The sequence below is a fragment of the Canis lupus genome, chromosome 24 (genome assembly GCF_011100685.1).
Source record: "Canis lupus familiaris isolate Mischka breed German Shepherd chromosome 24, alternate assembly UU_Cfam_GSD_1.0, whole genome shotgun sequence".
NCBI lineage: Eukaryota > Metazoa > Chordata > Mammalia > Carnivora > Canidae > Canis > Canis lupus.
The window spans coordinates 1,997,509-2,124,090 of record NC_049245.1 but is presented as its reverse complement, the minus strand read 5'-3'; the positions used below and the strand labels follow the sequence as shown (position 1 = coordinate 2,124,090).

At 40.0% G+C, this 126,582-nt stretch overlaps 2 long non-coding RNA genes across 11 annotated transcripts; one reads left to right on the top strand and one right to left on the bottom strand.

The window, feature by feature from the left end:
* Positions 1-24,543: 24,543 nt before the first annotated feature.
* LOC111092135 lies at positions 24,544-25,927 on the bottom strand. The gene is made up of 2 exons (XR_005377469.1): positions 25,586-25,927; positions 24,544-24,866 (listed from the first exon to the last, which is right to left on the bottom strand). It is a non-coding gene; the product is annotated as an uncharacterized LOC111092135 (long non-coding RNA).
* A 56-nt stretch (positions 25,928-25,983) lies between these two features.
* Positions 25,984-108,002, top strand: LOC102151318. 10 transcript variants are annotated; one of them, XR_005377460.1, is made up of 11 exons: positions 25,985-26,135; positions 51,679-54,130; positions 78,724-78,818; positions 81,924-82,049; positions 84,369-84,506; positions 86,190-86,337; positions 87,365-87,497; positions 89,286-89,449; positions 90,963-91,142; positions 91,759-91,906; positions 107,284-107,996. It is a non-coding gene; the product is annotated as an uncharacterized LOC102151318 (long non-coding RNA). The 10 variants fall into 10 exon arrangements; XR_005377465.1 differs by lacking the exons at positions 81,924-82,049; positions 84,369-84,506 and adding an exon at positions 106,436-106,869 and having other exon boundaries at positions 25,984-26,135; positions 107,284-108,002; XR_005377466.1 differs by lacking the exons at positions 81,924-82,049; positions 84,369-84,506 and adding an exon at positions 99,597-99,695 and having other exon boundaries at positions 25,986-26,135; positions 107,284-107,995.
* The last annotated feature ends 18,580 nt before the right edge of the window (positions 108,003-126,582 follow it).

Genomic DNA, 126,582 nt, shown 5'->3' with positions numbered 1-126,582 from the left:
ACCAAACCATGTAGGGATTTCTAACTACACAGAGGTCTCTGGCTAGTTGTTTTTTTTGTTTTGTTTTGTTTTGTTTTTCCTTTCCATGTTTGGCTTTCTCAAGACATTTTTGAATTGAAAGTTTTGCTTGTAGTGGAGCTGCCTGTTTGGACTAATGGAGGCAACCAGTGAGGAAATTATTTTTTATTATAACCCATTGCAATCATACCCACTGAAGGTATGAACTACAAAACGAGACCTGTTTTTTTTTTTTTTTTTTTTTTTTCATGTAGAAACTTTGGTTTCCAGATTTTCAAAGGCTCTTGCTTTAAAAAAAAAAAGTTCCATTTTATAGCTAAGAATATTGGGGACCAACTATTGGTTTCTTTTCTCTGGGCCGTACAGCTAACTACAAATTGCAGGGCTTAGGCACAAAGACTAGATGACAGTGTCTCATCAGAGAACCAGGATGGGGGCTTGAACTCTGAGCCTGGGGTACTCAGCCTTCTCTGCCAGCGTTTCCTGCAGAGAAGCTGGTCTAAATGGTAATAGGAATAAGATATGAAAAGGAAGCATGTCTTCCAGTCACTAGTCCTTTCTGCCGATCTTGTATTTACATGAGCTTTACATGCTTCTGATTTTCATGAGTCCGTGCTTGCTGCCTGGAGGAGGACAGGCTTGCCTGGGCCAGGAAGAAGGCATCCCCCCTGCCTCCTGAAGAAATGAGGAGACTCTACGTGTTTAGCCAAAGTCTCCAAGTTGCCGTCATCCCCATTTCCCTGACATTTCCCACTTGTGTGTTTGTGCTCCCCAGAGGTCAGGGTAAAAAAGCTGGGAAAAGCGACCTGGGAAGGATGGAAGACACCTAGTGTTGTAAATGCCACCTGGAAAGGGCGGCACTTGCCAAATCTGTCCCTAGTGGTTCCCCATATCCTATGGCTGGAGATGGGCCTTTCAGAGTTCCTTGGCCCTGGTGAGCCAGGGTGAGCTTTCATGGGGCATGGACAGCTCCAGGCACAGTGCCTGCCAGCAAGCTTTGACATTGCTGTGTGGGATATGCAGGGACATTCCTTCTTCTCTCTTGAGGCTTCGGGCCATGATAAGTCCCTGTTGAGTTTGAGTTAAATCTTTTCTCCACTGTACTGTGACTGAAGGAGGCCTGTGACCTCTGAGCCTCTGTGGTCTTGTCAATGAAATACACCATCCTGTGTAGTGACACCCATAGTGACCTGGTCTAGAGGAAGACTGACACTGGTGTTGCTTCATCCCCCTGGAGATGATTTTACTATTAAAAAAGGATAGGAGAGTCATTTTTAAGAGTTGATGGGGGACCATAATTTTAAACCTTCCCCCCCCCCCCCCCCAGAACATCCCATTAGTACATTGCCGTTTTGGTTTCTGTGCTTACGGATCTGTGGAGGTACTGGGGATGTAGGATAAAATTAGGTAGTACCATGCTAGGTAGAATAATTTAAGAAAAAAATTGCTCCTCAAAAGCAATTTGGCTTTCTAGCACTTGCCTCTTTTTTTTTTTTTTTTAATTTAAGAATAGTATTTCTTTTAACATAGAGAAACACTAAAACAGAAATAAACAAAAAAGATATAATCACTTAAATAACCCTTTGGGTTTTTTTTGAAAGAATGAAAGTAATACATGCACATTGTTAGAAAATTCTAGCAGTACAGAAACTTCGAAATGAAAAGTGAAAGTTTCTTCCTATCCTCATTTCTGTTTTTAAAGGTGAACACTGTTACAGCCTTTTATGAATCCGTCCTGGAAAAAAAAAATGCAGACAGTAGAATCTGTCTCTATCTGTATATGTGCTATTTAACAGCGCACACCAAGGATCTGTGCTCTATACACACAGATAGGGTCTGGAGATCTGATCTTTGCATACCAGCAGCTTCAGCTCCACTGTGTTCATTTTATTCTTTTGAATGGATGCATATCAACAGGGTTTATTGAAAACAGAGTATTTGTAAAGAGGGCCAGCTTCGTGCTTTAAGTGAGTAAAGGCAGGATTTTGTTGCATTCATTATTGGAGGAAGTGCTTCGAATGGATTGTAATAACTTCTCTGGGAAGGGTGGTTGCTCGTCAGCAAGGAGGAAGGGAAGGAGACGGAGGGACAAGAGACCTGGAGTCCTTCTTGAAGACACTCAGACTTGTTTTCCAGATCACCAAAGGGCATTCAAAGTGGCTAGGCACTGGCAAATGCAGTTATCCTTTCCTTTGAAGGGAGTCCATCTCTTTACGTCAGGAAAGAGACAGAGGCAAAGGGATGGGGGGAAAGAATATTGGATAGGAATAAAACATAAATATTCAGCACTGGCACAAACTTGCTTCTTACGTGTCCCAAATTCATTGGGATCTCTGTGGAATTAGCCTCCTGACAGATGAACCTCACTGGTAGACAACTGCGTTTTCCCATTTGCTTGTTTCTTGCCTCCTGTTCCAGAGGATGGGATCTATTTCATTGGGTGGTGGTTCGGGTTAATGCAGGCTGTGGGTTTCCTGCCATCAGCTTCCCTAGCTGGGGCTACGTTGGCCTGGGTCTCTTTTCAAAAGAAACTCTACCTGCTTCCTGTATTGCTGGATAATATGAATTTAGGATCTTGCCAAAATGTGCCTGAGGAGCTCAGTTGAAAGGACTGTGCACCCAGACAGGCTATGTAATGAGAAACACTTGATTCTCTTCTTTTAATGGGCAGGAATTATGCGCAAAATGTTATTTGGTCTTCACCTTGACCTCGCTGTCTGAACTATAGCATCATTCACTGAAGAAATGTCCCGTGGCTGAGATAGTTCTAGCCAAGCGATTGGATCTCCACTTAGGAGAAAAAACAAAAACAAAAAAACTTCTGTTTTTGGATTCTTCTTCTTCTTCCTTTTTTTTTTTTTTAAAGGCCAGAGCGAGGAGGAATCACAGTGCCTCTTTTTCAAGGCATTGCAACCAGAACCACACATTTAGTCAGAATCCAACTCGGGAATTCTAAACACTTGGAACAATTATACTCAATTAGGCAAGTCTCTTCTTTGGAGTTGAAACTGGTTGAAACCCCTGTTTCACTCTAAAGAGCTCTTCTCCAGGAGAAGCAGTCTGTGATCTTGGTCGGAACACACATCTGTTTCTGGGCTGGCCAAATCCAAAAGTGGAATCCCAATTACAGTTTTCATGGCTGATGGAATTTCAGCTGCACTACAGTTGAACCACCTGGGCTGCCTCCACTGTCTTTTTTCTTCTTAAGGATGAAATAAGCTGACCGAGTGTTCATTCAGCTCTTAAATTACATTTCCATCTTGTAACATTTTATTTCCTTTTTCTCTGGTGAGATATATTGACCAATGGATTATCTCCAGTTTCTTAGACCAGCCATACAATGTCCACTTTTGGGAGTTCTCCTGGGCACTGGTGGATGTGGTTTTAGCTTCCTAAGATTTTCTTTTACCCCAAACAACACACACCAAAACAAAAATTCTTTAACTAGTTGGTTTGGATTTAACAAGGAATCTCTTGGAGGAAAAAATGAGACAGATATTTGAATGAATTGAAAGAAGCTGTTTTTTTTTTTTTTAAAGAATTGAATTGAAACCTAGAACCTGCGAAACATTTAAAAAAAAGAAGGAAAAGAAAACGTTCCTTTGGCAAAAGGTGTAAAAAGATTAGCTTGATGATCTAAGAAGGCAAACATATCATTCTGGCCACCAGGGGGAGCACATATTGTTCTGTGAGGATGAAGAGGGAAAACCAAGCTAACAATCTACAAAAAAATCCATCATTCTGGTAAACCTGTTCAGGTTGTGACAACACATGTTTACAAGAAGAATGCTTTTGTTGTTGATGTCATTGTTGTAATTGATAACCAGACTCTTTGATTCTGGAACAAAGAGGACCAGCCGGGCTTGTGAAAAATGATTTTATTGGTTCATCCACATGGGAATTATCAAATAAATTAGCTGAGAAGTCAAGAATCCCTTATAAATAAGTTTCACTTCTGACTTTGACTCTGGTAGACACATACATCCAATTCTCTGAATACAGAATGAGTTAATATGGGTTTGAAAAAGCAACCTAGGGGCACATGGGTGGCTCAGTCAGTTAAGAGTCTGCCTTTGGCTCAGGTCATGATCCTGGGATCCTGGGATTGAGCCCCATGTCAGGCTCCCTGCTTAGTGGAGAGCCTACTAGTCCCTCTACCCCTGCCCCCCTGCTCGCTCTTTCTCTCTCACGAATAAATACATAAATAAAAAAAAGAGAAAGAAAAAGCAGCCTACTCAAAACTGACACTTCTAGGAAATACGATGGATTTTATCTGTATTTGTGCTATTTTGATGTTTTGATTAATTTGGGTTTGAATTTCAATTTTAAGCAGCATATCCATTTTTAATAATTTTTGAGGTTCTTGTAAAGTCACAATTCACATTTACAGCAAGGGTCAATATATTACAAAGAGGCAGCAAACAGCAAAGAAAAAAAAACTTTTATTTCCTTATTTTTCTATTTATTTTAGGATAAAATCCTAAAAAGGTGTGTGGGGGGTCTCTCTTACTATTTTTTCCTCTCTTATCATTTTTAACCTGTACTTTTATGTATATTGAATTCATCCTACTAGCTGTGGATTACCCCATCTGCAGAAAGTAGCCTGGGAGGAGATGGGGTATGTGGTGGCTAAAAGTTGCTAGAGCTAGCTAGGTTCAAATCTCAGTTTTACCACTTGGCCACTGTGGAGCTTTGGGTAAGTTCAGATAAAACTTACCAGCCTCAGTTTCCTTGTCTTTTTAATGGGACTAATATCTCCCTCTGAGGGCACTTGTGAGGATTATATGTAAATTATATGTAAAGAGCAGAGACTTGCTTTGGGTCAGTCGTTTGTGATTAGTTTTATTATTGTCGTTTTCTTCCTGTCCTTTGTGCATTCCCATCAATATTTTATAGTGAATTCATACGTGTCACAGCCCTGTAGACCATATTTTCTATATATCGGATTTGTGAAAAATACAGAGGCCATCAAGACTGCTAATGCTACTCTTGGAATTTCCTGAAACTTTCAACAGCATCAAAGGGAGTGCCACTGTCAGCTACTAATCAAAGCTGGTAGCCCTGGGACATTCACCAAACTTTAGGAGTACTTGATGATTTTATGGCTAAACTGGTGAGGATTAATGACTGGCCAGGTTGCCATCATTACTGCATTGAAGTAGATTTTACATGCCAAGTGCGCTTACTTAGATCAACGTCATGTGACCATGCTTCCTGTCAACTCAACAGACCAGAAAACAGAGACCTTGTCCTGCTCCGTTCACCTCAAGGAGGCCGAAAAGTCTGTTGCATTTCCTGCTGGGGGTAGCATGCGGATTATTGGCAGCCATCTTGCACTTTGGCTTTTGTCTTTCTACTCTACACTGAGTTTTCTTAAGATAAACCACCCTCATTCCTGCCTTCTCCCTCTGGCTGGCTGCCGTTGGGAATGCAACAAGCACAGAAGTCTTCAACTCTGGGGGAAAGTCCTCTTTGGAAGGTCCTAGGAGATATCAGGAGGGGAAATGACCTGTCCTCCTCAGGTCTCCATTTTGGAGCTTGAATCGTGGGTGAGATCTTTATATGTTGCTGAAGCTTAATTAGAGGAAATCCACACATGCTCAAATTTGTGAGACAAAATAGCATTTAATTTTATTTATTTATTTATTTATTTATGATAGTCAGAGAGAGAGAGAGAAAGAGACACAGGCAGAGGGAGAAGCAGGCTCCAAGCACCAGGAGCCCGACGTGGGATTCAATCCCGGGTCTCCAGGATCGTGCCCTGGGCCAAAGGCAGGCGCCAAACCGCTGAGCCACCCAGGGATCCCCAAAATAGCATTTAAAAGATAGCTCTAGACTTTACTATTTTAGTGACATTCATATGCATGCATTTAGATCTTTTTACTTAACAATGCTTCTTTGCTCCGGAGGGAGTCCATGTTTTTTTTTTTTTTTTTTTTTTTCCAAATGTTTGTAACCTTATCAGTTGTGTGTGAAAGGTGCATACTGATTGAATATGGCAGTTGGGTTCTGACTCCAAATTATTTGGAATTTAGTCTCACAGAACGGATGCTTTCAAAAGTAAACAAAGACATTAAAACATGTATAAAAGGACTGTGTCACACATTGTGAAGTGCAAAGTGTAAATGAATTTTTATAAGCATATGGACCTCATTTCTCTTAGGATATGCATGAATTTAAAAATTAAAAGAAAATGTGGTGGCTGCAATGTGTTTTTAGTTCACATTAGACTTGAAAAATAATCAGAGGTGCCTAATATATTCATAACGGAGCAGACTCCTTCATCATTTGAACCATGGGATAATGATTAATATTACCCCCAAGAGTCTTTCTTGAAAGAAGCTCCAGGGTGGTTCTGTTTTTAAGCACATTCTACAGTTTATGGCCAGACTTCTTTCTTCTTGCACAAACTTCCACATTGCCATGCTCAGCACACTATCACTATCATCTAAATTTGGCTAACACCATAGTTGAGTCAAACACTTTGGCTTCGTAATATTTACACTGAAGTGGAAGAGGCGTGAGAGAGAGGAGAAAAAGTGCAAGGGAAGCAATGTTCAGCCCCTGTGGTCACATGGAATGGATTCTGTCAAGAATGTAAAATAGCATTTGTATCTAAGTTGTGCTCAGAATCGGTAAAAGATCTAAGTCCAGTCAAGAATGTAGTCAGCGTTTTTAATTTTAATTGTCATGATAACATAGCCACAGAGAATTATTCAGGTTGTATTAAGCTCAGTATCAGAAGAAATTTTGGCTGCAAGAATTTCATTCTGTTTAATTAAACGAAAACCAATTAGCATGAAGTTTTTTCTTGCAAGCTTCACTTTCAGCTGTGATGTTGGCAATTGCTGTAAGAGTGATAACCACTGATCCAGTAATATTTCTTTTGAGAGTTTAATACATGTGAAAATAAGAAATGATCTAGTTGACTTCCATCTGTTTTGATCAATGTAGAGCCTTTTAACTCCGGATTCCTTGGGTAAAAATAAAATGTTCATATCCTCATACATGTAAAATATTATTGTTTCAATATAAGTATTATGGCTTTTAAAAAAGAAGTGATGCAGGAGAAAAAGTTCTAACCTTGAAAGAGCCATTCTCTCCCCCGTGCCCCCATGTAGATGGAAAAATGGAATCTCTTGTTTGTCCCAAGCTTTTCTAGCAGAGAGAGAAAGACATCATATCAGTGACACGTAATGTAGTGGCTATACTTTTTAAAGCCAGGGTGTAGGAAAACAGGGTGCATGAACATTGGCTGTCATCTTACATTATTAAATTCACTCTTACCAAGTGCCTAGGCTCCCTCCATCCTCAATAACAAAGGCTAATATTATGCTTTTACTAGGTGCCATGTATGTTTCAAGATTGCTTATGCATATTTTCTAATTCAGTCCTTACAGACCTCGGGGTGGGGGTATACTATTTCTATCCCTGTTGGGAGATAAAGAAATTAAGGAACAGAGAGGTAACATGACTTTTCTGAGGTTATTCAACTAATAATGTCAAGTCCAGTACTTGTGTCTATACACTTTGGCCTCAGAGTTTATGCTCAATCCCCATGAAACTAAGAGATTCTTATAAGCCCCTCAGTGATTTCATCCTTTCCTCTTCCTGACCACAAGTGGAGAGTCTCTGCCCTTCAGGTCTTACCTATTTCTGATGCTTATATGATGTTACATTTGGAAAGTCCCTACATTTGGGATTGGTTCCAAGGCAATGCAGAATTATCATCTGTATGTGACATTTGCAACATTATAGACTAGCCATTGCTGTGTAACAAACTGTTCCAAAACATAATAGCTTAAAACAATGATGATTTATTATATCTCAGTATTCTGTGGGTTGGCTGGGTGGTTCCTCAGCTGATTCCCCCTGGGCTCATTTACGCAGCTTTATTTGGCTGAAGTTTGGCTGGGCTGGAAGGCCCAAGGTGGCCTCACTCACATGGCTGGCAGCTGGTACTAATGGGTGCCTGGGGCTCCTTGGGTCTCTTCCATATGGCCTTTTCTCATCCAGTAAGCTAGTCCAGCTTCCTTACCTTACAATCCTAGGGTAGCAGTCTAAGAAGGCCAGAGTGGAAGCTGCAAGGTCTTTTAAGGAATAGTCTTTTTTTTTTTTTTTTTTAAGAATTTGTTTATTAGAGAGAGAGAGAGAGAGAGCGCAAAGGGTAGTGGTGGAGGGAGACAGAGAGGGAGAAGCAAACTCCTCACTGAGCAGGGAGCCCAGAACACTGGGATCATGACCTGAGCCGAAAGCAGACACTTAGCTGACTGAGCCACCCAGGTGCCCATTTTAAGATATAGTCTTGAAAGTTGGATAATGTCATTTCCACAGACTTCTGTTGGTCACAAGGCAAACTAAGACTCCAGAGATGATAAAAGACTCTGGTTTTTCTACTTCTTTATGTGAGAACAGCAAAGTCACATTGTAAGGGCCATGACTACCCAAATGGGGGAATTTATGGTCAAGTTTTGCTGAGTTATCAATTTTTAAATAATCATAACAAAATATAGTTTTCACAATGTTTACAATGTTTCTTTAATGGCTTGGAAGTCATTTCAGCATCTTACTTCCAGGTGCTCATTAAGACATTGACAATTATTGTGTTAAACAAATGTTAGCTATAGAATTGGGAGGCACTTCTAGATTGTTAGTAAATCCAATATGAATGAGAAGAGTGAACAAGTGTTTTTCTGTTGTTGTTTTTTTGTTGTTGTTGTTTTTTGTTTGTTTGTTTACCTTCTGTCCAGTTGTCTGCATCCTGGAGGAAACATGCAAAGTAGGAAAGGGTATAGATGTTTGGTGTTTTATTTTGATATCTATATGTAAATAGTAAACTGAAAAACTGAGAAAGTCAGACATCCTCTGATTTTGGCTTCAATCATGTAGACGATTCAGTTCCTGCTTTCAGACTTTGCTCTGGGTCTGGAGGCACCTGTGAAAGGACAGCAGACACACAGAGTGCTGTGAACATGTCATTTTGGCTTTGTTTCTAGCAGGATCAAAAGCAGAGGACTAATCAAATGCAAAAGCCTATATAACTGCCACTTTTTAAACACAGTTGGGTGAAGGCAATGCTTAAGTGAGGAACTGGAATGCCAGTGATATACATGGAACCTGAACACTTATGTTTTTGAGATTCATTTGCTGAATCCTTAATGTTCTACATAAGAATTTAATTTTTTTTATTTTTTATTGAGGCTTGGCATTCAGCTAAGAACTAGGAAAACAACCTGCTGTTTATACAGAGAAAGAGAAAAAAAAAATCCTTGTCTTTAGCAGAAAATATCAGAGCTTCACCTCCCTCAGCCCTGAAGCCTCAGTGTGTGAGTTCACATCTGTTCAGGAGATTCTGGTCTTTCATAAGCATGAGGCCCGTTTTAGGCATGTGAAGTGCAAGACCACCATGTGGACTTGCCCACAGTCTTCCCAAATCCAGAGTTTCACTTGTGTTTGTGGAAGGTAGGGCTTGTGATTGCAGTGCCAGAACAACATGGAAACCAAGAGGGAGGCTCTGGATTCAGATCTAAATTTGAGCCCCTGTTTGCTGTTGATGGGCTGTGTTTACTTGGGAATTTACTCCGTTTCTCCTAAGACTCACATTCTTCATCTGTGAAATGGATCTGTATAGTGCCTGCTCTGTGCGATTGCCACGAGGGCTGTAACAAACCTTCCTGTTAATGCGCTTAGCCCAGGGCCTTGGAGGATGATCATTATTGGAAGTTATTGTTGAATTTTGGAATTATGACTTTGGGATCTTCAAAGAGCTCACATTTCAGGTTTTCACTTTAGATACTACCCCCAAATTGCCTGGAGGACTTGCAGTCTGATAATCTCCTAGCTTTTTCCTCTGGTAGCATTGCAGTCAGCTAATTTGGTTAAAAAAGAATTCAGTCACATCCTTTTTAGAAACTCATCAAGTGAAAACCTCATGGAACATTTTGTGCCTGGCTTAACTGGTCTATTTGGTCAAAAGAATTGATCTGGGGGCACTTGTGTGGCTTAGTGGTTGAGTATCTGCCTTTGGCTCAGGCTGTGATCCCAGAGTTGTGAGATCAAGTCCCATATCGGGCTCCCCATGAGGAGCCTGCTTCTCCCTCTGCCTGTGTCCCTGCCTCTCTGTGTCTCTCATGAATAAATAAATAAGAAAAATTAAACTAAAAAAACACAAGTCACAAAGGAGAAAACTGAGAGATTTTATTGCATACAAATGAAAATATCAGCTATTTGAGAGTACTATAAATCTAATTTGAAGACTAAGAATACATTTGGGAAGCTACCAGTTAGTAGGGAAAAGATGTTCACTGTGGTAGAAAAATGGACAACTGGAAAAAAACATTTGTATATCAGTCACAAAGAGCAAAAGCAAATGCCCCAGAAGCAATGAAACAAAGCCACCCTTGTGTTCATAATAATCAAAGAAAGGCCAAATAAAACCAGTTACTACTTTTCCTTTGCTCACTGAATATACAAAGATTTTTTTCAAACGTCAGAGGGGCTCATAGGGTTAGTGGGCCTGGTGGTCTGCAGAGGAGGAGAATTTGGTGCTGTTGTTTCTGGAATCTAGCAGGCCAGTGTGGCAGAGCAGGGTCCTCAGCAAGCGGACTGCCCTGGAAACTAGTGTGAGTTTTTCCCACTCATTTTCTCTCCTTTCCCCTATAATCCCTTTCGCTATTTTTTATATTCCCTGTATGAGTGAAACATGAGAGACTCCTAACTCTGGGAAATGAACAAGGGGTAGTGGAAGGGGAAGTGGGTGGGGGGAGGGGGGGACAGAGTGACAGGCACTGAGGGGGGCACTTGATGGGATGAGCACTGGGTGTTATACTATATGTTGGCAAATTGAATTCCAATAAAAAAATATACAAAACGAACAAACAAACAAACAAACAAACAAACAAACTAGTTTGAGTTGTGCTGTGGGATCTGCGGGAATGGCTGGAGGGCAGCAGGGCTATGATGCCCGGGAGAGAGTTCTGGGGGTTAAATGGCCCTCCAGGGATGCACCAACCTGAGCGAGAGTGTGGGGACTTCACATCCCTGAAGTGGGCAGCTGCTGCGAAGGAGTGGCAGGCAACCCTCTGCAGCTAAGGCACTCCTTAAAGGTGGCATGGATTGTGCACTTGTGGCACTCCCAGAAGCTATGTGGAGGTTCCAGCCTTCCAGCACATTCTACACCATCAGATGCGGAGAACAGAGTGTCTACCAGGTGAGGGACATTTGAGCATAGATGTGACTCCCTGGTACCTTCTTGAGCTTCCCAAGGGCAAGTGCAGGGTTCAGCAGTTGGGATGGTCCAAGGAGTGCAGACCTGGGGCACCCCGCTTCTCCCGTCCGTGCACTGGGCAGCAGCTGCATCACCCTCTACTATGCACCGTAGGACCAAACAAAGGCCACCCTTGCTGCTCCCTGCTGTGGTTTCTCTGTTCCATTTCTTGTAGCATTACCAGGCCTCCCCACGAGGATCACTTTACAGTATGTTTACATTTTTATAAAGTAACTAATTTCTATATGCTAAGTGAAGGTCTGGAAGTAGATATGTCAAAGTGTTAAAAATGCTGCCCAAAGTGGCAGCTTTTAAAAAAATTAAATTCAATTTAATTAACACATACTGTATTATTAGTTTCAGAGATAGAGTTTCGTGATTCATCAGTTGCATATAACACCTGGTGCTCATCACTTCATGTGCCCTCCTTAATGCCCATCCCCCAGTTACCCCATCCCAAAACCCCCTCCCCTCTAGCAGCCCTCAGTTTGTTCTCTAGAGTTGAGTCTCTTATGGTTTTTGCCTCCCTCTCTTTTTCATCTTATTTTATTTTTCCTTCTCTTCCCCTACAATTTCACTCGTATGTGGAATTTAAGAAACAAAACAGATGAACATAGGGTTTTTAATTTTTCCTTAGATCTTTGTATTTTGAAATTTTTCTAGTAAAAATCATGTTCATTTAATAAGACAAAGTATTCTCTTCATTTTTTTTTTTTTTACAAAAAATGATGTGAGAAGATGAAGAAAAATGTCAAAACAGAACACTTAAGTATAAGACATTAAATAATGTAGGGCTTTGGCATTGGGGTTAAAGGAAGTTATGAATAAAAAAGAAATTAAAAACTCAAGCATAATAGAAGAAAACAAAAAGAATCAAGTAGGGAGGATATTTAAAAAGCAAGAAAAGACAAGAGGTTTGGAGAGAGGTATGGTAAGTGAAATGTAGAAAATAACTATTTGTGAACACAATTTTTCTTCTGTGAAACAGGATATTATCTTAGAAAGCCAGAATTTATTGAGAAAATATTCAGAATGAGAAAAAAATGAATCCAAAAAATTTTATACAGCATTTTAATCAATTTAGTCAATTAAATCAATTTAATTAAATCAATTCAATCAATTAAAATCATACAGATTTTAATCAATACTGGAATTTGAATTATTGAAAGGGAATTACTGATTTGCAAAAGAAATATATTTCAGAATTTTGTTAGAAAAATCGAGGCAAAATGTTCCAGTCTTCCACTATTCAAACATTTGTACCATCAGTAGAAACTTAGGACAATAGCATTTTATTAGTACAGGAGCAGGAAAGCGATGAAATGGAAAATATAATTTAAAGTAGAAAGTAAACTGGCCAGCTTAATTTTATTAAGAAGACAGAGGGAAAAACCACTCGCAGCAGGAATGATTTTTAGCTATGTTAAAAAATGTCCCAGCTGTCTAAGTCATTGGTTTTTCTTTTCTTTTCTTTTTTTTTTTTTAAGATTTTATTTATTTGAGAGAGAGAGAGAGTGCATTAAGTAGGGGGAGGGGCAGTGGGAGAGGGAGAAGCAGACTCCCCACTGAGCAGGGTGCCCAACACAAGGCTCCATCTCAGGACCCTGGGATCATGACCTCAGCTGAAGGCAGACCCCTAACCCACTGAGCCACCCAGGCACCCCTAAGCCATTGATTTTTCAATATTTTAAGTTGGAGAACTGTTTTATTTCGCCAAAGGGAATGTTTCACGAAGGGTCATGAGGTGATGATGGTGGCATGGCTGGTGGTGAGGACTGTGCAGCATCTCCTTCTGCTGTTACACAATCGCCTTTCTCTTCTTGTCTCCTTCCAACATTTCCCGTTTCCAGCCCAGAGCATAGATACCAGTACCTAGTCACAGATCTGAGTGCCCTTGACACCCGCTGTGCAGCCCCTGTATCAAACAGTCCCTTTCACTATTAAACTTAAACTTTCTCCACCAGCCCAGAAGATGCCCTTCAAATCAGGGAGAAGCCCATTATATCATGGATAATAAGCCTAAGACATACCAGCATTGCCCCCTACCTAAAGATTTAAATTCCCAAGGGAGATGAACAAATGACATCACTGAAACATGCATGTTATAGGTTGATCGTGTCACTCAAAAAGGTGAATTGAAATCTTAACCCCTGCTATCCAGGAGCGTGATCTTATTTGGACACAGGGTCTTTGCAGAAGTGAATGAGTTCAAAGGATGTTACTGGGGTGTACTCCAACCCAATGGACTGGAGAAGAAGAAGGGCTGTGTGAAGACCACACAGGGATCACAGAGGCAGAGATTGCAGTGTTGCAGCTACAAGCCATAGAATTGACTGTCACTCTCAGAACCTAGAAAGAGGCAAAGAAGGATTCTATCTAGGCTTTCAGAAGACACTTAGTCCTGCCGATATCTTGATTTTGGATTTCTAGACTCCAGAGCTTGAGCTATTTTATTTCTGGTGTTTTGAACTATTCAGTTTGTGATAATTTCTTACCACAGGCAATACTATTTTAATCCTGAAGAATTTTTAAAAATTTTAAAATTTTTATTATTTTTTAAAAACTTTTTATTTATTTATTTATTCATGAGAGGCACAGAGAGAGAGAGAGAGAGAGAGATAGGCAGAGACACAGGAAGAGGGAGAAGCAGGCTCCATGCAGGAAGCCTGATGCAAGACTTGATCCCAGGACTCCAGGATCATGCCCTGAGCCCATGGCAAGTGCTAAACCACTGAGCCATGCAGGGATCCCCCCTCTTTCTCTTTTTTAAAAGTAATCTCTAAGTCTAGCATGGGACTCGAACTCATGACCCCTAGATCAGTTGTCATATGCTCTACCAACTGAACCCGCTGGGTGCCCTAGAATTTATATTTTTAATAATAATTTGAAAAAAGTAGGAAAAACATTTATTCTCAACATCTGAAGGTGAGCTCCTCAGAGACAAGTATTATGCCTTATTTATCTTTCCATTCATGCAGCTTGTAGAACAGTGTCCGGCACTCAATAATTGCTGGATGAATAAATAACGAATGAAGCTAATGGAAGATTCTAGAGACAAGTCCTGATTGACCCAGGCTGTTAACTTTGATCTGCATAATGCTGAAACCATCATCTTGGAAGGAGAAATTTCTGTCAGTTGTCTGTAATTTGGGGCTTGTGTGACAGTAACTGTTTTCAGAGCTGAAACAAGGAAAAACTGTCATGGGGAGCTTGTCTTTATACTGAGACTTTGGTTAATAGAAGTTATGTCAATGTGGCACCAGCAACATTTTAGTAAGGGTTTATACAATTTAAGTTTTGCTTTTAACCATAATTTAAGCTCAAGCGATGGTATCAGTTGAGGAATCCCAGATTCCACCCCCTATTTTTAATCTGAGCTCTAGAAGGTACAAGTTCATGCATTTTTGCCTTTAGTTTCAACTTATTCCTTCACTCATTCCTATTCATTTAAAAATACATGAATGAAAAAACAAATAAACAAAAAAGATTAAAAAAATTAAAATGCATGAAAGAGCAAATAGAGTTCCTTCTGTTTCCTTAGGCACTTTGATGGGTACTAGCAGCTTTCACATACGTTTATTATGTATTTTTTTTCCAATTGCAGGCTTTTTTATTGTTTTCCTTTTCTTCTGTTAATTTTCAGTTTGTGATAAATGAACTGAAATTCATTCATTCATTTTGAAATTGAAATTTCAAAATAATTCTAGACTTGCAAAAATGTTGAAAGAATGATACAGGAATTTCTATAAACTCTTTAAGGACCTCAGATTTGTGTCCAAATATTTCAATGTGTATTTCCTAAAATTGAGGGCATTTTCCTCTGAAACCACACCATGATTAGTAAACTCAGGAAGTTAACACTATTCTATTATCTAACTGATGGACTTTGTCCAGATTTTGCAGATTATTCCCTTTATCTGGCCCAGGAGCCAAACTGGTATTGCACGTTGCATTTAGTTGTGTATTTGTTTAGCTTCTTTTAATCTGTAAGAGTTCCTTGGTCTTTGTCTTTTATAACCTTGAGACTTTTGAGTACAATTCAGTATTTTGTAGAAATGCTCCAATTTGGATTTTTCTGACTTGTTGTCGTGATGAGATTCAGTTTATGGGGGCACCTGGATGGCTCAGTGGTTGAGCGTCTGCCTTTGTGATCTGCCTCTCTCTGTGTCTCTCATGAATAAATAAAATCTTTTATTATTTATTTATTTATTTATTTATTTTTTAAGATTTTATTTATTTATTCATGAGAATACACAGAGAGGAGAGAGAGAGAGAGAGAGAGAGAAAGAGGCAGAGACACAGGCAGAGGGAGAAGCAGGCTCTACGCAGGGAGCCCGACGTGGGACTCGATCCCCGGTCTCCAGGATCACGGCCTAGGCTGAAGGCGAGGCCAAACCGCTGAGCCACCAGGCTGCCCATAAATAAAATCTTAAAAAAAAAGATTCAGTTTATGAATTCTTGGCAAGAATGTCACAAATGTGATGCCCATTTCAATTTATCATAGCATGAGGCAGATGCTGTCCGGTTGTCTCCTTATTGCTATGTGTTGTTATGGGCTGAATTGTGCCCCCCTTTCATATGCTAAAATCCTAACTCCCAATATCTCAGAATGTATCTGTATTTGGAGACAGGATCTTACAGAGGTAATTAAATTAAAATGAGATCATTAAAGTGACCCCTATTCATTTTGACTAATATCTTTATAAGAAGAGAAATTTTAAATGCAGACACATACAGAAGGAAGATAATGTGAACCCACAGGGAGATAACCACCATCTACAAGCTAAGGAGAAAGGCCTGGAAGAACAGATTCTTCCCTCAAGCCCCTCAGAAGGAATGAAACATATTGACATCTTGATCTCGGACTTCCAGCCTCCAGAACTGTGAGAAAATTAATTTCTGGTGTTTAAGGCATCCAGTCTGTGGTACTTTGTTATGGAAGCCTTAGGTAACTGACTCACATGTTGACTTGGATCACTTGGTACGGTGGCATCTATCAATTTTATCTACTGCAAAATTACTATTTCCCCTTCTTGATTAATAATATCTTGTGAGGAGTCACCCGGAGACTATAAATATCCTGCTTCTCATCATCATGTCGTGTCACTCACTTTAGCATCACTCATGACTCTTGCCTGAGATAGTGACTTTGTGGTGGTTGCCAATTGTATTAACTATTAAGTCAAAGTAAAACATAAATAGAAAGTATAGAAATCAGCAACTTAGGGTTCAATGAATTCTCACAGAGAACTCATGTGGCTTCTCACTGGCTCCAGGAATGGTACATTCTCAGCACCCAGAAGCGTCTTTGCTTCTCTTCTCAGACTACATCTCTCATTTCCGTAATGCTAACCATGGTCATGATTTCCAATACCAAACAACAGTTTCGCCCAATACAGATTTATATTATTTTTTAAAAGACTTTTTAAATTTATTTGAGAGAGAGAATGAGCTATGGGGGGAGAGAGAGAGAAGCAGACTCCTCACTGAATATGGGGCTCAATGCAGGACTCCATCCCAGGACCCTGAGATCATGACCTGAGCAGGAGAAAGACAATTAACTGACTGAGTCCCCCAGGATCCCCTAGAGATATATATATTAATGGAATAGTTTATTATGAATTGTTTTGCATCTGGCTTCTCTCAGTCAATATTTATTTTTATCACTGTATAATATTCCATTGTATGAATATATCACTGTCCATTCCACCATTGATAAGCATTTGAGAAGTTTCTAATTTGGGGCTGCTATGCATAAAGCTGTTGTAAATATTTTAAAAATATTTTCAATAATTTTTTTCATTTCTTCTTGATAAATATCTAGGAGGGGGATCTCTGAATCATACAATATGCACATTTTATAAGGAACTAAAGAACTAACAACTTTCCCTCCAAAATCGTTGCTCCAACATACTCTCTGCTGGCACAGTGACATTCCAGATACTCCATGTCCTCACCCAGAGTCATTCTCATCTTTTTCATTTTGCCTCTTCTAGTAAGTGTATGGTGGTATCTTATTGTGGTTTTATCTGTCTTTTCCCAATGACTAATGATGTCAAATACTTTTCATATATATATTTATATATTTTCTTTTGTAAAGTGCTGTGCAATTTTTTTTGCCCATATTTTATTTATTTATTTATTTATTTATTTATTTATTTATTTAATTTATTTTTTATTGGTGTTCAATTTACTAACATACAGAATAACCCCCAGTGCCAGTCACCCATTCACTCCCACCCCCCGCCCTCCTCCCCTTCTACCACCCCTAGTTAGTTTCCCAGAGTTAGCAGTCTTTACGTTCTGTCTCCCTTTCTGATATTTCCCACACATTTCTTCTCCCTTCCCTTACATTCCCTTTCACTATTATTTATATTCCCAAATGAATGAGAACATATAATGTTTGTCCTTCTCCGACTGACTTACTTCACTCAGCATAATACCCTCCAGTTCCATCCATGTTGAAGCAAATGGTGGGTATTTGTCATTTCTAATAGCTGAGTAATATTCCATTGTATACATAGACCACATCTTCTTTATCCATTCATCTTTCGATGGACACCGAGGCTCCTTCCACAGTTTGGCTATCGTGTTTGGCCCATATTTTAATGAGGTTGTCTTATTTTTGAAATTTAAGAATTAGGGGGATCCCTGGGTGGCTCAGTGGTTTAGCGCCTGCCTTCAGCACAGCGCATGATCCTGGAGTCCCGGGATTGGGTCCCACGTCAGGCTCCCTGCGTGGAGCCTGCTTCTCCCTCTGCCTGTGTCTCTGCCTCTCTCTTTCTGTGTGTGTCTCTCATGAATAAATAAAATATATATAAAAAAAGAAATTTAAGAATTGTTTGTATTTCCCATATGTGCTTCTTAGCTTTTATGTAATTTTATAGTGGTTGCTCTATGGCTAACAATACAAACCCTTCTATTATCACTGTATCAATTCACACTTTGTACTTCACCTCTGACCTGATACATCTTCCTTCCCATTTTACAAACCCAGTCACCTCGCAGCAGTCAAATCCCCTTAGCCTCTGCTCTGCCATTTGTGCCATTATCATAATAGTTTTATTTCTGCATACATCATAATTATCACCATTATGTTTTTCTTTGTTAGTTGTGTTTTAAGGAAATTATGACAAAAAACCCTGCTGATTTATTTCATATTCACCTAGCCATTTACCATGTCTCCTGCTCTTCATGCTTTCCTGTGGATCTAAGTTTCAGTTCCCTTTAGCCTGCAGAACATTCCTTATTATTTCTCATAGCACTGGTCTGTCTGCTGAGATCATTTCTTTTTCCAGTTTTTATTTTGTCTGAACATGTCTTTAGTCTGCCCTCATTTTTAAAAAGATTTTTATTTATCTATTTGTGAGAGACACAGAGAGAGGCAGAGACATAGGCAGAAGGAGAAGCAGGCTCCCTGTGGGCAGCCCGATGTGGGACTCGATCCCAGGACTGTGGGATCACGACCCGAGCCAAAGGCAGACATTCAACCACTGAGCCACATGGGTACCCCAGTTTGCCCTCAATTTGAAAGGTATTTTCATTGGATATTGAACTCTGGGTTGATGGTCTCCCCCTGCCCTGTCTCCCAAGCACTATCAATCTATTGCTCAGTTGTCTTTAATACCTGTTGTTTATGGGTGAAGTCAGCTGACATTTGTATGTTTTTTTTTTCCTATCAAGTGATGTGTCTTTTCCCTTCCTTTTTCTTGCTTTTGAGATTTAAAAAAAATATTTTGTTTATTTATTCATGAGATACACAGAGAGAGAGAGGCAGAGACACAGGCAGAGGGAGAAGCAGGATCCCTGTGGGGAGCCCAATGTGGACTCCATCCCAGGACCCCAGGATCATGACCTGAGCCAAAGGCAGATGCTCAACCACTGAGCTACCCAGGCATCCCACTTTTGAGATTTCTCATTCTTTTTATAGAAGTTTCACTATGATGTCTAGGTATGCTTTCTTTGCCTTTCCTTCTATTTGGAGTTTGAAACACAGAAAAGAATAATAAAACTAGTGAAATCCGTGAAACAGAAGACCAGCCTACAATACAAAACTTTAGAAAGCCAAAAATGGTTTCTTGAAAGGAGGAATGAAGGGGTGGAAGACACAAATGACCAATATCGGGGATTAAAAAAAAAGAAAAAAATTTCTTGCATCTGAGAATAAGAAAAATAATTTCTTGGTTCTCTGAGAATTGATAGTTTTCTTCATATTTAGGAAGATTTTTGCCATTCTTTCTTCAAATATTTTTTCTGCTTCATCCTCATAGTTTTCTCCTCCTGGGCTCCAGGTACACATATATTAGATGATTTGATAATGTCTCATGGGTATCTGAGACTCTATTCATTTTTCTTTAGTCTTCTTTCTTTCTGCTCTTTTGTTTGGGTAATTTCTCTTGAAGTGTCTCCAGAACAAGAAGGTCCAAGTGCTGTAGATCTTCCAACCGTTTCTGTAGGATTGGCTTGGATACTGTGACCCTTTGCATTTACATATAAACTCAAAATTTTCTATACCCAAGAAAGCCTGCTGGGATGCAGATTGGAACTGCACTGGATCTATAGAGTAAATTGATGTCATTACAATATTGAGCCTTCTGTTCCTTGAACATGATAGATCTCTCGATTTATTTTGGTTTTTAAACTCTCCCTAAATAATAATGTTCTTTAGCAAAGGTGTCTGGGTGACTCAGTGGGTTAGGCTCCTGACTTCAAGATCTCAGACCATGATCTCAGGGTCCTGGGATGGAGCCCTGCCTGCTCAAACTCCAGGCTCAGTGGGGAGTCTGCTTCTCCCTCTGGCCTCTCTTCTGCACTGTGCTCTCTCTCAAATAAATAAAAGCTTTTGAAAGATAATGTTCTCTCATTTTATTTGTAGAGATCTTGCACATTTTAGTTAGGCTTATTTCTAAAAATTTAATGCTGTTTAGTGTCTTTGATATCAGTAGTACCCGTTTAAATTTTGTTTTTTGATGTTTACTGCTTATGTTGACTTAGCTAAAATTCACTTATTAATTTTAATAGTTTATAAGTTTATAAGTAAATTTTTATATATTTCTAATGTATGGCTTCATGTATTCTATGAATAATAGTTTCTTATTCTTCCTTTTGTTTTTATTTATATTTCTTTGCTTTATTGCCTTTTAAAATAATATTTAACAGTGAGTATTTGATCTCAGGTGAAAGTACAATACTTCACCATTACATGTCATGTTTGTTCTGGATTTTCATATACACCTTTTTTATTATTGCTGTATTAAAGAAGTTTCATAATATTTCTAATTTGTTAATACTTTTTGTTTTCTGTCATAAAGGTATCAAATTTTTTCAAATGCTCTTTTTGCATTTATTATAGAGACATATGACTTTCTCTTTAACAATGTGGGGGATTACTTTTATTAATTTTTGAATGTTAACATTGCATGTTAGAAATAAACTCAAGCTGGTAATGACATAGTAACCTCTTTATGTCTGACTTGATTTGGTTTTTTAATATTTTGTTAAACATTTTACACCAACATTTACAACTGATATTGCCTGAAAATTTCCATTTTTTTTAAATGGCTTTTTCAGATTCTGCTATTGAGGTTATACTGGCCTCATAAAATGATTTAGGAAGAATTTCTCTTTTTTTACTATGCTGATATTTTGTATAAGATTGGGGTTCTCAAAAAAAAAAGAAAAAAAAAAAGATTGGGGTTCTCTCTTTATGCAGTATTTGGTAGATTTCACCAGTGAAGTCTGTGCTTTCCTTGAGGGAGTTTTGTTCTTATGTATTCAATTTATTTAATGTTTTCTTCATGAAATATTATAAAACTATTCTTTTCATCTTCTTCCTGTATTATATTGGTAGGTTGTTTTAAAATGTTCATAATATTCTCTTACTTTTTTAATGTTCTGAAATCTGTAGTGATGTACTTTTTTGCATTCCTAATATTGGGCATGTTGTTTTCCACACTTCCTTTCTATAATTTATTTTTTATTTTTTTATTTTTTTTATTTATGATAGTCACAGAGAGAGAGAGAGAGGCAGAGACACAGGCAGAGGGAGAAGCAGGCTCCATGCACCGGGAGCCCGATGTGGGATTCGATCCCGGGTCTCCAGGATCGCGCCCTGGGCCAAAGGCAGGCGCCAAACCGCTGCGCCACCCAGGGATCCCACACTTCCTTTCTAGAAACAACTTTTGGCTTTCTAGATTTTTGTGTTGTTTTCCATTTCACCAATTTCTACCACTTTTATTATTCCTGTCTGTGTCCTTTCTTTGGTTTCATTTGCTCTTTTTTTCCTAACTTCTGTAGTTGCTCATTAATTTTACTGTATTCTTTTTCCCAAATATCCATTTAAGACTATACAGTTTTGAGTATGGCTTTACTGTATCTCACTACTTTGTTGTTTTTTAAGATTTTATTTTTATTTTTTAAGATTTTATTTATTTGAGAGAAAGAGAAAGCATGTGCATGAGAGCATAAACAGGGGGAAGGGTAGAGAGGAAAGCAGGCTTCCAACTGAGCAGGGAGCCTGATGTGGGCCTTGATCCCAGGACCCGGGATCATACCGTGAGACGAAGGCGGAGCTCAACCACTGAGGCACCCAGGTGCTCCTGGCCATTATATCTATAAGTAAGGTTTCTGCCACAACCTCTCCTCCCTCTATGTCTGAGATTTATCAAAAACTATGTTGTACTTCTTCCATGTGCCATATTTCTTATGTTCTTTCTGTGTTTTCCATCTTTTTCCTCTCTGTGCCTTGGTTTAATTTCTACTGATCTTTCTTCCAATTCTCCAGTTCTCATCTGCTTCTCAACTCATCTCTTTTCAGTTTATTTTTCAGGATAGAATTTGCATTTAATTCTTTCTTCAGTCAATTTTAATTATGTGCTAGAATTCTCCCTCTTCTGTTTTCTAGAGCATATTCATCACTTTTTTTTGTTAAAGGTAACTCTGTTACCTGGACTTCCAGGGGATTGTTTTTTAAAAGTTGTGTATTGTAATGTAGTCTTGTTTCTTGGTATGCTAAGTAATTTTTATTAAATGCCTGACATTGTATTTGATAAATGTCAGAGAAAACTTGAATCTTTGGACCAGTCTTCTCTTCCTAGGCTTCACTTGTGCTTCATGCAGGCTGGTAAAGGGGAAGTCATCCTTTTCTGGTAGGGAGTGGAGTCTAGTCTTTGTCCTGGCTGGTCTGTCTCTGATTTGCCTTTACTCCTGGGGGGTGTCCTTGTGACAGTCCCTCCCAGAGCCAGTGGTATATTCCAAGGTTTCTCCTCTTTGGTCATCTGTGAGTTTTGTGAGAGCACTTAGTGCTACACCCAGCATATCTCAGACTTCTGGCTATCACTCTGTGCTGGTTTCATCTATTTTGCCACTCAGTGTTTAGGCCATTAGGTTGCTGCTTTGGAATCTAGAAATTTGTCACAGAGAAAGGCTCTGTTTTCTTCTGCCTTGGATCATGGCCCCTCAAATTCTTATTACCTTCTCAACTCTCTGCTGCCTCCAAACAGGTACTTTTAATATTTTATCCAAATTTTTACTTGTGCAGTGTGGGAGGTTTGGTTTATTATAAACTAGTCGGCCATAGTTGGAATCTTGTATACGTTTTTTAGAAAAAATTCTCATTTATCCTCATCTTGTGGGTCACAAGTCTCAGACTCAGAGGACTGAATGGTTTTCTGGAGTTGACATGTCTAGTTACGTGCATAACCAGAATCTGGGCCAGCTCTTCATCCAGGACTCCACAGCTCCTTGTGGCAGCCACATCTAAGGACTAACACCTCTGCCAAGGCAACAGGAGAGTGTTTGGATGTGTCAGCAGGGGAAGGAGGAGCCAGCTGAGTGGTGGCTGCAGTTCTGGCAGGGGTCAGCTAGCTTGTTTGATCACCTAAGCCTCTGTTCTCATCTTGCGTTTGGCTGAAGCCACACTTCTGATGAAGGCAGTCACATTCATAATTCATTCGTGGATACAACCTAAGACTTGCGGTCCCAAATGTGACCATGCTGCATCCCCTACCCCCTCATATGAAGAGGTACATGAGGCAAGAAAGCTTTTCAGGTAATATTGGTCTCTAGCAGTCAGTCGATTTAGAAAACTGGGTTAAGATATTTATTGCCTTTGGGACATGTACGCAGTGAGGCAAATTGTACCTTGGTGTGAAAGACAATTGGCTTGGCCTAAAAGGAACTTAGCATATAAGTGCTTTATTCATAACAACAGGAAGTACAAGCCACAAAACTCCTCAGTTACCATATTCCTTCTGTAGGAAATGAACCAACAGACACCACCAACGTGGCTAGAAGTTTGACCTTAGTTTGAGGCTGAATAGAGAAGGTGGTTTCTGGGCTGGGTGTGGAAGGAAAGGCAGTGAGTAGAATGAAGGCAGAAGCCAGTCTGTTATTTGCTGGAGAAGGTCAAACTGTAAGATTACATTTTAGTGGCCACAAACAGCTTATGACAACATGGTAATGGTTATTTTCCTCGTTTCTCCTCCAAATGTCATGGCGGCTGACTAATTGTGATTGTCAACATGGACGCTGAAGTAATGTTCTTGCTCACATTCCTCCCCTCTTACGTCCTTAAGAATGTCCATAATTAAAACAGTCTCTTCAATGGTCCCATCTTTTGTCAAAAGCACATAAAATGGGCACTTGTTTCCTTCCTCACGTGGTATCTTGCTTTTCGGGAGGAGGAATCATGGAATGGAAGTTGTCAGCCTCTCCCTTGCTTACTCTTCCCAAAGGAAAGATAGCTTGCTGGAGAGTTTTTTAGGTCTGCACTGCCCAAAGGTGGGGATACTGGCCCTCAACAGCAAAAACAAACAGAATAACAAAGACCAAAACCCAGGCACCCCTCCTCCTTTCTTGTGCTGCCCCTCTCTGCATCAGCAGGCTGTGCCAGGACCCCTCACTCCCGTGCTGTAAACATCACAGGATACACTCTCCTCCTCCTTCCTCTCTTCGGAAGCCCTGGACAGGAAGACCAAGCCACCCACCTGGAGCTGGATGTCGGAGCCATGAGGTGTGGGTTTTCTCATTTCAGGGCAGACCTAGGAGGCCTGACCTGCCTTCAAATCCAATAGACATCTTTCTGTCCAACTACTGCCAAATCACCTACTAAAGCTGTTATCTGGATCCCGATTGGGTCATGTGTCATTCTTTGAACTAGTTCCTCACAGGAAGAACACCTGCCCTTACTTTCCAAGCATTTTTTTGCTCCCAGTGGCTGGATGTACATTTACTGGCACTTTGACATAAGCAAGACATAGTTTTGAGAATGTTCATACATTTATTCAATATGTAATATATAAAAGGCTGAATCACTAGGTTGCAATCATATAAAAAACTTCTTTTTTTCAGCATGCTATCTTGGTATTCTAGATTCCTAAAACATAAGTCTTGAGTCACTTTGTAAATGGATATACCAGAACATTATAACTGCAAGTAGCAACAGGAGAAAAACAGGAAAAAAAAGAAACCACAGTGGAAGCAGAACTGAACAATTCAAACAAACACGTGAGAACAGAAGCACCATATATAATGCTGACTAGTGTTCATGCAGCTTTCTGAGCTCCTTGGAGAAAGGTGCTACCTGAAATATAAATAACACAGTTATTTCCCCCCACATTCCTCATATCTTTTTTCCAGTCCTGGTCACAAAATGTATAGAGCATCAGGTTACTGTTCAACTAAAATTATATTATGAGAGACTTCACAATAGTTCCTCTAGGGAACTTGGGGGCTAGTCCAATGGTATCTCCTAAGACCACCTTGTTTTTCCATCAGTTCTGATGCCTGTGACCTCAGGGAGTGAGATCTATGGATTTTTGGAAGAGGAACTTGAAAACCATGTGCCAGATTGCATCCTTGTCAAGTGGGCTCATTCCCGGCAGTGACCTGAAACACTACTTACCTTATCCCAGGACTCAGGTCTACAGTCATGGCAATGGAAATGACTTACTGTTGGAAAATTGGACTGCAATCCTCTAACTTAAAATGTAGATGTCCACAGGAATTTTACATTGCTGAAGTTAAAAGGTTTTGGAAATCTACCCATATATGTCATCTGCTACCTGTTTTCCTGAGCATCTGTATGTTTCAGACTTGAGTTTCTAGCACCTGGCAGGGAGATCAGGCAGGTAATGAACACTCAATTCTATTTGCTGAATGATGGCACCAACAATTAACCTACCCAATGCAACGTATGCTGAGTTGGAAAGGAATATATGGGAAAGGTGAGGAATTTACAGTCAGAAAGAGATAAAAAAGCCATGGGCCAAAGGAGCACTCCTCTGTAGGATCTGGCTTTACCTGAAGGTACCAAAAACTTGCCGTCTCATTCCCAGGCTTCACACACATATGTATATGTGCTTGTTGGCTCAGAAACCACCAGGCTCCCAACATCCTCAAACAAGAAAATAATTTGTTGTTTAGTCTTTGAAGAAATGACTCCCAGGACTGAGATTCAGCAACTAAAAAGCTGACAGACAATATTCAAAATATTGGCTTGTGCTATGGTTTTCCAGTGAAACTCCCTTGCCTTCCCGAAGACCCCTGTGAAGGCCAGCGTCCCAGACGCCTCCACTGATTCCTTCAGGTACTCCTGCACTTCTGTAACCCCTCCGCCACTGAAAAAGGCTGACCTGCCTTTACTAAGAGGATTCTATAGAATGTGACTTCTGAGGTTAGGTCATAATGATGTTATGACCCTGCTTTGTTTCTTTTGGGTCACAAGCTCTGGGGGGAAGCCAGCTACCATGTTATGAGGACACTCAAGCAACCCTGTGAAGAGGTCCATGTGGTTAAGAACTGAGACTTCCTGCCAACAAACATGTTGAGCCTGTTTCCTTATTTATAAAATGTGAGTGCTCCTTCAAATCACATCTCCACTCTTTCTACCTTCAGTGAAGTGCTGCATCTTTCCTTTCTGGTAGTACAGTTTGTTCTGTCCTTTCTCAGGTTGATTTCTTGGTATTTAGAATGATGTGATAGTTACCTAGCTGTGTTCGAGGGATGAGACAAGCCTGGGGTCCTCCTACAGTGTAGCCATCTTACTCCCTCCCTCATCTAACACAAAATGTCCAACATCTAACTGCTTCGTGCAGGTTTTTGAACACTGTCCTGAAAGTGACAAACAGAATGGCTGTATGGGGACAGTGTACCGATTGTTGGCCCTCATGGTTGCATTGCTGATTGGGAGCTGCAGCCCACTGCCACTGCCCAGCGCCATGGGAGATGATTGTACTGCATTTTGCTAGCCTAGGAAAAGATCAAAATTCAAAATTCCAAGTACAGTTTCTACTAAATGTGTATCTCTTTTCCATCATCATGAAGCTGAAAAATCCTAAGTCGAACCATAGTAAGTTGGGGATGGTCCTTGTTTCTGGGTTTTCTTTTTAGTGTGCCTGGGTTTTTTTGTAGCATTACCATATTGGCTAGGTTTTTTGATTTTCTAATATGTTTTGATTATGATCATAAGGCCACTTGCCTCTATCTTACTTCTTTTTGGGGATGGGGTGGGAGTCCAAAAGTTCTAGTTCTTTTTGCCAATTTATTCTTCTTGATTAGAAAATAGGAAATTAGGGGTGCCTGGGTGGCTCAGTTGGTTAAGCATGTGACTCTTTCTTTTGGCTCAGGTCACAATCTTAGGGTCATGAGATCAAGCCCCACGTTGGGCTCCGTGCTCAGCAGGGAGTCTACTTAAGCTTTTCTCCCTCTCTATCTGCCCCCCTCTCCTTGCTTTCCTCCTCTCCCTGTCTCCCTCTCTAAAATAAATAAATAAAATCGTAAGGAAAAGGAAAATAGACTAAAAGCTGGGCATGAAGACATTATAGATTGCATGGGGTTCTGTGAAGGTAAAGCACATAGATAATTCTTCCTATCTTCCACTCATAGTTAATGCTTTCCTTTCCTGCTTCCACTACTGTTTCTCTTTCCTATTTTCATCTGTCCTCCACCTATATTCCCAAGTTTGTACTCCCCATTTATTGATTTGCTGGTGTCCTGTTGGACCTTTTCTACAGTTATTGTTTTAGAATTGTTTACAGTCTCTCAACTTTTTATTTTCAGGATTTTAAAAATGGAGCATTAGCATAGATATAGTAAAGAACATATGGTACACCAGTCCTAATCATATAGCTTGTGAATTTTTATGAATGTATATAGATCCATGTAACTACCACTAAGATGGAGAATCCATAAGGTTCTCCCCTCCTGCTTCCCACTTTAATCCCATCTCCATCCAGAATTCACCACCATCACCACAAGGTAGTGTGCCTGTTCTTCAACTTCACATAAATGGAATCATACTGTTAGTACTCTTGTGTCTAGCTTCTTTTGCTCAAGATTATGTCTCTCAGATTCATGTATGTTTTACGGGTTCCAGTGGTTTGTCCTTTCTTATTGTGTGCCTTATTATAATGTGAAAATAAACCACAATTTATCCATTCCTTTGTTGATGGGACAGTCATATTCTCAAAATAACATGTTATTTTTTTAAAAAGATTTTATTTACTTATTCATGAGAGACACACACAGAGAGGCAGAGACACAGACAAAGGAGAAGTAGGCTCCTCGCAGGGAGCCTGATGTAGGACTCAATCCCAGGACCCCGGGATCACACCCTGAGCCAAATGCAGGTGCTCAACCGCTGAGCCACTCAGGCGTACCTCAAAATAACATTTTAAATAAACTTTATTATCCACAAATAATATCCTATAATTAGAATAGAAATCTTCACATAGTATTTTAAAAAAGCTAGATTTTCAGAGCTAACTGACTCAGGAAATTTGGTCTATCCTTTGTAGTCAGTGGTCACAGAATTTGACCCTAAGTATTTATTTTCACACTTGTGAGATAAGCATTTTTTTTTTTTTTTTTAAATTCTGGTGACCTTGAGATACCGAAACTTAAATATCTTTTCCTCAAAGTTCCACAGACCACCAGGGAGGAACTGTGGTTGCAAAGATAGAGGAGATTGTCAAAAGTTGGTTGAATGTCTTCAACATTTATTTATTAATTACATTTTAGGGAACACACTCTTCTCACATATAGAGTTTAAGGTGACATGAAATATTTGCAATGAAGGAGTCTGTGTAAATTTGAAGACAGTAAACCATTCACAATCATTTCCCATGATCACTTGAGACAAATAGAAAGGAGGCCAAAGGTTTAACAGCCTGCAAAACAGGTTTGCTGAAGGCAGGGATGGGCAGATGCTGCCTTATTTTCTTTGGAAGCCATTTGTCACTGTCAAACACACACAGTGACCTCTCTCTTAGCTCTGTTCAAACAAGAGTATAGTTTGTATCCTGACATTTCCCTGAAAATGGCAAGTTTCATTTAGCACCAGGGTAGTTTCAAGCTTTGTGTTCACTGTCATAAAGGGGAGTTGAGTTTTTTAAGAGCTATTTTGTTGAACAATATTATTTCCTCATGAAAACCCATAATCTGAAATTTCAAATATATATACCTTCGCATTCTCTTGCTGTCTCGGTAAAACTTGAAAACTTTCTTTTTGTATTATATGCTAATTGAGCTCAACTTCATTACTTAAATAATCACATTATATTTATGTGATTGTGGGTCACTGATTCTTAAACTATTATTATTGCATCTTTTTTCTTCTAAAGGAAGCTAATAATTTAAATATATGAGTCAAAGATGAAATTAAGATTGTTTTGTTAAACAATGGTCTAAAACTCAGCTTTGAATAGAAATTACTGTTTAACCATTACAGAATTGTAGAAAACAGAATTGTTGTCTGAGAATAAAACAAGTTGCTTTTCACATGAGCCAGGAAAATATAAAATAGAGACTTTTTATTAGAAGAACATTAAGGACTTGGTTAATAAATAATTATGTATGTATACCTCATCCAGGCTCTCTTCCCTTAGAATGAATTCTAAAGTTATCAAATATTTGTAAACTTTTCTTTTTCTTATTATGAAGGAAATGTAGCCAGATTGTAGGAACAGCAGAAAATATACACAGTTCCACAACAGAAAAACATTCCAAAGAAATGTATATAAAAACAGTTAATACCAATCACTGTATCTGAATTGTAAAATTCAAGAGCTTGATGATACCTAGGCAATATTTTAGTTCATGAATTGGCAAACTGTGGCCCCTGTGCCAAATCCATCCAGGTGCCTGTTTTGTAAATAAGGCTTGATTGAACCATAGCCACACCCATTTGTTTATAGACTATGGCTGCTGTGGCACTACACAGCAGAGTGCATAGTTTGTGACAGAGATCATGTAGCTTGCAAAGCCTAAAATATTTGCTATCTGGCCTTTTTTCTTGACCCATGGTCTAGTTCATCAAATAAAAATTAGATTATCTGGAAAGCATTCTTTTAAAAAAAGCATAACATATTAAGATATGCCCAGTCCTTACTTCAAGGAAGTTATAGTCTAATTGGGAAAGAAAGGACATGGACATTAATACAATTTGAAGTAAAAAAAAAAAAAAGGTGGCTGGTGTCATAGATGCTACAAAGTGCTTTAGGATTTCAGTGGGGGCATTAGGGAAGGCATCATGGAGAAGGTGAAATTTGAGCTAGTTTAATGGATAGGTAGGATGTGACTGCACCAAAATCTATAAAATATTCCTATTCAAAGAACAGTGGAAAGAATGGCTCAGAGATTGGGGAGAAGCATGCAAATATGATGACCAGCAGACAGATCAACTGCGTTAGTATGAGGAATTATGAAAGCGTGGTGGGGGATATGTTTGGAATGACAAGGCTGAGGCATTTGAATGCAGTCTGAGAATGAGTATTTTACGTATTTGGCTTCAAGAGGATTGGAGAAAAACGTGGTCATTAAGTTCGTTTATGTGCTTCCTGGGACTACATCCCAAATTTGTGACTTACATCCAAATCCTTGTGCTAGGTTCTGCTTTTGGGGGAATCCAAACTGGTTGAGTAATGAAGGTCTGAACTAGACTGGTGTCCTGGAGAATGTGAGAGATGTTATACAGAAAGAGAAGGAACATGACTTTGTAATACTTGCTATAAGGAATCTGTCTTAGTGACTTTCAAGCTAAAGCCATATTTTAACGCTTTAAACTTCTAGGCTTACAATCTGAGGTCCTGAGAGGTAACGTGACTAGTCTAGGCTCTGGCAGAGAATTGGTGGCAAGTATAAATCTGGCAACTGAGTTTCCAGGACTCTTTCTCCTGCTCAACATTGTGGAGTTTATATATACAGGGCTCTCCTGAGTTGCAGATGGGAAAGTAATACATGGAGGCTAAGAAGTCCAAGGACCTACAGCACATACATGGGTCAAGAGCCCAACTGGGCAGTTGAGTGCAGGCCAAAGTTGTTATTGACTCTTTTTGAGAATTTAAATATGCCTTTGATTACATGTTTAAGGGGAGGTAATTCAAAAGCTTTTAATATTTGTTCCTTCAAATATTTCAATTTTAGGATTCAAAAGTAGAAGTGATATGAGTGAAAACTGCATTTATATGGGAATGAATTCCAAAATTAGAAAGCACTTTTATTCAGTTGTTAATCTACTTATAAAATATTATTTTTTAAAAAAGATTTATTTATTTGAAAGAAAGAGAAAGAGAGTTCATGGGGGGAGGGACAGAGAGAGGAGGAGAAAGAGTGTTTAAGTAGATTCCATGCTTAGCACATGGAGCTTGACATGGAACTCAGTCTCGTGACTCCAAGATCAGGACCTGAGCTGAAACCAAGGGTTGTATGCTCAACTGACTGCTGACCAGGTGCCCCTACTTTATTTATTAAATATTATGATTAGGCATTGTGCTGGGGATTCAAGTAAGAAATGATTCTGGGGTCACCCAAACTCAGGAAGAGAGACTTACAATGTGAAAAATGCTAAAATAGAGGTGCCAACATATTAGTACCTCTAGTCAGGAAGTACTAAAACCATGAACACACACACACACACACACACACACACACACACACACCTTATTTTTGGAGGACTGAATGAAGAACATGGGCTGGCAGAGATAGTGAGGGAGGGTGAAAAGCTCAAGGGTACTGGAAAGGGATGCCAGGGGTCATCAGAACTCAAACTCACCTATTTTACCTGGATCTGGCTAGCTCTGATTGGCTACATCAAAGCGTCAAGGCTGATAGTTTGCTTTAATCAGGTGGTATAATCAACCTTTTGGCTGAATGGTTCTGTTGTAGAAACCCAATTCTCCTTGGAACAAACAATCCTAAACTTTGTATGGAACCATAGAAGACCCTGAATAGCCAAAGGAATGTTGAAAAAGAAAGCCAAATCTGGGGGCATCACAATTCTGGACTTTAAGCTGTATTACACAGCTGTGATCATCAAGGCAGTATGGTACTGACACAAAAACAGACACATAGATCAAAGGAACATAATAGAGAACCCAGAAATGGGCCCTCAACACTATGGCCAAATAATCTTCGTCAAAGCAGGAAAGAGCTTCCAATGGAAAAAAGACAGTTTCTTTAACAAATGCTCTTGGGAAAATTGAACAGCCATGTACAGAAGAGGGAAATTGGGCTATTCTCTTACACCATAAATAATAATAAATTCAGAATGGATGAAAGACCTAAATGTGAGGTAGGACTCCACCAAAATCCTAAAGGAGAACACAGACAGCAATCTCCTTGAACTGGGCCATAACAACTTCTTGCTAGACACATCCCCAGAGGCAAGGGGAACAAAAACAAAGATGAACTATTGGGATTTCATCAAGATAAAAAGCTTTTGCACAACAAAGGAAATAGCTGACAAAACCAAAAGACAACCTACAGAATGGGAGAAGATATTTGCAAATGACTTATCAGATAAGGGGCTAGTATCCAAGATCTGTAAAGAACTTATCAAACTCAGCACCTCAAAATAGCAAAAAACCCAGTCAAGAAATGGGCAGAAGACATGAACAGATATTTCTCCAAAGAAGACATACAAATGGCCAACAGATACATGAAAAAATGCTCCACATTACTTGTCATCAGGGAAATACAGATCAGAACCACAAAGAGATACCACTCATGCCAGTCAGAATGGTGAAAATTAACAAGTCAGGAAACAACAGATGTTGGCCAAGATGTAGGAAAAGGGGAACCCTCTTACACTGCTGGTGGGAATGCAAACTGGTGCAGCCACTCTGGAAAATAGTATGAAGGGCCCTCAAAAAGTTAAAAATAGAGCTACCTTACGACCCAGCAATTGTACTACTAGGTATTTATCCAAAGAATACAAACATAGTGATTCAAAGGGGCACATGTACACCAATGTTTATAGCAGCCATGTCCACAATAGTCAAACTATGGAAAGAGCCCACATGTCCACTGATAGATGAATGGATAAAGAAAATGTGATATATATATATATATCACATCGAATGATATATATCACATATATATATCACAATGAAATGTTATAACAATGTTATATATATATCAATGGAATATTACTCAGCCATCAAAAAGAATGAAACCTTGCCATTTGCAGCACATGGATGGAACTAGAGTGTATTATGCTAAGCAAAATAAGTCAGAGAAAGACAAATACATGATTTCACTCATATGTGGAATTTAAGTAACAAAACAGATAACATAGGGGAAGGGAGGAAAAATAAAAGAAGATGAAAACAGGCAAACCATATGAGATTCTTACTGTAGGAAACAAATAGGGTTGCTGGAGGGGAGGTGGGTGGGTGGATGGGGTAATTGGGTGATGGGCATTAGGAGGGTACTTGATGTAGTGAGCACTGGGTGTAATAGGCAACTGATAAATTATTGAATTCTACCTCTAAAACTAGTAGTACAGTATATGTTAACGAAATTGAATTTAAATAAAAAATTTAGGGGGATCCCTGGGTGGCTCAGAGGTTTAGCACCTGCCTTCGGCCCAGGGCATGGTCCTGGAGTCCTGGGATCAAGTCCCGCATCAGGGTCCCAGCATAGAGCCTGCTTCTCCCTTTGCCTCTCTCTCTCTCTCTCTGTGTGTCTCTCAAGAGTAAATAAATAAAATATTTAAAGAATAAATAAATAAAATATTTAAAAATGATATACAGTGCAGCCTAAGAAGTTATGGATTTTTTACTTATGTTCCTTATTTGGGAAATAAAATATATTTTTTACTTACTTAAAAAGACAAAAATAATAATAAAAAGAAACCCAGGTCTCCTATGACCCAATAGCAGTGTATTGTTTTAGGTGACATATACACTTATTGCCTGTTCAAATGGTCATCTCTGGGCAACCAAATAAAAAAAGTTCCTTGCCCAAGATTACTTCTTACAACATCTGGGGGGCTAGCTTCTTTCAATGAGGCATTATTTCTCTATCATTAATATCTGTACATCCTTATAGAATGATTTCAGTCGGGGCATGGGTCTATTTTATATGTATGTTATTTATTTACATTTATAGGCTTTTAAAAAAGCAGTTCTAGGTTCAAAGCAAAATTGAGCAGAAGGTGGAGACATTTCCCGTATGTCCTCTACCTTCACATGGCGCAGCCTCCCTCACCAGCAACCCCCATGAGAGTGGTACAGGTGTTACCACTGATGAACTAACATTAACACACCTTTATCACCCAGACGCCATAATTTACATTAGGGTTCACTCTTGGTGTTGAACATGCTATAGGTCTGGACAAATGTATAATGACACATATCTACCATTTTAGTACCATCCAGAATAATTTCTCTGCCCCGAGGCTCCTTTGTGCTTCATCTATTCACCCCTCCCTTTTCCACCATCCTCCAGCAAACCTGATCGTTTTACTGTGCCCATGGTTTTGCCTTTTCTGGAATGTCATATAGTTGAATCATGCAGAATGTAACCTTTTCAGACTTCTGTCACTTAATAATGTGCATTCAGGTTTCCTCTGTGCCTTTTCATGGCTTGATAGCTCATTTCTTTTTAGTGCTGAATAATACTCCATGATCTGGATGGACTGCAGATTATTTATCTCTTCACCTACTTAAGGATATTGTAGTTCTTTCCAAGTTTTGGCAATTATGAATAAAGCTGCTATAAACAAAAGCTGCTGTTTTTATACTGCTTTTCAGAATTGTGTCAACTGTCAAAGTTGACTTTCACCTATGGTGATACTGGTTTTCTACCTTTAAAATATATTTAACTAAAAAAAAAAGAAGTAGAATTTAAAGGCACATTTTAACTACCTAGAAACTAAATTGTAAAGATGGTAAACAAATGATTGAAATTTGATGGAATAGGGAAAAATTCATTTTGAAACCTGTTCTGCTAAAAAAAGAAAGAAAAATTAACTTTGAAATAGCATTTTGTCCAAGCTGAACTGAGTTCCATGAGATTTCTTTGAAAGATTTTATTTATTTATTTATTTATTTATTTATTTATTTATTTATTTATTTATGAGATAGAGAGAGAGAGAGAGAGAGCGCGAGCAGGGGGAGAGAGAGAAGCAGGCTCCCTGCTGAGCAGGGACCCGATGGAGGCTCAATCCCAAGACCCTGGGATCATGACCTGAGCCGAAGGCAGATGCTTACTGACTGACCCACCCAGGTGCTCCTACCATGAGATTTTTAACACCAAATGCCTTTAACTATATTTGGATTTTGCTTTGTGAGGAGGAAGTTATAGAAACTGGAATGCACCAAACCTTGGAATCAGCTTGGCATGTGGTTTAAAGGGATGCAAGTTTTGGGGCACCTGAGTGGCTCAGTTGGTTAAACATCTGCCTTTGGCTCAGGTCATGATCCCAGGGTCCTGGGGTGGAGCCCTGCATTGGACTCCCTGCTCAGTGGAGAGTCTGCTTCTCCCTCTGGCTGCCACTCTCCCTTCTTGTTCTCTCTCTCTCTCTCTCTCTCCCCCTCTGTCAAATCAATCAATCTATAAAAAAAAGGGGATATGGGTTTTGGAATCAAGCAAAGCTGGGTTTGAATTCTGGTTTCTTAACCTACTAATATGAGGTCTTGTTACTCAGACCTCAGGGTCATCATCTCTAATATGGCTTACCAGCACCCTCCTCAAATATTTATTGTGAGAAATAAATGAAGAAACATTTGCAAATACTTAGCCCATTTTGGGTACTCAGTAATTGGTGTCTGCAAGTACTATCTCTCATTTGATGTTTGTGATGGGCCTCAGCCTTGGGGACATCCTAAAACACATAGGCTTTTGCTCCTGGCTTTGTGCTCTCCACAGAGCAGCTCCTCCTTCTGGACCATCTCCAGAGCAGGTGCATGAATGAACAACCCTTGTGTCTGTCCTGTTCATTTGTTCTAGACATTTTAAAGAAGTGCAGAATTGAAGCCACACTGAAACAGAATTTTTTTCACCTGTCTGTTGTGGAAATTTTTCCATTTGGACACAAATGCTCTGAATTTCCTTTGTTGCATAAAGTGCTTACCATGGGGGCAGCTGGCGTCCAGGTTTGCTCTCAGAAGGGCTGGTGCTTTAGCAGCCACTCATTATATTATCTGTTGATCAAGGCTCTAACTCCTGGAATGTGACCTTGTGACCACTGGTTAAAGTGGGTCATTGCAAACGAGCATTAAATGCTTTTCTGATGATCCCAAATGGAAGGGATTGGACCAGTAGAGGTGTGCTGTGATCATCTCAGTCAACCTTTGATGTTTGAGGTAGACGACTTTGTTATGAAGTTCTTTGGAGAGGGCAGTGAAAGGTTGGCACAGGGGATGTGATCTGTAAATGATACTCAATAAGCATTGCATTTTGTTAGTACTGATAACGATCCATGAATCCAATGTCTACATCTTTCCTGAGGTCTTGACAACATGTGACTACTGTCTCCTCAAAGTGCCATCGCTCTCACTCCTCAGGTTTTTCCTCTGTGTCTCCAGCCTCTATTCCACCTCCTCTGCTGGTGCCTCTTCTGCAGTTAGTTTGCTACCTGCCAGTGTCGCAGACCTCTGTCCTTAGTCTTCATTTCCCTGGATGCTGTCAGCCAATCCATGGTTTTAAATACCATTTCTACTTTATGATTCCTCATTAATTTCTCCAGCTCTAATCTTGCCCCTGAGCACCAGCCTCAGGCATGAAACTACTTCCTTGATGGGTCCACTAGGAATCTCTAGATTGACCTAGACTGCACAGAGCTTTTTATCCATTCTACGGCCTCCCTTTTGTCACCTAAGATTCTTTCATGGCACTAACTGATGCTGCTGCCCCCCCCCCCCCCATCTGTCCAGGCTCATTTTTTAACTTCTGATCCTCAGTCTTTCAACTGTCTCATGGAGCTATGCTGATAGTACAGCCTCTGATTCTTAATCTAAATGATAATTGTAATACTTGCTTTGCCTATTTTATTGGGTTGTTATAGAATAAAAATGCTTTGCAAAGTGCGGAGCAATATAGGAAGTTACCATTCTATTGTTGGACGTACCTTATCTGAGGACCCACATAATAGATTTCTCTCAGAGTTTGTTTATTTTCCCCACTGGTAATCAGATTTTCTTTTTTTTTTAAGATTTTATTTTTTTATTTGACAGGGAGAGAGGGAGAGAGAAAGAGAGAGAGAGAATGAATGCATAAGAAGGGGGAGTGGCAGACAGAAGGAGAGGGAGAAGCAGGCTCCCCGCTGAGCAGTGAGCTGGACTTGGGACTCGATCCCAGGACCCTGGGACCATGACCTGAGCTGAAGGCAGATGTTTAACTGACTGAGCCACCCAGGTGCCCGAAAGATTGTCTTTTTTTGACAAACTGTGACACTGCCTTCTGTCAGCTACCAGAAGCACTGTGACTTGATACATCTGTTTCCTTGCTTTGATTTAGGGGAAACTCAGAGCAAAACCTCATGTGTAACCATCCTCACTATTCTTGAGTTAGTTTTCAATTATAATTATTCTTTCTCTTTTCAAAACATGTTTCATTAATGTTTAACTTCATTTTAATTTCACTGTTGTATGTTGATCTTTCATTGCCGTCTTTTTTTAAGAGTCTTAGTACAAGTTCATAATGGATCAATACATGAACTAACACATAAATCTCGTCACCACAATCTACTGGATTTGGAGGTCCATCATTGTATTTTATTATCATTAACCTGAAATCTAAATTTTACTAAGGTTAAAAGGAATATTTTCAAAGCATTTGGGGGAGGACACACAAATAATTGTTAATTAATATTTAAGATATATATATCTCATATATATATCTCATATCTCATATATACTCATATATATATACTCATATACTCATATATATATACTCATATATATCTCATACTCATATATCTATTTCCCATAATAATTAGGGACTTCCTTTAGTTGCATAGAATCATGGATTTAAATAACGTCAAGTCTTTATCATGTGGTAGGAAGGCCAGAGGTAGAGTGTTCAGGGCTCCCTCCCTCTTCATGTTCTGCAACCTACTTAAGGACTTTTGCCCTAAGTATCACAGGATGGGTCCTGCATCTTCAGGCATTGAGACTGCTTTCCAAGAAGGGAGAGAAGGAAGGAGAAATGGTGAAAATTCAGTGGAATCTGAACCTAATTGCCTGCAAAACAATACTTCCCTGGACGCTCCGATTGGCATACTTCTGCTGATGTTTAATCAGACAGAACTGGGTTGCATGGCCACCCCTAGCTGCAAAGGAGTCTGGAAGGCTGAATGTTCCTTAATGAGATACATGGTTGTACCAAGCCCAGTCAACTGTTTCTTGGTAAGGAAAGGGCGGGGATTGGTACTGGGGAGGCAGCTAGCAGGGTATGCTACATTCTCCAGCCTTTTTTGCTTAGAGGTCAGATTTCTGAACACAGAAAACATTTCTAGCAATCCAAGTAGTGTTTGAGTACTTGTTATACTTAATTTAATTTTTTTAAATGAAAATCTCACTTTTGACAGTGGTTTTGAGAATTGAATGAAGTATATAGGTAAAGGATCTTATATGAGCTGCTCTAACACAGTGATAGTACAGATGTCAACTGCTCATCACAACAAATCTTGAAAAAGAACACCACTTACCAGGTTTATTCCCTTCACTTTCACCTTAAAGAACAAATGATACTCCAAATGCACTAAATAAATATTCTACAAAAATAATTTTTTGACACTACAGTTTCAGGCAAAGACACATTCATCAATTTACTCAATAACATAGTCACTGGTCAAAGAGCATCAAATGAGTTGAATTTGAGCTATGTGCTCTATCTGGTGAGCCCACAAAGTTTTGTTTCATGCATTTAGGCTGAGTGAGAAGTGAAGTGGCAGCATTTTCAACAAGCGTCAGATCTCTTGGACATGTGTACAGTTTGTAGGCACTTTGAGGGACTTTGAAGTTCAGTCTATTTTGCCCCATGTTTTTCTGCACTATGCATTTATTTAAGTGTGATCTGTGTGCAAGATAACCATGAACTCCCCCAAAGTTGAAAAATTAGTGAAGAAAATGTTTGGAAAAAAGGAAAGGGGATGAGAGTAATGTATTTTTCTTACTTATATTTTGTGTATAAACTCAACTTGTTATTTTCCCATTGTTGTTTATTACTTATGTAAAGTTGTTTTTATTGTTCAAGTGATATATTTTTCTGTTTGGATTGGGATGGAATACATTATATTTTCCCCTGTTAATATGAAAGAAAAAATGTAAAAGTAAATGGCTTTTTACTTATGGATAGATTTTCAACAATAAGTTTAAGTGGTTAAGCAAGGAGTTGTATGCTGTCAACTTCTATGTGGAATTATATTGTAGAGAGGATGATTGAGGAACTTGTTTTTGTGTTGACTATATGGACTATATGGACTATATATATAGTTGACTATATGTCTTGTGTATCTATCTCATTTAATCTTCCCAACAGCCCACTCGGAGCAGGCACATCAATTCATTATGCAGGGAAGTTATGATGGCTAAATATAGTGGAACTATATATCCCAGAACTCCCTCCCCTGCATGGTCCTAGTTTTTGGTTTTGTGACACTGAAAGACCGAAGGGAAGTTGCAACCCTTGAGTGATGCATAGTGTGCAGGCTTATTTGGTGGGTATGGGCTCTCGTTCATCTCCTCTCCAGCTTTTCCAAGTCCTGGGCTATGTGGATTAGCTCAGTGGCGAAGGCACCAGTTTCTTCTGAAGGTCACCTCTATCATCAAGATTGGAGATGGTGACATGATCTTCAGTCTATCTTTGGGAATTTCTGCTTTACGTTCAGCTTTTCTTCCAGATACCCCACACTGCTGATCTCAGTCACTTCAGACGCACCACCAGATGCAGACACAATGTCCATTCTGGACTTTTCCACCAACTCTCACATTGCATAAGATCCAATCCCTATAATAAATCTCTTATTCCATGTCACTCATGGGGATCAAGTTCCAGAAGTCATCAGACTCAGAAGATTATTTCTTACACTTGGCTCTATAGCTCCTTAGGGAACCTGCGAGAAGTGAATAAAATTTATTTAATTCCTATCCTGTGCTAAGCCCTGGGATCAGTGCTGTTAATGCATTTAATCTCTACAACAGGTATTATTACCATTTTATAGGTGAGGCAGCTCAATTTTTCTTAGGGCTAGTTCTACAAATAACTTTTTTGCCTTAGGGCAAGATGATGTCCAAAATTTATTTTTTATGGAGAATCTGTCGTTGTAAAAATATTACTTTGGAGACAAATTTTCTGAGAGCAGTAAATACCAGAAGCCAAGCCAAAAACTTCAGCACCCTGTTGAGATTGGGGAAAAGGCAACATTGACTTATTTTCACTTAAATTTGTGACCTGGAAAAAAGTCAACAGGGGTGGTTTTCTTCTTGTTCTAAGGCTTGTGGCTGCAAATTCTTTGCATGCCCATTTATTTCACTAAAGCAAATGGTTGCTCAAAGTGCTTGAGAGACATGGGTTATAAGATGCTACAGCTGTAAATTCATTTCCCAGAATTCAGAAAAGTGTGGTGCTCAATTCGGTAAACATTGCTTCCATGAAAATTTAGTTTACTCAGGTTGTGTATTTGAATATTAATCATAGCCTGTCATGAACCAGGCTGGTTGGTTGACCAGCTGGCTCACCATTTCTTTGTGTTCAGTCTTCCTCATGTCTTTTACTACTCCAAGGCTGGCATTTAAATGCCAGGTCCCGAGCATGTTTTGAAAGAATACATTTGAATGCAATTACTAAGCCTCCTTTAGAAGTCCAGCAGCCCTGTCTATTATAATAATTGATAGTCCAGAAACTTGTTAGAGAGAAAGGAATTTAATCAAAGCTAAAAGTAATTTATAGGGTAAGTCCGACATACACATACTTTCTCTAAGCCTTGGTTTGATTGGTTTTCATTTTTGGGATGTGTATTTGACATTTGAAACAATTTTGGTCAATAATGCTTTCATTCAAGGCTGAGAGTTCTTTGACCTATGTATAGAAAATGAGGGAGAGAGCCAAGAGAAATTTGGTGCCAGTGGTGACTGCTGAACTCTTAGGATCATTAAAATATACTGCTAACTGCATGAAATAAAGCACATTTGACTCAGATTTCTTCTTTGGAATAGTATTGGCCAGTTTCCCAGGAAAGAAACTTCTTTCCTCTTCCCAACGATTCTATCTTCTGTTGCAGACTATTCTCCGGTTATTAGTGGCAACAGCAGAGTTAAGTGCCCCACCCTTACTTCTCCTGCGCTTATCTCTGATAACCTTAGGTACCCATGTCTTCTTAATGAGAGCTCTCTTCATGAGGTTTTCCTGGAGTTAGGAGCATGTAGGCCTGGACACAAGCAAGCTGTAGATTCTGAGGAGTTAGTGCATCAGGAAGAAGTTCTTGGACAATGATGGAGGGGACCCGGTGGGGAAATACACAGCTTCCCCTCAAAATGGACAGGGTTTGTTCTTCACAGTCTTCCAGAATTTCCAGTGGGATTGAGGCCCAGCAGATCATCGAAGAAATTTTTCATTTACACATTTCCTTCCCTTCCCTTCCCTGACTCACTTCTCTACTCCCGTACCTGTTTCCTGGGCTCACCTCCTGAATAATTGATGCATGTAAGTCATCTCAGATTCTGCTTTGGCAGAGTCCAAACTAAGACAGTGAACTTTATGTTTGGTTCTGTAGGGTTGTCTTTGAGGGCTCAACCTGAGGAGTGAGAACAGATAAGTAGCTGATAACTGGTGGGCCCATCTGCAAAAGAGCCAGCCAGGGCAGTTGAGGGAGCGAGTCCCAAGGCCAACTTCTAGAAAGGCAAGGTTGTTATAGGAGAGGTGGGCTGGGTGCTGGTTAGCAGGGGGTTGGATGGAGAGGAATGACCTCTAATGGCTGGGAGCAGAGGTGTAAAGGTGCACCCAGGAAGGAGTTTCTTCTTTCCCTGAATACTTGATGAGGCACTTCATCTGCATCTGTCTCTTATCCACCAAGCAGGAGCTGACAACTCAAGTGGTCAGCCCCACTTCTACAAAGCCCCAGATGGATTTTTACAGCACTCTTCAACAGTAATTAATAAGGTTATCTGCACCCAGATGCTCTATGGGTACCTCAAGTTAAGCCTTTCCTGAACAAAATTCATTCTTTTCTGTTATCCCTTTCATCTCACCTCCCAACCTCCAGTCCTTTTCTTTCTTCAGCATTCTTTCCTTCAATTAAAAGCAAGCTATCCACTCCGGAGCTGTATGACATTCCTTGTACTCTGTCTTCCTCGTCTGACTGCTCACCTAAATGACTTGGCTGCTCACCAGAGCAGTTTGGCTCCTCTGAATTTTCCTGGTCAGGCCATCCACTCTCCATTGTCGGCTTTATGCCCACATTATTATTCATGTCAACATGTTGATCCTCCCATGACTTCACTCCCCTCCTCTACCACCCCATTCATCCTTCCTTCATTCTGTAACCAGGACAGTGTTCCTAAATGACATGATCATGATCACATGAACTTTTAACAGCTCCTATTATCCATAATTAATAGTTTCAATAATTTTGCCTCAGGGCATCTGGATGGCTCAGTCAGTTAGCATCTGACTCTTGATTTCAGCTCAAGTCATGATTTCAGGGTTGTGGGATTGAGCCCTGAGTCAGGCTCTGCACTGAGTGTAGAGCTTGCTTAAGATGTTTTCTCTCCCTCTGCCTCTGCCCCTCCCCCTCTCTAAAAAAATAAAATAAGATAATTTTATCTGGCATTTGAGGTTCTTCATATCCTTGTTCCTCTTCCTGAGACCCTCTTCCTACCAAACACATGGATCTATGTTCCTTGTGCTCCAGACCTGCACAAGGAACCTGCACAAAATCTATCCCAAGAAACATGGATACTTGGAGATGTATCCTGAATAGAGATACAAGGGTTTCAGGATAAGAAACTAGACAACACTGCCCACTCTTTCTCACTCTTGGATGTTCAAAAGGTGCATCTGCACACTCTAGATTCTGAGAAGTCTGCAATAAAGAACTGTTTACTTTTGCGTAACCCGCTGTTCCCAAACTTATTTGGCCATGGTGTCTCTTTCTCGCCTTTACAGAATGCTAGCTATTATTAATATCGTGAAGAACCAGTGTTCTTGGGATACAAGCCATTTTTTCTAACCACACCAGACTTGACATCTGAAGCACACGTCAAACTCCAGGACTAGGGTTTTGTTTATTTATTTTTTGCTCTCAAGCTGTTCTATTACCCTGAAAGGATTTTACCCCAGTGTCTTTCTCAAAGTCCCAACTCATCCTTCAGGGTGGGGCTGTGATGCCACACTCAGAACACAGCTGCCTCCTTCCCATCAGCGCCCCTGCCCATCTTGTTCCTGCCTAGGACTTTTTGGTGCTTCTGAGATAGAAACGATTTCTTTCTGCCTTGTAGTATGAATAACTAAAATTCTTATTGAAATTCAAGATCTTTGAAAACAAGCATGTTTTATTTTCCTTTTTTAAAAAGTGTTACCTTCAGTGCTGTGCAAGTACATTGACCCCAAATAGCTCATGAGCAACCTTTTTTTCTGAGTTAATTTCACAACTTTTTCATTATTTCTTGTAAAGTCTGTCCAAACAACAGAGAAGCATGATTAGTCAGATCGGGTTTGAATCTCATCAGGGCTGCTTACTGGCTGGTGATCTTGACAATCTGTGGGCCTTCTCTGAGCCCTAGTGTTCTTACAGGGGGGGTGGTGAGATGATCTGAGCTAATGTGTGAGGGGCTGAGCACTGTACGTGGAGCCCAATCAGGCTCAAACCCACATTGATGGATGATGAGTACTGTGACGTCTCCAGACACCATGCCACAGCATAAGCACATTACAGCCTTATTTAATTTAATCCTCACAACCTTATGAGTTATATGTTATCTTTCTCATGTTATAGGTAAAAAAGCCAATATAGAGATCTGAGATTTTTAGTTTCACACCAGAACACAGGCTCTATAGAACCACCACATGATAATGAGGACTGGGTATTTAGTGGTTGTTATTTTTATTCACAGAGATTGCCAGAAATATGGAATTCAACCGAAAAAAGAAATACCAGAAAATACTGCATCAAAGGAGACTTAGGTGTTGAATCCAAATGTTTGACACTACCACTTACTATTGTGAGGTCTGGGACAAAGTAATCTTTAAAAAGAAATTCAGTTTCCTTACCTGTCAAGTGAGGATAATAGTGATATTTTTACCTTATGGGTAGAGAGAATGCAAAGAGACAATATACATAAAAGATTTAGCCTCGTGCATGGCTCATGGTGAGTTTTTTTTGAAGAGTAGAAGCTAATGTCACTGTTATTGTTATTACTGTCTCTTCATCACTGTGCAAGAGGATGAAGAGCAGCTACTTTGTGCTTATGCCAATGAGAAACAGTGTACATAAACTGTCAGTAATCTTTTGACTTGAGAGAGGAGCAGTTAATTCAACCACAAAATTTTATTCCAGTTTCCTGTGAAAAACAACAAGCAAGAAAATATCCCCTCTTATTAAGATACAAAGAAATGGAAAAATCCTCCATGCTTATGGATTGGAGGAACAAATATTGTTAAAATGTCTATGCTACTCAAAGCATATACATTCAATGCAATCACTATCAAAATACCATCAGCGTTTTTCAGAGAGCTGAAACAAACAATCACAAAATTTATATAGAACTATAAAAGACCCCTAATAGGCAAAGGAATGTTGAAAAAGAAAACCAAATCTGGGGGCATCACAATGCCGGATTTCAAGTTGTACTACAAAGCTGTGATCTTCAAGACGGTGTGGTACTGGCACAAAAACAGACACATAGATCAATGGAACAGAATAGAGAACCCAGAAATGGGCCCTCAACACTATGGCCAAATAATCTTAGACAAAGCAAGGAAGAATATCCAATGGAAAAAAGCATCTTCAACAAATGCTCTTGGGAAAATTGAACAGCCACGTACAGAAGAGGGAAATTGGGCTATTCTTCTACACCATAAATAATAATAAATTCAGAATGGATGAAAGACCTAAATGTGAGGTAGGACTCCACCAAAATCCTAAAGGAGAACACAGACAGCAACCTCCTTGACCTGGGCCACAACAACTTCTTGCTAGACACATCCCCAGAGGCAAGGAGAACAAAAACAAAGATGAACTATTGGGATTTCATCAAGATAAAAAGCTTTTGCACAACAAAGGAGACAGCTGACAAAACCAAAAGACAACCTACAGAATGGGAGAAGATATTTGCAAATGACTTATCAGATAAGGGGCTAGTATCCAAGATCTATAAAGAGCTTATCAAACTCAGCACCTCAAAATACCAAAAAACCCAGTCAAAAAATGGGCAGAAGATAGGAACAGACATTTACTTATAGAAGATGTACAAATGGCCCACAGAGAGATGAAAAAATGGTCCACATCACTTGTCATCAGGAAAATACAGGTCAAAACCACAAGGAGATACTACCTCATTCCAGTCAGAATGGCTAAAATTAGGGGCCCTTGGGTGGCTCAGTGGTTGAGCATCTGCATTTGGCTCAGGGCATGATCCTGGGGTCCTGGGATTGAGTCCCACATCAGGTTCCCCGCAGGGAGCCTGCTTCTCCCTCCACCTATGTCTCTGCCTCTCTTTCTTTGTCTCTCATGAATAAATAAATAAAATCTTAAAAAAAAAAGAATGGCTAAAATTAACAACTCAAGAAACAACAGATGTTGGTGAGGATACAGAGAAAGGGAACTCTCTTACACTGCTGGTGGGAATGCAAACTGGTGCAGCCACTCTGGAAAATAGTATGAAGGGCCCTCAAAAATTAAAAATAGAGCTACCCTACAACCCAGCAATTGCACTATTAGGTATTTATTCAAAGGATACAAGCATAGAGATTCAAAGGGGCACATGCACCCTAATGTTTATAGCAGTCATGTCCACATTAGCCAAACTATAGAAAGAGCCCAGATGTCCACTGATAGATGAATGGATAAAGAAGATGTGTGGTATATATCATATACATATATATATATATAATATATCATATATATATATATATACAATGGAATATTAATCAGCCATCAAAAAGAATGAAATCTTACCATTTGCAACAACATGGATGGAACTAGAATGTATTACGCTAAGCAAAATAAGGGAAAGACAAATACTGTATGATTTCACTTATATGTGGAATTCGAATAACAAAACAGATGAACATGGGGGAAGGGAAGGAAAAATAAAAGAAGATGAAAACAGAGTTAGGCAAACCATAAGAGACTCTTACTGTGGGAAACAAACTGAGGGTTGCTGGAGGGGAGGTGGGTGGGTGGATGGGGCAACTGGGTGATGGGCATTAGGAGGGTGCTTGATGGAATGAGTACTGGGTGTTATATGCAGATGATGAACCACTAAATTCTTCCTCTAGAACTAATAATACAGTATATGTTACTTAAATTGAATTTAAACTTAAAAGCAACTCTCCTTTTAATTTATTAAAAATTAATTAATTTTTGAATTTTTCAAGTTTTACTTTGCATTCCAGTATAGTTAGCATACAGTGTTATATTAGTTTCAGGTGACAATAAAGTGATTCAACAACTTTATACACTTGGTGCTCATCATAACAGATGCACCACTTAGTCCTCATCAACTATTTCCCCCATTCCCCCCTCACCTCCCCTCTGGTAATCAGCAGTTTGTTCTTTGTAGTTAAGAATGTTTCTTGGTTTCTCTCTCCTTTGCTCAGAAAACCTGCCTCTTCAAAATTCTGGAACATATAATAAAATGTGCTTGGTAAAAATTGAACCCATGGCACTGTAAGATTAGGTGTAACTGCAGATCTTCACCTGTGTGGTTGTGGAGCTAAACCCGGTGACATTGGGATTCCCTACTGACTCCTTGGATAGGAGCTGCCCACTCAGAGTGGGGCTTTATCTCTAAGTGGAAGATTTGAGGGTTAGGCTTCATTAGCTTCAAAGTAAATCTGTCTTTGCCAGACTCCAGCACATTTCTCTATTAATTCAGGTCTTCTCTTTATGGCCTTTAGTAAAATTCTGTGATTTTCTTCCCATAGGTTTTGAATCTTCTTATTAATTTCTGTTTCTAGACACAATGGTTGGTGTTTCCATTGTAGACTGGATTCTTTACCTTTTTTTTTTTTAAGACTTTATTTATTTATTCGTGAGACACACACACACACACACACACACACACACACACAGGCACAGGCAGTGGGAGAAGCAGGCTCAACGCAGGGAGCCTGATGCGGGACTTGATTGCAGGACTCCAGGATCAGGCCCTGGGCCAAAAGGTAGGCGCTAAACTGTTGAGCCACACAGGGATCCCCTCTTTATCTTATTTCATCTTCCCTCCTCCCTCACTCCTTTCCTTCCTTTCTAATTGCCTTCCTTCCTTCCTCTTCTGACAGTAGTAGTTTGAACTTAACTGATTTGTGTATGCTTATTTTTATCTTCAGCCATCTTGCTCATTTAATTCTCATTTAGATCCAAAAATTTGCCAGTTAATTTTGGATTTTCTAATCATATCACATTACAGAAAACAACAGTTTTCTTTTTCTTTGTCTTGTTTACTTTTCATATTTTTTTGTCTGTGTCGACAAATATTTCTAGTAGGATATTGAATGGTTAGGCTGAGAGTAGTTGGCCTTGTCCTATTAAACTTCATCATTACACATGATGCTTGTTGAGGAGTGCTAGAAAATAGATTGTCATGTTTTCTTCGATGAGTAATTTGGAAAACTTTTTTTTTTAGATTTTATTTATTTATTCATGAGAGACACACACACGCACACACACACACACACACAGAGAGAGAGAGAGAGAGAGAGGCAGAGACAGGCAGAGGGAGAAGCAGGCTCCATGCAGGGAGCCCGACGTGGGACTTGATCCCAGGACTCCAGGATCATGCCCTGGACCAAACGCAGGCACTAAACCGCTGAGCCACCCAGGGATCCCCATTTGGAAACATTTAAAAAATATTATATATTGGTTTTGAATTTTATCCAATCATTTTGATCTCTATTAAGATTATCTTATTGGTTTTCTAATGTAATATACTAAAGCAATTATATATATTAATATATATTTACATATATGTTAGGATAATATTAAGGGTACCCCATATTAAAGCAATTATTAGGGATCCCTGGGTGGCGCAGCGGTTTGGCGCCTGCCTTTGGCCCAGGGCGCGATCCTGGAGACCCGGGATCGAATCCCACATCAGGCTCCCGGTGCATGGAGCCTGCTTCTCCCTCTGCCTGTGTCTCTGCCTCTCTCTCTCTCTCTCTGTGACTATCATAAATAAATAAAAATTAAAAAAAAAAAAGAATAGAATTAAAAAAAATAAAGCAATTATTAATATAAATAGCTTTTTTGTAATTTTGCATTGATCTTGCATTCTTAATGTAATAATTATTTGGATATATTATAACTTAACACATATTGTTAAGTTTGATGAAGTAATAATAAATTAAGATTTTTGCCCGTATATTCACAAGAGAAGAGTCTATTATTCTATTTTCTGGAATTATTTTCTGTGATTTGTATATCATTATTTTTAGCCAGTAAAATGGATTGAGTAACTTTTCATTTCTTTCTGTTCTACTGAACAATTCCTGTTCTACATGGTCTCTTTCTTTAACATTCTTACCCATAATTCTTTTTGGGACTGGTGTTTCTTTTTAATTTTCTTGTCGTTTTTTTTCCTTTTAGGAATAAAGATTTGGTTGCCTTTGTAATTTCTTTCAAGGTTTAATATCTTCTCAGCTTTAGAAAAATATTTTATTAATTTATTCATGAGAGACACACAGAGAGAGAGAGAGACAGAGAGACAGAGACAGAGACACAGGCAGAGGGAGAAGCAAGCTCCATGCAGGGGGCCCGATGAGGGACTCCATCCTGGGGCTCCAGGATCACACCCTGGGCTGAAGGTGGCACTAAACTGCGAGCCACCAGGGCTGCCCTTTTTTTTTTTTTACTTTTTCTTAAGCCAATTTTAATAATTAAGAAAGTCTCTGTATTGTCCTTTTTATTCCTAAATTTCTTTATCTTTATTCATTCCTTTCATCTACTACCTGCAGGTATATTTTGATCTTTTTCTAGCTTCTTGTGTTATAAATTTAGATCATTTATTTTTTGTCTTTTTCATTTTTATTTTTAAAAAATTTTATTGTTTTATTTAAATTCAATTAATTAACATATACTGTATTATTAGTTTCAAAGGTACAGTTCAATGATTCATCAGTTGTATGTAACACCCAGTGCTTATTACATTGCATGTTCTCCTTAATGCCCATCACCCAGTTACCCCATCCTCTTTTTCATTTTTAGATAGATGCAAGAATGTTAAGTTTTTCTCTGAGTATAGCTTAGTCTCCATCTCATACACTTTTCTATAAAATATTTCATGGTTTGTTAATAGAGTTTATTTATTTATTTTTAAGATTTTATTTATTTATTCATGAGAGACACAGAATGAGAGAGAGGCAGAGGCACAGGCAGAGGGACAAGCAGGCTCCACACAGGGAGCCCGATGCAGGACTCTATCCCAGGACCCCAGAATCATGCCCTGAGCCAAAGGCAGATGCATAACCGTTGAGCCACCCAGGTGTCCCCTTTCAAGTAGTTCTTATTTTCATCTTTTTCCTCCTCCTTACTCTTATTTTGTGAGCCACCCCCCACAAAACATCATATTGACTAGATGACTTCTTCAAATTTGTTGATACTGCAAATTATTTTTGTTTTTGTTGTATTGAACACATCAATTACTGAGGGCAGCAATTTGAAATCTTGTATAATAATAAGATTGTTAGTATCTTGTTTGGTTTTGTAAATTTTTGCTTTATGAATTTTGAGGCTACTTTATTAGGTACATTCAAGTTTAGAATTGCTATATCTTTTTGAAGATGTGGATATTTTATCATAATGCTCTGGCTTTCTCTATCCCTAATGATTTTTGTCTTTAAATCTATTTTGTCTGCTTTTAACATGGTTTGTCCAGCTGCCTTCTGATTGATATTTACCTGGCATTTATTTTTCCATTCTTTCTTTCAGCTGTTACCTTTCTTTTTTCATATTTCTTTTAGGCTTTAGCTTAATTTGTATGTGTGGTTTGTCAATAGTGCAGAGATGGATTTTGTGCTTTGTTTTATTTTAATCTGACCAGCTCCACTTGTTTGGTAAGTTTCATCCATTCTTATATGTTGTGGTTATTGAAACATTTGAACTTGCTTATTCTCATCCTACATTTTTATTTGATTTGACCCACTTTTTTCAGAGCTTCTTTTTTTCTCCTTTATTGCCACTTTTTAGATTGACTAAAGTTTCATGATTTATTTTTCTTACTACATTTTTCCTTCCTCTGTGGTTTGGAGTTTATGCATTAATGTAATTTGCATTTTTCATTTTTGTTTTATATTATATATTTCATTGTTATTTTAATGAATATTTAATAAAATTTAACCATATATGAATAATATAACAATGTCTAAAGCCCAGCTCATATTTGGGGGAAATACAAATGGGTGGCGGGGAGAATGCAGAATGTCCATGGGTCATAGAAACCACTGACTAGAGTCCAAGTAGCAGGAACTTTCTGGGTTTCCACAAAATTTTAAGGAAAAGGAGAATGAGCAGAAAATAGATGAGACAGACAAAAAGAGCAAGTAGGGGAGCACGGAAGAGCACAGAGTCTCAGAGGCATAAACCAATTTTATTGAGATGCAGTTTACTTACTTGCCAGTGAGAGTATGTGAGTGTGCGTGAGTGTATGTTCACTTGTGAATGTGTATGTTTGTTAGTGTGTATATGTGTCTGAGAGTCTGTGTGTGTGTGAGAGAGAGAGTATGAGTGTGTATGTGAGTGTGTTATATGCTCAGTACTGAGGACAGAGAAAGGCAGAGAGTGGGTAGGAAGCCAGAAAATACATCTGACAGTAAAGAACGTAAAGACTGCTAACTCTGGGAAACGAACTAGGGGTGTTGGAAGGGGAGGAGGGCGGGGGGTGGGAGTGAATGGGTGACGGGCACTGGGGGTTATTCTGTATGTTAGTAAATTGAACACCAATAAAAAATAAATAAAAAAAAAAAGAAGGGCTCATTTTCATGAATTACCCAAAACAGCAAAGTTTGAAAGGAAAAAAGCTAGTGAGGAGGCTGGAAAGCGAGGCCATTACTGTCATAGTATGGGAAAATGTTGAAGGCAGGATCTGAATTGTGGGGTTCTTTCCAGACACAAATGGGTCAGGAGAAATTGAATTTCCTTGGATCAGGGGTTATAGGTTGACAGCAATCATGACCTAGACAGGCCAGACTGGCGTAGTTCAAAAATATCTCTTCTTTCACAAGAAAAGCTTGGATGACTTTATTTCTGAGATTTTTATCCTGTGCTATGGTTACTCTTTTTTTGAACACTAGCTATTGGTACAAGAATCAATTTGTTGACAATAGTTGCTGAAGAAGTTTTGAGTCTCATCTCAATGTAATCTATACCCTGATTAAATTATAAACAGATTTCTAGGATTCAATAATGATAGTCCACATGGTGTAGAAAAGTAGGATTCAAATAGAGTATTCTCTTGTTCAGTGACAGGAGTGCTAGTGACATGTCGGTTTATGAGAAACAGATATGGTAAAATAAAAAAAATGTCTAGTTTATTTTTCTCCACAAGGCAGAGTTATGAAATCTTTTCCGAATGAACTGACACACAAAATGGAGTTAATTAGTGTGATTAAAAAAATTATGTTTTTCATTTTAAACCGTATTTTTTCTTGATATTATTGCCATCTGTGCTGAGGTCTTCTTACTCATCTTATGACAGATGGATTTTAAGGCATGGACACTCTTTTCACACAAAGTATCAGTTAGCTGTTCTAGCCTTGAAGTTTGATTGACAGGGAGCTTAACATACAATTTCTAGCCCTGTAGTCAAGTTATTTAACTTCCTTAAGTTCAGTTTTCTTACTGGAAAAATTGTGTCTACCTCTTGGTTTTTATTGGTGTGTATGGACTAAATGAAATACAAGGCAGCATGGGGTACCTAATAAGTACTCAATAAATATTCTCTATTCTTGTCGTTCAGGTCCACAAAGTCTTAATTTCAACTTTTTTCACTTTAAACGCTGGAAGAAGATTGAAAATGGCAACTGGTATATCATAAAATGACACAGGACCCTTCAGAAAAGTGGGGAGGTATTTATATCTCAAGTCAGCACTATATAAACATCTATGGAAGCCAACAACATTGTATGTCCTCTAAGTATTTCATGGAAGCAATGGAGTTCCTGCTGGGACATGGTCTTGCCAAGCCCCCTAGAGCCCCAAACATTGCCTTTTCAAAGACTCTTCTCTCTACTGCCTCGGGCCACGTTCTGTCAGAAAGCTGCCTTCTTCAAACAGGTCACTAAGTGTGACCCCAAAGAAAAAGCACATCGAGATATCCATCCAACTCTCAAAAGCTTCACTTGTACTCTGTGACCAAAGAGCCTTCTTCCCGTGGTGTATATGAGAGAAGAGAAGAGCATTTCAGAAACCACACTTGAGGCCATTGCAGAGTGAAAGAGGCAAAAGGCGTCAGGCGGGTTTCCAGATTTCTCTCTGGCCCAGATTATCTAGATTTACATCCAGCCTCTGGGACAGTTTATCCAAAAGCTGTTAGAATGATTTGGGTTTCACACAGAGTTATAAAAACATAGCATGAGCCTAATGTCTTTATTTCCTATGAAGTCTTGTTGAGGGAAAGTGAAGCATATTTGTGTCCCAAAGCCTGGAGACATAGGGCCATAATGGGGAAATATGGAGGTCACTCACCAAGACCAGATAGTAACAAAAAATAATCCCCTCCCTTTTTTTTCACGTTCATTTATGTAAGTTGGTCAAACTGGCATCTACTCACCAGGAGATTTTTAGATCTGAGAGATATGGAATAATCTTTCTTCAAATGCTACCCCTGTTCCTATGAAATCCTTCTGTCCTTAGAAAACATCCAGTCAAAAAAATTAATAAGGCTATTGAAGGAACCAAGGGTGCAGCAAGGCTCATTGTATCAGAGACTAAGAAGGTTCACATAAGTCTTAGATCTGCAAGGTGTATTGGTCAGATTCCAACTGCAATACTTCTGTGTAGTAAATTATCAAAATCTCAGTAACATAAAACAATTATTAATGTTTTCTTAGTCATAAGACTGCAGATCAGTGAGAGAAGCTTGGCTCCAAGAGGCCAGTGGGCTCAGGTTTCCTGCATCTGTGTCGCATCCTGGGACTAATGATGGCCAAGGACATAATCTTTTCATAGTGGTTGCAGAAGCTCAAGAAGGACAGGAAGGAACATGCAATGATTCTTAAGGCCTGGGCTCTGAACTGGTGCACTGTCACTTCTGCCCCAGGTCATTGGCCAAAGTATCTCATACTGTCAGGCCCAAAGTCAGTTGGGTGAAGAAGTAAAGACCATTCACCTTGACTCATAGCAAGAGTGGGAAGGAAGTAGGAGTTATGAGAGGAGAATAAGTTCACCCCACAGGGTACCTCAGGCAATGTCCGCCTAAGAGGATCAATATAAGTCCTACTTTCTTGGTACCTTGGGTGGCATTACATAGTCTAGCCAGATGACCTACAACTGAGGTGAGGTTGTATATTAAAAATTCCAATCTCAGCAGCCTGACATGCAGCTCAGGCTTATGAGAAACTTCTTCGGGAAATGCTATTGCTCTGAGTTATCCTCCATACCAAGGTATAAGCAGTGACTAACCAGGCATTTTTATGGCATGCAAAGCTACTATATTGATTACAAGATAATAGAGATTATGGAAAATTTTCCCCAGTGACAATTTGGGAATTGTAATATACCTAACAAATAGAGCCTGCTCATGAGAGGAAATTATCTTGGACTCCTAAGAGTGATTGAAATGAGAAAGACTTGCATTTGAGGAGCACTGAAGAATTTGAAAGCAAGCCTACATCTCCAGACTTGATGCTCCCCACCAGGCCCGCTCCCTACTCGTGGATCAGCTGAGAGCAGGCACACAGACAGAGATGCCACATGGCATGATCAGCACTGGAAGCTGGCTTTTCCCCTCTCATCCTATCATTTTGGTGTAATAATAATGCAATGCATTTTGGATTTGATGCAAATGGCATTTGCATTTTGATACTCACTCCTTGGTTTTCCTCTCACAAACTTGTTTATAAGGATTTCCTTCCAGAGTGACAGTGATTGGCCAACCCCCTGCTACTCAGTGGCTTATCGACCATTGACTTGACTCTGCAACCATAGACTCACGTCTTAGCACAGATCAAGTGGACTGGGGGTCTAGTGTGTGGCTGCCATGTGTCATCCACATGGCTTTGGGCTTGTTGGCAAGCCACCACTTCAGCCTCTCCAAGGAGGAAGTATCTTCATTAGAATGTCCATGAGAGATCAGTGGACATGGACAGGGATGGAGCATTGAGGACACAGAGAAACAAGAAGTGTCTGTCCCTGTGAAGCTGCAGTCTAGTGGAACATACTGAGGCAAAATTTAAAAAGAATGTGACAAGGTGTGATGAGTAAACAGCTATTTTGATTTGCTGTCTAGGCATTTTACAGGATGATTACCTTGTTGACAGTGAGCCTAGGCATTTATTTATTTAAAGATTTTATTTATTTCAGAGAGAGAGGCAAGAGAGAGCACCAGCAGAGGGAGAAGCAGAGGGAGAGGCAGAGGGAGACAGAAGCAGACTCCCCTCTGAGCAGGATGCGGGGCTCCATTCCAGGACCCTGAGATCATGACCTGAGCTGAAGGCAGACGTTTAACCAACTGTGCCACCCAGGTGCCCCGAGTCTGAGCATTTAAATAAAGGCCTGGGTTTATGATTTTTGCCACAAGATCTCATTTTGCTATTCCTGGGGCACCTTTGAAAAGAACCACTTAGAATTGAGCCCACAGCAAGTTAATGACCTCTACCCCAACCACCTTATAAGTAGTAAGTAGGTGCTTGCTTGCCTGTTCTCTGTCTCCTGCTTGCTTATGACCTGGGATGGAAGACTGCCGTTCCCTGGCTCATTGTGTGCCCCTACCCACCCCATTTCTGGGATCTGTAAGTAACACATCTCTGACTTTACTTCCTTTATGGAAGTGTATTGAAACTGCACCTTCATTAAAGAAACCTTATGGTTTTCACTTTCCCAAAGTGGCAGCTTGGAGGCTGAAGAGCTACCTGCTGACCCCATGTGGGTGGCTTGTGCCTCCTCAGTCAGCATATCATAATCTGCATATTTTCTATTTAATATTGGCTCTTCCAAGCAATTCCTAAAAGTAGTGATCGCATTTTACAGAGAATTCTAGTAACTTGAGCAAAGGTCCATAGCAAGTTGATAGCTGAGTCAAGATTCCAATTCACACCAAAATTTGACTTCCGAGTTTTTGCTCTTCTTGCCACTCAGCTCACAGGAAGTGAAGCATCTCATTTCCAAAATCTCATCTCTAGCAGTCCCCTCACCTAACATATTTCTAATCTCCTATGTTCATTTTTTTGCTTTCTCTACTTGGGCAGGAACCATGTCTTAAAAGAATTTGAATCCCCTGAAGTACTGTTATGCTACTGGATAGTAATAGATACTAAAAAAATAACATTAAGATAAAAAAAAAACAGAACTACTAACACAGCCGCAAAAAGCGAACACTGTGTTGCCAAACCAAATAGAAGTGTGCTTGAGGTGCCTTGTTTTCAGGGAGCATCTGAATTGCCCCTATTATTTTCCTCTTCTTGATCAGTGAGCTCCGAGGGACGAAAGATCAGATGAAAACATTAGCGTAAAAAAATTAGTGTCAAAAGCACCTTAGAAAAAAGACAAGTATCCAGTCATTTCAACTGCTCACACAAAAAATATGTTCCTCCCTTTTCTTATTTCTATTTAAAGTCCTCATTAACCTTCCTAAAGTCCCAGTTTCCACTTAATCTCTGTGCTGGTCAAGATACAGTCTTCATTCCCTAACCTTCTCTTTCTACCCAGTGGTCACCCTTTGAAGTCACAGAGAATGCCACGCACACAAGGAAGCCATTAGTAGAGTCCCAACCTATATAGCCTACCATAAATTAGAATGCTAAGGGAGCCTTTTCATCCACTGCAAAGCCACTTGGGCTGACTGCTGGCAGTGCCTTCCCATCGATGACAGGTTACCAAAGAGTTCTCTCTACACAGCTCATTTCTGGTGGCAGCAATATTCCTGTCTGACTTCTGAAGTGATTTTTGCAATGCACACGGCTGCCAGAGACAGGGATTCTGGAATGAGAGTTTTAGCAGAAGCCCCTGGCCCCAGCCTGCTCCTTTCTCTCTGCTGTGGAGGGGCTGGGGGCCAACCTTGCTGTGTAAGTCTCCCTTGCTGCCTTACTTCCCTGAGTCAAGACCTCAAAACTAGTCATGTATTTGCACTTCTAAGACTCTTTCTACTGTGCTTATGTGCTTCAGTTCAAGTTTTGACTTCTAAGTCTCAAGATGTGTGTTGAGTCTATTGAAAAGCGTGAAGTTGGCATTCATTGTAAAGATGAAATTGGCCCCTTTAAGAATTTCATGTATGTCAAAGCATAAAATAATTTTAAATAAAATATTTCTATACATATAAAATATCTACTAATTGTGATAATACTGTATTTAGAGGGTAATAGATTCTAGGATATGAAGTATTAGGAAGATACTTGCTTCTTTCATTGCTGGAATGAATTGTGAGTTGTTGCATTCTTGGGGAAAATAGTTATACCTTGAGTCTCAGTTTCCTCATTTACAAAATCAGGTAAGAATGAGTGATCTCTTTATTTACTTCAAATTCTGATAATTCTACTACTGGTTTGGGTTCTCCCAGAAGCAGAGAAAAAAATTGATTCAGGAGGTGATCTCAGGAAACTGTTAAGGGTGTGGGGACGTGAGACAGAGAAGATAGCCCATAGTGGGTGTATCATCAGGGCCACTGGGCTTAATCCATCTGGAGACCCCCGGAAAACAGTATGAAACATGCCTCAACCTGAGGTCGCTGGGGTATTTGCATAGTAAATCCTGCCAGTCATCGTGAGGGCCATTCCCAAGAGGCCCGTCTGGCCTGCCACAGGATGGAAAATGCTGGAGGAATCCCTGAGGCCGAGAGAGGCAGACGCTGATGGTTGGAAGGTGGGCAACACTCCCGGAGCTGGTGGGTGTGCAGACATGGGTGGAGCACCCACTGGTCTTGTTAGAGCTGCTATATTTGCCCTCCAGATCTGCAAGTGAGTTGTGCCTTAGAGACAAATGGTAACTCTGTGTAGTCAAGGTGAAAGTCATGGCAGGATCATAACCTGTGTCTTTGTGATAATTGCATAGTCTCATCTGGTCTGGTGGTTTTACCCAGAGCATCACAGGACACAGACGTTAATATACAGCCTTGTTGGTAAAGACATAAAAACACGTGTTGAAATTACTAAAAAGTATTTTAGTAAATCCATGTCATTCTTTCAACGTCACCATGTTTCACCGTCATGATGTCATTCTCACTTGGATTCTGAAATGTCTTCCAAGCAAAAGAATAATGACTAGCAGCAAGATAGTATTCTGGGAATGCACAATCCCCAAGTGTCCATGCACGGGGCATCATGCACAGGACAAATGTGGCTTATGGGAATGACATCCCACTCACCCTGAGCATGGCTGTTGTGTGTACTGAGCACAACTGATTGGATAAGACACTAGCAAAGAGATTTCAGGTAGATTCCAGTGCTTCTGGACAACTTATGGAACTTCCTGAGCAAGTCAGATGTGTCCTTAGTAACTGAAAATCCCTGCCAATAGCAAGGGGGTGAAAGATAGGCCCAAGTTTCTAGTTCCTTTCAACTGTTTTTCAGTTTGTTAATGGAATTCATTCATTGGGTTAACAAATCTCCCTTGAGCACCTGTCCTGCTCTGGCACTGAGGACACAGCAGTTAAAACTGATAACATCTTACCCTCACAGAGCTTCCTTTTTACCAAAAGAAGAAATGGATAACAGACAGACAAACAAGTAGCTAAATAAACACTATGTCAGAGGTGAACAATGTTAGGGACAGAAATGAGACAGAGTAGATGGAGAGTAGTAGAGAGGTTTAGGAGAAGAGATTTATCCAGATGCTGGCTAGGGATCATCGGCATTTAAAATTCCTTTGAGGCTAGACCCATGGGAATGGAAGGAAGGGCTTGAAGAATCCAGGCCTACTGCTGACAATAGAGTCGAGGTCAGGAATTAGAAAAGCAAAGAACCTGAGGCCATGGTAAGATACAGGGGTGGGACGGAACAGGGGAGACGAGGAAAGAATGCCTGGAGGAGAACCTGTCAGTCATGTGGCACCTGTGAGAACTTTGGCTCTCACCTTGAGTGATGTGGGCAACAGAGGCCTGACATTCTCTGATTTTGGTTTGAAAGGCATCATGCAGAAGCTTGGGGGAAGCAAAGCTGAGGGAAGTAGCAACAAAGCTATAAAGACCATTTTATGTCGATTTTGTTCATGTTCTTCATGTGTAAAAAAAGTCCTTAGCTCTGTCTTTCCCAAGTGCCAAGAACTGAATTGTGTTCCCTCCAAATTCCTGTTTTGACGTCCTAACCCCCTAAATGATGGTATTTGGAAAATGGGGCATTTGGGAGATAATTAGGTTTCAATAAGGTCATGAGGGTAAAGACTATATGATGAGATTAGTGCCATTATAAGAAGAGGAAGAGACATATGGACTCTCTTCTAGGTGAGGACACAGGGAAGAGGTGGCTGTGTGTGAGTGAGGAAGAAGGTACTCGCCAGGGACTGGCCATGCTGGCACCTTGGTCTTGGACTTCCAGTCTCTGGAACTGAGAGAAAAGAAATCTCTGTTGTTGTTTAAAACCACATACCTTCCCTAATTCTCTACGGCTTTCGTGCTTCTTGACTTTCGTGCTGAGGCGGTGAGGCGTATTGTTTCGTGTATTTAGGTTGGGTTATTGAGGGCGTGTGATGGAGTAGGGATAGGAGGCGGAGGCGGATGTGCGTGTCTTCTTCTTTCTTTCTTTCTTTTTCTTCTTCTTCTTTCTTTCTTTCTCTCTCTCTTTCTTTCTTTCTTTCTTGCTTTCTTTCTTCTTTTCTCTTTCTCTCTTTCTTCTTTCCTTTTCTTTCTTTCTTCTCCATAACCAAAGAGTTCTTTATCACAGATAGTATTTTCAGAAATTCAGATTCAAAGTATAACAAAGTGTTTTGTAAGGCCCATATGGATCCATACAAGGACACCCAGAATGGCTGCCGCAGAGACTGGGTGGAGGCTGCAGGTGGCCTTGGCAACTTCAGGGGTCGGGGGCTGGGCACTAGGTCATCCCAGGAAAAATGGAATAAGGGCAAGTGGTGCCTGTGTCCTAGGCTTGTAACAAGCAGTCAATGCCTGGAGACTCTCTCTCATACTGACAGAGGGAGCCTGAGAATGGAGAGAAAAGAAATATCTTGTGTTTAAAGTCACTTAGTCTGTGGTGCTTTGTGATGGCAGCCCAAGCAGACTCATACATGAGCCACTTTTATTGTCTTTGCTTCGGGCTGCTGGCAGAAGTCAGTGGCAGCAGGGAGTCCTCTGGGGAGTGGGCTTAGGGCCTTCAGGAGATTGTCAGGTGGAGAGAAGAGCTATCAAAGAGAGGCCATGGGGAGGCCAGCAGACCCAGACCATGCAGGGCCAGGTAGGTCCTGGGGTGGTGATGATGGGGCTGGAATTTCACCCTCTACGGGAGGTGGGGCCTTGCAGGGGATGGGCAGAGGAGTCACATAGTGGTGTTTGTTGTAAAAAGATGGTTCTGGCTGCTGAGAAGGGGTAGCAGGTGGTAGGAAGGCAGGACTGCAAGTGAGGAGTCCAGGAGAGATGGGTAGTCCAAGTGCAGGCCCGGGACTTCAGTAGCCGCGGGGTGGCCGCAGTGGGAAAGGGGGACAATGGAATTGGGCAACTTGTGGATTGAGTGTGTGCCTGTATAGGGGGTTGTTGAGAGAGAAGACATCCAGGTAGGGCCCTGGATTCAGTCCCTAGTGAGTGGTGGGGTAGGATAGCAGGCAGGTGCAGGTGTGTCAGTGACCACCAGAAGCTGTACCGTGGCTGGGTCACGGTGGCATGGCCAAGATTAGATGCTGAGTGGATGCATGGAGAAATACCATGAGCCTGGGGCCCAGTGGGTAGCAGGAAAGAGAAACGAAGCAGAGGGAGTGGGGTGGAGGAGTTTGGGAAGGGAACAGCCCTGGCCCAGTCTGACTTGGGTTTCCTGGGATGCTTATAGACCAGCAGGTCACAAACATAAATAAATGCTATGTAGCATCGGACCCACAGGTCACTGCTATCATAACTATAGTCCCAGGCTTTTTTTCTGAATACAGTGCTTTAAGGGCTGAACATCAAATTATTTTTTCTAAATATGGAATTTTCAGAGACACACTGGTTCACCATAGGAAAGGGTTGTTCAAGTTGATTCCTAAAGCCCCCAGCCCCTCTATTTTAGTAAGCTTTCCCCCCTAAGTGGGACTTGAACTCATGACCCTGAGATAAAGAGTCGCATGTTTCAGTGCCATAGCCAGCCAAGTGGTGCCACACCTAATGCCCCTTTCAAACTTGAAATTCTAATGATCCAATACCAGAACTCTAGCAATGCTGGAAATACATATTTCTTAACCATAACAGTCCATTTTGTAGTTTAACCTAATGAATTTGTTTCAAAACCAAATAGTCTTGGTGGCTTTTTGTGATTTTATGACACAGGTTACTGAATTTCTGACAGGTGAAATCAAATTTTAAATCTTAGTTAAGGGAAAAGCTGTTGCTGCTCTGCTATGAGGAGACAATTGGTACCTACAAAAGAATCTGCCTTTCGATAGATATATTCAATCATATATTCAAATTAATTCATGAATCAATCATATTTATTTTTAAAAAAGATTTTATTTGTTTATTTAGAGAGACAGAGAGAGACAACACAAGTGTGGGAGGGAGGCAAGAGAGAGAGCAGCAGATTCCCTGCTGAGCAGGGTGCCAGATGTGGGGCTCCATTCCAGGACCCTGAGATCATGACCTGAGCCTAAGGCAGATGTTTAACCTACTGAGCCACCTAGGAGTCCCTCAATCATATTTCTTGAATTTAATTTTAAAAATTTCATATGTATATATGATTTTATAAATTTAATTTTTAAAGATTTATTTATTTATTTATTTATTTATTTATTTATTTATTTATTTATTTATAGCATGCAATGGGGAGTGGCAGAGGGAGAAGGAGAGTCTTGATCAGACTCTGAACTGAGCTCAGAGCCCAGATGTCAGATGCTTAACTGACTATGCCACCCAGGTGCCCTGTAAAAATTTGATTTTTAATGTACTGAGTACGTTGCAAAAAAAATTTGACTGATTTTTTTTCTGAATCACAAAGAGGAGAAAGTGATTTTGCTTTTGTAGTCTACTATCTGAAACAATTTAGACATGATGTTATTTTCCTGATATTCCTTTGAGGTAAGTAGGTATAATGCAATTTTAACTTCTATTGAATAAAAAACTAAATGGGAGAGAAGACACAATGTTCTTATAACCCAAATTACTCATAAATGTTGCAATTGACAGAAGAAGGGCTGTTTGCATCCGCTTTAAGATGCACTGAGTAGTACAATAAGTTTCCTCTTATCATGTTGATCAAACTGTACTTGGATACTATGAAATGCGTTTGATGTTTGTTAAGGTTTAATTTACTAAAATAATTTCTTAGTGTTCTAGGAAGCCAAAAGTAGTAAAATGTAATTAATTACATTTTAATGTAATTTTAATTTTAATTAATTACATTAATTAAAAAGTGATTGGATAACTCATTCAGTGATACACTGGCAAGAACTTTTAATCCTGGTCAGAGCTATTTCACTATGTCAATTTTACATTTTTTCTTGAGCAAGTTGTGTATAAATAGGTAAATATAGGAATAATGTAAAGCAAAATGGATGGCTGGAAAGCAGACAATGCAGAGATATGGTTATTTGGCATTATCACAATTTTTCAGAAATACTCAGTTTTTATACTGCAAAAATGAGCCCCAAACTCACTCCACGGAAATCGATTTGAAGGTGGAATTTAATGCTGTTAATAGCCCATACCAAATTTACTCAAATATTTGAAGTTCTAGATGCTTTCATTCTGTTCTAAACAAATGTAACTTATTTGCAAATGGTTAAAAGTACCAAAATAATGGCAAGAATGCTCTTTTTTAGTTCTGATGATATTGCTTCATTTTAAAGCATCAAGGATGATTTAGATTTTTGGAAGAACAGAGGAGGCATGAAGATTTCTGAATTCCCACAAATGCAAACCACCACTGAGAGGACCAGCCTCAGGACAGCTGTGGTCTGGAAGCCAAATAGTGCAGCAGCAAAAAAAGAGCTGTTCTTTTTTGAATAATAATGACAATAGAATCTCTCCAAACTGAAACCGAGGAAGAACTAGAAACATTGTTTTCTTACTAATGTGAGGTTGGAAACATTGGCTTTCAAGTGAATTGGCCATGACCACACCAACACTTGGATGGGACCAGGGCTGGGATTGCAGGCAGATGTGAGTTTGTCATCTGCATGCCAACATTCAAACATTTTCTCCTTTCTCCTGTTAGCACATTGAGGTGGGCCTTGCTTGAGTGACACAAACTGATTACAGACACATGTTACCTGGAAACATGCTGTTTGGCTTAACATGAGGTCCATGTACTTAGTCCCTTGTGTATAAAAACGCAACATTTATCCAGGATATTTGACAAATGCTCAGAAATGTCTATTATGCCAGAGAGCTGTCAAAGAAGCAGTCTTTTCCAATGGAGAGCTCCTTAACCCCATTTCCACCAACTGAATAAGGACTTTTGTCTTGTCTGGGAAAAATCATGACACCAAAATGTATGACTTCAAAGTAAGGAGTGAGGAGGGGGATGGAAGTATGAGAAAATCAAGGTTACTTGTGAGGACCCAAGGACTAGCACATGCTTTCCCAAATATGTGATTTAAGTGGTCATTCTCCACTTATTCCATTATCCCATTTCAAAAAAGCTTGCTATTTTTCAAATAACATGCTATTTTCTACACTTTTTTCTTTAATATACAAAGAGTTCTTATAAATCAAGAAGAAAAAATTCTTTCCAAAGATATGAACAGAAAGATAAATAGAAATGGTTTAGAAAGATTTTCACTTATCAGTTGGGCAGAAATGAAAACTTTGAAACAAGCAAACGTGATTATTGCATTATTGCAGCAAACTCTGGCTAATGCATCTCTGTAGATGGTGATAAAAAGTGAAAAGAAGTTCAGATGGAGACTTTTGAATTGCTGGAGATAGTGAAGATAGGCACAATCCCCTAAGATCATGACCCTACTTGGAGAGTCTAAGAAATTATTGATAATGAGTGGGGAACAATACCAGTTAATGTGGTGCTCCATAAGTGAACTGCAGAAACATTTTATCACAAGAAAACTGCCCCATGATCCTGAGGACAATACACTATGCCTTTGGGCATTTACTGAGAGGATGTGTAGAAACTGGGATGAATAGGTAACATTTGTGTGTGTGTGTCTTTGTGTGTGTGTGTGTGCAGATATACATGTGTTTGTGTGTTCTTTTTTTTTTTTTTTTTTTTTTTGTGTTTGTGTGTTCTGAGGGGCACCTGGGACTAAAGATTCTCTTCTCCATCATTCCAGGCTGGACTGTTAAGAATCTTAGTGTTAAAAGTATGTCAGGGTCAAGCATTAAAACACGACTGTAAGGTGCAATAATCCTGAGCCTTGCCTTTGGGGTTTCTCTCCATCTCCTTCAGTATAACTCAGTTCTTCAAGAATAATGTTTTAAGAACAGCCCAGGGCAAGAGCTCAAGGCAAGAGCTCAAGGCAGAGTCTAGATGTATGCATGGGAAGTTATGTCTTCACAAGGGGTAACAAGACTCCCCAGTAAACACTGCCATCATTCTATAAGATTGGCACTAAGTCTTGTGCAGAAGTTTAGTATATATTTTGTAATTGTTTTTTTTGAGTACATAAATAAAGAGAATGTTCTTCAGATAGTCCATGACTTCTGGCTTCATCCCAAGCACATAAATGGACTTAAAAACAAAGTTTATTGATTGCTGGACAGTCACCTTTAGGAAGGAAGGGGAGTCTGAAAGAAAAGCTGGAGAAGGCAAATTATCTTACTTTGAATATTCTTTCTTCGCCAATTCAATTAGAGAATCACTATTCTGTTTGTTCATCAATTGTTTTAGTTTGTCTCAATAAGAAAAATCTTTTCATGGAGGAAAAAATTGCTTTGTTATGTCCTTGGGTATGACCCCTCTCTATTTATGTTTCTGTGTCTGTCTCTCTCTCTTCTAGCTTGTTCTTACTGATGTCTTGGTTAGGTTGCCTCCCTGATTTTCATTCTTCTGTTTCAAGTCACTTAGTACCAAATTTGAAACTTCAAGGTCTTAATTATTCATAATATCTATATCTATCTATCTATCTATCTATCTATCTATCTATCAATCATCTATCTATCATCTATCTTATCTCTCTTTCATTCTGTCAACTACATTCAGTGCAAATACCAATCTTCTTCAGATATTCATAACATAAAAATTATATATAATATGTAGATATCTATACTTATCATATATATAAATAAAGAGAGATTCATTTTAAAGATTGGCTGACACTATTATAGAGGCCAGCATCTCAAGTTTGCAAGGAGGGTTGTCAGACATGGAGATAGAATTTTTCCCTTTTCCTGAGGGGACCTCAGTCTTCTCTCCAACTGAGTAAATGGAGGTCTATTCACATTCTAGTGGTTAATCTGTTCAAAGTCTACATATTTAAATCCTAATCTTTTATTTTTTTAATTAAAAAAATCCTAATCTCAACAACAACAAAAAATGCCTTCATGACCACATCTAGATTGACGTTTGACCAAGCAACTGGGTATCGTGGCCTAACCAAGCTGAGACATAAAATTAACCATCACAAGGTCAGTACTCACTATACCCCATCCCCAGCTTTAGATCAGAATTCCAGCCCTCTGCTGGTCCAGATGGGGAAATAGAACAATTAGGACTCCATCTAAATGCAGACCTAAAGGAATACCATCGACATTCTTGCTAGTTAACTGGGAGATATTTGCTACTTGATTTGTCAAGTAAATATAATGATGTATATCTTTAGCACACACTTCTGTTTGGCAGATGATATGTCCTTAACATGGCACACTGGTGTAGGAAATTATTTGACTTCCTAGTTCCATATGGTGACATATTCCTTTTGTGATACTAGAGTATGAGTGTGTTAAATTTTTTAGTGTGTGTGTGTGTGTGTGTGTGTGTGTAGGCATATGTACCACATCTGGAATTCAAAAATATCAAGGAACCAGATGTACATTCATATGATCATATATGTACATACACATATACTACCAACTCCTTTAAAATGGGAACGGCTTCATTTGTATCCTTTAGTTTTATTGAAGGATCCTGAGAGTGAATAAAACCATAAGAAAACATATGGAAAAGCAGTCAAATAGATTATGAATATAATCTACATTGTCTTAATAGCATCACAGAGGGAGGTGGGGCTGTGATGGTATTTACTGATTATTTAGAGTTGTTGTTAGATCCTGTATGAGGTACTTCTCTTGCATTATCTCCTCTGATATGTGAGGGAGCATTTTCTTTAAACTGGGGAATTGGGCTCAGCAAATAAAGTGCACAAGCAAGATTTGCTCTCGAGTTTGCCTTAATCTAAATACATGTGGTTTGTTCCCCTATTATACTGCAGCGACATCTCTGACCATGTATGAACACTTCCAGAATACTCAACTGCAAATTACTCATAAGTTTTAATGGTGATGATGGGCAATGTGCAGACACTGCTTTGAAAGTCTTCCAGGCAAAATTATGCTTGATGGCTTAGAACTTAGGGATACACTGATCCATCAGAATACTTCCTCCTCTCCCCCTTTTTTCTGCTTCAGGATACTTCTCTTCCCTCACAGAGGACTTTGGAAGAGACTCTGCTAGCCCTCCTCTTACCAGGTTCCTTGGTTTTAGAAAAATTGTCCCAAGTGCCCCAAAGGGGATAGATTGTAGGGGATCAGTCTGAGAAATGAAAGAGGTAATATAAGTAAGACATAATAGAGACAGAAATGGACTTAAGGCTCTTCAGGAAGTACAACAAGCAGGATGTGATATTGGTTGAGTGGACTGGGAAAGGGAAGGGGAATGAGGTCAATAAGTACTTCAATTTCTGGTTTTGGCAGTGGGGCAGATGGAGCCAAGTTTCAGTGGTATTTTGTGTCTGTCAGTTGAAGGTGCATTTGGGCCATCTGGGTGGAGCTATCCAGTAGGTGGTGCTGTGGCAGTCAGAAGAGAGGGCACAGGGAGACATATCAGAGGTGGAGCTCTGAGGAGTCCAGTGACTGGCACATTGCCTGCTTCCCACAGGTGCTCACCAGATATTTGTGAAATGCATTGGATGAGAGGGGTTGTTATGGACACACTTGGATTGGGATAGGAAGTTGTTAAATTTGCATTTGAAGGCTTTTTTTCTCTGATGGGGCTGTCATCTGCTGAAGGGGAAGAATGGGTGATGGTGTTTTAAGATTGAGCAGAGAGAAGTTCTGAACTTAGCCAACACTGAGAGGAAATGAGTCAAATAAAGAAAGAGAAAGGGGTCCTTGAGGAGTCTCAAGGGCTGAATTAAGGTGGGATGCTGTAAATAGTGGTTCCAGCCTGCTGGGTGGTATGGCTTTGTCAGCAGAGACAAAGACAACTCCCAAATGGTGGAAGTTGAGTTGATTAGCAGTTGGGGTTTCACTGAGTACTTACAATGGTAGTGAGACCAGGGAGTTGATATGATTGACAGGAATGGAGTCTGGGACTGTTCCTTCTTTGACTTTTTGGAAGAGTTTGAGAAGTGTTGTTAATTCTTCTTTAAATTTTTTGTTAGAACTCACCAGTGAAACCATCTGGTCCTGGGCTTTTCTTTGTTGGAAGGTTTTTGATTATTGATTCAATCTCCTTACTCATAATTAGTCTGTTTAGATTTTCTATTTCTTCATGATTTAGTGTCAGCAGGTTGTATATTTCTAGGAATTTATCCACTTCTTGTAAGCTATCCAATTTGTTGGCATTTACACTAGTCTCTTATGATCCTTTGTATTTCTGTGGTATCGGTTGTAATGTTTCCCCCTTAATTTGCATATATTTAAAATTTGAGGTCTTCTCTTTTTTTTGGTTAGTCTAGTTAAAGGATTTTAAATTTTGTTCACTCTTTCAAAGAACCGACTCTAGTATCGTTAATCTTCTGTATTGTTTTCTCTATTTCATTTATTTCGGCTCTAATTGTTATTTCCTTCCTTCTGCTAACTATGGTCTTAGCTTGTTCTTCTTTTTCTAGTTCTTTGAGGTATAAAGTTAGGGTGTTTATTTGAGATCTTTTTTTTTCTTGATGTATGCATTTACAGCTGTGAATTTCCCTCTTAAAATAGCTTTTGCTGCATCCATAAGTTTTAGCATTTGTGTTTACATTTTTGTTTGAACCAAGGTATTTTTTAAAGATTTTTAATTTTTGTAAGTGATCTCTACATCTAAGACATAGATGGGGTTTGAACTTACAACCCCAAGATCAAAAGTTACATTCTTTACTACTGACTGAGCCACCAAGTACCACAAGATATTTTTGATTTCTCTCTCTCTTTTTTAAAAGATTTATTTATTTATTCATGAGAGACACATAGAGAGAGGCAGAGACACAGGCAGAGGGAGAAGCAGGCTCCTTACAGGGAGCCCGATGTGGGACTCAATCCCAGGACCTGAGGATCATGCCCTGAGCCAAAGGCAGATGCTTAACCGCTGAGCCATCCAGGCATCCCTTGATTTCTTTTTTGATTTTTTTTTTTATCCGTTGGTTGTTCAGGAGTGACTGTGATGAATTGCACGGACTGACTGCTTTCCATGGCATTAGGGAAAGACCCGCTGGAATTGAAGAGGTGGAAATCTCAGTGAAGAGAAGTGAAATGGGTGTGACTAAGTGAGAGAAGAATGTTCTGGTGATAGCCTAAGTATGGATGCAAATTTTAGTAGTGCTAAAGATGACAAGATCCAGGGTAAAGGCAAAGGAAAGCATCACCAGTGTGGGATGGAGAGGGAGCTTACTGAGGTGGGAAGCCCAGGACTTGAGGGTGAGAGGTAGAACTCATGGGTCCAGAGACATGTGTCACCAAGGGCTGGCTGGCATTGGGCTGAAGGAGGAACAAAGGGCTCAGCACAGAGTTCTTCATGGGGGCATGAACGAGCCTTAAGAGTAAGGACAAACATTATATGGTCTCATTCATTTGGGGAATATAAAAAATAGTGAAAAGGAATAAAGGGGAAAGGAGAAAAAATGAGTGGGAAATATCAGGGAGGGAGACAGAACATGAGAGACTCCTAACTCTGAGAAATGAACTAGGGGTGGTAGAAGGGGAGGTGGGCGGGGGGTGGGGGTGACTGGGTGATGGGCACTGAGGGGGGCACTCGATGGGATGAGCACTGGGTGTTATTCTATATGTTGGCAAATTGAACACCAATAAAAAATAAATTTATATAAAAAAAAGAGTAATGCTGTAGGCTCGGTAAATATTGGGAAGCCATGCCTCATTTGGACACTTCCTAGAAGCTTACCTTAAGATAAGGAACTTGGTATAGGAGGTTTACTTGGGAGATGATCCTTGGGGTGCAGAGAGAGAAGGGAGAGAAGGCAGAAAGAGAAGGGAAAAAAGCCAATGAAATGTCCAGTAATAAATGGGCTTCTCTGAGGGCAATTAGGGACATGCCTCCTGGGACTGAGAATTAGTTCACTGAGTGATGAGGGGCCCCCAGCTCTCCTCAGCACTGGCTGTGGGTTGCCATGGGGAGTCAACTGGTTAGTACCTGTCCTACGTATAACCAAGGTTCTCCATTGGAAAGAGTTCATCTTCAGGAAAGAGGCAGGAAGTCTGTAGCTTGTATGGCAACTGCCACAGTAGGCTGAGTACATACAGGTGAGGCACTGCCAGCTTGTCAATTGGATGGAGTGACTCTGGAGGGAGTAGTTTTTGGGCAAAGAGGAAATGTCAGGACCTGAATGTGACACTATGGATAAAGAAGTGACTAGGGCACCTGAGTGACTCAACTGGTTAAGCATCTGCCTTCAGTTCAGGTCATGACCTCTGGGTCCTCAGATCGAGGCTGCATCAGGCTTCCTGCTCAGCAGGGAGTCTGCTTCTTTCTCTCACTCTCTGCCCTTCTTCCCTGCTCGTTCTCTCTCTCTCTTTCAAATAAATAAATAAATAAATAAATAAATAAATAAATAAATAAATAAAATCTTAAAAAAAAAGAAAAAGAAGTGGCTGATCTCACCTGATGTTGACATAGATGAGACATGCAAGGACACAGCAGCAGACCCTCAAGAGGGCACCAGGGGAAGCTCACCTACAAGTGAGAGCCAGGTTTCAAATAAGGGAGGAGGGCACGCTCACTAAAGGGCTGTGGATGTGGGAGGTGTTTGCTTGAGCAAGGAGTTTCTGGAAGGCTCAGGGATGTTAGGTGGAAGAAGAGAACTGACACAAAGGGATGAGGAGATGTTCAGAGCTCCAGGGAACACAGGTATCTGGAGAGGTTCCCATCTGAGCTGTGATCCAGCAGTATGGGCATGTGATACAGGGTAGTTCCTCATAAAGTTTGTCCTTGGAGTATTGGGGCTTTTTAGAAGGAATTATCTTCAGAGCATGTTTCTGAGACACTCTGTGGATTGACCCAGGAATCTTACTGCCTGTTAGAAATAGCAGTGCCCAAGTGTGTGGAGGGAGCTGTTCTCTTTGACAGGACCATGGGATAGGATCCTGGTTTCAGGCCACTGGCCAACATGCCCCAGGGAATGGCCAGAGCTGGTTTTCTGTTCTGAGGTGGTTTCTCCAGGTGCCTGCCAGAGAGAAGAGCCCCAGCCTGTGCTGTGTGACCTCACCCAAAGCTAGGCTGAGAAGGATGAGAAGGGCCTTCTACACATTTGTAATTTTCACATTTTTTAAATTGATGCAATCCTTTCTTCAAATGGAAGAGTTCTATCAAACCTAATATAAAGACAGATTTAGACAGAGCTGCTGGGCCAGGTCTCTGAGTGTCAGACACACTATGGCCTCTCCAATTGGCCAAAAGGAACCTGATTTGATTTAGTCGTGATCAACTAAAATCTACCCCTAGCTTGGGCCATAGTGGGACAATTACACATTGAGGCTCCCTTGCTTTGGCCTGTGTCTGCTGCATTGCATTTTGATTTGGGTTTGTTGAGGATGGCTGGCGGACAGAGCTGTGCTCCTGTGTGTTGGTGAAGACCCTGTGTACTGTTCACACAGACACTCTTTTATGGGGCTCGAGTGCAAGAGAAACTCCTTGTAGGAGTTCTGGCAACAAAAAATGTTTTTCTTCTGAGCAGCTACTTGTTATTTATTTATTTATTTAATTTTGTGGCTCCTGGGAATGCCATAACACCATTTGTCTGCCTATAAAGCTGAGGTCCAAGTTTGTGGTCCACCCAGCATCAGCGTTTGTGCAGAAACTTTTTGGGCATGGATGTTACCCTGGATTCCACTGAACTATCTTATACTCATTTTTCCTTTACTCTGTTTTTTTTTTTTTATATACTAATAGAATTATGTACCCTGTTGTGTTTAGAACAGGTAGAAGATTGCCTTCGGAATCATAATGAGTTTTGGTGACTTAAAGCTAAGTTTGAGTTGCCTGGAGGCAGACCCAGGGATAAGGGTTGAATGCAGTCATTGATTTGAAAATGACCCTGGGATCCTGGGTAGGACAGTGGGGAAGGGAGGCAGGAGGGGAGGAAGCCAACAGTGCAGGTGTGATCACAAGCTGGCGACACTGGGGGACACTGGGGCTCAGTCTTACTGTGGACTTTTGGGAGAGATGGTGGATGTTCCTGAGAATTGCTTCACTAAGGCGTAGGGAATTTGGAGTATTTGTCCACTCACTCCCTCATTTGTTGCTGGGGCTTGCTCCTGAGGGCATTCAATGCCTAGCACTTGGGCCTGCCCGATGTGGCCACAGCAACTGCTGCAGCCTGAAATGGCCTTCAGGCCACAAGTTGCATGTGTTTGCAACAGAGAGCAGTAGCCTGCATTGAAAGGTGAGGGTCAAGGAGAAAAAGGTGGAACGCAGGAGTTGACCACAGGAGCCTTCTGGAAGAGGGGGGGAGATATGTAAAAATGCCCTTATTTTCATAGTGCCTTCTGGTTATTATTTTCTGGAACACCTTGATAGGGTTTGTAATGCAGAGAAAAAGAACTTCAGTAGTTTAAGCAAGAGCTACCATCTTCACTACAACACATTCCCTGCAAATGTGACCTCACAGTCCCTATGTTACACAAATGCCATCACGGTGGCTCTCTCCTTAGGAGGTGAGCAGGAAGTCAGTCCTTTCCTTGAGCCTAGCTCCAGGATCTAGGGGGCAGAGGGTGGTGGCTCATACCGTTATGTAAATCCATCCTGGCCATTTTGGGAGGAGGAGCAGGAGTGCACATTCACCCCTTGGGGTCAGACTGGGACTGCAGCCCTCAGAGCAGGTTGGGCAGGACACTGAGTCAGGATGTGGCTCTTGGAGGCTTCCCCACCTGAGGTTGGTTGCCCTGTGGATCTGGGGCTGCTGCTCCCTCAGGTGTCCCTCCAGACCAGGCACTGTACACACCTCTCCTCACATTCTCAGGGCTTAGCTGAGGTCATGACTCTTAAACAGACTGTACGGAAAGTCCTGGGGCCACCAAATGGTAACAATATGAAAAGCTGCTAATTATGCACCTCCTTCTCCAGCCTGCTGCTGTTGGAGTTCTTCCTAACAGCTCTGTGTTCTCAAAAAAAAAAAAAAAAAAAAAAAAAAAAATCCAGATCCTTGATGTGCACTTTTCCCCACTCCTCAGAATGGTCTATACCCATCTTCCACCAACTAAGAAGGAAGCACAGATAAAGATTGATACTCTAGAGGGCCTTTGGGTGGTCAGAAAGCTGTGGGCTGGCTTGAGGGCCTCTGGAAGGGATCAAAATGAGTCTCACTGCACCCCTCAGCCTTCTTTATGCCATGCTCACTTATTAGGCATGCACCAGACATGCATTCCCCTGCCTGCAACACCTGGAGCATGGAACTGGTGTATACTACTACCTGTGGGTCAGGCATGAGCAAGTCCTAGTGTCCTGAGTGGCTCACTCACCATCTTTCAGTCTTGTAAAATTTAGATGACCGGATGGGCCTTGTGCACCTCATGGAAACAAGTCAGATTGATGGTATGAAAGCACAAGGTTAATTCTGATTTTACTAATGTAGTGTTTTAATTAATGATGTTTTAATATCAATGTTAACTTGCTAAGTCAGAGAAATGATATATCAGTCAGCTATATCAATTAGAGCTCTACCCTTCATTCTGAATGTTCTTTAAGCTTTTGCACAGCAAAACCTAATACGAAGCATTTGTCATTTGTTGCTCTTAAAATAATGCCTTTTTATTGAGGTATCATTTATATATAATATGATGCACATGTATTTAGGTATACACATCCATCAGTTTGACACATGCAGGCACCCATGTGGCCCATACCCCTGTCAAGATACAGAACATTCCATCTTCTCAGAAATCCTGTCCCTTCTTCCCACTCATGCCCAAGAAGCAACCACTTCTCTGATTTGTATGCCGTATGTTAGTTTTGCTTGTTCTAGAACTTCATAGATGTGTACTCCATTGTGCCAGCTTCTTTTGTTCAGTCTACTGGTTTTGGGACTCATCCATGCTGAGTCTACTGGAAGTTTATTTCTTTTTGTCATTGAGTAGTATTTTAATGCATAAATATACTATTTTCCTATTTTGTATAAAAGCATATAAACACACATTTTCCCACTTTTTAAAGGATTTATTTATTTATTTTAGAGAGGGAGAGAGAGAGAGAGAGAGAGAGAGAGAATGAGCATGCCAAAGCAGGGAGGGACAGAAGGAGACAGAGAAGACATCTCAGGCAGACACTCACTGAGTGTGGAACCAGACTTGGAACTCAGTCTCATGACCCTGAGATCATGATCTGAGCCGAAATCAAGAGTCTGATGCTAAACTGAATGAGTAACCGAGGAGTCCCTACATTTTTTTAAATGTGAAAATTTGTAAATTATATCGTAAAAAGCAAGCCCTGATTTCAACCCCACTTCCACATCCCTGCCTTCAATTAATAGGCAAGTCCTATCATTCTCCCATTGTTTTTCCTCAGCTTTGCCTCCCTCCTTCCATCATGGAAGCAGCTCTCCAGGCCAGGTTGATGAGTTCCCTTCACTGGTCCACTGGGTCTGCTCTTGGTTCCCTGCTGGCGCCCTGCCCTCTTCATTCTATCATCCACCTGGCCACCACAGTGCACCACAGATTAGATCATGCCACTTGTCTGGAACACATCAGTGTCTGCTTAGTCCCTGAAAGTAAAATCCTAAATATCACCCCTAAAGCTCCAGTGAGTGGACCTCTGTTGCCCTTGCAGTCTCCTCCCATCCTGTTTCCTACTTGGTTTTCTGCCTTTCAACTGCACCTGTCTTTTCTCAGTGGCTCACTCACACCCAGCTCCTTATCAGCTCAAGTGCTGTTCCCCATGTTTCAAATGCTGTTCCTTTTATGCTTGGCTTGGCTGCTCCTCTCATTCTCCATGTTTACACTTAAATGTCTCCATCCCAGGGTAGCCTTCTCCAAATACTTTTAATGAAGTGACCTCCTGACCTATTTTTTCCTCTATCATTACTTGCCCCCTTCTGGCCCCCACTTAGCATAGTTTGAAGTTAAATACTTGTCTTCTTGTCTATTGCCTGTCTCCGTCTCCTCCATGAAACCACTGGCTCCATTAGGGCAGGGAGCAGGTCTGTCTTGTTGACTAGTATTACCCAGTACTGGGCATGATATGCATGCAGTAGGTACTCATAAGTGTTTGTTGAACAAATCATTGAGTTATACATAAAATATGGTTTTCCTAAAATGCCCTCGCTGGCCTGGCATAGGATGATGCATGATTGCAATAGTCTTCCCTCTCTTCCAGCCATGGGGTGTTAAGTTTAATCTGGCAGGTAAAATCCAGGGCAGTCAAAGGTGTTGAAAAATCACTTTGGACTTGGGAAGGCAAATGTGGAAGAATAATTTACAGAGATATTAATTTGTGTTTTTATTTTTCCTGTTCCACAAAGGAAGCCAGACTTTTTCTTGCCCCTTGGGCACAAATGCATATTTCTTGCACACCTGTTTGCACATAAAGATTCATACTCACCCCCCCCCCATACTTCATTGTGATGGGTAGATAGGTTAAATCAAATGCAGTTTCTGCTTACTAAACACCATTATCAAATCTTGAAATGGCTCACTGGATTTATGAGTATTCTTTTCATTTATTGTGTGCTATTTCCACCACTACAAAGATCACAGTGTTCTGTATTCATTTATGAAAATAAGTTTGCCTTGGCATATTTTTAAAGTTTTAATTTCTCTTAGCTACACCGCAAAGCCAGTAACTGCTATTTAATTCATTCCATATTTGTCGCTGGGCACAAGCAATTCTTCTAGAGTCATTAGTGAACACGCAAATAAATGCCCTGAATGTGCAGGTGGGTAGCAAATAATAAGTCATTAGCCGACGTCTGCAGGGAGGAAATTATTCCTATGGAGGAAGGTAAGTTTTTCTGGGAGCAATGCTAAATCTCCAGTTAACAGGAAACAATTTCATAATTTATAATTCATGTGTGACATAATTTACATGATTTGTAAATTACTAAATGGCTCCCTGGTGTACATATATTTATGCATGCATTCATGGTATGATCTTACCTAATTCTTCAACATTTGAAAACCATACCTTCATGGCTGGGAAAACCTAAGTCTCCATTCCCATCAGAATGCAAATTATTCACTACCAGGATTTGTGCCCCTTAGCAAATGCTAGCAATAGGAGAATGTATTGGCATCAAATGCCCTCATTTTGGAGCAGCTCAGAGTTTTGTTAGCAGTCAAACTGGGATTTGGATTCTGTCACCTAATCCAATCCAGAGGTCCCACAAACTCAGGTTGAGAATGGAAGAGGGGATACCAGAGTGAAAAGGAGAAGATGGAGAAAGAGAGATTGTGGAGAGAAATCTGCTAGAAAACAAATGAAAGGGTCCCTTTCTGGAGAGGCAATGCTAGAAACAGACTCTCAACTATAAAGAACAAACTGAGGGTTACAAGGGGATGGGGGAAATAGGTGACAGGGATTAAGGAGGGCACTTGTTGCGATGGGTACCGTGTATTGTATGGAAGTGTCGAATCACTATATTGTACACCTGAAACTAACATTACACTGTATGTTAACTGGAAGTTAAATAAAAATTTAAAAAGAAAGAAAAGGAAAAAAAAAAAAAAGAAAGGGTCTCTTTCTTCCATACCTTGTCCACTGCTCTCAGATGGGGAACTCTGCTGGTCTTAAAAGTATTTTGAAACTATTAATAAACTGTGGTTTTGATTCTTTTTTTTATAAATTTATTTTTTATTGGTGTTCAATTTGCCAACATATAGAATAATTTTCTTCTTTGTATTTTTTGCATTTTCCAAAATTTCTATAACAAACATATACTTTTATATACATATACATACACTCTTGAATCTGAGATTTCTAAATGCATTGTTTTTTTTAAAGATTTATTTATTTATTTATGATAGAGAGAGAGAGAGAGAGAGAGAAAGAGAGGCAGAGACACAGGAGGAGAGAGAGAAGCAGGCTCCATGCCAGGAGCCCAACGTGGGACTCGATCCCAGGACTCTAGGATCGCACCCTGGGCCAAAGGCAGGCGCTAAACTGCTGAGCCACCCAGGGATCCCCGCATTAAGTTTTTTAAGTCCAAGAGTAAAAGATCGGGTCAGTAGATTGGACTTTTATGGCAAATGTCTTATCAGAGTAAAAATGGATAACGGGGTTAATATAACAAACAGAAAAATTATTTAAATCCTCCCAATTTTTCTTCTAAAATATTCCATCATTTGATGAGGAAATACATGATTTTTACTTTCTAATTTTCTAAAACACTGGGGAAATGCAGTAAGACTCAAAACCACAAATGATGGATGTGCAGTGTATGTTTGTTATAGAAATTTTGGAAAATGCAAAAAATACAAAGAAGAAAATTATAACCCCCATACTCTTACTTTTCTTCTGATATATCTTTTATTTGTCTTTAGAGTGTTTAGAAGAAATTCTACTGAAAATATTTTTTAATGGAGTCCTAAAAACACATGCAAAATTAGTCTAGTAAACCTATACATATAACCATATATATAATCTATATATCTATATCTATCTATATCCATCTATATATCTATATCTATAGACATATATATCTATATATATAATTATATATATAAATCTATAACCATAACCCAGCTTTAAAAATTATCTGTATTTTGCCAATCTATTTCATATTTCTTTCCCCCTCTATATTTTATTTTTATTAGTGTATTTTATTTATTTATTTATTTGAGACAGAGAGAGTATGCATGCAATGGAGAGGGACAGAGGGAGAGGGAGAGAAAGGATCTCAAGCAGATTCTGCTGAGCAAGGAGCCCAACACAGGTCTGGATCAAAGGATCCTAAGATCATGACCTTAGCTGAAATCAAGATTTGGACGCTTAACTGAAAGAGTCACCCAGGCACCCCTATTAAGTGTATTATAAATCTCAGGCATCATATAATTTTACTCATAAATACTTAAGAATAAGTGCATCTTTAACTTATAAGGACTTTTTAAATAAATCTAACTGTCGCATCATTAAATAAAAAATGTTAACAATAATTTCTTAATTTCATGTAATATCCCTTCATATTCAAATTTACCAAAATTGCTACTCAGTTTGAATCACATATTACATTTTATCTAATTATAGCCCTTAAATTTTATTTATTTATTTATTTATTTATTTATTTATTTATTTAAAGTAAACACTATGCCCAAGGTGGGGGGGCTTGAACCCATGACTGTGAGATCAAGATTTGCTTGCTCTACTGACTGAGCCAGCCAGGAGCCCTGAGTATCTTTTATTATTAAAGCCAACTCCTTATCTGTCTTTCCTGTCTTTTCTTTTCTCCTCTCTTGGTTTCTAATGATTTGTTGGATACACTGAACTTTTTGAGCTGGCAGATATCTTACATCCTAGGTTTGGCTGCTTGCTTCTTTGTGGGGTTGTTTAATGGTTTTCTCTATTCCTGACATTTCCTATAAACTAGGAGGTAGACCTGGAAGCATGATTAGACTAAGGAATTGCGTGTTTTCTATAAGGATACTTACATATGCCACCTTACAGCTTACGATGAGACCTATAATGTTTGTCAGGCATTGTCTGATACTTCAGTATAAAGTTCCTTATCAATATTTTACCAAATCCACTGATGATCATTACTCAGATCTAGTGGTATTCTGGAACCAGCTCAAGCCTGTTTGCACCATCTTGTACCAGTTCACAAGAGCTAATTGGGACCATTTCTTTCCAACTCTGACTGAGTGACACCATATTGGCAGTTTGTAATCAGCCATGGTGGGAGTGGGATATTTACAAAAAATGGCCAATGCTACAAATCAGGCCCTTCTTCCCTGTCCAGTGTTAAACATTTATATACAAAACATTGCTTAGATCCATTATTTCATTCAAGGCTACAAAACAATGATATTCTAATTCTGCCTGCATTGATTAAATACAGGAAAGACAGCCTAATTCTTATTTTTGTTTTTGTTTTAACTTTTATTAATTTTCAGAATAATGAGCTCTTGCCTTGGCAATTGCCAATCATAACCAATGAGATTTTTTGTTTTTGTTTTAACATTATATGCTTATTGAGTTTTCATATTTGATGTGCCTCAATTGAACAAATCTCTTATTCTTTTTAGTGTCCAAACTGTTCTATCATAGGGCAGCAAAATCTTTTCAATTTGATTCCTGTGTCCTCTTGACAAGTCTAATCAAGAACCCATTCAATATGGCTTGCATTCTCCAAACACCTAATTCTTAGGCATAAGGAAAACTTTTACAACTGATTTCTTCTTAATTGATTCACTGTATTAATTGGCCATTTCCTTTCCCTATAAGATATATTGACCAATGTCAAATGCACATACCCTGTAGACCATCTTCTTGATCAAGTTATGTTTGAAATAACTGTCCGTGATGATGGAAATATTATATATTTTGCTGCACAATGTGGAAGCCACTAGTCTTATGTGACTATTGAGTACCTGAAGTATATCTAGTAAGACCGAGGAGCTGAACTTTACATTTTATTTAATTTTAGTTAACTTAAATGTAACAAGCCCCATGTGCTTGTGGCTGCCATATTGAATAGCACAGTTCTCAAACATCTACAGATTTCTACCTCCTTTAGTTATGTTCTCCGCTTATCAGGAGTTTTTGGGTTTGTTTCCAAATCTTTTTTAAGATTCTCACACTTTTTATTGTATTTGTACATTTTTATTAAATCATGTGAAAATAAAATAAAACCAAACTGAATACTTATGAGAGAATTTATGAAGGCAAGTCACTTAGAAATTGTTGATTAAAAAAAAGAAATTGTTGTTGATTTAGATGTGTGTAAGATAGCACTACAAGTCTGGGAAAATTACAAAAATTTATCAACTTTTCTGCACTCTGATAATTTAACAAATATCTCCAATCTCTTATGGTACTTAACAAATTTTTAAAAATGAGTGATAAAGAATCCATTTTGGGTGTGGTTCCTGGAAAAAAGAAAAACTCCAATCAACTGATGCATTCTGAAGAATTGACTCTTCCCACCATCCCCCTTTTAAAGACAAATGCATATACATATAATTTTAAAAAGATTGCATTTCTACTTTAATCTACTTTTCAAGAAATTATTAGTTCTAATAGCAGAGTACAGTTTTCAGTGTATTTTCATGTAACTCTTCTATTCAGAAGGAGATTTTTTTTCTCATGATATTTTCTAACTGTTATTGTTTGTGTTCACTCACGACTTTGGCAGGGAAATGGGGAACAAAGTGGCCAGAGACATGCAGAATCCAAATCTTTAACCCCCTAATGTGTTTCATTCCCAGGAAGCAGACAATCAATCTACATCCTGGATCCAAGGACTCTTGAAGAAAACAAAACCACTGGTTTTGGCCAGTTTTGAGGGGTCATAGCAACAGAGGTGAGGGATGAATAATAATTTAAAAAAGGCAAATGTCTGGCTTGTGGTCCCTGAGCACTTAGAAGGGAATTTGGCAATATCAAGGAGTCAACATGGGTCCACTGTGAGTAAGTTGCCTTTAAACTGGCCTCACTTCCTTTTATAAAAGATCCGGAGAAAAAAAAAAATCCAAAGGGTCTTAGTGAATCATTACTACACATCAGGCCCTGTCCTAAGTGCTTAACTTGGATTTACTCATTAAACCTCATGACATTCTTGTGAAGTAGAAACTATTTTTATCTTTAATTTAGCAATGATTAAATTGAGGTACAGAAAGGTTAGGCATCTTGTCTAAATTACTCCACTAGGAGGGAGGCCAGGATTTGAATCTAAATTTCATCGGTAGAAAAAAAAATAATAAATTTCATCGGTAGATTGAAAAGGAATTTGAAGACATTTCAAGATATTTTTACAGAATATATAGAACAATATGGGCTGGATGATCATCTAATTATTGGATGAAAGACTGGATTAATGAAAAAATTTTAAAATGACTACTTCTTACCTTTTTAAATCTCTGTCTCTATGAGTTTGACTACTTTAGATACCTCATGTAACTGGAATTATACAATATTTGTCCTGGTGTGACTGGCTTATTTCACCTACTGTGTTATCCTCCAGGTTTTCCATGTTGTCTCATCTGGCAAGATTTTCTTCTTTTTAAAGGCTTACTAATATTCTTTTGTATGTATATACCATATTTTCTTCATCCATTTAAGTTGTCTCCCTACCTTGGCTATTGTGAATAATGCTGCAAAAAACATGAGAGTGCAGATGTCTCTTTGAGATTCTAATTTCAATTCTTTTAGGTATCTGCCTAGAAATGGAGTTTTTGGATCAAATGGTATTTCTGTTTTTAATTTTTTGAGGACCCTCCATATTGTTTCTCATATAAGCTACATCACTTTGCATTCCTATCAACAATGTGAAAAGAGTCCAATTCTCCAGTTCCTCACCAAAACTTATTACCTTTTATTTTATTTTATTTTATTTGGTAATAGCTGTCCTAATGGGTATGAGATGATATCCTATTGTGGTTTGGTTTTGTATTTTCTTGATGAATGATGTTGAGTACCTTTTCATTACCTGTGGGAACAGATCTTCTTTGGAGAAATGCCTATTCAAGTCCCTTGCCCATTTTGCAATTGAACTATTTATGTTTTGCTCTTGAGTTGTAGGAGTTCTTATATATTTTGGATAATAATTCCTTGTTGGATATATGGTTTACAAATATTTTCTCCCATTCTGTTGGTTGCCTTTTCATTGTTGATTATTTCCTTAGCTGTGTAGAAGCTTTTTAGGTTGGTGTAGTCCTGCTTGTTTATTTTTAATTACACTGCCTGTACTTTTGATGTCCTACCCAGGAGATCATTGCCAAGGCCAAAGTGAAGAGGCTTTTCCCTATATTTTCTTCTAGGAGTTATACAGTTTCAGGTTTTCTGTTTAAGTCTTTAGTCCATTTTGAGCTGATTTTTCAGTATGGTTTAGGATAAGGGGTCAATTTCCTTCTTTTGCATGTGTATATCTAGTTTTCTGAAACCATTTGTTGGTATATCTGTAAAATGAAAAGCTACTGGGCAATGTAAAATAATGACTACTGATACAAGCAACAAGATAGGTGGCTATTAAAAACAGTGTACTCAGTGAAAGAAGTGAGACATAGCAGACAGAGATGAGTATATGTGGTATGACTCAACTTTTAAGAAAATCTAGAAATGGTAAAGATAGAGCACTAGCATGCTGATGGCTTGTTGCTGGGTGGAGGCAGGTGATTATCAAGGGCATAGAGAACATCATGGAGTGATGGGAATTTTCTGTATCATGATGTCATGGTGATTCATGGCATACACATTTATGTGTCAGTACTCATCAGAACAGACACTTAAAATTGGTGAATTCTGCTATATATAAATTATGACTCATTAAGTCTGTTTAAAGATGTAAAAGATTGATGTATTGAATTAATCTTAATACCCCAGGCTTAAGGCACTGCCAAAGTGAGGACCTTTAGCAAAATGTCACCAGGTTACACTACCTCCTAGCCTCCTAGCTGGAGTAACATCTTTTCCTTTTTATTAGTTTTGGCTTTGATGCTAGTCAAACATAAATATATTTTCATTAGAAAACATTTCATAGGTAACAGCAGAGAAAACATCAAGAGTCTTCACTTCTCTCCCAGTTCTATTTACACCCATCTTTCCCAAATGCAAGTGGAATAGAACTCTCCATATATTGTTCAGTGACCTGCTTTATTTATATAATGATGCACCTTGGAACCTCTTGCTCCAAGTCATGAGTCTTGGAGTTCTTCTATGTCAGTTCATATGAGTCTGTCTTATTCTTCTTTAAGACATCTATGTTTTGTGATCTGTAGAGAGGCAGAGACATGCAGCTATGAAAAGTATATATGTTGGAGCCTAACTTTGAGTCCTAGCTTTTCCATAGACTAACTATATGACTTTAGGCAAGTAATTTAACCTTTCTGTGCCTCAAGTAATTTTACCTCGTCTGTGAAATGAGGATAACAACAATACCTACCTGAGAGAAAATAATGCAAGGAAAGCCCTAGAACAATGTCTGGCACACAGTAAGATCTATCCAAGTATATATTATTAGCATTTATTATGAATATATAAACATTTATAAGACAACTCCCTTAAATTGTTTTAAATAATGCTGCCGTGAACATCGTCATATATACAATTTTCCAGGTATATGAGTAGTTTTCTAGGACACATTCCTAGAAGTAAAATTGCTGGAGCGAAAGCCTTAGCTTTTGGCAGCTACAACTAAAGTACCTTCCAGGGGGATCCCTGGGTGGCTCAGCAGTTTAGCGTCTGCCTGTGGCCCAGGGAGTGATCCTGGAGTCCAGGGATTGAGTCCCACATCGGGCTTCCTGCATGGAGCCTGCTTCTCCCTCTGCCTGTGTCTCTACCTCTCTCTCTCTAGTCTCTCTGTCTCTGTGTCTATCATGAATAAATAAATAAAATCTTAAAAACAATAAAATAAAGTACCTTCCAAAAGTAATAGATAATTACATCTATCTATTTGTAATTCTACCAACAGAGTAAAGGATTCAAGTTATCCGAATCTACTCTGATAATATAAATCTCCCCCCACCCCAATCTGGTGGACGGGAAATGAGATCTCACTGTGGCTTTGATTTGATGGATCAATATTTTCTTCATCAAGGTGGGTGAAGACACAGGTGGCATCTGATCGAGTTTGCCAACAGAAACCTAGGAAACTGGACCAAGCTTTTATATGTTGGCTAAAGCAGAACCAAACAAAATGGCAGTTAGCAGAGCTTAGTACAAAATCTCACAAGTAGGTTCAGTGTTCAGCAGGACAAGTTTGAGAAGACATTGCCTCTGGATAACAGTGTACATAGAAATCACTTAAGGGTTCCAGGCACAGTAAAATTGGGATCAGATTCCTAAATTAGCTTACATAAGAGTAGGCTGTCCCATATAAGGAAAGTCCTGGGTCACTCTGTGAATTTTGGGAAGAAGTCGATTCCCTCTTATTGAAGGTGTTAAGAAGGCTGGATATATTTTTGGACCTATTGTAGAGGAACAATATGTCCCATTATAATGAACATCTAAATTAGTTCTAGAATGGGGGAAATGATTGAATGAAAAAACTTAGAAATTCTATGATTGTCCATGTTCTCCAAGGTTAAGGTGGAGCAGAAAGACAGATGTATGATCCCTGGAGCAAGCAAAACAATTTTTTTTTTCATTGTAGGAGAAGAATAATTCTTTTTTTTTTTTTTAAAGTTTTATTTATTTGAGAGTGAGCAAGCAAAAGAGGGGAGAGGGAGAGAATATCAAGCAGACTCCCCGCTAAGCTGGCCTGACTCAGGGCTCCATCCACCACCCTTGAGATCATGACCTGAGTCCAAACCAAGAGTTGGGTGCTTAACCTACTGAACCACACAAGTGCCCCAAGAATAATTCTTTTTTTTAAAAAAAACTGTAGGCAAAACACATAGGCTATTTTAGGAAAGTGAAACTACTCTGTGTAACACTGTAATAATAGATGCACATCTTTATAAATTCATCCAAATCCACAGAATGGACAACACCAAGAGTGACCTCCAATGTAAACTATGGACTTTGGGTGATAATGATGTGTCAGTGTGGGTTCATCAGTTGTAACAAGTATACCACTCTGGTGGGGGATATTAATAAGGAGTTGATGTCAGGGAGGCTGTGTGCGTGTGGAGCAAGGGGTATATGGGGGATCTCTATACCTTCCTATATACCTTCCAATTTTCCTATATACTTAAAACTGCTCTGAAAAATAAAGCATTAAAAAAATGTAAGTGTATTTACACACAGTAACATTGTGTAGAAGGACAAAATATGCAAAAGTGCATATCTTGTAAGCTTTGGCAAATGGGTAAGCTTGTAACCATCACCACAATCAATATACAGAATTGTTCCACTGCTTTCCTGAATCTCCTTGCTGCTCCCTTTGTAGACAAAGCCTTCCTCCCTCCAACCCTTAGCAACCATTGCTTTTCTCCTTCCCTGTACTTTAACATTTTTCAAAAGGGAAAATACAAACATAAATGGAATCATACAATATGGTCTTTTGAATCTGGCATTTTTTCACTCAGTGTAAGATGCTTAGTATTGACCATGCAAATGCATGAATTAATAGCTCATTTTTTTTTCACTCCTGAGTAGCATCTTGTAGTATAGATGTACCCTACAGGTTGTTTATCCATTCATCCACTGAAGGACATTTGGGAATGTTTCCAGTTTTTGGCAATTATGAATAAAGCTGCTATAAACATTGGCTACAGGTTTTTGTGTAAATACATGTTTTTATTTCATTAGGATAAATAAACACAAGTGGCATTCCAGCATTCCATGGTAAATATATATATAACTTCAAAAGATAATCATATTTTGAGCGTACCAGGTCTGCATTCCTGATTTGCTCTCTGTCGTGGATCAGAAGTAAGTTCTAGGTCTAATTTTTCACACATAGCCACTTGCCTTTGTCTTCCACAGAAAGTGGTGAGAGGATCATGAGCATCACACAGGATTTTTAAGTTTTAGGATTTTTTAAAAATTTTTTTTAAATGTATTTATTCATGAAAGACACGGAGAGAGAGAGAGAGAGAGAGAGAGAGAGAGAGAGAGAGGCAGAGACACAGGCAGAGGGAGAAGCAGGCTCCACGCAGGGAGCCCGACGTGGGACTCGATCCCGGGTCTCCAGAATCACGCCCTGGGCTGCAGGCGGCGCTAACCCGCTGAGCCACCCGGGCTGCCCAAGTTTTAGGATTTTTAAGGACAAAATTGCTCTATTAAGACACATAGCAAGTGTGTAGGAATTTCCCTGGCGATATTTATGCAGAAGAATTACAAGGAAGCGAATTTGCCTCTTAAAAAATCATCATTAAAACATGTATGTCAATTATAAAACCTCCATCTAAGGATTAAGATGCCGTCTAAGAACAAGAATATTCTTTCATGCTTAGCTTTCATTCTTCTTCAGGGAATCCTGGAGTAACTTGTCACACATCAAATACCATGTTTTAAAAAGAACCAGTACACTGTCATGAAAGCTTCTGCCACTAATAGAAAACTAGCACTGAAGGACACTAAATAAACACTGGCATAGGAATAACATTAGGTGGGTAACATTTTTTTGAGAGTTAACAATATCTTTTGTTGTATCACATTGTTCATTCCATCAGTCTGGATCATATCCATGGATAGGATGGCCATGAGGTTCTTCTGTTCACATAGCTACTTAGATTTATTGTTTTGAAACAAAATCTATTTCTCTCTAAAATAAGCAAGGACATGGGGGCAATCAACTCTTTTCTGAAGAGGAGTGTTTTTAATTTTTACAGACATCTTAGGAAAATCAGAAACCAAATAATATACAGGACTGTTGAGTTTATCTGGCAAGCAGGAAAATCTGTTACCTATATGGGTAGTTTTTATAAAGTTGCAGCACTGATTTAACACAAATCAAGAACTTTCACTCAGAAAAAATCCCTTGTCTTTGGCTTTAAAGAACAGTGATACAAATCAAATTAATCAAATTAGCAAATCCCTATGATTTTTCCACCTTTAAAATAAATATTCAGTGATTAAAAAACAGCATAGTTTTGGTTAAGAATGATATAATTTTGTTTAAATTAAAAATAATCACAGAAGGATAATGTACCACAATATTTCCAACAACCATGTGAAGTGAAATAATGTTATTATAATTGCTAAACTAAGCCTGTCTATTCAAAGAAAGAACATCATTCAGTGTTCTTAACTGTGAGCTCGTTCTCAAGGGCCTTCAAATAAACCCACAAGAAAGTCTGAAGAGTGAAATGAAACATTTCTCTTTTTCCATATATTTATTGCTGGTATCAGATTTTTAATGACTGGCAATTTGTGAAATTTAGTTTTTCATAATAAATCAAAAAAAATAATATAGAGACAAGAGAACTCTTCTAATTGGTCTCAAATCTTCAGCAATTGTTTCAAAATATTCATGTGATGAAATAAAATACTTTGTATTGTGACCTCTTACTTAGGAATGACAACATCTTAATTCAGAGTCTTTGGCTGATTTCCAAAGTCAAACAGTAGAGCTGTATGAGAGACAATTAGTCATTAGTCAAGCCTCATCCCAGTGCCAGGAAAGTCAACTCACCAGGAGCATCTCTCAATACCCTTATTAAGTTACTAAAACTTGACTTGCTTTTTTGGATTAGTAAAGTGATACATTGTTGATTCTGAACGTTGGTAATTTAAGATGGTTTCTCTGCATAGCATTCAGCAAACCATAAGATGGTTTTTTGATAATTTCAAGTTTCATCAAAATATAGATTATTATCCTGCGTAAGTTCCCTGTAATCTTAGCAGAGGCTGCGTAAACCATGGCTCCAGGGGCTGGTTTCTCAGAAATGTGGGGCATTTGGGATCACCTAACAGAGGAATGAGTTCTTGATGACTCTTTGCAAGTGAACAAGCAGTTTACAATTTCACTTTTAAAAAAGAAAACAAACAAGGATGTAGTTTTGAAATGCAAACATGTTTTTTTTTTTTTTTTTTACTTAGACATTGTCTGATTTCAGGTTCTGTAAGAGACATCTATTAGATCCCAGGCAATTATTGTACATCTTGGGGTTGCAGAAAAAGATAGGTCTCCCTGTCCACTGTGTGCCTGACTGCGATAGATAGACCCTTGAGAGGGAGGGCAGTCAGCCACAGGGGGTGGCCTATTTCTATTATTTAGTTTGAAATTTCTGGATCAAAGTATGCCTTTGAGTGATTTACTGTTTCTTTTTCAAATATTTCTGTTATACAGACACACAATCTGTATAGTGGCTTCTTCAGGAGACTGTGGCGATCCCTCCTGGCTGGGACACCAGATGGCCTCACAGTGTGGTTGCAGCCAGCAGTACCAGCATCTGCTGAAATTTGTTAAGAAACGCAAATTACCGGGCCTTGCCCAGGTTTGTTCAATCTCAAACCCTGGGGATGGGGCCAGCAGTCTGTTTTAAGGACTCTTGAAGATACTGAAGCACACTCCAGGGTGAAATTACTGACCTTGATAATGTTACTTTATGAAGGAACAAATTTAACTTAGAGAATTAAAAAAAAAAAAAAGATATATATATATTGAAAAGGGACTCTGCTTTGTGCAGCATGGTAAGAAGCCGGAAGTGGTAGGGAGTTAACACCCTCAAGGCAGCCGTCATTGAGGATATTCCAGAAACTGGCACTGAAATATCCCAGCTCTTGCCTTTTGGGTGGGATAATCCCAAGATTGGGTTTTGAGGAGCAGTTTCTGTGGGATTGACCTCAGAACCTTGCGAGCCAGCTTTGCAGGCTGTTACTTGTTCTCTGGATCACTCCCTCTTTCTCTGTAGGAGTTTCTTGTAACCCCATATAAACAACATTCAAATTTTTGCCTTGGGAGGCTTTTGGGAAGCTCTGAACTAACACACATATTGTTAAGTGCTCAATAAAAATGGATGGAGAGGTTGAATTTTCCCTTCATTCCAACCTGGGTTAAGAGGCCATTGCTCTATTTGTGATACTCCTGAACAGAAGCAGAAATACAGCCAGGAATGTAGTGGCCAAGGTTAAGAACATGGGCCCAGAGCCAAGTTCCTGTGATAGAATCCCGCTTTCCCTCTCACTGGCTGTGTGATGTTGGGACCATCTTTTATCCTCTCTGTGTCTGTTTCCTTGTCTATAAAACAAGCACCATTCCTGCACATACCTCAGAGGGTTGTCAGGAGGATTTAATGGGTTCAACATGCAACAAGTGGTTAGAACAGTGTCTGGCATGTGGTAAGTGTTTAACAAATGTTATCTATTATTTTAATATTGTTGTTGTTTTCTTAATTTGTTGTCTTTTCTTGACAAGTGATTTCAGCACTGTTTCAATTTTATTAGTTCTTTTTCTCCGAAGAAATTCTCCAAGGTTCCTCTGTGGTTCTCTGACTTGTTGATCATGCTTGTTTTTCTGTCAAGCCATGAGGCTTCATACAGCATGAAACACGAATACAATGCAATTACCGATTCTGCATTTAATAGTAAACATCTGGCAATGAAGAGCTTTATGAGGATAATCCTATTGGGTCTTCTCAACAACCTTGGGATATTTGTAAGTAATTTATTTTACTCAAATTAAGGGATTCAAACTCTTGGTTGTAGACCCTCCTCCACTCCCCCAGCCCTAACACTATACACACAGGACCAGCTGTGTTACTTTGGTATGAATGATTCTCTTACTTCCTTGGGCATCAGAATTCTGGGGATGGATGGATGGCTAAAATATAGATCACCAGGCCCAACATTTAGCATGTCTTAAGTCAGGAGATCTGGGGGCATTTGTAACAGTTCCCAGTGATGTTGATGGTGTTAACCAAGGAACCAGACTTTAAGAAGCACTACTCTGTATCATAGCCCTATTAGAACATTTGAGTAAAATAAATGAGATAAAAATGACCTAGGACTACAACTTTACTCTCTTGATATGTTTGGCACATATGATGCAGATATTTCTATTTCCTTTGGCAATCTTTATTTATTTATATTTGGCAGTCTTTTAAAAATGATATAGAACAGAAATTTATTTCTCTCTTACATAAAAGAGATCCAGAAGTAGGCCATGCAGCGTTGGCATGTGACCTTGGTGTCAGGGGCTAGGTTTCTTTACATGGAATCTTGTTGTCACTTACACAGTATCTTCTTGTTACTCCACCATCTTCAGAATGTAGCTTCTATGGCATGGCATTAAATGGCTGCTGGGGCACCAGCCATCACATCTACACTCCAGCTGACAGGAAAGAGGGGAAGCTGAAGAAGGGAACACTTCTTACCTTAAATTAAAAAAAAAAATTACTGTAAGGTTAAAAAAAAAACCCAAAATCCACCTAACATAAAGCTATTCTTACCATTTTTACATGTACATTTCAGTAGTGTTAAGTAGAGTCACATTGTTGTACAATGGATCTCAAGAATTTTTCTATCTTCTCCTTTGTCAAACTTTAAAAAAAATCACACACACACAAAAAAGAACCCAAAGCCCAACAAAGACCGAGGCATACTTTTAACAGCTGCAAGAGCCGATGACATTGTGAGGATAAGATCTGTATGTTCATAGGAAAAGCTTGTCAACTTCTGGCTTCTCTCTCTTTATTGGTTGGCTGTAAGTAAATCATGTGGATTCCCAGCAAATGGCAGTTTGGAAATGCTGGGTCATTATGATAATGAAAAAACATGATGTAGGGGAAAAGCCACTCTCTCAAAGCTCTACTTACCTAATATCTGTGGCATTTCTTTGATCATCCAGATCTCCAAATGAAATTTTAAAAATATATAGCATTGTGCTCTTAGGCCAAAAACAATGACATTAAAATTTTTTGTTTCAGCACTGGAACCTTGTGTCAATACATTGTATGTAAAACCATCCAACACATTAAATGTTGCAGAGGCAATATTGCTGAGGTTGAAGTGAGGGGCAGCGAAAGAAGGAGCCTAGAGCCCCCGCATTTAGCCTCCCCAGGAAAGGACCCCTAGGAGCAGGCTAAATGACGAGGTTCTAGGCCTCCCCTATAAGAACCACAAAATGTCCTAAGCATTTATGGTATTGGTTACCAGTGTTACTTTGAAAACTGCTGATCATTCCTCAAGTCACACATGTTGTGTCTTATTTCTGAGTACTAATGGCTATCCTAAGGCTCTGTACAAATAAGGCAATAGAATGTTACAGAATAAACCCTGGTTTGGGTGTGAAGAGACTTTTCAGCTAACCCTCATTTTTCCTTGAGCTGGCTTTGTTACTTGGGGAGTCAGCTAATCTCTCCTTTGTAGAAAAAGAGACTGAACTAACCTCTCTCTCTCGTTCTCTCCCTCTCTCTCTCTCTCTCTTCTTTTTTGTTCTTAAAAGCTCTAACCTTCTCCGGTTCTCCTTCATGCCTGGATATAAAGACCTTACTACTGATGGAAAGATTATCTTGGGAAACGTTGGCCCAAACTCAACGCTTTTTCCAAACATCTGGTCTCATTTCCTTCTGCTGGGCAAATAGATACCCTGGCGGAATTCCAGTGCAGGTAATTACATTCTGCCCACCACAATTTTCCTTGCATTGTCAATTGGCTACGGTATTCTTCTGTATTTCTCCCTGGTAACTTGTCTCTGATATAATTGTCTGCTGTTTCATAGAGCAGTATTCAAGCTGTGGCTTCCTTGGGGGAATCATCTAGTGATGGTAACTCTGTCACTACCATGGGCCACAGACCTTTTGGTTTTGCTGGGTGTTTCTGAAGGGCGTGGCTCAAAAATATATGGCAGTTCTCTTCCCGGTCTACTTTTAATAGTGATGTCATTGAGACTTGCCTAAAAAATTTCCAACTGGAAAGTACAATGACAATAATGGCTCATATTGATCCAAAAGGTTTCTAATAACAAATCACACTGATACTCATAGCTAATACTGATACCAATACTAACAAAAATAATGACAATAGTGCCTTATGATGTATTAGATACTCTTTTAGGTGCTGCCCATGTATCTAGTTGTTTACCATTGTTTTTCTCATCTCAAAGATGAAGCAACTGAGGCTTGGAGGGGCCGTGTCTCTTGCCTACAATTTGTGTGGTTCTTTTAAGTCTCCTGAGAGTTTGGAGAGGTCAGTTATCCTGCATCCATAAAGTGAGCCATTAAAAAAGAGTGAGGTAGATTCATATACAGTGGGTGACAAACCCTCCAAGATATATAATTAAATGAAAAGAGGTAGATATAGGATAATAGGATGTTATACTTTTAAAAATTATTCTTAATTTTTATTTATTATTATAATTCTTATTTTATAAATCATTTAAAGGGCTATGTATATTTTGCTGCTTTATGCATTTCTTTTCCTGGTCTGGAAGGAAGTCTGAGGCAAAGTTAGCAATGGTTACCATCGGGGTGAAGGTTGATCTTATTTAAAATTAATTTACCTTCTGTAACATCTGAGTTTTTCATCATGTGCATATAGTATGTTACTTAAAAATTTTTTAAATTGTCAGAATGGGCTATCTAGATGGTGCGATTATGAATAAACTTTGTTTCCTTTTCTCTACGTCTCTATTTCAGAGACATAATAAATGTTATTTATTTTGTATGATATTTCTATTAATAAATGGCAACTTGGCCTAACTCTGCCATGAGTCCGAGGGCTTCATTCTTTTGGGCTATTCGGCTGGTAGGAGGAGGTGGGGGTAAACCTGGGCAGGCGGGAGGAAGTGGGGGTGAACCTGGGTGGGCGGGAGGTTATGGGGGTGAATCTAGACTGGCTGCACGTGGTTCAGTTGGTGGGGTAAATCTGGGCAGGCTGGCTGGGGTAGTGGGGTGGATAGGGGGTAGATGCCTGAGGCCCCGAAGTCCTAAGCAGGCAAGGACATGGGTCAGACATTGGTCTTTTCATTCTTTCCCAGGAGAACATCAACCTCGAAATTTCTTTCTCTCTTCTTTGAGGTTTCTAATATGTTTGTCTTTAAAAGAAATATATTGAAAATTTTAGGTCAAATTCACAATTTAAAGCAGAAATCTGAGTGATGTGAACATTGCCTTCCATGTAGGACCCTCCATGCAGGTACTCCTGGTGGATCTGGTTTAGTATAAGGGCATCGGGAGCAGGCTCTTCTACAGTGCCATGCCTTTGGTCTAGAATGCTCTCAGATTCTGCTACTGACATGTCAGTGAAGCAAAAGGCCCCGGAAAACAACCTCTCTGCTTCATGGGAATTGCCAGTTGTAAATGTGAGTACACACACAGCAGTTAGTTATCTCTTTGGGGGTTAAGTTACCCATTCAGTGTGGGCTTGTGCAGACAATGGGTGGGGTCCAGTGACACCAGAGTAATCCTTTTACCTGCCCTATCTAAAGTGACATTGGAATGAAGGGGCACTTTCAGAGGGTATCAGTTTCCTAGGTTAAGTCCTACAAACAAGCCCGGAGATCCTTAGCTTTGTAGTTGTGCTTCCACTCCAAGCCTGGGGAAGTCAGCCCTACTTGTCACTCCCAAAAGCAGATGAAAGCCTTGCTGTGAGTCTGGTGGAATTCCATTGTGGCTGTGTTTACTCATGGTGGCCCAGCGCCTCCACCCCTATATGGTCTGCAAGGGGACTGGTTTGCATGCCAAGCCCAACATCCTGAAAGCGTAAACAGCGATTAAAAGTCACTATAAAAAGTGTTGGAAAGGCAGACAGGGTTTTCCATCTATCTCGGCGAATCAGTTCATCTCCCACATGCCAACACCTTGGGGTCACCCAATACTCCGTCTTGTCATTTTTCTTTCAAAGAAGCCACTCCTTCCATTTTTCACCACAAGGAGCTGTGGTGACAGATGCTTAAGAATTCTGTTTTCTTTTTAAAGGAACTTAGATTACAGCAGGACTTCGATGAGAAAGGTGATGCAGAAGAGCAGATGGGGTGGAAGCAGAAAAGGCATGTTCAGATTCGATTGTATCCACAGTAAGGACTGCTGAGCCCAACCAGATGCTGAAATCCATCCCAGGGATAAGGTACACCCCTGCACCTCTGCTAGGGGGACATTAGCTCTACTGGTTCACCTGGTTTCTCATTTTTACCAATGCTTTCACGTCAGTGGAAACTTCTACGAATCTAGGTGATTTTTCACATTCAACCAATATGTATATGCTGACCACTTACAATCTCAAAGGTGGGGTGCTGGAACAGAGAGACATGCCTATGGCCCTGCAGGCCAGGGGTGATCTCACTAATGGGATTTTTCATCCTTGTCTCAAGCTGAACAAACCTGATTATGTCAGCTTCTTGTTAGAGACCTTTATATTCTATGTAAGCTCAAACTGTGTATCAGGATTCTGGTCCCCACATCTCCTTCCAACCTGGATGATTGATACCCCTCTCCCTCTGTTCTCCATTCTGTTCATCAAATATAAAATGCACATGTGTACCCTGCCTTGGCCCGTGCAGTTCCCTTTTTCTGGAATGCTTGTCTTTCTGCTTTATTGACCTCACCTCTGTTCATTGCAAACCTAGCTCAGATGCCATCTTGTCCAGGTAGCCTTACTCTAGTCCTCCAGGAAACATTAATTGCCTCTCTCCTTAGAGTAGATTATTATCAGTGATACTATTTGTGTGTGTGCTTATCTCCCCAAAATGTTTCTTGAGGATTTCAGGGAAGCGCATTTTGCTCATCTCCACATCTTTAATTCCTAGCAGTGTGCTGGGCAATCAAGATGTATTTGTTGAAGTGAGACATATAAGATTGTCAGCAGGGATGCCTGGGTGGCTCAGCAGTTGAGCATCTGCCTTCAGCTCAGGGCGAGATCCTGGAGTCCCAGGCTCGAGTCCCACTTCAGGCTCCTTGCATGGAGCCTGCTTCTCCCTCTGCCTGTGTCTCTGCCTCCCTTTCTCTCTGTGTGTCTTTCATGAATAAATAAATGGAATCTTTAAAAAACATTAGATTGTCAGTATTTCTCATGAAAAGAATTAGGAAGAGAATAAAATAAAATACTCAATGCTAAGACATCTTGGAACACAAAGAGTTTCTCTTTGGTACATCTGGTTCATTTGTAGGTATTACCTATGGTTATTGCTTGATGTGGCACCTCATCCTCTAGCAGGCAAAATCTTGGGAAGCTCCTTTTGAGGGTTCTCCTACTGGTATTGGTATCAGTTTACCATTTTCTTTTGAAAATGGATATATATAGCATTCTGGGGTTTTTTTAGATTAAAAATATATACATGCTTATTATTAAAAATTCAAATGATCAAGAAAAGCAAAAAATTAAACAAAACCCCAAATGTAAAATGTACTCTGAATCCCACTCTGCAGAGATAACACAGTTATCATTTTGGCAAAAATCCTTTGAGTCTCTGTCTACTCATGTGCAACACACATAACAAATGATCAGTTTCATGTACTTATTTTCAAAACATATTAAACTTTATGTAAGTGAGTTATATTGTGTCCACTCTTATGTAACATTTTTATCTCTCAATGTATTTGGTATTTTCATATCAATTCACATGACTTGGCATCATGTATTTCTGTAGAATCTCCCATTGAATGGATGTCTCATGATGTTTTCCAAATGTCTGTTGATGGACCTGTGGGCTACTTTCAGGTTTTCACTACTGTCAGTTTCTACCATATAGACATCCTTATCCAGTGGAGTCACATGCCATGTGGGGTTTCAGGAAAGGCAATATAAGATAAACTTTGTAAATTTTTCAGGGAGTTAAAATCACCACCAAAAATTAGATTGTTGCCATAGTGGAGAAAAAGCAGCTTCTGCAATTAGTTGGTACCTGATTTGTTCTTCTGCATCCAGTTAGGTGGTGATTTACCAGATTATTCACCAGGTTTATAATCAGTCATCCGATGGTCATTCACCAGGTTATTCACCAGGTGCTCAGACCTGGTGAAAGAGCTAGCTTGTGTTCAGGTTGAGGCCATGTATTGCGTGAAAGATGAGCAATACATTTCCCATTAAACATGGGGCCTCCGCCCAGCACAGGGAGATGTTCTTACCCATTTGAGGCCTTTTGAGGTGATGAGGATAGTGGAAGAAAGAGCAGGTCCTGCCACCCTCCTGGCATGTGCCTGCTGTGGGAGAGGCCAAGTGGAGGGCAAGAATCACCAGGAATTCAAGAATCTCCTTTTCTTTCTCTTTCTTCCTTGTACAGAGACCATAGATTCCCTTTTGCAAATGTTAAATGTGAATCCAGGGTCTTGTTATACATATTTCCAGAGGCAGAGTGTACTGGATCAAAGTGTGCCAGGTCAAAACTTGACCAGTGTATCACCCTAATAAAAATGCAGACAAATACCTACTTCCCCCAATTGGTTATATGGGTATGCTCGATCCAATCCACCATTGCCAGTCTGGCAGGCTCAAATGTAGCAGGTTTTTTTGTTTTTTCCTTTTTTTGTTTTGTTTTGTTTTTATATCTGTTCTTTGTCATCCTAAGCTCCTAGAATACTTGTGCACTCACAAGTATGTGAGTGTTCCAACCATCTTCTTTGACCACATTCTCTGTTGCCTCTCCTTTTTTAAAGTAACTTAAAGACCTCTATGCACAGGGAGGCTTAACTGTTAGATGTGTTGCACATTGCAAATATTTTTCTCTTTTTGTAGTTTAAATCTTGATTTATAGTGTTGTTATCTAGTATAAAACCTTTTCATTTTTTATATAGAAAACAGTCTAGTTTCCTGCCTATAGATCCTAACTCATTTTCTGTTAAGACTGTCAGATTTTAGTGTGTTTTTCCACTTTTGAAATTAGAATCAGAAAGAGTTGGTTTTGTCAAGCTTCTCTGTCTAATTTATCTACTATTTTGATGCCCCTAAATTTGTACTGATAATTCTGTTTTAAAACATGGAAGGGAACAGAGATTCTGTAGTCAAATTCTATAGAGTGAATAATTCATTCAGATACACCTCATTTAAGTGAGACTGTCAGAAAACATAAATGAGAGGAAAATGAATTAAAATGGAAATACTCTTTTTTAAAAGGAACTTTCAGCAACTCATTTATTTATTTATTTATTTATTTATTTATTTATTTATTTATTTATGATTTATTTGTTTGAGAGAGTGGGAGAGAGGGCCAGAGGGAGAAGGAGAGAGAGAATCTCAAGAAGAATCCTCCTGAGCGTGGAGCCCTACTTGGGGCTCAATCTCATGAGTCAAGATCAGGTGCCCTGAGATCAGGACCTGAGCCCAAACTTCAAGTCAGACGCTTGACCCACTGCACCACCCAGGCACCCCAGCAATTCTTAAAGCAACACTTCACTTTGGAACCAGAGCTATGGTTTAGTCTCCTTGGAGTCTTCCCTAAGACTCAGAGTTCATAGATAACTTCCATGTCCCCTTCTCTCAAGAAATACAAGCTTCAGTGAGACATAGCATTTCCCTTCAAAATCTCTCAGTCCATCCCTGAACCTTGCCTTTCAACACATGTTATCTATTCTTTGTAGAATGAGAAGAAAGAGATTGTGTAGGAGATAGTTCAAACTGTTGAGATAACTCATTTTTTTTTTTTTAAAAAAGCCAAGGCCAGGAAGCTCCTTTGCAGTGCATCATTTTTGTGTGGATGTTAGATGCACATGCTGAGCAGTTCATACTCGCAGCCTAGGCAGGGCAGTCCAGCTAGGTGCTAAGGCCCGAGTGTGGCCACCTGTCCTGGGCCCCTGGGCAGGCAGGGACCCTGGGCTGCAGATGAAGTCCTTGGCCACAAGCCTCTTCCAGAACAGGAGTGAAAAGAGGTTTCTCACTCTCTGGGTGGGTAAGGGAAGCTCAGGTGAGGCCCCTCCCCGCAAGATCACCAGGCGCCAGCTCTACAGGGAGGGGATCCATGTGGCCTCATCCCCTCTCTTCCTGACTCTTCTTGCCTCTCTGCTCACCAGTACCCCCCCCCCATAAAAATCACAGGAGACATCATTTCCCCCCACTCATCTTGGGGGCTTAGCCAATGCTCTGTGGGCCTGGGTATTTTCTTTTCTCTCAGGTTCTAATAACAGGACATTGGGTTTGATTATTTTTTTGTTGAGCTCCAGATAGAAAGAGGAAAAGAGAATATGCCTGGAAAAGGGAAGTATGGACTAGGTGAATTTTTTTCCTTTTTTTCTCTTTTTTTTTTTTATAATGTGGTTTTGGTCTGGCTCAAAGGCTGGAAATGTTTTCAGGAGATTCAAATCTCTCCTTGATTTGTAGTGCTCTGAAATAGGATCCGAATTGCCTGCTGTGCAGCCAGTTGGCTGGCAGTTACCTGGGACACAACAGCCTCTGCCTGCTGCTTCCTACCCCAGCCCTCTTTCTTCTTTTTTTTTTTTAAATTTTTTATTTATTTATGATAGTCACAGAGAGAGAGAGAGAGAGGCAGAGACATAGGCAGAGGGAGAAGCAGGCTCCATGCACCAGGAGCCTGATGTGGGATTCGATCCCAGGACTCCAGGATCGCGCCCTGGGCCAAAGGCAGGCGCCAAACCGCTGCGCCACCCAGGGATCCCCCCAGCCCTCTTTCTGTGCTGCCACTGGTGATCTGGCTCCTGGACTTAGATGGTGGCACCCCTACTCCTTTCTCATGTGCCTTTGTTGGCCTCTATAGCCTGGGGGTCCGAGGCTACTCCAGAAATGAGCTCTGCCCTGGGCACCCCTGTGCAAACACTGTGGCCTGCATTGCCGTTGCTTGGTACAGCTAATCTCAGCTGGTAGCAGGGCCTCCTTCTCTACTTCTGTTCCAGGAATCTATCCTTCCATGCTCTTGCCAGAGGAAGCTCTGGAATCAGAGCTCTGATTGCATTATTCCTGCATTCAAAACACTGGCTTTATAAATCCTACCTGGACGGTCTTTGGCCGGGGACCAAAGCTTCACTCTTGACCTGAGCCTCCTTACCGCTGTCCCCAGGACTGCTGGCCACACTCCCTTTACTCCTCTCCAGGGGAGCTCCCAGGACGGGGAATACCCCTCAGGCTCTGCACTTGGGCTGCCTGCTCTTCCACTGCTGTAGTTCAAAGCCATGCTTGCCCTGAAAGAGAGCTGCCCCTCTCTAATGCCAGCCCCTATCTTCCTGGTGAATATGATCTCTTCTCACATGGGATTTACCATTTTACAATGATCAGAGCTATTTTTTGTTGTTATAGAAATAAAGTTTAGAAAAAAATACACATGTGATACTTTTGTATTGCAACAATTCAAATAATACAGAAAAATGAAAGTTTTCTGTGCCCTCTACTCTCTCCTATCTTTAATGCTTGGAGCTACTACCTCTAGAAGTTGAGTGTATGTATTTTCTTTTTTTTTTTTCTGAATAGAAATCCAGATGTAAGCACATAGTGGGGCTTGTTTTAAACAAATTTTGGATCATTCTGTATTATTTTTCTGCCACTTCCTTTTCTCAAATATCAAAAACATTTTTTGTCAGCTTACAAAAATATATTCCATTATTTTTAACGATAACATGATATTCTCTACTATGCTTGTCCCATGATCTCACTGTTCTCTTATTCACAGATACATTAGGTTGTTACTATTGTTTGCCTATTACTGCTAGTTGTTCAAACATCCTTATACATTTATTTTTGTATATTTGAAGAAATATCTCTATAGGATAGATCTAGCAGTGGGATCCCTGGGTCAAGAGTATTTATAGTCATTTGTCTATAAATGTCATCTCACTTAGGAGGCTCTAGGTTGGTAGTGTGAATTCACCCCTCTTTTGCTGCTTTGATAAAGTCTTCAGAGTGCTGTCCGTGGGTGGTTGGGACTTGTGGTTGGAAGGAGAATATTTAACTTAATTTAATTTTTATTTTACGGCTTAAAATTTTATTTATTTATTTGAGAGAGAGCACAAGTGGTGGGGGCATGGGTGGGACAGAGAGAGAGGGGGAAGCAGACTCTCTGCTGAGCAGAGAACCCAGTATGGGGCTCAGTCCCAGGACCCTCGGATTATGACCTGAGCTGAAGGCAGACACTTAACTGACTGAGCCACTGAGGGGCCCCAGAGGGAGAATATTTTAGATAAAAATATCACATTTCACATATTCTTATCAAAATTAGGATAGAAAGAGAGAGAAGCTGAGAAAAATATGTAAATAGGACAGGGCTGTTTCACAGAAAGTAAGCTGAGTTTGAAAGTCAGAATTGCACATTAGAATCACTTGAAGAGGGGATGCCTGGCTTAGTCAGTTAAGCGTCTGCCTTTGGCTCAGGTCATGATCCCAGGGTCCAGGGATGGAGCTCCACATTGGGCTCCCTGCTCAGTGGGGGAGCCCTGCTTCTACTTCTTTCTCTACCTGCAGCTCCTCCTACTTGTGCCCTGTCAAGTGAATAAAGAAAATCTTTTTCTTTTTTAAAAGATTATTTATTTATTTATTCATAGAGCCACACACACACACAGAGAGAGAGAGAGAGAGAGAGAGAGAGAGAGAGGCAGAGACACAGGCAGAGGGAGAAACAGGCGCCACGCAGGGAGCCCGACGCGGGACTCTATCCTGGGTGTCCAGGATCACGCCCCGAGCTGAATGCGGCGCTAAACCGCTGCGCCACGGGGGCTGCCCAGAAAATCTTTTTTTTAAAAAAGAAAAATAACTTGAAGAATGTTAAAATCTCCCAAGGCCCAGGTTTATACTTAAACCAGGATCTCTGGAGGACGATCTCAAGCACCAGCACTTTGAAAACCTCCCCAGGTCCTTCCAGTGTCCCTATGAGGCCAAGAGCCATGCTTCACTTGCCGCTCTGCTCTGGCGAGCCATAGGCATCTTGAATGCTCTGGTTGCATTTCTTTCCCCTCTGTAACATGAGAATGTTCTATCTTACAAGTTTTTGAGATGGCAAAATGAGATAGTAGTTGTGAAAACAATTGTCAAAAGATAAGAGCATTTTCAATAAAAATACAAGCCATCATTATTATTTTTCAGCTCAGCCAGTCACCGACAAAGCCAAATATTTGGAAAATATTTAAGCAGGTCTAAAATTCAGAGTGAGAAAAGAGGATTGATTGCTGAAGGAGAAAGCAATAGTTGGTTGAGCTGTTCCTAGTACTGGTGGCAACCGGAGATCTGATAGTTATGTCCATATGAAGAACAGCACTCTCCTCAATTTGTGAAGGATTGTGAAGGCAAACAAGGCAATGTCACAGAAAAGAGCAACATAAATATTTGCCATCGGCACTGATAAGAACAAATTGCTTCTGTGGACTCAGTCTCGGCCGTACAGCCATTTGAAAATTAGTCCAAATGCCAGAAGGCCCAGCCTGCCCGCCTCCTGCCCACAGCCCCCCCATTCCTTCTCCTGAATTCTTTATTTCAATCCCAAGGCTAAGGAGAGAATGAATAGGGGACAGAGGAGATGGCTGTCCAATTTAAGATCTAAATTTGATGATTACATCTTCCCTGGTGTGCCCTGAAATTAACTAAGAGCGCCATTTCCTGAAATCTGACACCCACATGGGTTTTTAGCCTCTGTCTGCCCTTCCATTTCTAAATGTTCCAATGTGTCAAGCAGATTAAAGACTGAGAAGTCCTACAGTTGGAGAGATTCATTAAACTTGGTTGGATCTGCATTTCCCAAATGTACTTGATCATGGAACTATTAACATCCCTTGAGTCACCATGCAATGCCCTGGAATGAAGGTGCCATAAGAGCTGGTCCTTGTCACTCACCAATCCAGGAGAATTCAAGAATGTTCAACCCATCCTCTTCAATTGTACTACTTTTCAGATGGGTGAACAGAGCCCCAGAGATGTCAAGAGCTGAGAATGGATGCTACCGAGCTCCTATGATACCATGTGGTCGGGGATCCGGGCTTTGGACCTCTCGGTATGCAGGCAGTTGTTGAACAAAAACTCTCATTTTGGCAGTATGGCAAGTGGAATATATTCAACTGTGCAGTTTGACTCTTGAGGACCTCATGTTGCCTATCTTAGAAGCAGTGACTTGAAATATCAATGTAGAATACAAAGAGAATATAGTATATGCTAAATTGAGTGGCATAGACTATAAGTTGTGGTAAGCTAGCTCTCTGGAAAATAAAAACCCTCATTTGTAGTGTTTGCCAATTTCTTTTCTTTTTTTTTTTTTTTTTTTTGTTTGCCAATTTCGATGGTATAAATACTTCTGCCACAGGTGAGGTCAAGCTAGCAACATGATGACGTTGAACATGGAACATGGAAAAGATGTTGGTCACCATCAGAGCAGATTGCAGAGGACAGGGAGAGGTTGGTGATGATTGGAATTGTCCAAAAGGGTTCCTGAAGGGGACTGAACTCAAGCTGGAAAATACTGAGTAAAAGGATAAATAGCAGGAAAATTGAAGCTGGCAGAAACCAGAGTCTTGTTTCCTTTGTTTTTTCTTCTAGTTTTATTGAGATATAATTGACATATGACATTGTGTAAGTTCATGTGAGTGTATGTATTTGATTTGATAGATGTGTAAGAGCAAATGATTATAATACATTGTGTTAATCTCTCTCCCCTCACATAGTTATAATTATTTTTCTCTTATGATGAGAACTTTGAAGATGTACTCTCTTACCAACTTTCAAATATATGATGCAGTATTGTTAACTAGAGTCATCATGTTGTATATTATATCTTCAGAGCTCACTTACCTTACAACTAAAAGTTTATGTGATTTGACCATCTTCACCCAATTCCATCCCCACCCCTGCTTCTTGTAAACATAAATCTGACTTCTATTTCTAGTTCAGCTTTTAATTATTTATTTTATCTTTAAAAATTTATTTATTTGAGACTAAAAGGTTGAGAGAGAGAGAGAGAGAGAGAGAGAGAGAGAACAGAAGACAGAGGGTGGGGAGGATCAGAGAGAGAGGGAAAGAGAATTTCCAGCAGAATCCCCACTGAGCGAGAAGCCTGCTGCAGGAATTTATCCCATGACACTGAGATAATGACCTGAGCTAAAATAAAATGTCAGATGCTTATATGACTGAGCTTCTCAGGAGCCCAGAGTTCAGGTTTTTTAGATTCCACATACAAGAAAGATCATACAGTAGTTGTCTTTCTGTGTCTGACTTATTTCACTTAATATAAAACTCTCAAGGATTGATCCATGTTGTCACAAATGGCAAGACTTCCTTCTTTTTTCATGGCTAAAACAATCTTCCACTGTGTATGTGTGTGTATATCTATAACTGTATTTTACATTTACATATTTATAGTACATATACATTTTCTTTATCTGTTTATCCGTCAATGGACACCAGTTGTTTCCATGTCTTGGCTGTTATAAACAATGCTACAAAGAACATGGGAGTGCACATGTCTCCTCGGGATAATGATTTTGTTTTCTTTGGTCATACATCCAGAAGTAGGATTGCTTGATCATATGGTAATTCTATTTGCAGTTTTTTAGGAACTTCCAGAAAACAGAATCTTTGATGAAAAACTTTATACCTTTTTCAGATTTGGAAAGAAAGGATAAACTTAACTCATCTGAGATAAAATTTACTGAATCCTAAGACTTTTTAAAAATTTAGATTTGTGTGATTTTATGTCTCATATAGAGTGTAGAGCCTACTTAAAAAAAAGGGCTATCATTTAGGGGTGCCTATCTGGCTCAGTCTGTGGAGCATGCAACTCTTGATCTCTGGGGTGTGAGTTTGAGTCCCATGTTGGATGTAGAGATTGCTCAAAGTAAAATCTTAAAAAAATAAAACTTTAGATTTGGACTCATTTTTTTTCTAATTTTTCTTCTAAACTTTTCATTTCAGAATAGTTTTAAATTTTAGAGAAGTTGTAAATACACTACAGAGAGTGCCTGCATATCCTGCACCCGGCTTCCATTGTGGCTAGCATTTTACACAACTATGGTACATTTATCAGAACTAATGAATCAATATTAATACATTATTAATTTTAAGATTTAATTAATTTATTTGAGGAGAGAGAGCAAGTTGTGGGGGAGGGAGAGAGACAAATTCTGTGCTGAGTGTGAAGCCCAAGGTGGGGCTTGATCTCACAACCCTGAGATCATGACCTCAGGCGATATCAAGAGCCAGATACCCAACCAACTGAGCCACCGAGGTGCCCCTCAGTACATTATTTTTTTTTAAACTAAACTGTATACTTTATTTATAGTGTATTCATTTTTTTCCCTATTGTCCTTTTTCTGTTCCAGGATTCCATCCAGGATGTCACATTACCTTTGGTTGCCTTGTCTCCTCAGACTTTTCTGGTCTGTGATAGTTCTCAGACTTTCTTTGTCTTTTAATATGCTGACAATTTTGAGGAGCACTGGACAGATATTTTGTAGAATGCCCTTCAATTTCTGTTTGTTTCATTGTTAGGATGGGACTGTGGGTTTTAGGGAGGAAGAATGTGGAGATAAAAAGTACTATTTTCATCAAATGTATCAAGGCTTCAAGTCATCAACATGGCTTCCTGCTGAGGAAGCTGACCTTGAGTCCTTGGTCCTTGTGGTGTTTGCTAGCTCCCTCCACTGTGAGTTACTTTCCATCCTTTCCACATGACACTCTTTAGAAGAGTTCCTTCATCTGAGCCTCATTTTCTTATTCTAAATTTCCACTGTGCCTCCCTTTAAAAGGTTTTTCTAGATTTTCCTCATTTCACTCATCCTAGATGCATGATAAGTGATCTTAAGACCTCTTATTAATTAATTAATTAATTAATTTTATTTTTCTATTTTTTTTTCTTGGACTTCAATTTGCCAACATACAACATAACACCCAGTGCTCACCCCGTCAAGTGCCCCCTTCACTGACCGTCACCCAGTTACCCCAACCCCCTCCCCCACCTCCCTTTCCACCACCCCTTGTTTGTTTCCCAGAGTTAGGAGTCTCTCCTGTTCTGTCTCCCTCACTGATCTTCCCCAGTCGTTTTCTCTCCTTTCCCCTTTATTCCCTTTCCCTACTTTTTATATTCCCCAAATGAATGAGACCATATAATGTTTGTCCTTCTCTGATTGACTTGCTTCACTCAGCATAATACCCTCCAGGTCCATCCACGTTGAGTCAAATGGTGGGTATTTGTCGTTTCTAATGGCTGAGGAATATTCCATTGTATACATAAACCACATCTTCTTTATCCATTCATCTTTCTTTTTTTTTTTTAATTTTTATTTATTTATGATAGTTACACACAGAGAGAGAGAGAGAGAGGCGCAGAGACATAGGCAGAGGGAGAAGCAGGCTCCATGCACCGGGAGCCCGACGTGGGATTCGATCCTGGGTCTCCAGGATCGCGCCCTGAGCCAAAGGCAGGCGCTAAACCACTGCACCACCCAGGGATCCCTCCATTCATCTTTCAATGGACACCGAGGCTCCTTCCACAGTTTGGCTAAGGTGGACATTGCTGCTAGAAACATCAGGGTGCAGGTGTCCCGGCGCTTCACTGCATCTGTATCTTTGGGGTAAATCCCCAGCAGGGCAATTGCTGGGTCATAGGGCAGGTCTATTTGTCACTCCTTGAGGAACCTCCACACAGGTTTCCAGAGTGGCTGCACCAGTTCACATTCCCACCAACAGTGCAAGAGGGTTCCCCTTTCTCCACATCCTCTCCAACATTTGTTGTTTCCTGTCTTGTTAATTTTCCCCATTCTCACTGGTGTGAGGTGGTATCTCATTGTGGTTTTGATTTGTATTTCCCTGATGGCCAGTGATGCAGAGCATTTTCTCATGTGCTTGTTGGCCATGTCTATGTCTTCCTCTGTGAGATTTATCTTCATGTCTTTTGCCCATTTCATGATTAGATTGTTTCTTTGCTGTTGAGTTTAATAAGTTCTTTATAGATCTTGGATACTAGCCCTTTATCTGATAGGTCATTTGCAAGTATCTTCTCCCATTCTGTAGGTTGTCTTTTAGTTTTGTTAACTGTATCCTTTGCTGTGCAAAAGCTTCTTATCTTGATGAAGTCCCAATAGTTCATTTTTGCTTTTGTTTCTCTTGCCTTCATGGATGTATCTTGCAAGAAGTTGCTGTGGCCGAGTTCAAAAACAGTCTTGCCTGTGTTCTCCTCTAGGATTTTGATGGAATCTTGTCTCACATTTAGATCTTTCATCCATTTTGAGTTTATCTTTGTGTATGGTGCAAGAGAGTGGTCTAGTTTCATTCTTCTGCATGTGGATGTCCAATTTTCCCAGCACCTTTTATTGAAGCAACTGTCTTTCTTCCAGTGGATAGTCTTTCCTCCTTTATCGAATATTAGTTGACCATAAAGTTCAGGGTCCACTTCTGGGTTCTCTATTCTGTTCCATTGATCTATGTGTCTGTTTTTGTGCCAGTACCACATTGTCTTGATGATCACAGTTTTGTAGTACAACCTGAAACCTGATATTGTGATGCCCCCGGCTCTGGTTTTCTTTTTCAATATTCCTCTGGCTATTCGGGGTCTTTTCTGGTTCCATACAAATCTTAAGATGATTTGTTCTAACTCTCTGAAGAAAGTCCATGGTATTTTGATAGGGATTGCATTAAATGTGTAAATTGCCCTGGGTAACATTGACATTTTCACAATATTAATTCTTCCAAACCATGAGCATGGAATATTTTTCCATGTGTCTTCCTCAATTTCTTTCAGAAGTGTTCTGTAGTTTTTAGGGTATAGATCCTTTACCTCTTTGGTTAGGTTTATTCCTAGGTATGCTTTTGGTAGCAATTGTAAATGAGATCGACTCCCCAATTTCTCTTTCTTCAGTCTCATTGTTAGTGTAGAGAAATGCCACTGATTTCTGGGCATTGATTTTGTATCCTGCCACACTGCCAAATTGTTGTATGAGTTCTAGCAATCTTGGTGAGGAGTCTTTTGGGTTTTCTATGTACAGTATCATATCATCTGCGAAGAGGGAGAGTTTGTCTTCTTCTTTGCCAATTTGAATGCCTTTTATTCCTTTTTGTTGTCTGATTGCTGAGGCTAGGACTTCCAGTACTATGTTGAATAGCAGTGGTGAGAGTGGACATCCCTGTCTTGTTCCTGATCTTAGGGGAAAGGCTCCCAGTGCTTCCCCATTGAGAATGATATTTGCTGTGGGCTTTTCGTAGATGGCTTTTAAGATGCTGAGGAATGTTCCCTCTATCCCTACACTCTGAAGAGTTTTTTTTATCAGGAATGCATGCTGTATTTTGTCAAGTGCTTTCTCTGCATCTATTGAGAGGATCATATGGTTCTTGTTTTTTCTCTTGTTGATATGATCTATCACATTGATTGCTTTACAAGCATTGAACCAGCCTTGCATCCCGGGGATAAATCCCACTTGGTCATGGCGAATAATCTTCTTAATGTATTGTTGGATCCTGTTGGCTAGTATCTTGTTGAGAATTTTTGCATCTGTGTTCATCAGGGATATTGGTTTATAATTTTCCTTTTTGGTGGGGTCTTTGATTTAGGAATTAAGGTGATGCTGGCCTCATAGAACGAGTTTGGAAGTATTCTACCTCTTTCTATCTTCCCGAACAGCTTTAGTAGAATAGGTATGGTTTCTTCTTTAAACATTTGATAGAATTCCCCTGGGAAGCCATCTGGCCCTGGACTTTTGTGTCTTGGTAATATTTTGATGACTGCTTCAATTTCCTCCCTGGTTGTCACTCTGTTCAGGTTTTCTATTTCTTCCTGTTCCAGTTTTGGTAGTTTGTGGTCTTCCAGAAATGCGTCCATTTCTTCTAGGTTGCCTAATTTATTGGCATATAGCTGCTCATAATAAGTTTTTAAAATCGTTTGTATTTCCTTGGTATTGTTGGTGAGCTCTCCTTTCTCAATCATGATTTTATTAATTTGAGTCTTTTCTCTCTTCTTTTTAATAAGATTTTATTAATTTGAGTCTTTTCTCTCTTCTTTTTAATAAATCTTTTCTCTCTATTGTTGGTGAGCCCTCCTTTCTCATTCATGATTTTATTAATTTGAGTCTTTTCTCTCTTCTTTTTAACCACGGTTCCATGGTTTCTAATGGTTTATCTATCTTTTTAATTCTTTCAAAGAATGAACTCCTGGTTTTGTTGATCTGTTCTACAGTTCTTCTGGTATCTAATTGAGTTCTGCTTGAATCTTTATTAACTCTCTTCTTCTGCTGGGTGAAGGTTTTATTTGCTGTTCCTTCTCCAGCTCCTTTAAGGTTAGCTTTTATATTTGAGTTCTTTCCAGTTTTTGGAAGTATGTTTGTATTCATGCTTCTATTCTTGCTAGGACTTGCACCACTGCCTTATACATGCTATAAGAACAAATAAAACGTGTCCTCCTTAAAAAGGTTAAGGATTTAATGATTTCTTTGGAGTCTTCCAGCACAGCACATAACATCTCAGGAGTGACTAGGCTGGGTCTTCAGGAACATTTTGCACTACTGCTGACTATTCAAGACCCCTGACTTCAGGGCATAAGTGACTTATGGAGAACACCTACACACTCATCTTTGTTCCCAGATTACTGAGAAGATATTGCATGAGACCGCCATCCTCAGGCCCCAAGCAAAGATGAGACTCATTTTTCTTACCTTTCTCAGTCTCCTGTATGCTCTGTCCATACTTATACTCTCTGTAGATCTTTAATAAACTCTTTTACTTCCTCTAAGCTCATGTTTGATTTCCATCCTGCAGGAAGCCAAGACCCCTCCTGGCTGGTCCTGTGGGAGCCCCCTCTGGGTTCACAGACCCAGCCAGCCTGTATCAATGCCAAGGATCTACTGCATACAAGTCATGGCTCTGTATATAGATATCTCTGAGAGATAGTTACAAGAAGCTGGACTCTGTTCTATCAACATGTGCTTCCAAGGTCCTCTTATTTGAGCAGAACTTTTCATGGAGCCTGAAATGGAACCTTCTGGAAAGGGAGCTGTCTCTTTTGGGGGAGTTCGGGTCAGCCTTGGTTGAATAGCTCCAAGAGCCATGGTGGCCTGTTGTAAGAGGACTCCTTAAACAAAGAGTCCTAGTGCTAGGTGGAAATAAACTGTAGCTTGATCTGGAACCACCTGGAAGACACGCAGGCTGAGCAACTGGGCATCAAGCTTGTCAAAAGAACAAAATCCAAACAAGTAAATGTGAAGATCTAATTGGCTTTATTAAGTGATTCATGAATAGGGCAGCACCCCATCTATCAAATAGAGAGATGCTCTATTTGTACAAAATGAGAGACTTTTATAAAAATGAGGGTGGGGCAAGGAAATTATTAGCAAAAGAAAAGAATGTTTTATGCAAAATTTTCTTCCCTCAGGGGTATGTAGTGGTCTTACCATGCAAATTACCTCATCTTCTGGGGGGGCGGGGAGGGAGGGAGGAAGAGGACCCATGTGACAGATGACATCATTGGTGCTGATTGGAAAACTCCTGCTGACCAGTTAGGATTACACTTTGGGAGGAGGTTGAAACTGCAATTAGATTAGGCAGTAAAACCTGGTTTTGCAAGTTTATGTGACTCCATTTTGACTTTTGTTGTTTTCTTTTAATAGGCTCCATTTGGAGAGTGCAACCACCTTATTATCCTAGAGGCAATTTAACATCTGGAGACCCAAACGAAATTGGGGGAAGGAGAAACTGTCAATTGCATAAAAAAAGAAGCAGCATAAAGGGGTCTGCCTTTACTTTCTTGTCTGGGCTGTTTATATCATCCATCTTGACTTTAACCTTGTCTTTGAGCCCCACTCACATCAGGCCTTGGACAAACCTATAAACTTAATGAGAAAAATTCTGAGAGTTGGTGAAAGCAACATACATAGAAGTAGGGGCAAATGGCTATGACACAAAACCTCATATTTGGCAAAAGCTCAGATGACAAGCGCTGGCATGTGTAACTTCCTGGCCTCAAACTGAGATGGGGAAATGAAAGGAACCCCATTAAAAAAAAAAAAAAAAAAAGCTGTTTTTTTTTTCCTTTTTTTCTTTTTTTTTCCTGCTTCTCTTCTTGCTAGACCGTGTATCCCTGCCTTACACACAGCTTAATGTCCTCCTTATAAGGGACAAAGAGTTATTGGTATCTTTGGAGTTTCCCAGCACAATAGGTAATATCTCAACCATTGGTGCTAGACATCATGATGCCAAAAGACCCCAGCTTCAAGGAATAAACGACTTGTGATGGATACCTGGACCTTGTCCTTGTTCTAATCAGTTCTTGGATATATGAGAGGACAATAAAAACCTTTAATAAAAACCTGCAGATCCCGGGATCCCTGGGTGGCGCAGCGATTTGGCGCCTGCCTTTGGCCCAGGGCGCAATCCTGGAGGCCTGGGATCGAGTCCCACGTCAGGCTCCTGGTGCATGGAGCCTGCTTCTCCCTCTGCCTGTGTCTCTGCCTCTCTCTCTCTCTGTGTGTGTGACTATCATAAATAAATTTTTAAAAAATAAAAAAAAAACCCCTGCAGATCCCAAAGAAAGATGAGACTCATGTTCCTTTCCTTTCCAAGTGTCCTGAACAGTCTTGTCTGTACATGCTCTATCTCTTCAGTAAATTTTTCTTTCTCCTTCTACTGGTTCACATTTGATTTCATTCTGTATGAAGCCAGAGACCCTCTCACCTCGGTCAAAACCAGCCACTAAGCTGAGTGCTGCACTAAACCCCCACGCATTTAAAGCTTAAAAGAGCCTCATGTCTGGAGCTGCTTTCTAGACTAGTAAATTCTGTCCTGGAGAATTAACCAACAGTGCTCTTTTCCTTATTCCCTGATATGGCATCCACCACCACAACCTCCCACATGCATTGCTTCTACATATCTACATTTCTGACTTAGAACTGTTAGTTTTAAAAATCCCAGCCAAGGCAGTTTTTTTCACTAATTAATGTCTCCCCCTTCCTTCTCCCCTCTTCCTTCTCCCATGCTGTCTGTAAAGCATCAAAGAGGGTCATGGGTAGGCCTGCATACAGGACAGGGGATCTCATCTTCCTGAAACCTGTGACCTCAGGGTTTAATAGGGTTATTTGCTGGGAGATCTCAGCACCCAGTGTTGCCTTATAGCCCTTTTGTCAGCCCTTTTAAAACTCTTACCCAAGTGGAGTGGAAGAGAAGGGAAAGGAGATGGGACAGGCTTCTCTCCCTGTAGAAAACCCTCAGGTCACCACAGAGGCCCCCTGCCAACTTTGTGTCACAGCAGTCTTCTTCCAGTCTTCTGGTTTCTTCCTTGAGGAAGAAAATTGTTCATTGTTGTGGTCTGAAGTGTGTGCTCTCCAAATTCATTCTAACTCACAGTACCTCAGAATGTGACCTTGATTAAGGGTAGGACCTTTAAAGAGGCAGCTAAGGTAGAATGAGGTCACTAGGGTAGGCCCTAATGCAGTATGACTGGTGTTCAAACAAGAATGGAGATCAGGACACAGACACACAGAGGGAAGATCACGTGAAATCACAGGGAGAAGATAGCCATTGACGAGCCAAGGAGAGAGGCCTCTGGAGAAACCAACCTTTCCAAAACCTTGACCGTGGACCCCCAGTGTCCAAAACTACGAGAAAATAAATTTCTGTTGTTTAATCCCTGCAGTCTGTGATTCTTTGTTCTTGCAGCCTCAAAAAACACATATACTCATAATTCTAACCTTGGAGAGCTAAGGAGGAAATGGGGTCTTCTGTGTAGCTAACTTATTGCAAGACTGGTGAACAGTCCTCAGATTCCTTTCTAGGCCTAAAACAAGGTGGAAAAACACTGAGTTAAAAACAGAGATCTCTGGGACATTCTGAGGTGCAGAACCAGTGAAAGAGCCCGCCACTCCCTCTTCCTGCAGATTTGTTCTGCTCGGGATCAGGTGGGACGCTGCCCCAGCCTCTACATTGGAAGCCATTTCCCCCAGAGAGAATGACAGGATCAGATTTACCTCTCAGAATCTGACCCTGCCACAGCCATCAGGCCCCAGATAGATGAGAACATGTAGCAAAATAACCTAAACAAATTTTTTTAAAACTTGAAGAATAGGTCAAATTATTTGCATGCCTGTCCTCCCCAAACTGCATCTGACTCCTACCTTCCTGCTAGCCTCCTCCCGTGTCCAGAAATAAACCTAGGAGTCTCTTGAATTCATTTGTGTACTTTGCCTCAATCACTTTTCTTGGTAACTCATTCCATATGTTTGCTACCCTGGGTGAGGAGGAATGCTGTCTGAATCTTCTGTTTACTCTGAGTTTCCTAGTTTTATGAACAATTTCCTAACAATAAGGTCAATTAGACCATGGGATCCTGTTCCAAGGAGAGTAGCAGAGTCCCCATCAGGGGTCCAGCCCAGGCTCACCTGGACGAAGCACCGGGGCACTCTATACGAAAGGCACGGGTGTGGGCAGCCCAAGCCGGGTGCATGATCTAATTCTACAGATATTTTTCCATCATCAAGTCCTATGATGAGTGGATTCTCTGACAATAAATGACTGTTTCACCATCTTCAACAAAAGCAGCATATGCTGCTTCTTTTTCTGTCTTGAGAATTTTACAAAGGATAAAGTCAGAGTGATTACTAAGACTTATTTTAACAATTATCGAGAGTCTTTCTTTCATTATTGGAGCTACCTGGCAAGTGCTTACTTCGTGCTTCAAATTGATGGATTTCAGAAAAAACAAACATGAAGAAGAAACCAATACAATTTTAATGGATCAAAAGCCCACTTACTAAAAACCACAATTCTCAGATCCATGTTTTTATTAAAGCAGACTTTCATTTGGTGCTACAGATTTTACTAAACCCAGCATTTTTCTCAACCAAAGAAATCTTATGACCAGCAATAAATTTCCTCCAAGAGATCATTTTCCAATCAGTTGCATTACAGCAAACTTATGCCATTATACTTACCTCCAAAATATACAATTACATATATTAGCGTATACCAATGAATTTTTAATTTCTTGCCTGTTAGTTCAAACCACATGAAATATTTCTGCAACCGGATATTTTTATTGAGACCAAAGCATTCATATTCCAAACAATGCATTTCTATTCAGATTCTTCTGAAGCTTAATCAAAAGAGTTTGTATTATCTGTTATCAATATGTTCTTATTCAAACCATTCTTTTACTTGATTCTATTCACTCCTTAATCCATTTGTGCACATTTTTTAGCCAACTTTTATACTACTTTGTGTATCTTCCCTATTGATACTTCAGGGTACAGAAAACAACATATTATTGATATTGTGACTATTTCCTAGATTGTAAAATATGTGGATCTCAGAATTTTGGACCTGAGTAAAACTTATGGAGAGTTTCACTTTCTTTCTTTCTTTTTTTTTATTGGAGTTCAATTTGCCAACATATAGCATAACACTCAGTGCTCATCCCATCAAGTGCCCCCCTCAGTGACCGTCACCCAGTCACCCAAAGCTTCACTTTCAAAGATCACAAATGTAGAGTTTTCTTTGATGTACCTGTTACATGGCCAATTGTCTTAATGACACATGGTCAGCTCTTTAGGATAAAAAGCAGCCTAACTATAGTGAATGGAAATACTAGCACACAGAGAGGTGAATTAAAGATAACCAGACTAACCTCTGGACAAGCTTGACTTGACTGAGCTTTTAGAATAATCTCTGTTTTCCCCAAAACTGCAGCTCGTTAAAACTGGCCTTTGGAAGTAACCTTTTCTAGTTGTATTTTTCTTCTACCTCCTGGCCAACACAGAATGCTCATTTGCAAATTCCCTGGTCATGGATAAAGCCAAGTCTTTCCACTCTGGCTTCCCAGTTATAGTCATCACCACACAAATACACATGCATTTGTGTATATGAATACCCACACACAGATACATGAGTTCCAAATTGACATCCCCATCAGATTCCTTCTCATCTTTACACCTCCTATTCTAAAAGCATCCCCGAACTTGTATTTTGCCATGACTGAGGGCAATACCTAGAAGACTGTTTTGAGTTCCTAACTTCCCCCTCTTGGCATGAAGCTGAAATGGAGGTCCTTACATTCCTTGTAACAGTCATTCCACTATCCTAGCCCTCCTGCTTCATTTCCAATGGAAAGCAAGCCTAGCTGCTGGCCTCTTATTTTTCAACCAGATGCAGACCCTTCCCAGAATGCCCTTGCAACCTAGATCTGCCCTCCCCCAACTCTGGTCACCAGCTCCAACCACAAGCCAGAAGTAGAAAAGAAATCATCCAGATCAACTTTTGTTTTGTGGTATTTAGGGCTTTCCTTTTAGATATTTAGATATTATTCCCCTTTCAGTATTTTTTACAGCTACGTGTCAAGATTTTTAAGACCTAACTGCAGACATATACTGATTTTGCATGATTTTCTGACCTCTGATCTATGTCACCTAGAACTATAGAGTCCTGAAGTTTCGATTTACCTGCCTCACCAATGCAACTGATCGATGGCCGGTCCAGGTCCAGACAGACTCTGTCCAGGCAACTGTCCTTTTCCAGTTGACAGCTCTTGACTCCCAGTGTCTTCAGCCTTCAAATCACCATCCACCCACACTTACCTCTGCCCTGGGAGCCCCCTGCATGGCCCCAAAATATTAGAATTGATATTTTTCAGTTTGCCATTCTCAAAGATTACACTTTCATACATTAGATCTCTACCTTGGGGTCCAAAACCATGGGGTTTATAGAAAATTCACCTCAAATTGCCCCAATAAGGATTTTGGAGGGAAGATGTTTTCATAACATGGCAGGTATGATTTCTGTTCATAAGCTCAGAAGTGCTAGATATATCCTACTTTTATTTCTTCCCAATCTACTTAATTTCTGACCTTCAGTCCTCCATTCCACCTAATTGGCAATACATTTCATCTGGCATTCTTAGAGATCCCCTCCCCCCGAGTCCCTTGGCCTGGGTCAATACCAAGGCTTTGGAAAGGGAAAAGGGCCAGGTATCTTTGGTCATCTTCCACACAGAGTATGGCTGACATGATTCTCACTCCTGAGCTCATGATTCTGGAGCTCACAGACTCCCAGTTCCCACTCTTAGAACAATGGAACCTAGTATCTGGGTCCCAGCTGCTATGGAATGCTCATTCTGCTTCCCTTCTATGAGTCTCCAAGAAGAGGCCAGGAGCCTCATAGACCTAGTATATTTGTATCTAATTTTACTTTATAGACAATTAATGTACATGCAGTAAGGTACACACATCTCAACTGTACAGCTTAATGAAGTTGTATACATGTCAGCACCCTGTAACCCCAACCCAGATCAACAGTTTCCAGCCCCTGCAGAAGGTGTCTTGTGCATCTACTCAACACCTGCCCCAAAGGTAACCACCATTCTGACTTCTATCAACATATATTGATTTTTGCCTGTCCTTAAATTTCAGACAAATAAAATCATACAATATGTACTCTTTCTGCCTGTAAGTTTTATTTTAAAATATTGTACTTTATTCTTAATATCTAATAACTACTTAATAATGCTTTCTTAGTACCTAATAATTCTTAATACTAATTAACTCAGACATATAGCTTTCATTGTTTGGTTTACCATCAGAGTCGAGTTCTGAATGCATTATTGTAAGAATCCCATTATTATTTTATTTGCTATAAATGTTACAAATATATCTATAACATGTTTTAATCAGTAAGTTTTCACTCTTGTCCATGACGAACATTTCAAATTGAAGCATTTTCTGACAGAATAGATATGTAAGCTGGCACTTGTAGATATTGTCTCATAAAGTGGAAACTAAAATGAAAAGCTTCCCTTGGTGAAAGAACCAGATGTGATTTCCACTTCAGGTTAAACTGGATGCAGTATGAGGAAAAAATGTTTTTAGTCCTGCTATTCATTTTAAGTAAGTATAAATGTTTAAATGTATCACTAACTTGACTTGAGAGTAAATTACTGCCAAGTTTGGATACATCTTAGGCTCCACCAGAGCCATCCTCTTGTAGAAAAAAACAGCATTTGTTGAAAAGTTATTTTGAAAGAGATAAGGAAATAACACAAAAGTTATGAATGATGTCATTTTGGTAAAATCCTATAAGTACTATAGATTGCTCAGCAAGATATTTGGAGCATATTTGCTGGAATGATGATCATTATAATAATAATCTCATCTTGTCCATTGTGACTGCAGGAGCAGTAATATCGGAACCCAGTTTATTTTAGATCTACCTTTTCCAGCTTAGGGAACTCTGCTAAGTTTGCCACTACAAGTTTTTAAGCAGCAGAAATGAGGCTGCTCTTAAATCTGGGGAAATTGCCACTTTAGTCATGGCAGGCAATCACAAGAGAATGAGACACTCAGGAGGAGCAGGTTTTGAAGCCAGACTCAGTCATCAAGGTGGGGCCCACACTGGTGAGACACACCCAGGTGGGGCTGCAGGACATCTATTCCCACACCAGAATATAATAGCAGGTGGTTATGGGAAGCTTAACAACATATAAAAATAAAAAGTTACCAAAATCAAAAACTTTTAAAAATTGAGCTGTATCAACCAATAATGGCATCTAACATGTGAAGAAATGTAGAATTAACAAATAGATGTATCTATTCCTCCATGGCCTCGATTTTAAAAGCTTACTCTATGCTGTTCCAGCCAGGCTTCAGCAAAGCTATATAAGTTCATATCTGGGGCAGGCCAACTCAGCCAGGGCTCCTACCCCCACCTCCACCCTTATTCTAGGCTTACACAATGATGTCACAGTAGACAATAAGGTTATGATGCACCTTCCTGGCCCAGGGGGATTCCTTTTTCTTAAAAAGAGCCTTATACCCCTATTCCTCATCCTCAAGAATCTCATCACTCAACAAAAGCAAGGTGCCATCTGAGTACTGGCTCATAACAAGCCAATATGGAATCAAGAGGAATGTTTGTAAAACTGAAATATAAATATAAAGAAATATGTAGGGATCCCTGGGTGGCGCAGCGGTTTGGCGCCTGCCTTTGGCCCAGGGCGCGATCCTGGAGACCCGGGATCGAATCCCACATCGGGCTCCCGGTGCATGGAGCCTGTTTCTCCCTCTGCCTGTGTCTCTCCCTCTCTCTCTCTCTCTCTCTCTCTCTGTGACTATCATAAATAAATAAAAATTAAAAAAAATAAAGAAATATGTAATTGCCAGATGTTATGGTTGCTTGTCTTGTTTATCGTAAGTTTCCCTCTAGAATGTAAGTTTTACGAAGTTGGCTTATTTACCTGCTACATTCCCATATAATAGATATTCAATAAATGTTTGCTGAATGAAAATAAAATAAAATAAAAAGTCATAGAGATGGGCTAGACTTCATTTCAAGAGGACACTAGACCAGAAAACCAGATGACACTGGGGAGACATGAAACACAGAAATGTGGTAACCACTTCAGATGCAGCTTTACAGGATGGTAACTGGGAAAATTAAGTAGGCAGATTATTAGCAATAGAAGAGTCTTTCTGAAGGATGGCTGGATGGCTCAGTTAAGCATCTACCTTGGTCTCAGGTCATGATCCCAGGGTTTTAGGATTGAACCCCAAGTAAGGCCCTCTGTTCAGTGGGAGCCTGCTTCTCCCTCTCCCTCTGCCTGCTATTCCCCCTGCTTGTGCTCTCTCTCTCTTTCCCTCTCTGTCTGTCAAATAAATAAATATCTGTTTTAAAAAGCTAGGAGTCAGGCAGCCCCGGTGGTGCAGTGGTTTAGCACCGCCTGCAGCTCGGGGTGTGATTCTGGAGACCTGGGATCGAGTCCCACGTCGGGCTTCCTGCATGGAGCTTGCTTCTCCCTCTGCCTGTGTCTCTGCCTCTCTCATTCTCTCTGAATGAATAAATAATCTTTTAAAAAATAAAAATAAAAAGCTAGGAGTCCTTATTTTATATATATTCTATTGGTTCTGTTTTTCTGGAGAACACTGACAAACACACTTACCTCACAAGGCCTACCATGATCTGGCCCTCTACAGCTCTCTGACATCTTCTCTTACTACTCTCTCCCTGATCACATCACTCCAGCCACACGGGTTCTCATGATGCCTGAACATGTTTAACACACAACCACCTAAGGGCCTTTACACTTGCTGCTCCTTCTTTCTAGAATGCTTGGCATCTAGAGGGATACCTGTTTACCACCCCCCCCCACACACACACACATCATTCTTTTTTTTTCTTTTTGTCTTGAATTGCCATTATTTTGTTTTTGTTTTTTTTAATAATAAATTTATTTTTTATTGGTGTTTAGTTTGCCAACATACAGAATAACACCCAGTGCTCATCCCGTCAAGTGCCCACCTCAGTGTCCTCCACCCAGTCACCCCCACCCCCCGCCCTCCTCCCCTTCCATCACCCCTTGTTCGTTTCCCAGAGTTAGGAGTCTTCCATGTTCTGTCTCCCTTTCTGATATTTCCCACTTATTTTTTCTCACATAATCTCACATAATTTTTCTCACATAATAAATCTTTTTTAAAGATTTATTTATTTATTTTAGAGAGTGTGTGCACATGGTAGGAAGGGGAAGAGAGAGAATCTCAAGCAGACTCTGAGTTGAGTGCAGTGACTGGTGTGGGGCTCAGTCTCATGACCATGAGATGATGACCTGAGCTGAAACCAAGGGTCTGACACTTAACTGACTGGGCTACCCAGATGCCTCTCCACAGACACCATTCTTTAGACCTACAGTTATATATTCCCTTTTTAGAAAAATTTCCCATGACCAGCTTGTATTCCTAGTGCCTAGAGCCAAGATATGTAGGTTCTTAGTAACTATTTCTTTTTATTTTTTAGAAGATTTTATTTATTTATTTTGACAGAGAGAGAGAGAGAGAGAGAGAGAGAGAGCACAAGCAGGGGGAGGTCCAGTAGGAGAAAGAGAAGCAGACTCTTCATGGAGCAAGGACTCTGATGCAGGACTTGATCCCAGGACTCTAGGATCATGACATAAGTCAAAAGCAAATATTTAACTGGCTGAGCCACCCAGGTGCCCCTAGTAACTATTTTTAAATGAATGAATGAATGAATGCATGCATGCATGCATGCCTTTAGACTACAGAGAGAAGGAAATTGGTGGCACATCGATCTCAGCAAGACCAGGAATATGTTTTACTTGGTTCATCCAATATTTTTAAAAATTTGAAATCATTAACAACTTTTAAACCTCAAGAGAATTGTGATTTCTCTTAAAAATGAGAATATTTGGTAATACTGAGCGTATATTGTCACATGACAGCTATCAACTGAAGTTGAGTATGACTGGTTGCAATGAGCCCCTAAGCCCACTGTCTCTCTGTATGGTATTAGACACAGCCCCTTTCATCACTTTGTAACCCAGTAAATATGATTTTGTCTCCTTGGTGAGTTCAGATAGAGACTAAACCAGATCGAGTTGTCACACAAAGTCAACTTTATTTACAGCAAATAAAGAGATCACAGGGAATAAATTCCAAAGCCATAACTCCCTAAGTAGAGGTGAGTGGGTTCCATTTAGGGTAAAGAGAGTTTTATCATCTTAGATAGAGAGGGATGTCAGGTCACATATGCATCTTAAGGAAACATGCCTATACATACATTGTATGTTATGTTAATGCATTTGTGCTCTTTCTTGGATAGATATTTTAACATTATAATGAAGTAGAGGTTAATTGTCCTTCAATCCATGGTCCATCTGCACAGGCACAAGAGTGGTTGAGTTCTAGGCCAGCTGGAGGGCTTCCTGTTGTTTGCATCTAAAAGATTAGATTAACATTCTTATGAAGAAGGAGAAGGGTCAATAGAGGTCTTGTTGGTGACAAAATTACTTTGCCTGCTGCGCCTTATAAGTAAGTAATCAGTGAAGAAGGTGGCATATCTTATGGTACCATGGTTGCAAATTTTCACTAAAGGGCATGAATCAACACTTACTGAATAGACCTGTCATAGACAAGATTCTAAGGTGGATCTAAAAATTAAATTCTCTGGTATACGAACAGCTTCTTTCAATTATTCAATTGAACACTAACGTAGGTGCTGCTGTAAAGGGATTTTATAAATGTAGTTTAAGGTCCCAAATCAACTGCCTAAGATGGAGGGATTATTCTCAATGAGTCTAGTATTATCAGGTGAGCCTTTATTTTTTTTTTATTGGAGTTCAATTTGCCAACATATAGCATAACACCCAGTGCTCATCCCATCAAGTGCCCCCCTCAGAGTCCATCACCCAATCACCCCCATCCTCCGCCCATCAGGTGAGCCTTTAAAAGGGATCAAGCTCTTATAGAATAAACAGATTTGAAGCATGACATGCCTACAAAGTGAGGGAGATAGTTGCTGGCTTAAAGATGGAGGGAGTTCCATGGCAAAGAATAGAAGGTGACACCTAAGAGCTAAGAGTGACAGCCAGCAAGGAACTAGAGATCTCAGTTCTAAACTACAAAGAATTGATTCAGCCAATGTCTGAATAAGCCTGCAAGTAGATTCTTTCTAGAGCCTCCAGAGAGGGACACAGCCTGGCCATCACCTTGATTTCAGCCATGTAAGGCCCTAAGCAGAGATTGCAGTTGCACCAGTTCTGGAGAGTTGTCCTATAAAACCGTGAGCTAATAAGCAGGTATCATTTTGAGCTTCTAAATTTATGGCAATATGTTATACAGTAATAGAATTCTAATCAAGATCTAAATTTTTATCAAAGGACAAATTATTAAAATAAAAAAGGGCTCTTTAAATAAAAATTAAAAAGTTACCTTCTCTCCTCCATCGTCATTTCATTTCCTAACAAAGACTTCCCTGTTTTAAAAAAGTCCAATCTTAATTGAGTTTAGCTTTCTATAGAGACTTCATCATGAACATTCACTTCTTATTTAAAAGAGTTCTTTGGTCTTTGGAAGTACATGTATTTTGACCAAAATAATATAGAAATAAAAGTAGACATTCTCTTTTTTGCATGATTTTCTAAGTTTGTAATGTAAAGTGACGGGTCGTATTTGTATAAAGCAGCTTGATACCACCCAGAGTAAGGTATAGAATATTTTAAATGGACAGCCCATACAAATGGTTCTTCTGTTTCTATAGATCTGTCCTCACAGGACATGCCAGTTCAGAATTTTGTGGCGTCTCATATTTTAAATGCATAAATTCCTGTTGAAATGACAGCTCAATCTATCTGGAAAGGGATGTTCAGACCACAGCATGCATTCCATCTGATACTCTACAGGATCCTGAATTAGAGAGTTCCATGACCCGTCCATTTTGGTGAGGAGCATGGAAAACAGAAGAGAAATGCCCTGGCCTTGAATGCATGTGCTTTGAAGAATTCTTCACCCAGAAAAGCTGCTGTTGTGGGGATGAGAGCTTCAACAACATGAGCCAGCTGCTGTTGTTTGAGCCAGTTTCCAGATGAGCCAGTTTCCAGATGATCACTCTTGGTACACATTTCCACCAGCTGCTGATTGGTAGGAAGTTTTGAGCTACCCTGAAAGGCACCCCCCCCCCCATGATCTGAGAAATATGTACAAAATACATATATTTTGTAATTATATGTATATGTAACATATATTTTGCAATATTAAAGCAATTTAATATTGCTTCCCAATTGCATATTGGGAAGCAATATTAAATACACACACACACACACACACACACACACTTGAATGAATGAATGAATGAATGATGGCTTTCATTGATCCGGAGCCAATTCTAAAGGCTAAGTCTTGGTTCTGTGATATGAGGCAACACAATAAATCAGCATGGGTGGTAAATTCAATAAACTTAATGATATTTATAAGGAAATGTCTTTTTTAAAAAGATTTTATTTATTCATGAGAGACAGAGAGAGAGAGAGAGAGAGGCAGAGACACAGGCAGAGGGAGAAGCAGGCTCCATGCAGGGAGCCTGATGTGGGACTCGATCCCGGGTCTCAGGATCACACCCTGAGCCAAAGGCAGGCACCTAACGCTGAGCCACCCAGGGATCCCCAAGGAAATGTCTTAAATAAATGAATGTCTCCTTTCATTTCTGGCTGCATGAGAGAAGGAAGGAAGTAGAAAAAGATGGAAGTTCAGAAAGGGGAAGAGAAGGTAAGGAGGAGCAATCATACCCAGTTCTGCTTTTGGAATGTTTCTTGGTAGGGTCCCCTTCAGACTCTTTGCTCTCTGCCAGGCTGTACTGTCCCACTTTAGCCCATGTCCTACTTCAGTTTAATGTTTGCCACTCTGTTCACTCTGACATGCTATGTGTTATACAAGAGTTGGAGACTAGGTTTGCGTGGTTCTCTTTATAGGTCCAAAAGGAAAAAAGGAGTTTCACTAAGCTTCGGTTCTCCCAAAAGCAGATCCTGGGACAAGGATGTGAGTGCAAAGAGTTTGTTTAGGGTCATCCCAGAAGCAGAGGGATAGGAAAGAGGAAGGAAGACAGGGAAGGGAAGGCAGTCAGTATAAGGCAAGTGGAAGATTGAGTTGTAAATGTTGGAAACTAGGACTTATTCCCCTGGGAGCCAATGCAGCATGTGCTTCTGCCTCAGACTTATCCCACTGCAGGGAGAGGAAGGAGGGTACTCACGTCCTCCACCTCCTTCCCTCATTAGCTGTTCCTGCAGGACATGGCTCCAGGCATATCCAGCCTGCCCTGCTGCGGCAGAGCATGGGGGCAGCAGTCTTGCAGCAGGACCCTGTCTGCTTCTACAGGAAGGATGAGCACTGAGGGAATATGACCCGGGTACCAAAAGCCTCAATAGACATTTGCAGAAAGCATACATGTGCGAAAGAGAAAAATTATTTCTTTTATAATGTTGTGGTCTGTTATGTACATTGCTTTGACTTTTTTCTTCTTTTACTTAACTGAAAAATAATATCATAAAAAGCTTACCATGTTCCAATTTTAGATATACAGCTTAATGACCCTTCTCCATATGAATATCTGTACTCCTACCCGGTTCAAAATATCAGACATTCCCATTTGTTAGGCACCAATTTGCCTTTTCCCTGTCAATGCCAACATACACCCAGAAATAACCACCATCATGATGCCTATCATCCTAGATTGGTTTTGCCTGTTCTTGAGCTTTCTATGCAGGGCTTTATACTACATATTTTCATTCATGTCTGATTCCTTTCTCTCAACACAATCCATGGATATATCTACACTGTTGTGAGTACCAGTTAGTGGTGTATGTGTGTGCATATGTTTATTGCTGTGCAGTATTCATACAAGTCAATTTTGCAGCCAAAACTGAATAAATGAGTGAATTCTTGAGTTACATCTAATCCTGCCTTCTGTGGATGCCATGTGGTATGTCACCAGCTCCTAGAAGATCTGCCACAGGGAATTCTCACTCTCCACTACCCTGTGACTTGATATCAGAGCAATTATACCATCCTCCCAGGCAAGGGCGGCTTTATCCTCCTCATAGCATGGACGGACAAAGTTCTATATGACCTATTAAAAATGACTTGAGGGATCCCTGGGTGGTGCAGCGGTTTAGCGCCTGCCTTTGGCCCAGGGCGCGATCCTGGAGACCCGGGATCGAATCCCACGTCGGGCTCCCGGTGCATGGAGCCTGCTTCTCCTCTGCCTATGTCTCTGCCTCTCTCTCTCTCTCTCTCTCTCTCTCTCTGTGTCTATCATAAATAAATAAAAAAAACGACTTGAGCACTGGGGAAGAGGGGCTAACTTTTAACCCAGCTCAGGCACTGACTAGTCAGAAGCCTGTGAACAAGTGGCCTTAGCATTTCCATTTCATCTCATCTTTGAAAGGAATATCCTGGGCTGACAGATTCTGTGGTCCTTCCTCCCTGTACATGATGATTGTAGCAGACACTGTCTGTACATGTTCTAGCGTCATCCCCATGTGCTTCCCCAAGCAAATGGTGTACCTCTCCTACAGAAGCAACAGCTCCTATTTGCCAATCCAGGTCTGTGTGTTTCCTTTGCATAATGATGAATATCTTGCAAGATTCAGTGCAAGTCTGAAAACTGTATCATGGTGGGAGCTTTCGACGAGGCAAAGCAGAGTGGGGTGGGGGATTGGGGCAGCCTCAATTCTCTCGGGGCTGGCAGGAGAGATAGAGGTCCTTGCTAACATTAACAAAGTGAGAGGTGTAAGGGGGCTTTTTGACATTTTCTATGGAGGGACCAGGATGCTCATTTACCATTTGGATGGGGATGAACTCCTGTGTGAACACCTCCTCCCTTGAACATAAGCCTGCATATGTACTTCCATGAGAAAGGAGACATTTAGAGCATTTGCCTCTGCATCCAGGCTGTTATTGACCCTCCCTTCCCCACCATTTCCTTTTTCCTAAGCTTCACTCTCTCTGCCTAAGGACCTTTTCAGAAATCACTGCCAGACCCAAAGTTTCCACAAATTAATTATCTTTCCACGATCAATGATCCTTGGGATATTAGTTATAGATCCCTCAGATTTCCCACCCTTCCATGGGATAAATCTATGGCATGAGTTTTATACCATTTCCCAGGGGCTTCCTCAACCCAAGGAACATGCTTCAATCACAAAGTTGCTAACACAGCCATGCAGCCTCTATTGCTCACCTCCTCCTCCCTGCCTCCTGCCCCACTGCCCCACTCCTCCAGAATACACAATTTCCACTCAAACCCTTGTCTCAGGATCAGCTTCTGGGGCAACCCACATGGAGGTGATCTCTTTTCACAAAGTGCAGATCAAAGTAGCCAACAAGAGATAAACAAATGCAGTGCTTCCAGAGGAGATGATGTGCCCATCAGAATAAGAAAATAGTAAACAAAATGTATAAAAGAATATTTTGAATACTCTTATTTTCTTAAAATAAGCTCTTACCTAGAGAAGTCCATAGAAAGCATCCCCATTTTCAAAGACAACATCCCACCAACCATTATTTTGGGAGAAATCACCCTAGAGACCTCCTTGGAATCTCCTGCCTTCAAGCCCATAGATGTCAAGTCTGCTTCTTAGAGATGAGCCCCACTATCCATGAAGCTCCTTGCCCCACCCTAGAGCAGTCTGTTTCAGTGTGACCTGGGGTGTGACAGAGGAAATCAGCACAGAAACATTACTCTTTAATTCTTCTTCTTCAAAATCAGTTCACACCCTTCTTGCCTCTTGATAAATTCTTCCAGGTGGATGCATGGAGACTCTGTCTCCATTACGGCAACTACCCAAGGGTAATCGGAACCATGGGAGGTATTGAGAAATGACTGCCCTGAGCTGGGGAGGAAGGGTGAGGAGTGTAAGCCATGGGAACACAATGGACCACTCCATTACTCTCGTCTCCCAGCCATGTGTTGATGCACTACAGATATGTCAGACCACATCTCCTTAATTGTCTTTTGTGGTAAGACACACCATGTCAGGGGCATGGTGCTGAACAGGTTGAAAACCAGACTGAAAATCAAAGAACACGGGCCAGGAGACAATGTAACATAGGGTATCCTGATTATAGAATTTAACCCTGGGTCACTTTAACAGACTTCCTTCAAACTCTTCCCCACACCAATTAGTGTTAAAGCTTGTTTGATTACCTGACAGGACGCCTGTCGGCAGGAGGATTAAGGACATGCCTGTGTTGTGGAAGCCAGCACTGAGTTGGCTTGATCCTGGTGTTCTGCACAGACCATGTGCCCCAGTATAGTGGAGAGTGACAGTGATCATCTGGTCTGAGTCACTTGACGTTTTATTGTTTCCTTATGATGATTATTCAAATCGTTGTACTTGAAAATATTAATGTTTCCTATTTTACATGTGTATTTTAATTCTTGGCTTTCATCTCTATATTTGGGTTTGTTTTAAAAGTGCAGTTTAAAAAATTAAATCAACCAAAAATTTGCCAGACCTTTTAAATGTGATCCTCATTGCATTTTTGAAGTTGTGACTTTAAGACTGAGAAATTTTTTCTGGGGAATGAGAGTTCATCTTGAAAGGGAACAAGGTAAGGCACCATATGGCAATCCACCAGGCAGGGGGCAGATGGAGCTGAGCCTGTGTTCAGATGGTGATGCACCCCCTTCTCTGCTTCAGGAACAAGCTGCTCCTGGTTAACCCCTTACACGTACAGACACTGGCTTACTTCTATTTAGCCAATCACTGAAACCCAGGCATTGACCAGGACTGCTCATGTTACCACTTGACCAGGAAGGATACTAAGGCTAAGAGGGGTTAGGTGACTTGCTTGAGATCACACAGCAGAAAAAAAAAAAGGAGATTTATCACCAGATCTTGACTCCAGCTGCTAATTCAGAGTTTGGTGATCTGTCCACTGCCCCAGAATGCTTGTTTTCAAAGTATTAGTCCTGAGGAGTATTTGCACTAAGTGTTTAGACTCACTAAATAAGGGCAGAATCCTAAGACATGCGCCAATAATGTGCCTTTTCTCCAAAAGTAATTGACAGTTTGCAGTGACCACTGATACTGTGTGTAAGGACACATACCTGTTGGACAGACTTCCCACTTCTTCTACTATTTCATGCATTTAATGCACCTTATAGTCAGTTATTCCTGAAAATTTCTTTTTTTTAAGATTTTATTTATTTATTTTAGAGATAGCGTATGTGTGTAATCAGAGGGAGGAGGAGAAGGAGACAACAAGCAGACTCCATGCTGAGTGCGGACACCAATGTGGGGCTTGACCCCATAACCCTGAGATCATGACCTGAGCTGAAATCAAGAGTTGAATGCTCAACCGACTGAGCCACCCAGGCACCCCTTGAAAATTTCCTTAGTGCTAAAGAGTCACTCTCTTCTATTAGATAGAAATCCCAATATAATCCTTACCCTAACCCCAGGACTACTCAAAGTATGGTCCAGACCAGCATCATCATTATCACAAGGAAGCTGTTAGATATGCAAATCCCTGGGTCTCATGCCAGTCCTACCAAGTCAGAATTTCCGCAGGTGATATCTGGACATCCGTGTTCTAATCAGCTCTCTAGGTGACCCATTTGCTAAAGTTCGAATAGTAGTTTGCACTTTAGGAGATTTTTTTACATGGAGAAAGAACCACTTGGCTGGCTGAGCTCCTGATAATCTGATATAAACTTCTCAGGCAATAAGTGTTAAGACATGGCCATGTTAGATTAACATGGACCGAATAAAAATGAAGAAATGATAACAGAAGTAATGAAAAGCATACAGTTTAAAATAATCACTAGAATACTTGGGATTCTTAATAGAAATCACAGAGGGGAAAAGAACTTTTGAAAAGCATATACGAACTTAACAGATAGAGAATACTAAATTCTGGGGAAACATTGCAGAGGCTAAGGAGGGCCATGCAGCTTTCTCCTCCCACCCACCCCATCATCCCTTTATGGCCCAGTAGGGTCTCTTCACCTGTGTTCCCAGGGCTGTTACCCTCTTTCTTGTAAAAATCTTTGGGTAGACAAAAACTATCAGCCACCGCACTGTGATAAAATACAATGTCTTCTTTTTTTTTTTTAGTATTCTATGTTTCATTTAACAAATTTAATGTCAGAGGTTTAAAATAGAGCCTCCAGAATGTTCATGATTCTTGTTTGTTACTTCATAAATCTTAATATTTACATATATACATTCATAATTCTACCAATTTCTAGATTAAAGTACACAATTTTCTTGCTTGTTTTAGGATTGGGGCTGATTTTGGAAACATATGAAGCCAAATTTATAAGAGGGAAACTATCTGACTATTAAGTAATGTTCCATATTCCATTTTGTCATTTTTCAGAACTTTTCAAAACCATCTAAAAAGAAAACAACTGGATTTATCTTATAGTTGGCAGTCTTGCTCTTGGTTTGGCTCTATCACCAAGAGTAGGGTAAAGAATACTTGAGCTGCAAACTGATTTCCCCAGATATTGACCCCAATAGTGGGTAGGAAAATTTTAATAATCTATTGCTCAAAAACACTGTTCTTAGACTCAGGACCGGTGACCAGTTCTGACTTTATCACTCATTAGCTAACTCTTTGTACCCTGAGGTCCTCATCTGGAAAATGGGGAAATATAGACTCTGAATACATCATGAGGTTCTTAGAAAGCTCAAATTATTTTTTAAATGATATAAAGAATGAAAGCTTTAGAGTGCCTGGTAACTCAGTCAGGTAAGCAACTGAATTTGTCTCAGGTTGTGACCTCAAGGTCCTGGGATCCAGCCCTGAGTCAGGCTCTGCACTCAATGGGGAGTCAGCTTGTTTCTCTCCCTCTCCCTCTGCTCCACCCCCACCACCCTCCCAACCCATGCTCACTCACTCACACTCTCTTTCATATGAATAATAAAATCTTCTTTAAAAAAATTATTTCCTTTATTTCTGCTAGTGCTTTACTACTCTATCATCATCATCATCATCATCATCATCATTTCACCTAGGACATCTCTCTGGAAGATATTTTTCTAGATATGAACTAACATCTTTTAATAATAAAATCTCAATTTAGTAACTGATATCTATGATTTGTTCTTTATCTAGAGATCTCTGATTCTGACTATGAAGGAAAACAGGTGAGAAGGCTAAAGTAGATGCTTTTGGTGACCCATTATGTCCCCACAGCACCCACTGTCCTGAATATGGATCCTGTTTGTGACTGGAAGCTCATGGAAACAAACCTCTGCTGAGGGCTTTTGTGACCACCAGAGTACTAAGGTAGACTGGAAGTTCCATGGGCATAATGCATCCAGAAGTATCCTTGCTCAATAACAAATAGGAAATGGAAGATAAATACCCCCATCCATCTTGCCCCTTCAGTTTGGGACAAATCTGAGGTGTGTTTTATAGTCTCCCAAACAGTTCACAGTGGTGTCTATCATGGTCACCTGCTCATTAACATACCTGTACTGCTGCCTTCCTGTCCTAATTCCTCACTCCCCTCCTTGATGTCGCCATCAAATAAACCAACTGCACCCAAATCCTTGTCTCAGAGTCTGCTTCTGGAGAAACCCAAACTAAGACAGAAGTTCTTGTGAGAGTTGAGGACAACAAAAGACAGAGACA